The sequence below is a fragment of the Polypterus senegalus genome, chromosome 14 (assembly GCF_016835505.1).
Source record: "Polypterus senegalus isolate Bchr_013 chromosome 14, ASM1683550v1, whole genome shotgun sequence".
Taxonomy (NCBI): Eukaryota; Metazoa; Chordata; class Cladistia; order Polypteriformes; family Polypteridae; genus Polypterus; species Polypterus senegalus.
This window is the reverse complement of record NC_053167.1, coordinates 2,827,587-2,971,765: the sequence shown is the minus strand read 5'-3', so window position 1 is coordinate 2,971,765 and position 144,179 is coordinate 2,827,587. Positions and strand designations below refer to the sequence as shown.

The 144,179-nt window shown below is 39.7% G+C and overlaps 1 protein-coding gene across 2 annotated transcripts; it reads left to right on the top strand.

Annotated features, from left to right (window-relative positions):
• Positions 1–44,056: 44,056 nt before the first annotated feature.
• LOC120514437 (stathmin-3-like) lies at positions 44,057–128,315 on the top strand. Of its 2 annotated transcripts, none has more exons than XM_039734816.1 (6): positions 44,057–44,132; positions 44,288–44,432; positions 104,430–104,525; positions 109,126–109,304; positions 119,010–119,201; positions 124,206–128,315. In XM_039734816.1, exons 2-6 carry the CDS (start codon positions 44,414–44,416, stop codon positions 124,263–124,265), a joined length of 546 nt encoding a protein of 181 aa, XP_039590750.1. In that variant the 5' UTR covers positions 44,057–44,132; positions 44,288–44,413; the 3' UTR covers positions 124,266–128,315. The 2 variants fall into 2 exon arrangements, with proteins under 2 accessions (XP_039590750.1, XP_039590751.1); XM_039734817.1 differs by having other exon boundaries at positions 44,084–44,132; positions 44,292–44,432.
• The last annotated feature ends 15,864 nt before the right edge of the window (positions 128,316–144,179 follow it).

The window sequence follows — 144,179 nt, the reverse complement described above, 5'->3', positions numbered from 1 at the left end:
CCTGTCCTTTATAATATGGGATTATCCTGTAGTGGGACATAAATTCTGCATTCTGTATTGAATCAATAAGTGTATCGCTCCTGTATTTTCATACACATTGTTTTATGTATGTATATATATATATATATATATATATATATATATATATATATATATATATATATATATATATATATATATATTGCTCATTAAAGTGCAGGAAATAACACAAAAATAATTAAAGTCAAACCAGTTGCACAAGCGGGGTCATTTTCATGTTATGCTAACGTTGCAGACGGGCAAGCACTGCATGCTCAGTGAGATTGCACCTCAGCGTCATCCTTGCCAATATGCTGCATTCACACTTTAATGATAAAAAAGAAGAAAAAAAAAAACAAACAGTCATCTCAAGCAGTATAGTAGAACGTCCAGACCAATGCTAATTCAACTCTGCTGTCAAGGTTTAGGCCTGAGTGGGATACAGAATGTCAGTAGGTTGGCCTCTGTCCCTGGCAACTAATATGCTTGCCATCAAGCTTTTTCAGTAGCCCATGGAAGGATATCTGACCTGAAACAGCATAGTGCAGGTGCTATCCATGTCTGAGCAGATGGCACAGACTGGAATTGCTTAATTCTTTATACCTCACTTAGATTTCTCCCAAACCAGTTATGGTATGCTGTAGTTGTTTAATTAATTGTACGTTTCCTACTGTGGAATGTATTGGCCTATAATGTGTCACACTCATGTGCCTAAGGGACAACTGAAGGGCTCTAGTGAGTGTAATTCTATCACCTCACCAGGGGCTGGCACTGTGTCTTAATATCTTTCTTTCTTCCTCCCTCTGTAGACTGGAAAATTGGCAGCTATAACATCACACACATCATTTCCTGTGTCCGTCCACCTGTACCTGCCGAGAGTACTAAAAACAGGAAGCACTGCCATCTTTGCCAGTTCTGTCCTGAACTCAAGTCTGAAAAGACCTCTCTGCAGTCACTGTGTGTTTTTTTTTTCTTACTATTCAATTATACGCGTTACCAGGCTGTTACCCCAACTCTTTATCGTTGTCCTTTGATTTTCTAGGCAAAATATTTCAATGTATTTGGGATGAAGGTTAAGATAGTTATTTTATAATTCATAAATGATACCTGCTATGACATCTAAATAAATAACCTTATCAGATACATCATTAGAAGTTTTTTTACAGTCTATCCTTTGCAAATCTAAACACATTTTCAATCTAATTAATGACTCCTCCTCTCCAATAACAGCTGCAGAGTTGACTCGTGTGTATCACGCAGTGAAGCACAACCTGAGCAACGGTGCTGAATTGCACAAATGCTGAACCAGGATTTTATGTTTCTCTTTTTTAATATTTAATTGTTTGTGTATAGTTAGAGCTTTGGGTATTTTGTCTTGCAACGCAGCAGTTTAAACTGTACATATTGGTTTTCCCAAATATTATAGCAACCCCTGAGGGGTGGCAGGTTGGGGGTTTGGTGGTCATTGGGCATTAAAGTTAGTTTAATAAACTGAAAAAAATGACATGTATAGGCTAGAGATTTTTAAAATTTGTTTTGTATTAGATATTAACCAGTCATTTCTGCTTTATAGAAAAATATTAATATGCATGTAGGAAACATGGCAAATAATTAATAGGCAGTTAAGTGTGATTAAAAATATTAATTGCACGATCAGTTGTAATTAAATGTTTTAATTGAACAATAACATTAAATATTTCTTTTAATATGGTTCTGTTCATTTATCATTTAGTTGCTATATTTAATGTAGTGTTGTTTTTGTTAAGTTTTGAATCATTTATGTACTGTTTCTTTAAACATCATTGGTTCAGTTGCAGTGTGCTATGAGCTCAGGATGAACCCATGCTCATCTGGTATTGTGGAACGTGGCCCGGACACAGACAGACGGACAACGGTTTAGCACCCAACACACACATTTTATTTATAATATTTACAATTTTAAGTCTGTGCTCAACCCAGTGCCTCCAGCACTAATCCCCCAAAGTCCAGGCCTCTCTTTACAGTGCCTTCCTTCCGGCCGCCTCCACTCCTCTCTCTCTCTCGTCTCTCGTCCACTTCCACCCGACTCTTGACTCCGAATGAAGAGAGGCGGCCCCTTTTATAGCAGCCCGGGTGGGCTCCAGCTGCTCCCCGACACTCCTCCGCGGACACTTCCCTGTGTGGCGGAAGTGCCAGTCTTCTCTCCCCCAGCACTTCCTGGTGTGGCAGAAGTACTGAGGTCCAGGGCTATTCAGGCACCGGAGTGCAACCAGGGCGGTCGCCCCCTCATGGTCTGGAGGTGGCGCAAGCCCTCCTCCGGTCCTCCTGGCCGTCCCGGCTGGGTACCACCCCCAGCCGCGTGCCACAGTATGTATTTAAGGTAACAAGACTAACTTTCGGGTTTAGTGCTGTTGCTGTCTGCTCAGAGATGAACCAAGACAAAGACTCAGTGTAGTTGCAGTGTGTTTCTTGGAGTTGGAGAAGGGGAATAAAGTTGCATACTAATTTAGACCACCTCACAAGCGGTTTTAATGGACTTAGCACGGGGGTAACTTTACAAAATGAATTCTGCATGCATTAAATAGTTACAGACATGAAAAGGCACTGATATGCTATTAAAATTATATAAAAGCTATAATTTATATTTATAATTGGACTAAAGTATACTGTGATACAGAATCAAATAGACTTCACATAATGCCACAGAAAAAGACAAGCTATTGTCACGCATTTGAGTCAGAGGACCAACTTCCAGGTTTATTGGAGGTAAGCATTCACTAATATTCTTGTCTTTTCTGTCACCCCTAGCAGTGAGAATACGCTCACTGAGGACATTTGACTGAAATAACGGACACCTTGGAAAATGAAGTCTCTGATTGGACCCGAACCACGAACAGAATGGAGCTTCAGAAGATGACCTGATTTATTGCCATGACAGACAATGAAGACTTCTTTTACTTTATTTCAATTTGGCTCTATATGCACCATCAAGCATTCTTTTTGTTTATATTTATTTACGTGTGGATTAAAAGTGGTGACTCAGCTGGCACCCCAGCACTTCCTTGACATGACAAGTTCCCTTCCAAAAGTCCACACTATACATAATGTCACACACTCGTGAATAGGGGACAGCCAAAAGGCTCGATAGGGCTTGAAAGAATGGAAGATAGCGGGTTGAAACGGAGCACTAATGCCTTTTCTTTTGCTTCATCCACATTTAAACGAAAGATCAAAAAAACTCGGACCTGACTCAACCTTCACATCTCCACCTCCATGGCACTCACTTCCACAGACTTTTCTTCCCTCTCCATCGAATTAGCTCACTTCTGGTCTCACCATGATGACTTCAGTTCAGTCCCCTGATTCTGACTTCATCCGGCGTCTACAGTCAACATTACCTCCGTTTAGCTCATTTCCTCCCCGGCAATTGTACTTCCTGAAAACCCTCTATAAAAACTTCAAGAAATCATTCTGTAACTGTCAAATGGTTGTTTCAAATTACTTTGACTTTGTTCTGAAAGACTGAAACCTTTATCCAGTATATGGGGAGGCTCCCCAACCCTTGATCTGCTGTCTTTGTGCTCTTACTTTATTACAATTGAAATATTTTTATTGTGCAATATAAGAAATTGAAAATTATGGCTCAGCATACATTTAATCATTAATCTTCAGTAGAAAGATGTAGAGCCTGTAATCCTAGATAAGAAATTGCTCAGTGACCGGTTTGGAAAGTACACATTGAAAGATGCTGCCATTTTATTCCATAGTGTATTCCTTCTGAGTGTCGTGGAGGTATCTTTGCCAGTGTTCTTCAGCTCTGATATCAGATATCCCACATTATGCATTTATTGTCCCGCCTATGACTAGATATTTTATATGCTTTGGTAATGATTGCAATAATCATTTCATAGGTTTACTGAGAATGTATTTGTTTCCTGTGCTCTTTTCCTTTAAATTGAGAGGAATGTGTAATGACATGTTGTTAATTGAGAAAGGTCGAGACATAATTGTTGGAGTGCTGCCATCAGCTGGCAATTGGATGCCCAGTTGAACAAACTGAGGAGAAACATGAAGCCAAAAACAAGGCTTGCTGCAAATTAAGTTAACTTCGTATTGATCTTGTTCTGCTATTCTCTAAGTCAGTAGTTAGACCTGAGAATCGTCCCCTCTTCGTACCATCCTATGTTGTCTATTTATCTCAGCTACACTGCAACTGGCCCATTGTGCCCCTTGTGTTATGCGGGTGGAATCCCAAGAGGTGGGACCATCCCTTGCAATATTGCTATAGGACACAGCTTTTAAAAGCAGGCTGGAGAGCAAGTCCCTTGTAAGTTATTGAGGGATTTGTCTTGGAAGAGTGGATAATGCTGTGTTTCACTTAGGATTTTTCTATTCTTTTCTGCTCTCTTAAGCTTTTATTGAAATTTTCTATTTATTTATAATTAAATCTTCTTCTCCATAAAAATTTTCATTGCCTTCTATTAAAAACCATTGTTTTAAATGGTATTTCTCTCTTGTTTAGCATCACAGGCTTACCTTGAGAGTTTACTGAGACGTTTTCTGGACTTACTAAGCCAAAGCCTGGAAGTAATAGTATTAAGTGACTAGCTGGATTTGGAGTTAGCCTCTTCTGGGCTGGCCGGCAAAGTTTTCTGGTCTGCTTTCTGTGGCCATTTTTGACGCCTCTCACGCTTTTGTCTTGTTCAGACCTTCTGATTATAACACAACAGAGAAGTAACCTTTAGGTTCCTATACATACTTTTCCAAGCCTCAGCTGTACCCTGATATCCTTATCATTATATAAAAGTGCTGAATTGGTCACTGGTATTTAATAAAAGAATTAGCAAGACACCCAAACCATGTAAGCCAAATTAATGGAGGGCGACTGAGGGATGTCAGTTTCATTTTCCATCCAGGATGCCAGAAATATGAAAAGATTTGTGCCATTTATCAACAAAGTTCATAATTCAGGGAAAGTCTACATTAAACACTTTTACTTTCTCTGTTCTCTGATTTAGTGATAAACTATTTTCACCCAGACACGTTTCTTGCAATAACCAAAATGAAACAATTTATTTATGACAAAAGATTAATAAAAGATGGATATATGCAAGTATAGATATGTAGATAGGACAAAACAACATAAAACATAAAATTATGTGAGCTTAGTTGAACTTTTTCTCTCTCCTATAGAAAAAGGCACATAACTTATGAGTTCTGCTCTTTCAATTCATGCGGCCAAGATGAATGCGTTCTTTAGCTAGTTATTAACCTTCTATGGTCTGCACCATGGCATTCAATCGCTCACAGCTAGTCTATACTGGCTTACCTCCACTCACAAGCAATTTGTTTGTGCGTTGCTTGATGCTGCTTTGCCCTTACTTACTGTATTTAGGAAGACACTCAAAACAGCTAGAAATTATCCTTCACCAGGTTATTGCATTTAGTTACAGTGATACCAATACCATAATACATTAGCTGGCTTTATCCTAACTACTAAGTTACCATTAATAGTTCTTGAAATTAAAGCAGGCGTACTTATGGTTTGATGTAGGTGCTGCTTTGTTCCTTTCCTGGTCAGCTTTCTCCAGACACATAGAAGAATCTTTAGCTGTTTATTCTTTCTTTGTCTAAAGAACGTGTCTCTTTCTTTGCCTTGGTTACACCTTCTGGTTGTGGGTAGTACTGCAGTTTCTTTTTGAGGTTCAAATGCACTCTGCTGGCCCTCGTTTTCTTAGCAAAATCAAATCTGATGGACAACTGGCGATCAGTCAGCTACCATTTTCAACAATGGAAACATGAGGCTTTGTCCTGTTGTGCTTCGGCAGTTGCTATCTTAGCAAGGTTTGAACCAATGGCACCCCTCATCGAACTCTTTTACAGACAGTCTTCCATTTTTCCCACTGAGCACTAGTTACCCTTTAGAGTAGAAGGGATTGCTGTAGTCTTTTTCACAATCACACCCTTTAAGCACTGGAGTCTCTGCTATTGAACAGGCATTAAGACCAGGCTGAGAGCAGTGGGCTGATAAAAGTAGCCCAGATTTGGGTTGTGCAAAGAGTTTTGAAGAAAGGAACAGATGACTTCTTTGTGGTTTCTTGGTTTGCACTTAAACCCATCCTTTCGGGCTGATTATTGCAGCAAAGCTTTGTCCGTCAGAGTTGCCAATCATTGAGTTATAACTCATTGTTTGAGTGCTGGTACTTAGATGGTGCCTCGGAGAGCCATCTCTGGGATGCCACTTGGATTATGATTGGTCATTTTATCTGATAAGGCTCAGATTCTGCATTTTAAAGACAGGCCCTGTTAGAAAAAGCTGAAACGTTTGAGCTGCTATTAAGTCAAGTAATGATGTTCTAGTTAGAGCGATAATGTCACACTTCTGTGTTGTATTATTAATATATTTGTTTGTTGTTTGCCCTGTATCCTTTATGTGGAGCCACCTTATGCTACAGCTGGGGATCCACAGCCAGCAATATTTAAAAATAAGCTGTTAATATGACTGCTTTGACATTGAAATTGTTCCCCTGTCACTTTTATTGTGCCTTTTTTAACATTTAATTTTTTAAATTTTTCTGACATTATGCTGTAGAATTAAGGCACTGTTTCTAGTTTGGATTTGTTCACAAACCACTAATGTATTAGTTTTCTTTTCTATTTTTCTTTGTGCGTTCTCATATGTACTTTTGCTTTTAAAATTTTTTAAGTTCTTATTAAGTACTTTGTTTAGTTTTCTTGGCACAGAGATTTTCTTTTACAGATTTTTCCTCTCTCCCTTTCATATTTGTGACTTTAAAATTCTTCACCTCTCTTTGGGGCTGTATGGGCTGAAAGTCCAATTCCAGAATTAATTTATATGGTATTGTTCTACAGTGAGACTGCAATCAAATCCCCATAAACAAAACAACATTTAGATACTTATTTTTTTTTTTCTTAAATGTCCTGCAATACAAAATGTCCCATGTGAAAAGTAATTGTTCCCCAATTAAGCCTCCTTTGGCAGCACTAAGTGTAAAACAAATGTTTCCTGTAGTTACTGATCAGTCACTGGAGGAATTTAGGCTCATTTCTCCTTCCAGAATAGGTTCAACTCAGGCATATTTGTGAGTTTTCAAGCGTGAATGTCTCAGTTTTAGTTCTGTCACTACATCTCAATAGGTCTTGGGTCTGAACTTTGCCTAGGCCATTTCAATATTCTGAATTTTCAGTTTTTCATCCATTCTTCTTTCTTGTATGCTCGTAAACCTTGCTGTCTGACCCATGTATTTTAACTTCACCTCACTTCACCTAAGAAAAACTTCTGATGTTCTCCAGAAGACTTTCCTAATGTGGAGTGGACTTCATTGTCTTATCAGTGACTACAAGTAACCCAGGGTCTGGTACTGTGAAGCATCCTAAAACCATGACATTATCACCACCATATGCATGATCTTTAGTATGCAGTTTCTACTGTGAAATGCAGCTTTTGTTTTCCTCGAACATAACCAGACAAAGGCTGGAATTTCAAATTTTACTTAAGTGTCCATATAATATTGTTTTGGAATTCTTAAGAATCATTCAGGTAGTTTTTAATAAACTTTTGTCAGACACTCATACTTTCTATTTTCTTACTCTACTATATATTGTGACAGATAGGGGATATTGTGACAGATAGGGGGCGCTATCGCTCCCTTGAACACTTGTCCAATATGCCAGACACCCAGATAAAAGTCCAAAAGTAGACTATATTTATTCTGCACAGTGCACAAAGCACCCTCTCCTCCACAATACTCATTAAACAATACAATACACAATCAATAAACTCTCCACCACTCCCAGACGCGTTGCCACCCTTCCACCCAGCTCAGCTCGCCATCTGGGAGCTCCCACAGTCCTTTTATATTCCATGACCCGGAAGTGTTTCAATCCCCAGTCCATGTGACTCCTGTCATTTCCGGCTCAGATCAAAAGTCATTTTCTTCACCCCGGAAGCACGTCTTTACCCTTGTCCATGTGACTCAGACGTACTTCCGGGGCGTATGGCAAATAAACATCATTCCTCCCTGCAGCAACTTCTAGAGGCCCCCATGGTATCCAGCAGGGCTGTGCATAAAGACTCCAATGTCCATGATGCCCTGCTGGTCTTTGGAGCACCTCCATACTGCAGGGAGTGCTCCACCCGCGGCTTGGGGGTATTGGCTGGGATGTACGGCCGACCATACACCACAATATGCATAATATTTTTCTGATTTATCAGGACCCAATGGTATTCTTTATGTTCTTTGTGATTTATTGGAAAGATTTATTCTCAACAAACTAGACCACCCTGGCCCACTTGCAAAAGCTCAGCCTAAAAGCCGAATTGAGCCAAAAACAGACAGAAATTGTCTTGTGAAAATGTAGCTGTTAGTTTGGAGAAATTAAAAAAAATTAAGCAATACACTTAGGAGCTAGGAGCTAGGAGTTAGGAGCAGGCACTGATACAGTGCATTGCTGCACCCACCACAAGACAAACCAACTCAGGATCCAGATTAGGACCCGAGTGCAGCCATGCAACGGGTGACACCTCAGCACCACACTAGTTCAGATGGAGTGGAACAGTGGGAGGTTTTCTTATGGAGTGCCGAATCTGCCACCAACCCCCAGGTTTTTCCCTGTAGGTTGGAGGGCCTACATGCACGGCTGGATTCAGATTAACGTCATACCCAGGATGGAGAAATTGCAGGTTAAGGGCCTTAAAACAAGGATAAAAATCAAATCTTATCAAAGCTGGAAGATCTGAACTTTAAAACTAAAAGTGTTTTTTTTTCAGTTCTCCTGTCAAGATCTCTTGGTGTTATGGCCCCAAAGCATGCCATTATAATAAACAAACTTGGGAGACTCCAATCAATGTCGCTTTGGTGTTCTGGTGGATCCAGAAAATGCTTCTTTATATAGTGAAGACAAACTCCGCTTTGCTTACAGCAAGCATCTCCTCTGTGCCATGTCCACTCTGTTACCTGACTCTCCAACAACTCTTTGTGCTCCCAATCAGCTTTTCTAGGTTTTTAATAGCACACATTACAGATAAACAGTTCCAAAGAAACCAACTGCGAGATGGCTACTCCACACACGCTAAATCAGGCTCACTGCTCTCAACCTACCGTAATGTCTAAAGCACCTCATTGTCTATAGGGAATAAATGTAACAATGACTGGAGCAATTTATTTTACTCCAAAGAACAACCATCCTGGACTAGAAAGGTAGAAGACTTGCACTGATGTTAGACAAGGGTGCCATAAGTTCAAACTTTGCTAAGATAGCAAGTGTGTTAACAGAGTGATACCTTGTGTTTGTCTTGCTAAAAATGGGAGCAGACAAATAATCAGTCACCCAGAAGGTGTAATTTTGCTAGCAGCCAAAGACATTGTAAGTAAAAACCAAGGAAAAGAACTTCTGATCAAAGAAAGAAAAGAGCACTGAAAACCTTTCCATGACCAAGAAAGGAACAAACACCAAACCATAAGTTCACATGCTCTCATTTCCATAACTGTTAATTGTAACCTAACAGGATAAAGCCAGCTAATGTGTTACGATATTGGCATTACTGTAACTGATATATGATAACCTTTCTAAAGAATACATCATTATCTAACAGTTTCCTCCTAAATCTAATAGGAGGGTTCAGAGCAGCATCTGATACACATGCATACACATACTGAAACTGCAGAGGGAGTGTTAGCCAGCGCAGATTAGCTGTGAGTAAATAAACAGTGTAGGTCATAGGAGCTTTATATCTAGTGCCACACACGTGCATGGGAGGCAGCTAAAGGGCTCAAAAGAAGATAATTTCTCGCCAGGTCAGGGGGTGGCAGAGTGCAATAATCCTTTCGCTTTTATCCCTGCAGACCAAACATGGGAAATTCTGCCTGCATCCGATGACATCACTTCAGGCCCGATGACATCACTTCCCGTGACTGACCTTAAAACCTGCCATCTTCCTTCTGTAAATCAGTTCTGTTTTGGACTCAAATCTGTACACAACTTTGCATCCAATTTACTGTATTGCAGCCTTATTTCAAGTATATGGGTGGCTGCCCTAAACCTTTTTGTCTGCCAAGGTGTATCATTCCATGCCAGCTAAAGAACTTATTCATTTTGACCAAATGAACTCAAAGATTAGAATTCAAAAGTTATGTTTCTTTTTCTATAATTGAGAAAACGATTTAGCTAAGCTAAAAGAAAGAATTGCTATAAAAAAGAAAAAGTTCAACTAAGCTAATATAATTTTACTAGCCAACCCACGGCGTACCATACGCCACATAATCAGGCCGGTTTTTTAATGATTTATAAGCACAGGGAGAAAATTAACATTTGAAAAATCGGTAATGTAATAAATCAGCAAGAAAAGCAACATTGTAACAATGCACAGAACGAACCAACACACAATCGTCCGTGACTGAAAACTGACGGACCGTCATCGCTCATGTGCCCACCTCCAATTCGTCACTTGAGTCGCTGTCGTCTTTGCACAGTCCAGATGCACCTGTGACTCACATGGACTTTCCGTGTTCCTGCATGAACATCTAAGAAGACGCATGTTTGTCGCGGATGCGAATTGCTGTATGTAGCGTGTAAAACAGTTTGCTATGGTGCACACAGTCGTGCGTCGAAACTGAAAACTCAGTTTTTAAAGACTGCTTACTTCATTTTGTTTTAACCTCAGTTGTAAAAAATTGTTTTAAGGATCCCATGGGATACCACTCGCAAACCGTTTCACACGCTGTATATGGCAATTCACCACCGGCGTGGCTCCTTCCTGCGCGCGCCATAGGTGTCTTACTTGCCGGCAGCTTAGTAAATCCACGCCCCTTCCGGCGTGCTTTCCATGGGTGTCTTGCCTTAGTGAATTATATATATATATATATATAGATGTTTTGTGTTGTTTGTTGTTATCCTTTGTCTATTTATCTCTACACACACACACACAAATGCACTGTCTATATACAGTATATATATATATGCTCACTTACTTCTATCTTCTTATCCTTATGTTTTAAATTGTAATAGTTTGTTAATTGCAACAAACTTGGTTATTTGGGAAAATAGTCTACCGATATGCCTGAACCCCAACAGAGAAAATGAAAATATGTAGACTTTTGACGATTTTTGAACCTTGTTCATAAATTATATGGATCTTGTCATATTTCTAGCATCCCCGCTGGAAAATGAAGCAGAGATCCTTCACTCAACCTACAGTCTTTTGGCATCCCTTTGTGAACATCTTGTTAATTGTTTAAATTAATTACGGGCATTTCCAAAGGCAAAACTGCTAATTTATTAACAGAGTGAACAATCAATTTTCTCCTACTTTATCGCATTCACTTCGCAGTTAATAACTCATTTGTTACAATATACAGTATATATGTCCAAAGACTGTAGAAACATACGATTGTAGCTAAAATTTCTGGAAAAGATACATCCATCCATATGCTGTACATGTCTTCTTAATGTTATTCAGAGACATAGGAGTCCTGGGTTATCCTAGCAGCAGTGGGCACAAAGCAGGAAACAACAATGGATTCTGAAGAAGATGCCATAACTAGGTAATGACTCAAGAGGGACGTGATAGGTGCTTTTAGAATGAGTCATTTTGCTTTTTGTCAATAGTTTTGAGGAATTTCCAGAACATTGTTTCCAATATGACATTTTGGTATCACTGTATGATACAAGGCCACCTACTGTAGGTTCATCTACCATACTATGTAAGCACAGCCTTAATGCATGTTTTCTTTGGTTTTAAAAAGACTTACAAAACACCAGTGACAACACTATAGGGACTACCTTTAGCGAATATAACTAGCCAATTAATGCTGTGTAAGAAGACCTTAACAAATATGATAATTATATTTGAATACTAACCCTCACCTATTCTGTTTCTTTTCTCGGTACCCAAATGTGGCAATTGGTGCCACGGCCCACCTGCCAAGTTGTTTGCCTGCCTATGGTAAAGTCATCCCTGATGGAGGATCACAGGAATCATGGGAAAGAGGGGTCCTTTCATCGGAGCAACGTTTCAGCCGTGGCATGGCCAAATGGGGAGGCAGCTAGATGGATGAGGTCTCCAGGACTCTAAAAATATCCAAACCTAATTATGTCATATCATCTACTGTTAAACCGTACTTCTAAAATTTTTATTATTATGCTGTATTAAGGAATTGTTCTGTTCTGTGTATTGTATTGTATTGACCCCCTACTTTTGACACCCACTGCACGCCCAACCTACCTGGAAAGGGGTCTCTCTTTGAACTGCCTTTCCCGAGGTTTCTTCCATTTTTCCCTACAAGGTTTTTATTGGGAGTTTTTCCTTGTCTCCTCAGAGAGTCAAGGCTGGGGGGCTGTCAAAAGGCAGGGCCTGTTAAAGCCCATTGCGGCACTTCCTGTGTGATTTTGGGCTATACAAAAATAAACTGTATTGTATTGTATTGTAAAGGCTTTGTTAGTATTATATAGCAATACGAAACAAGCAGATATGCAATAGCTAACCTCTAAAGGCTTTGTAGTTGGATGAGGGTTAAAACAATCCCAACACAGCACCCATTCCATATTATATCATAATTAAGTGTGAGTGTGTCCTTAGATGAACTGGCGCCCTGTCTGGCGCTCCTTCATGCACTCCACTTGATGCTGCTGGGAGGGGCTTCAGTCCCATGTGACACCTGAACTGGAAAAAACAGGTTTAGGAAATGGATGAATGGATGAGTGAAAAATGTGGTTGGGCTGGGGGATGGAGGAACCTTCATATAGACAGTGACATAGCAGCTTTTTACTACTCAGGAAATCTGTTACTGTGGCTTGTGCCCCCCTTTATCCTAGCAGATTGACCAGCATCTTATTATTCCCTGGTGGCTCTTACAGTTCCTCCCTCTGTTATAACAAAAAAACAAGCCATTAGGCTGTAATTTGATCCTGCCACTTACAAATGATGCCAGCTGTATGCAAGTTGCTGACTCCTTCTGTTATTCTACCTAAATGAGAAGATGAATACATAACATAATGTAACATAACATAACTACATTTTCTGAAATCTGCTTAATCCATTTCAAGGACTGAAGTGAGTTCTTTGTTGAGCACATTCATATACAGTACACACACACACACTAGTGACCAGTTTAACAGAATTATCTCACCATTCATGTCTTTAAGGGCGTAAGAGGAAAATCAGAGTGCTGGAAGGACAATTCATGTACATAGGGAGAATGTTCATAGTCTACAAAGATGACAACAAACCTATGTGTGGGATCTATGAAGCTATAGCCCCATCCCCGATACATTAAAAGTGAACATTTAAAGAAACAATAGCTTAGCACCATCTACGAGAAAATGAAACAAGCAGGTGACTAGCTGGCCATTAATTTTGTCTGCATCAAGAAATCTATCTGGCAGCATCATGTGGAAGGCAGGGTCTAATCGCGAAAAAGACCCCAGTTCTTCACTCACACTTACATGCTTGACTAATTTACAATTACCAATCAACAAGTTTTTGTGGAAGGGAAATGGAGCCTTTGAGAAGAAACCTACAAGGAGAAGAGGAGATCATACAACTCTAAATACGTAGTGTAGACCAGGGGCCTCCAACTCCAGTCCTGAAGAGCTACTGTGGCTGCAGGTTTTCATTCTAACCCTTTTTTGAATTAGTGAGCAGATTTTGCTCCTAATTAACTCTTTGCCTTAATTTTAATTGATGCACATCTTAAGGCTCAGGCCCCTTAATTATTATTTTTTTCCTTAATTAGCAACCAAACAATATTAAGACACAAAATGAACTAACACATAGACAACAACCTGTGCCCATCACATAACAACTGAAAATAAAGAAAGGTGAAGGCCTCAGTAATATTGATTTTGACAACGCTCTTAAATAAGAAAATCAACAATTTTGGAAATGTCTGACATGGCAATAATAATTAAATAATGGGTTTAGTTAGCAATGAGAATTGGCCTTAAATTAAGAAACTGAATCAAGGTGAAGTTGGTTGGAGTTTTGAGGCCCCAACTTAGTTGGTCATCTGTTGGCTCACTTCACATCAACTTTATGTTTAGATGCCGTTTAAGGAAAAAAGAATAAATTCAGCAGTCAGAAAAGTCAATTAAAATAAAGTGAAATCGTTAATTACCAGCAAAAACTGGTCGCTAATTAAGAAAAGAGTTAGAATGAAAACTTGCAGCCACAGTAGCTCTCCAGGACTGGAGTTGGAGACCCCTGGTGTAGACCTTAAAAGATGCTCAGGCATTGACCTCAATTCCAAGTAATGACCAGAAGGACCAGAATACCAAAAGAAAAGGGGGTTTATTAACAAAAAACTGTATACACAATACAGGGGAACAACAAAGTACTACAGAATGACTGGGCCTAGCTAAGCATTTGTTATGAACTGGCTTTATTTTTCAATTCTCGGAGACATTTCCTGCACTTTTTACTGTTAGTTTGGGCTCTGCTTGTGGTTTTGTACATTGGTGAATACACAACTAGCATTTGTTTGTAGATTCAGAATGTTTTTCACAAAGTTACAATTATTGAAGTCTTTCCGCATTTCCATTATTGTTTATCAATGTACATGGCTATTTGGTGACTCCTTCTGTTTATGGTTGGCAGGGTGTTGCTATGCAAGGATAGTCAGAAGTGTGTGACACGTGACGTCAGGTGCGCAACGACATGAAGGTCATCTCATGTATTTTCTTGTTATCTTGTTGTTTTGCAGATACAAACAAACCTCTCACTCGTATGTGCTTTTGTACCTCACTTCCATCTCCCATCTTCATCTTTCATCTCACCACGAAAAAAAACTTTTGCTACAATTTGCTACATTCTGGTCTTTTCTATCTAACATTCTGCCTCTTTATAGAGAGGCATATTGGCAACAGTAACCCCTGCCTTTTCATTTACCTGTTTTCCCTGCTTACCATCCTATATTTGGGTCTTCTTTTTCCTCCCAACTCTAAGCTCACTGGATCAGGGGAGTCAAGACTGTGCCCCAGATTCCTTCAAGCTGCACCACCCGTCAACACTTCAGGGGTTTTGGCTGACATTAATCTCTGGTGTCATACCAGTAGAACTTCCCTAGTGGCACCAGGTATCCCTGAAAGTTAGACAAACTACAAAGGTGTACTGGAGAGAGCTAGATTAGTTTTCTTCTTCAAAGGCCTCAAGCTTGAGTATGAATAAGAGAGGCTCAAAATATGCATATGCACCCTCTCAGGGAAACATCAGGATCTATATTACTAAACAAAGGTTGTATATATGCACAGATGCCAGAGGCCAGAAGCACCGAAGTGCACGTGCACATCGCCTCAGCGCCCCAGAGTCAAACCCAACGGCTTCCCAGAGTCAGTAAGTGGCGCCCAAACAACACAACACAACCTGTAAACTAAACTTCAGGTCACAATACAACTGCCGCCCGAACGCAAACGCACACACCATTGCATATACAACCTTCGTTTAGTAATGTTTGTATATATGCACAGATGGCAGAGGCCAGAAGCAAGCCGTGCACAATACAACCGCCACGCGAACGCGCAAGACACCACCGCATATACAATCTATTGACGTTGACCAGATAAATAACCAAGTGATTGAAGTGCTTCCTGGAGAAAGCCACGTCTTTCTAAGTACTGACAGTGTTGATTCTGAACATGAAACTGAGCATCTTAATTTCCCATTAGAATATTTAAACACTATTAGCCCGGCCGGATTACCACAACACAATCTTAACCTTAAAGTAGGGACAATAGTCATGCTATTAGAAACCTTAATACTAAACAAGGTTTATGCAGCGGTACATGGTTGGTCGTGAACAGCATGAGAGAAAATGTTATTGAGGCACAAGTGCTTACGGGATCCCATACTGGCAATGCTGTTTTGATTCCCAGAGTTGACCTTACAAGTTCTGACCTGGAATTACCTTTCAAACTTAAACAACGCCAATTTCCCATTAAGGCTGCATTTGCCATGACGATCAACAAATCCCAAGGACAAACCATGGACAAAGCAGGGATTTACCTACCTGAGTCTGTATTTGAGACGGACGACTTTATGTTGCCTTTTCAAGAGTCCGGCGTTCGTGTGACGTTAAAGTGAAGGTTTTAACTACTCCATACCAGGGAGAGCTAATTCAAGGACAGGAAACCATCTTTACCAAAAATGTTGTTTATAAGGAAATTTTTGATTAACTATTTTGAATTTACCATTTTATGATTTTTTTTGTTTCCAATTAACTTCATTTAAACCTTTGCACTCCGATATTTGTTTTACTTATAAGTGCAGCAACTCAAAGATATTTTGGACTTAAATGATATAAAATGACATTTCAATTTTAGTTTTAATAAATTGGTTAATTTTGGGCGCACGGTGGCGCAGTGGTAGCGCTGCTGCCTCGCAGTTAGGAGACCCGGTTCGCTTCCGGGTCCTCCCTGCGTGGAGTTTGCATGTTCTCCCGTGTCTGCGTGGGTTTCCTCCGGCGCTCCGGTTTCCTCCCACAATCCAAAGACATGCAGGTTAGGTGGTTTGGCGTTTCTAAATTGTCCCTAGTGTGTGCTTGGTGTGTGGGTGTGTTTGTGTGTGTCCTGCGGTGGGTTGGCACCCTGCCCTGGATTGGTTCCTGCCTTGTGCCCTGTGTTGGCTGGGATTGGCTCCAGCAGACCCCCGTGACCCTGTATTCGGATTCAGCGGGTTAGAAACTGGATGGATGGATGGATGGATGGTTAATTTTAGTACAAATATATTTATTTAATTAAATGAAAACTTTCCCGGACGCTCCCACCCTCCCACCATCATTTTCATCCCTCCAAAGATCAGAGGAACAGAAAGTGACTGCCATTCTTGGATTTGCGATTCTTTAGAAAATCAGGGGTTTACTGGTTTATAAAAGAAAACTTGATGGGGAAACATGCATATTTTTTAGGGTTAACTCTTGCACATTCATATGCAACTTTTCGAGAGACTGGAATATGATGATACCCTTGATCAAAGTAGGAAATGTAGCCAAATCCGCTAAATGATGACTCACATGCACAATAATTCATATTACCAAGCCATTATTAGAATGTGTGTTCACGTGACAAACATATTACACCTTAAAAAAGATGAATATGATATGTAGGCTGTATTTTAAAGAGAGGGCCAATGCTGCGTATTTGCACTGAGGATATTTTTGTTTTGTCGTTAGTTTACATGATCTACGTGTTGTCACTTCTTAGAGAACTGGTGAACAGGTCAGGAACATCACAGCCCATCTTCAGCTCCATGATGCCCACTGTGCTGGAAGCCATTAATCTACCAACAAGGTGCTATATTCAGTTTTTGTATGGTGTGAGTACAAACACATAAAGCATAAAATGCTTTTGCCAACTAAAAGACCATTTGTAGCAGTGTTCAGTCCTACTAATGTAATCGGAGCATTTTAGTGCAATCATATTGCAATACAGGCATCTAGCGAGAATGACGCAGCTTTTGATGACCATGAGCAATGACATTCCATTAACGCACAAGTCATCTGTGATTCCAAGATGAGACTGACACGCGTCATGGCTGAGTGCCCTTGGTCAACTTGGGATTCATTTATTTTGAGCCAAAGTAGTTTTGACAGACAAAATAGTGGCTGGCTTGTTGGTAAGGTAACTGGCTGAATGCTCCGTTTTCATATGGCCTATGCTATTCATTGTAACAGTAATAATAGAGGACACCTGCTCAGACCCTGGTGCCTTATGCTTTTCCATGACCCCCAGAAGAGCTGGAGAGGTGCAATGATGACACACATGATCTTGCTCTCTCAGTTGCAGGGCACAGTGAGCAGGTGGTGGGGTCTCAGTGCATCAGGAGGGATGGTGCTCTACCAGCCAATGAAGTTCTGCAGCATCATGAATGTATATGTATGAAGCTGATAAGCATGCTCCATATATGGGTGTTTCATGGCAGCATTCGAGGCGTGCTCATACACATATTTATTAAATACATATATTTATAAGGTGATTGTGATTTGTAAAGGGTAAAATAAATCAAATTTTTTTCTGTCATCTTACATTTGCCTGATTTTTTTCTTTTCTTTTATGGTGTGGTGTGCTCTTTTCATGCTCAAATCCTTGCAAAGTTTTATAAACGAGGCCCCAGTACCCTTGTGAGGCTACAACACATTGACCCTTAGCAATTTGGGAAACCTCAAACTCAGCAATAGGTTAACTTAGTTGGTCATCTGTTGGCTCACTTCACATCAACTTTATGTTTAGATGCCGTTTAAGGAAAAAAGAATAAATTCAGCAGTCAGAAAAGTCAATTAAAATAAAGTGAAATCGTTAATTACCAGCAAAACTGGTGCTAACTAAGAAAAGAGTTAGAAATGAAAACTTGCAGCCACAGTAGCTCTCCAGGACTGGAGTTGGAGACCCCTGGTGTAGACCTTAAAAGATGCTCAGGCATTGACCTCAATTCCAAGTAATGACCAGAAGGACCAGAATACCAAAAGAAAAGGGGGTTTATTAACAAAAAACTGTATACACAATACAGGGGAACAACAAAGTACTACAGAATGACTGGGCCTAGCTAAGCATTTGTTATGAACTGGCTTTATTTTTCAATTCTCGGAGACATTTCCTGCACTTTTTACTGTTAGTTTGGGCTCTGCTTGTGGTTTTGTACATTGGTGAATACACAACTAGCATTTGTTTGTAGATTCAGAATGTTTTTCACAAAGTTACAATTATTGAAGTCTTTCCCGCATCTCCATTATTGTTTATCAATGTACATGGCTATTTGGTGACTCCTTCTGTTTATGGTTGGCAGGGTGTTGCTATGCAAGGATAGTCAGAAGTGTGTGACACGTGACGTCAGGTGCGCAACGACATGAAGGTCATCTCATGTATTTTCTTGTTATCTTGTTGTTTTGCAGATACAAACAAACCTCTCACTCGTATGTGCTTTTGTACCTCACTTCCATCTCCCATCTTCATCTTTCATCTCACCACGAAAAAAAACTTTTGCTACAATTTGCTACATTCTGGTCTTTTCTATCTAACATTCTGCCTCTTTATAGAGAGGCATATTGGCAACAGTAACCCCTGCCTTTTCATTTACCTGTTTTCCCTGCTTACCATCCTATATTTGGGTCTTCTTTTTCCTCCCAACTCTAAGCTCACTGGATCAGGGGAGTCAAGACTGTGCCCCAGATTCCTTCAAGCTGCACCACCCGTCAACACTTCAGGGGTTTTGGCTGACATTAATCTCTGGTGTCATACCAGTAGAACTTCCCTAGTGGCACCAGGTATCCCTGAAAGTTAGACAAACTACAAAGGTGTACTGGAGAGAGCTAGATTAGTTTTCTTCTTCAAAGGCCTCAAGCTTGAGTATGAATAAGAGAGGCTCAAAATATGCATATGCACCCTCTCAGGGAAACATCAGGATCTATATTACTAAACAAAGGTTGTATATATGCACAGATGCCAGAGGCCAGAAGCACCGAGTGCAGTGCACATCGCCTCAGCGCCCCAGAGTCAAACCCAACGGCTTCCCAGAGTCAGTAAGTGGCCCAAACAACACAACACAACCTGTAAACTAAACTTCAGGTCACAATACAACTGCCGCCCGAAGCATAGCGACACACCATTGCATATACAACCTTCGTTTAGTAATGTTTGTATATATGCACAGATGGCAGAGGCCAGAAGCAAGCCGTGCACAATACAACCGCCGCGCGAACGCGCACACCACCGCATATACAATCTATTGACGTTGACCAGATAAATAACCAAGTGATTGAAGTGCTTCCTGGAGAAAGCCCGTCTTTCTAAGTACTGACAGTGTTGATTCTGAACATGAAACTGAGCATCTTAATTTCCCATTAGAATATTTAAACACTATTAGCCCGGCGGATTACCACAACACAATCTTAACCTTAAAGTAGGGACAATAGTCATACTATTAGAAACCTTAATACTAAACAAGGTTTATGCAGCGTGTACATGGTTGGTCGTGAACAGCATGAGAGAAAAATGTTATTGAGGCACAAGTGCTTACGGGATCCCATACTGGCAATGCTGTTTTGATTCCCAGAGTTGACCTTACAAGTTCTGACCTGGAATTACCTTTCAAACTTAAACAACGCCAATTTCCCATTAAGGCTGCATTTGCCATGACGATCAACAAATCCCAAGGACAAACCATGGACAAAGCAGGGATTTACCTACCTGAGTCTGTATTTGAGACGGACGACTTTATGTTGCCTTTTCAAGAGTCCGCGTTAGGTGGACGTTAAAGTGAAGGTTTTAACTACTCCATACCAGGGAGAGCTAATTCAAGGACAGGAAACCATCTTTACCAAAAATGTTGTTTATAAGGAAATTTTTGATTAACTATTTTGAATTTACCATTTTATGATTTTTGTTTCCAATTAACTTCATTTAAACCTTTGCACTCCGATATTTGTTTTACTTATAAGTGCAGCAACTCAAAGATATTTTGGACTTAAATGATATAAAAATGACATTTCAATTTTAGTTTTAATAAATTGGTTAATTTTGGGCGACGGGTGGCGCAGTGGTAGCGCTGCTGCCTCAGCAGTTAGGAGACCGGGTTCGCTTCGGGTCCTCCCTGTGGAGTTTGCATGTTCTCCCGTGTCTGCGTGGGTTTCCTCCGGGCTCGGTTCCTCCCACAATCCAAAGACATGCAGGTTAGGTGGTTTGGCGTTTCTAAATTGTCCCTAGTGTGCTTGGTGTGGGTGTGTTTGTGTGTGTCTCGGTGGTTGGCACCCTGCCCTGGATTGTTCCTGCCTTGTGCCCTGTGTTGGCTGGGATTGGCTCCAACAGACCTCGTGACCCTGTATTAGGATTCAGCGGGTTAGAAACTGGATGGATGGATATAGTGGATGAATTGTGTTTATTTTAGTACAAATATATTTATTTAATTAAATGAAAACTTTCCGGGACGCTCCCACCCTCCCACCATCATTTTTCATCCCTCCAAAGATCAGAGGAACAGAAAGTGGTGACTGCCATTCTTGGATTTTATGCATTCTTTAGAAAATCAGGGTTTACTGGTTTATAAAAGAAAACTTGATGGGGAAACATGCATATTTTTAGGGTTAACTCTTGCACATTCATATGCAACTTTTCGAGAGACTGGAATATGGTGATACCCTTGATCAAAGTAGGGAAATGTAGCCAAATCGCTAAATGATGACTCACATGCACAATAATTCATATTACCAAGCCATTATTAGAATGTGTGTTCACGCGACAAACATATTACACCTTAAAAAAGATAAGATATGATATGTAGGCTGTATTTTTAAAGAGAGGGCCAATGCCTGCGATTTGCACTGAGGATCTTTTTGTTTTGTCGTTAGTTTACATGATCTACGTGTTGTCACTTCTTAGAGAACTGGTGAACAGGTCAGGAACATCACAGCCCATCTTCAGCTCCATGATGCCCACTGTGCTGGAAGCCATTAATCTACCAACAAGGTGCTATATTCAGTTTTTGTATGGTGTGAGTACCAAACACATAAAGCATAAAATGCTTTTTGCCAACTAAAAAGACCATTTGTGAGGAAGGTTCAGTCCTACTAATAATGGAATCGGAGCATTTTAGTGCAATCATATTGCAATACAGGCATCTAGCGAGAATGGCCGCAGCTTTTGATGACCATGAGCAATGACATTCCATTAACGCACAAGTCATCTGTGATTCCAAGATGAGACTGACACGCGCCATGGCTGAGTGCCCTTGGTCAACTTGGGATTCATTTATTTTGAGCCAAAGTAGTTTTGACAGACAAAATAGTGGCTGGCTTGTTGGTAAGGTAACTGGCTGAATGCTCCGTTTTCATATGGCCTATGCTATTCATTGTAACAGTAATAATAGAGGACACCTGCTCAGACCCTGGTGCCTTATGCTTTTCCATGACCCCCAGAAGAGCTGGAGAGGTGCAATGATGTACACACATGATCTTGCTCTCTCAGTTGCAGGGCACAGTGAGCAGGTGGTGGGGTCTCAGTGCATCAGGAGGGATGGTGCTCTACCAGCCAATGAAGTTCTGCAGCATCATGAATGTATATGTATGAAGCTGATAAGCATGCTCCATATATGGGTGTTTCATGGCAGCATTCGAGGCGTGCTCATACACATATTTATTAAATACATATATTTATAAGGTGATTGTGATTTGTAAAGGGTAAAATAAATCAAATTTTTTTTCTGTCATCTTACATTTGCCTGATTTTTTTTCTTTTCTTTTTATGGTGTGCTGCGTCTTTTCATGCTCAAATCCTTGCAAAGTTTTATAAACGAGGCCCCAGTACCCTTGTGAGGCTACAACACATTGACCCTTAGCAATTTGGGAAACCTCAAACTCAGCAATAGGTTACTATGCCTTGAATTACCCCCTGCTGTGATGGTAGCATCCTCTGGTGGTCAGGAAGGGTACTGCTACCAAGATTCGCTTCATAGTAGACAGTGAGCTGGCTGACGTCTGAACCTGGTTAGTGGCATAAAGGAGTACATCATCCTCAAATGCACGAATAACTTTAAAATTGCAATGAATATAATATAATAAGGTTCCATGAAAAACCCTGGACAAGTCACATATTTTGTTGACATTTAAAGTAAAAATGGCAAATGCAACTTTCACAGCAAACAAACTATAACGAGGGCATTTTTATTAAAATGTTAATGTACAGTTACTGTTTATTCGAGGAACTAAAAAATTGAACAAATTGAAAAGAGTAAATGTGGCATTTATTTGGGCTCTGTACTAAGTCAACATTTTGTACAAACACCTCTTTGGGTGTTTTGTGCCAGCTCTAAGTCTTTGATTTGTTGAAGATGGCTGTAAGTTAGTTTTAGGTTGTCTGTTGGTGCAGAGCATGTTTAAGATCAGCCCACAGATATGCAATGAAGCCTGTGGACTCACGAGGGCCATTCCAAAACCTTGTGTTTCTCGAATTACTTTATAGTAGATTCTAACCTATGTTTTGGGTCATTGTTAAAAAGCCAACCTTTTTCAGCTTCAAATTCCTGATTGTTCGACGTTTTCCTCAAAGATTTGTCTATATTTAGTGGAATCCATTCTGCCATTTGCTCACAATATTTTTGTCACTCAATCCAAAAGCATAATAGGATCACTCCTGCACTTCACAGTTGGCAAGGTGTTCTTTTTCTTCAAATACTGCTCCTTACTTTCTCCATACAAACCTGTTGTGGTTCACCTGTCCACAACACTTGGACCCAAAATGTTTCTGCCTTCTGCACATGAGATGAGATAAAGGGTAAGTTTTCCTTCCTATGGCTCCTTCATGAAGGTTATCTCCATGCAGGTAATGCTGTACAGTAGAGTAGTGCATCTCCACTCCTTTCACTGCTAAACCTACCTGCAGGTCCTATACATGGGGTTTTACTTTGATTTCCTACATGCAAATCTGGTCCTGACCTCAGTGGTTCCCCTTAACTGCCATTTCGTAATGATGTTGCAGATTGTGGAAATTGCTAGCTGTAAGTGCTTTGCTATATTTTTATAGTCTTCCCTGACTTATAGTCATTAATTAGTTTCATTTTTCAGAAGCTCGGTCAGTTGCTTACAAGCAGTGTTATTTTTGTAAACAAAAGGGTGGTGGTATGCGTACATTGTGTTTGGATCAAGCTTGAGGTACTGTGAAGGTATTTAGAGACAGAGAGTCCTAGCGTTACATGTTTTGCTTATTTGGTGAAACATAACATTTAAAGTTTTATAAGAGGCGGGTCCATGAGGGATGGGGCGGAAGTGAAGTCAGTAGGGAGGCGTGGTCAGGAAGGGAGTGCCGGAGCTGGAAGTGTTTTAGCTGGGCTTTCCTTCTGGTGATCTGTAGGAGAGGGAGAAGAGACATTAGTGCACTTTGTTAAAGTTCGCGTCTTATCCTTAGTTAAGCCCTTAGACTTCCTCCCAAGTGCATGTGTGTGACAGTGACAGTTGTCCCTCAGAGCAAGCAATGCTTAATTTGATTGAGTTTTAAAGAAAACGACTAACTTTTTGCATGCTTTTGTCAAATGCAGTCAAGGTGGAGCAGTGGTAGCACTGTTGCACCACAGTAAGGAGAACATGGATTCGAGCCCCGGGTCCTTTCTGAATAGAGTTTGCAAAGTGCTTTGAGTAATGAGAAAAGCACTATATAAATGTTAAGAATTATTATTAATTCTTTGCTTTGTGTGTCAATGGCTGATTGTCGTCCTTGTAACAGCCATGAATTAACACAGTGGTTCTCAAACTGTGGGGCGGGCCCCCCTAGGGAGGCAAATTAACAAAAAGGGGGTGCAAAGATGTGAAAAAAAGAAAACAAGAATTGAAAATATGAAAAATACATCTATTGAAACCACAACAAATTAACTTAAACTACATGCTGATACTAGAAAAATAAATGTCGATAAAAGTTAAGTAGGTATAATAAAATATGCAACTATGATATATCATTAATTAGAAAAGAACAAATTGGTATTAGTGGACTCCTTTCAAAAAAACGTTAGGAGGGCGCGATTAAAACTGTTATAAAAACTCGGGTCGCAAAGGTTGAGAAACACTGAATTAACATATCTCGCAGGATTGAAGTATGTGAGTGGAGGGACAACCAAGTGTATGAAAAGAAGTGTGGAGACAGTACTTGTCAGTAGCGAGGCTCTCATTGGAGTAACATTTAGATTCATTTGTGAAAACTCAGCCATGTCTGCACTTACTCGATGAAACTGGAATACAACTAAGAACAAGCAATCGAGGCTGCAGTTTTTCGATGAGGTACTGACTGAATCTGTGACTTGCATCTCTTTTGCATAACTGTAGACCAATTGTCGTGGACGAGGTATCGGTATGCTGTACCACCATGTACCACCCCAAAAACTCCCTGCTTAGAAGAGTCCATGGTTGTTGAGTGCTGCACAATGTTTGAAGAGTCAAAGAATACATTGTGCTCTGGAACTGTCATCATCAGATGGTTCCTTAGGACAATTCTTTGACCAGACCTGTGCTGACCAACTTTGAGGAATCCTCTATCACCTGTTCATACTTTTCCTGAGGCTCCAGTAAGTTCTGCTTCTATGGAAAACATTTGCATTATTCTTATTCCAATGAAGACCTTTGAGAGACTGGTGCTGGACTATATGAGCCCTCTTGTGTTAGACTATCTGGTCCCACTGCAGTTTGCCTATTGTACAAAGATTGGAATGGAGGATGCCTCTCACCGTTACAAAGCTGGCAGTAGTGTGAGGATTAAATTTTTTGATTTCTCCAGTGCCTTCAACACTGTCCAGCCATCACTGGTAAGGAGTAAATTCAGAGATATGCAGGTGGATGAGCCTGTGGTGTCCTGGATGATGGACTACCTATCTTGTGAGGCTCGAGGACTGTGTTTTGACAGAGATATGAGCAAAATATGGAGTACCACAAACAATAGTCCTGTCTCCTTTTCTCGTTACCCTACCCACCTCAGACTTTAAATATAACATCAGGTCATGTCACTTGCAGAAATTCTCAGATTATTCTGCACTCATGAGGTGTATTGATATGAAAGATGAGACAGAGTATAGGAGTCAGGTGGAGAATGTTGTGTCTTTGTACTGAAATAATTGTCTGCATCTTAATATCAGGAAAACCAAGGAACTGGTTATTAACTTTGACCACACCAAAGAGCCTCTGTGTTTGGTCACTTGTGAAGGAGTGGATGTAGAGGTGGTGCACTTCTACAAGTCTTTGGGGGTCCACATCAGTGATATGTTAGACTGGTCTCAGAACACAGTGGAGCTTTATGAATAAAGGGCAGAGCAGCTGCTTTTCCTTAGGAGACTAAGACCTTTAATGTGGGAAGTGACATCCTATACATCTTATATAACTGTGATGGCCAGTACAATTTTCAGAGCTGTGGTATGCTGGGCTGGTAACATAACTTCAAGAGAGGCCCACCAAATCAATAAGCTAATTAAAAGGACAGGCTCAGTTATATGATACACGCTGGACCCCCTGGAGGTAATAGCAAAGGAGAGAATTAAACCAAAACTGAGTGCCATTATGAACAATACTGTACATCCTGTCTCGGACACACCAACAATGAGCACTTTCAGCCAACAAAGAATTATTCATTAGGAAATACTACTGGGGCTCCTTTATACCAACAGTAGTATGCCTGCATAAAGCCTCATTGTGACTGTGACTGCCAAGTCAGAAGTTTTCTTCCTTTTTAAATTTTCATGCTCTTTAGTAATTCTGATGTTTGTTCAAACTGTATCATGTGTGTGTGTGTGTATGTGTGTTGTCACGAAAGCAGACCACAGACATATAAATGTTTGGCCCGTATATTGTGCCTTGCTGCAGATGGGTTTAAATTGATTGAGAGGATCACAGGTTCAAGTCCAAAACAGAGCTGAATATAATAGGAAAATATGGTGGCTTTAAAGATAGATAGATAGATAGATAGATAGATAGATAGATAGATAGATAGATAGATAGATAGATAGATAGATAGATAGATAGATAGATAGATAGATAGATAGATAGATAGATAGATAGATTACTTATACCAAGCAACAACAACCTGCCTAAAATGCACACAAGGTTTAGAAAAAATAAGAGAGCAGTGACAGAAATGCATTATAAATGCTTGTTGCTGTAAGTATGATGGATCCCCAGTTGCATTTCTTGTGTGACAGAGAGGATGTGCAGTATTGTTCTTTATGATCATCAGTTTTTTCTTCATTCTCTCCTCCCCCACACTTCCAGGGGTTCCAGAGTGCATCCCACAACTGACCTTCCCTTCCCTTCTTGATTAGCTGGTAGATTTGGTGGCATCTCTTGAAGTGATGCTACTGGCCCAGAAAAGCACATTGTAAAAAATTACACTGGCCATCACTGAGGTATGTAATATGTAAATAATGTCACATATCCTATTAAAGGAACAACGTCTCCTGAGGAAAAAAGACTGTTCTGCATCCACTCCCTGAGTGGAGACCATGTACAGAGGCTCTTTAGTGTGGTGAAAATCAGTAAGCAATTCCTTGGTTTTGCTGATGTTGAGTTGCAGACAATTTTTTTTGTGCCAGGAAACAAAGTCCTTCACTTGACTCCCCTATTACATCTCATCACAGCTAAAATCCTCAATACACACCATTAGTGCAGAATCATCAGAGAATTTCCATAAATGACATGATCTGGGCAGCACGGTGGTGCAGTGGTAGCGCTGCTGCCTCGCAGTAAGGAAACCTGGGTTCGCTTCCCAGGGTCTCCCTGCGTGGAGTTTGCATGTTCTCTCTGTGTCTGCATGGGTTTCCTCCCACAGTCCAAAGACATGCAGGTTAGGTGCGTTGGCGATCCTAAATTGTCCCTAGTGTGTACCCTGCCCTGGGTTTGTTTATGCCTTGCGCCCTGTGTTGGCTGGGATTTGCTCCAGCAGACCCCTGTGAGCCTGTGTTAGGATATAGCGGGTTGGACAATGACTGAATGACTGACATGATCTGGAATTATATTTACAGTCCGAGATGTACAGGGTAATGAGAAACAGGAGACAGGATTGTTCATTTAGGTGCTCCAGTGTTGCTCACTTCCATATTAGAGACACAGTGCCACAAACTGCAATCTGCCGACAAATAGTCCATCATCCAGGGCACAATAGGCTCATCCACATGCATATCCCTGAGCAACATGGATTGCTGGATGGTGATGGCACTGGAGAAGTTAAAAAACATCTTTCTCACAAGATTGCCATCTTTTTCCAGATAGATACAGTAATTGAATCTTCCACTGCCATCTTTGTCTGATAGGTAAACTGTAGTGGGTCCAGATGGTCTATCACAATAATGTCAATATATTTATAGAGCACATTTAAAACAACATCAGTAATACTGTAGCAAAAGTGCTTTACATTAAAACATACAATGAACATAAATAAAATAAACAGAAATAAAGTACAATAAGATGAAATACAGCCAGTAGTAAGTTAAAGAAAAGAAAGACGATGACTAAAAGTAGGGCAACCATCAGTATCATTGAAGGTCACTGAAAGCTAGAGAATAAAAACGCGTCTTCAGTCTCATTTTAAACAGTTCAATTGAAGGTGACTCTTTAATGTAATGAGGTAAAGAGGTCCACAGATGAGGTGCAGCAGCTGCCAAAGGCCTGTCCCCCTTAGTTTTACTCTTAGTGCGAGTCCATAAGAGACAACTGACCGGTAGATCTAAGTTCTCTGGAGGGCTGGTGTAGATCACACAATTCAGATAAATATGGAGCATACCCATGTAATGATTTAAAACTAGCAACACAATTTTAAAGTCAATTCTAAAACTAACAGGCAGCCAGTGCAATGAAGCTAATATTGGAGAGGCAGAATGAAACTTTCTTGCACCAACCACAAAATGGGCAGCAGCATTCTGAACCATCTGCAACCAAAGTATCAGGGATTTGCTGATCCCAGAATACAATGAGCTACAGTAATCAAGCCAAGAAAAAATGAAAAGCATGAGTAGATTTCTCAGGATCCCTAAGAGATAAAGAAAACAAGAATTGAAAATATGAAAAATACATCTATTGAAACCACAACAAATTAACTTAAACTACATGCTGATACTAGAAAAATAAATGTCGATAAAAGTTAAGTAGGTATAATAAAATATGCAACTATGATATATCATTAATTAGAAAAGAACAAATTGGTATTAGTGGACTCCTTTCAAAAAAACGTTAGGAGGGCGCGATTAAAACTGTTATAAAAACTCGGGTCGCAAAGGTTGAGAAACACTGAATTAACATATCTCGCAGGATTGAAGTATGTGAGTGGAGGGACAACCAAGTGTATGAAAAGAAGTGTGGAGACAGTACTTGTCAGTAGCGAGGCTCTCATTGGAGTAACATTTAGATTCATTTGTGAAAACTCAGCCATGTCTGCACTTACCGATGAAACTGGAATACAACTAAGAACAAGCAATCGAGGCTGCAGTTTTTCGATGAGGTACTGACTGAATCTGTGACTTGCATCTCTTTTGCATAACTGTAGACCAATTGTCGTGGACGAGGTATCGGTATGCTGTACCACCATGTACCACCCCAAAAACTCCCTGCTTAGAAGAGTCCATGGTTGTTGAGTGCTGCACAATGTTTGAAGAGTCAAAGAATACATTGTGCTCTGGAACTGTCATCATCAGATGGTTCCTTAGGACAATTCTTTGACCAGACCTGTGCTGACCAACTTTGAGGAATCCTCTATCACCTGTTCATACTTTTCCTGAGGCTCCAGTAAGTTCTGCTTCTATGGAAAACATTTGCATTATTCTTATTCCAATGAAGACCTTTGAGAGACTGGTGCTGGACTATATGAGCCCTCTTGTGTTAGACTATCTGGTCCCACTGCAGTTTGCCTATTGTACAAAGATTGGAATGGAGGATGCCTCTCACCGTTACAAAGCTGGCAGTAGTGTGAGGATTAAATTTTTTGATTTCTCCAGTGCCTTCAACACTGTCCAGCCATCACTGGTAAGGAGTAAATTCAGAGATATGCAGGTGGATGAGCCTGTGGTGTCCTGGATGATGGACTACCTATCTTGTGAGGCTCGAGGACTGTGTTTTGACAGAGATATGAGCAAAATATGGAGTACCACAAACAATAGTCCTGTCTCCTTTCTCGTTACCCTACCCACCTCAGACTTTAAATATAACATCAGGTCATGTCACTTGCAGAAATTCTCAGATTATTCTGCACTCATGAGGTGTATTGATATGAAAGATGAGACAGAGTATAGGAGTCAGGTGGAGAATGTTGTGTCTTTGTACTGAAATAATTGTCTGCATCTTAATATCAGGAAAACCAAGGAACTGGTTATTAACTTTGACCACACCAAAGAGCCTCTGTGTTTGGTCACTTGTGAAGGAGTGGATGTAGAGGTGGTGCACTTCTACAAGTCTTGGGGGTCCACATCAGTGATATGTTAGACTGGTCTCAGAACACAGTGGAGCTTTATGAATAAAGGGCAGAGCAGCTGCTTTTCCTTAGGAGACTAAGACCTTTAATGTGGGAAGTGACATCCTATACATCTTATATAACTGTGATGGCCAGTACAATTTTCAGAGCTGTGGTATGCTGGGCTGGTAACAAAACTTCAAGAGAGGCCCACCAAATCAGTAAGCTAATTAAAAGGACAGGCTCAGTTATATGATACACGCTGGACCCCCTGGAGGTAATAGCAAAGGAGAGAATTAAACCAAAACTGAGTGCCATTATGAACAATACTGTACATCCTGTCTCGGACACACCAACAATGAGCACTTTCAGCCAACAAAGAATTATTCATTAGGAAATACTACTGGGGCTCCTTTATACCAACAGTAGTATGCCTGCATAAAGCCTCATTGTGACTGTGACTGCCAAGTCAGAAGTTTTCTTCCTTTTTAAATTTTCATGCTCTTTAGTAATTCTGATGTTTGTTCAAACTGTATCATGTGTGTGTGTGTGTATGTGTGTTGTCACGAAAGCAGACCACAGACATATAAATGTTTGGCCCGTATATTGTGCCTTGCTGCAGATGGGTTTAAATTGATTGAGAGGATCACAGGTTCAAGTCCAAAACAGAGCTGAATATAATAGGAAAATATGGTGGCTTTAAAGATAGATAGATAGATAGATAGATAGATAGATAGATAGATAGATAGATAGATAGATAGATAGATAGATAGATAGATAGATAGATAGATAGATAGATAGATAGATAGATTACTTATACCAAGCAACAACAACCTGCCTAAAATGCACACAAGGTTTAGAAAAAATAAGAGAGCAGTGACAGAAATGCATTATAAATGCTTGTTGCTGTAAGTATGATGGATCCCCAGTTGCATTTCTTGTGTGACAGAGAGGATGTGCAGTATTGTTCTTTATGATCATCAGTTTTTTCTTCATTCTCTCCTCCCCACACTTCCAGGGGTTCCAGAGTGCATCCCACAACTGACCTTCCCTTCCCTTCTTGATTAGCTGGTAGATTTGGTGGCATCTCTTGAAGTGATGCTACTGGCCCAGAAAAGCACATTGTAAAAAATTACACTGGCCATCACTGAGGTATGTAATATGTAAATAATGTCACATATCCTATTAAAGGAACAACGTCTCCTGAGGAAAAAAGACTGTTCTGCATCCACTCCCTGAGTGGAGACCATGTACAGAGGCTCTTTAGTGTGGTGAAAATCAGTAAGCAATTCCTTGGTTTTGCTGATGTTGAGTTGCAGACAATTTTTTTTGTGCCAGGAAACAAAGTCCTTCACTTGACTCCCCTATTACATCTCATCACAGCTAAAATCCTCAATACACACCATTAGTGCAGAATCATCAGAGAATTTCCATAAATGACATGATCTGGGCAGCACGGTGGTGCAGTGGTAGCGCTGCTGCCTCGCAGTAAGGAAACCTGGGTTCGCTTCCCAGGGTCTCCCTGCGTGGAGTTTGCATGTTCTCTCTGTGTCTGCATGGGTTTCCTCCCACAGTCCAAAGACATGCAGGTTAGGTGCGTTGGCGATCCTAAATTGTCCCTAGTGTGTACCCTGCCCTGGGTTTGTTTATGCCTTGCGCCCTGTGTTGGCTGGGATTTGCTCCAGCAGACCCCTGTGAGCCTGTGTTAGGATATAGCGGGTTGGACAATGACTGAATGACTGACATGATCTGGAATTATATTTACAGTCCGAGATGTACAGGGTAATGAGAAACAGGAGACAGGATTGTTCATTTAGGTGCTCCAGTGTTGCTCACTTCCATATTAGAGACACAGTGCCACAAACTGCAATCTGCCGACAAATAGTCCATCATCCAGGGCACAATAGGCTCATCCACATGCATATCCCTGAGCAACATGGATTGCTGGATGGTGATGGCACTGGAGAAGTTAAAAAACATCTTTCTCACAAGATTGCCATCTTTTTCCAGATAGATACAGTAATTGAATCTTCCACTGCCATCTTTGTCTGATAGGTAAACTGTAGTGGGTCCAGATGGTCTATCACAATAATGTCAATATATTTATAGAGCACATTTAAAACAACATCAGTAATACTGTAGCAAAAGTGCTTTACATTAAAACATACAATGAACATAAATAAAATAAACAGAAATAAAGTACAATAAGATGAAATACAGCCAGTAGTAAGTTAAAGAAAAGAAAGACGATGACTAAAAGTAGGGCAACCATCAGTATCATTGAAGGTCACTGAAAGCTAGAGAATAAAAACGCGTCTTCAGTCTCATTTTAAACAGTTCAATTGAAGGTGACTCTTTAATGTAATGAGGTAAAGAGGTCCACAGATGAGGTGCAGCAGCTGCCAAAGGCCTGTCCCCCTTAGTTTTACTCTTAGTGCGAGAGTCCATAAGAGACAACTGACCGGTAGATCTAAGTTCTCTGGAGGGCTGGTGTAGATCACACAATTCAGATAAATATGGAGCATACCCATGTAATGATTTAAAAACTAGCAACACAATTTTAAAGTCAATTCTAAAACTAACAGGCAGCCAGTGCAATGAAGCTAATATTGGAGAGGCAGAATGAAACTTTCTTGCACCAACCACAAAATGGGCAGCAGCATTCTGAACCATCTGCAACCAAAGTATCAGGGATTTGCTGATCCCAGAATACAATGAGCTACAGTAATCAAGCCAAGAAAAAATGAAAAGCATGAGTAGATTTCTCAGGATCCCTAAGAGATAAAAAAAAAAGGTTTTAACTTAGTTAATAGACAAAACTGGAAAAAGCAACTCTTGATTATAGAGTTAATCTATTTCTTAATAAGACTGAAATAGTCCAAGACCAACCAGCCTCTCAAAGATCTTCATGATGTGAGATGCAAGTGCCACTGGGCCATAGTCATTTGGTGAAGAGACGCCTGCCTTCTTTGCGACTGAAGTAAATGATGATGTTTTCCACGGCAGCAACATATTCTGGAGCCTTTGGGACAGACTGTGCAGGTGGCAGAGGTGGTCATTTCAGGGCTTACGTATTTCTAATATTTGTATTTCCAACAGGGGGTACCACTAGAATGGAGTATAATATTTGGAGAGTGTACTGGAAGAACCCTTTGGGCAATAATAAAGAAAGCTAAGGATCCTGAGAACAATAGAACCAAGGGGATTATGGAAGTGAATTTGTGCCATCCTGACACCCAGGCCTGGAGACATCATATGCGTTATTTCCTCGTTTCTTCATTTCGCCTTTCTGTTTTTTTTTGTCCAGGAACACTTGGCACATACCCATGTGGGATCCACAGACAGACAGAGGCTAAGTGGCTGTATAATAGCTCTTGCCCTTTCCCTATAGATGTGCCTGAGTAATGTAAGCAAATTTTGATTATATCATACTTATGGCTGTCATTTTAATTCTGAATCCCTGCTGCTCTGAATTTCAGTTAGTAGGGTCAAAAAGTGAATGGATGGATTTATCTTTTTTCTAGGCCTGCACAGATTCTATTCAGTATGCTGGGGAAGCTGCATCCTGCTGTTTCCATGGCAGAGACGACTTCATCTATTGGCTGAAAGCTCTGGACACACTTGAACCCAATCTATTACAGTCTGCACCTTTATTTTCCGTTTTAGATTTACACAGCACAGAGTTGCTGAAAAACCTGCTGTGGAATGGACATTGATTTTAAACTAACAGAGGTAATCTTTAAAAATACTTCCTCCTAACGCTTCACATAAACCACACAGTATACGGCTCTGTGTGCACACTTCATATTAAAGCTTTTGTCTCTGAAAGCGGCCATTTTTTATAGCACATTGCTGACCTATGCAGCCTAAAGGGAGCGGCTTTCCGGTTGTCATTTAGTGTCACGGTGTAGAACGTAAATTATGTATTACATCCTTTCTAAATTAGAGCAAAAAATGTTGTTCCTGGTAAGGAGAAATAATTAGAAGACAATTGCATTGATTGAGGTCACTAATTATTTCTATTCAATGAGCCTAATGTTTCATGAATTCAGCACATTAATGAACCTTGATGTAATGAGAGAATCTGAGAATTATAGGTGCAGTGAAAGTTGGGAAAATCTCAAAGAAAATATAGAATGGAAAGTTAAAGTGGTGTGGGAATGTCACAAGAAGGGAGGTACATGCTTTAAAATAAAGGTTCTTCAGAGCAATGCCATAGAGGAGCCATTTTTGGTGCCCAAAAGACCCATCCACCAGAAGCTTCCAGAAAGAAGCTTAATTTATTTAGATCTGTAACAGGCTTCAGAAATAACCGTGAATAGATGATAACAAATTTGTGAAATTGGGAGTTGTGTTTTTAAAATGGCTCTTTCTGCATAGCTCCAGTAACACAGGCCAAGTCTGGGCAGCTTACAATACATTAAAGGTTTTGTGTTTTTCTTAATATTACAAAGTTTTTTAAAGCACAAAGAACCATCTTCCTAAGCAAAGAACCTTTCAAGAATGAAATGGTGCTTAGTCAAGCAATCGTTCTACGAAGAGCTACACAACCCATTGAAGAACCATCACGTGCTATTATTTGGACAGAGGAGAAGAGGATGATGACCAAGGAGAAAATGGATGAATGGTGTGAAGGCAAACCTAAGGGAGAAAGGAGTATCAGTTGAGAAAGTTTACAATAGACAAGAAAGGAAGAGGCTGGTCAAATATACCAACCTTACATGAAAGTGGGAAGAAGAACAAGAAGAGTGAAACTGGATGTAAAGAAATGAACCAAAAGCACAGGTATAGGACATGCTTCCAAATGGAATTCTGTCCAGTTACCTCCATCAATTCTGTAAACCTAAATTTTCATTTATAGTGTGGGAGGCAGCTGAAGTCCATTCTGACAGGAGGGATCAACCCTGGTTGAGGTGCCCATCCATCTCAGAACATACTTGGCTGCTTGTTATCAGGCCTATTTAACCTAGAACATTAACACATTAAAAACAAATTGTGACATGTACAGGCCATTCGACCCAACAAGCTCATCCACCCAACAAGTCAAGATTCAAAAGTCCTACTGTCCACCACTCTACTTTGTAATTTATTCCATTTGTCTTTGGTTCTTTGCATTTGTTCTAGCATTAGTGAGAAATCTGCCTTTACCAAGTTTCTAACCATGTCGACATGTTTTTGTTGCAGAATTTCATTTAAAGTAACAACTGGTATCCACTCTACTAATTGCTTTCATAATTTTAAACAGTTCAATCACACCGTACTGTACCGTACCTTACTCTAAGCCCATTGAGGAGGAGAGCTGAAGGCTATCCCAGCAAGCATATGGCATTAGACAGGAACAGTTTCCTGGACAGGGAGTGAGTCGTTGCTGGGTGAACACTCACATACACACACAAGCAAATTATGGTCAATTGAGTGAAGCCAATCCACCCAACCTGTGTGTCTTTGGACTGTGGTGGGAAACTGAAGTGTGTGATGCCCCAGAGTGCCCGCAAAACTTGGCATCTTCCTGTTCCTGGGACATTGATAGATGCATAGATAGATAGATACTTTATTAATCCCCAAGGGGAAATTCACATACTCCAGCAGCAGCATACTGATAAAAACAATATTAATTAAAGAGCAATAAAAGTGCAGTGCCAATTAAAAAATTCAGGTATAACAGACAATGCCATTGTATAATGTTAACATGGAATTGAAGAGTCGCATAGTGTGGGGAGGAACGATCTCCTCAGTCTGTCAGTGGAGCAGGACAGTGACAGCAGTCTGTCGCTGAAGTTGCTCCTCTGTCTGGTCTGGAGATGATCCTGTTCAGTGGGTGTAGTGGATTCTCCATGATTGACAGGAGCCTGCTCAGCACCCGTCGCTCTGCCACAGATGTCACACTGTCTAGTTCCGTGCCTACAATAGAGCCTGCCTTCCTCAACAGATTGTCCAAGCGTGAGGTGTCCCTTTTCTTTATGCTGCCTCCCAAGCACACCACCGCGTAGAAAAGGCGCTCACCACAACCGTCTGATAGAATATCTGCAGCATCTTATTGCAGATGTTGAAGGACGCCAGCCTTCTAAGGAAGTATAGTCGGCTCTGTCCTCTCTTGCACAAAGCATCAGTATTGGCAGTCCAGTCCAATTTATCATCCAGCTGTACTCCCAGGTGTTTATAGGTCTGTACCCTCTGCACACAGTCACCTTTGATGATCACTGGGTCCATGTGGCGCCTGGGCCTCCTAAAATCCACCACCAGCTCCTTGGTTTAGCTGGTGTTCAGTTGTAGGTGGTTTGACTCGCACCATTTAATAAGGTCCCTGATTAGGTTCCTATACTCCTTCTCCTGCCCATTTCTGATGCAGCCCTGCAGTTCATAAGACACACATACTGGGGTCTGTCTGTAAGATAGTCCACGATCCATGCCACCAGGTATGAATCTACTCACATTCTGTCAGCTTATCCCTAAGGAGCAGAGGCTGGATGGTGTTGAAGGCGCTAGAGAAGTCCAGGAACATAATTCTTACAGCACCACTGCCTCTGTCCAAGTGGGAGAGGGATCAGATGAACAGAGGATTAGTGCAATGAGTATTCTAACAAGTCAGATTGGTGTGCATGTGTGTAGTGCAGTTAATTCCAAAACAGGCAATGTGTAAACAGTGCAGTGCAACGTCTTTTTCAATAAATACAAGGGACATTCAAAACGTTTCTGTACTTTTTTAAACTCTATTTATTAAGAATTTCAAAAACAAATGACATCACTTTTCTACATAGTCACCTTCCTTTGTGATGCAATTTTTCCAGGGTCGTACCAATTTTGTTGGTTTTTGGTTGAGCGTGTAGCCAATGATGCATTGCCGCTTTCACATCATCATCACATGGCTGTAGCTGGACATCTGGAGCGCTCTGCATCTGTCACACTAGTATGGCCATTTTTGAACATTTCTATCCACTTATAGGCTCTGTGAGAGAGAACTTTATCCCCATATTGAACACACATGCAGAGATGAATTTGTGCTCCCGGCACACCTTCTGCCCATAAAAAGCGTATGACAGTACGCTGTTTCTTTTTGGTGCAATTTATAAGTTTCACAGCCATCTTCACCACAGAGTGACAACTCTTATACTAAACTGCAAGGGCAGCCGACTTGCCAGACAGAACTAGTCACATGACAGTCAGACACAACCAATTACTACACCTCCCGCATTCACCATTTTCAATGAAAATATGAAAGTGCTGAAACTTATTAAATGTCCCTCATACATAAATAATCTATGATAAAAACAGTGTCCACATGGAGGTTAAATCCATAAATAAGTAAAGCCAATAAATATGTTGAAATCAAGGATTAAAACACATTTAGGATCAACAAATTTCTTCCATCCTTCAGATCTCGAGCCCCTGTGCGCCACTCTCTCGAGTCGTCTCCTCTGCTCACCCATCCGGTCTTCTTGGAGACACTAGCGAGCACGGTTAACAACCTGCAGTTCTTTTTCTCACCACCATCCCACGGTGTACATGAAGACCTCAGATCCCTGCTTTTGGAATCATTTGGAACAATTCCCTGGAGTAATCAGCCTGCCCCTGTCCCACTCCAATGCTCAGCTGGACTGACCCTATCCCTGGAGTGATGTTCTCACTCTGCACAGGACTTCCTCTCCTGCCTCTTTTCCTCTGCACCCATCTCAGTCTTGATCCTGACATCTCATTTTTCCTGTATCATTTTCTTGGTTTACCTCCACTCTTTCAGTTTCCTTTTCCTCTCTTGCTCCCAGACTTCTTTTATTCCCAGTGAGTGCAGGTACACTAAATGACCCATGGAACAACTGCGCTAACCACCTTCATGTACATTATGTGCAATTAGCACATTCTTTCACCAAGATCTCAGCGGCCACACGGCTGTCCTTAAACATCTATAGGGTGGTCCAGATCTAATTATGCAATTTTCATTATGCTATAACTTATTAAGTTTATTACATAGAAAATCACCCAAAAAATCCCGGACCATTGAGAAGTGTGCGAGCTGACGACATGAAGAATCATCTTCGCGCTGAACTGGAATCGTCCCTGCATAAATCAAAGTCATCCAGATGATCTGGATCTGCATAATTAGATCTAGACCACCCTGTACACTCACTGGGTCTGTGCTGCCTCTATGTTATACACATGATATCCGATATGGTGTTCCACAAGGCTCAATCCTGGGTCCGCTGCTCTTCTCAATCTACATGCTTCCGTTAGGTCAGATTATCTCGAGGCACAACGTGAGCTACCACAGCTATGCTGATGACACACAGCTGTATTTATCAATAGCACCTGATGACCCCGATTCTCTTGATTTACTAACACAATGTCTGACTTGTTTCTCAGAATAAATGAACAGTAACTTTCTCAAGTTAAATAAAGAGAAAACTGAAATCTTAGTGATTGGCAATAATGGATACAGTGAGGCTATTAGAAATAAACTGGATACATTAGGATTAAAAGTCAAGACAGAGGTAAAAAGCTTAGGGGTGATTGTTGACTGTAATCTGAATTTTAAATCGCATATTAATCAGATCACTAGGACAACATTTTTTCACTTAAGAAACATAACAAAAGTTAGACCTCTTATATCACTGAAAGATGCTGAGAAATTAGTTCACGCTTTTGTTTTCAGTCGACTAGATTACTGTAACGCACTCCTCTCAGGACTACCCAAAAATGATATAAATCGGTTGCAACTAGTGCAGAATGAAGCTGCTAGAATCCTAACTAGAAAAAGAAAATCCGAGCACATCTCTCCAGTTTTGATGTCACTACACTGGTTACCTGTGTCATTTAGGATTGACTTTAAAATTCTGCTTATGGTTAATAAAGCCTTAAATAATCTCGCCCCATCTTATATATCGGAATGTCTGGCATCTTATATTCCAAATCGTAACCTCAGATCCTCAAATGAGTGTCTCCTTAGAATCCCAAGAATAAAACTTAAAAGAAGTGGTGAGGCGGCCTTCTGCTGTTATGCACCTAAAATCTGGACTAGCCTGCCAATAGAAATTCGCCAGACTAATACAGTGGAGCACTTTAAAACACTGCTGAAAACACATTACTTTAACATGGCCTTCTCATAACTTCACTCTAATTAAAATCCTGATACTCTGTATATCCAACTCATTATAATAACTATTCATGGTGGCTCTAAAATCTGTACTAACTCCTACTCTTCTGTTTCCTTTTCTGGTGTCCTTTTGATGGTGGCGCAAACCACCATCTACTCAAAGCATCGTGATGTTCCAACAATGGTGGATGGATTAAAAGCCAGAAGTCTGTATGACCATCAACATCAAGTGACTCCGTGAGAACCCTAACTGCAAAGAGGACTATTTCATTTATGTTAGGTAGAATGCCCAGAGGGGACTGGGCGGTCCCGTGGCCTGGAACCCCTGCAGATTTTATTTTTTTCTCCAGCCGTCTGGAGTTTGTTTTTTGTTTGTTTTTTCTGTCCACCCTGGCCATCGGACCTTACTTCTTTTCTATGTTAACTAATGTTGTCTTATTTTAATTTCTTATTTTGTCTTTTAATTTTCTTTTCTTCATTATATAAAGCACTTTGAGCTACTTTTTGTATGAAAATGTGCTATATAAATGTTGTTGTTGTTGATATTATTTTTTTTTCCTAAAAACCCTGCACTGCCACAGACCCCTAAAGCATTGCACCAGAGTGGACCTGGAGGAAATCCATACAGACATGGGGAGAACATACAAATTCCATGCAGGAAAGACCTGTGACATAAACCCTGGTCTTCTTCCTTCAATTATGTCACCTCTTAATATACAGTACATTTGCTTAATCTGAGAACAACAACATTTATTTCTATAGCATGTTTTCATACAAAAGATGGAGCTCAAAGTGCTTTACAAGATGAAGAAAGAAAAAATAATAGATACAAAAATAAAATTAGGCAACACTAATTAACAAAGTATAAAGTAAGGTCCGATGGCCAGGAGGACAGAAAAAACAAAACAAAAGCTCCACAGGGCTGGAGAAAAAAAAAAAAAAAAACAAAACCTGCAGGGGTACCGAGACCACGAGACCACCCAGACGCCACTGGGCATTCTACCTAACATCAGTGATATCAATCAGTCCTCACAGTCTTCAGGCTTCACATGGAAGAATTAGATGATAATGGTAATGTGGACCTCTGGCCTTCAATCGATCAATGTAGGGACAGCACAGTGCTTTGATCAGGTGGTGGTGGTTCAGATCGCCACCACAGAAAACTGGAAAAAGAAGAGCACAGAAGGTAGGGGTTGTGGAGCCATGATAAAAATGATAATTAAATGCATATTATATTAAAATGAAGCTATGAGAAAGCCATGTTAAAATAATGAGTTTTTAGCAGTTTGTTAAGGTGCTTCACCGTATCAGCCTGGTGAATTTCTATCGGTCAGCTATTCCAGGTTTTAGGGACATAACAGCAGAAGGCTGCCTCATCACTTCTTTTAAGTTTAGCTCTTAGAATTATAAGCAGACACTAATTTGAAGATCTAAGGATACAATTTGGAGTGTAAGGAGAGAGGCATTCTGAAATATAGGATGGAGCAGATTATTTAAGACTTTATAAACCATAAGCACTATTTTAAAGTCAGTTCTAAATGGCACAAGTAACCAGTGTAGTGACATCAAAACTGGAGAGATGTGCTCGGATTTTCTTTTCCTAGTTAAGATTATAGCAGCTGCATTCCACATGAGTAAGTTAAGGTTTGACTACTTCAACATCTTCTCATAGCTCATGCCTTCCATTCCTGGAATCAGCCTTGCTGCTCTTCTCTGGACTTTCTCTAGTGCTGCTATGTCTTTTTAGTAATATGGAGGCCAAAACTGCACACATAATCCAGGTGAGGCCTCACTAGTGCATCAGGTAGCTTAGGCATAATCTTCCTTGACTTGAACTCTACACAGTATATCATAAAAATATAACCTAACATCCTATTACCTTTCTTAATCACTTCTGTACACTCTCTTGATGTTGTTACTCGTGAGTCCACTATGACTCCTAGGTCCTTCTTATAAGGGGTATTTTCAAGTTTCAGTCCCTCCAAAAATGAACATTTTTACTTGCTATGTGCAATTTCAGGAAGTCAAGTTCATCAGGGATAGTAAAGGGGAATTAAAAGATACAGACAGTGAAATAGCAGGCACCTTTTTCTGAGGTGTTTACAAGTGAGCAAGTGGATAACCTCCCAGAGGTAAACGTGACTACTAAGGAGGTACTGAGGGATTTGGAAATTGTAGAGGGAGAAGTGCTGCTCAGATTAAATAAGATGAAATCAAACAAATCACCAGGACCAGATAATATTTATCCTCATGTTCTTAAGGAGGCTAGTGAGTACAGATATAAACCCTTGACACATATTTTTAGGAAGTCACTACGCACTGGAGAGATTCCGAAGGACTGAAAAATGGCAAATATCATCTCATTATATAAAAAGGGTGACAGGGCAGATCCAAGCAACTATAGGCCAGTAAGCTTAACAAGCATCACAGGAAAATTAATGGAAGGAATTATTAAGGATAAGATTGAGCAACACATGGCAAGGACAGGAGTTATTCTGAACAGTCAGCATGGGTTCAGAAGAGGGAGGTCGTGTTTTACTAACATGTTGGAATTCTATGAGGAGGCAACAAAAGGATACAATCAAAGTGGAGCAGATGATATTATTTATCTGGACTTTCAGAAAGCATTTGATAAGGTGCCACATGAGAGGTTGGGCATCAAATTAAAAGAAGTGGGAGTTCAGGGTGATGTTTTTAGATGGGTGCAGAATTGGCTCAGACACAGGAAGCAGAGGGTGATGGTGTGAGGAACCTCATCAGAACTGGCTGATGTTAAGAGTGGTGACCACAGGGGTCAGTGCTAGGGCCGCTGCTATTTTTAATATATATATAAATGATTTAGATAGGAATATAAGTAACAAGCTGGTTAAGTTTGCAGATGATACCAAGATAGGTGGATTAGCAGATAATTTGGAATCCGTTATATCATTACAGAAGGACTTGGATAGCATACAGGCTTGGGCAGATTTGTGGCAGATGAAATTTAATGTCAGTAAAAGCATTACACATAGGAAGTAAAAATGTTAGGTTTGAATACACAATGGGCGGTCAGAAAATTGAAAGTACACCTTATGAGAAGGATTTAGGAGTCATAGTCGACTCTAAGCTATGAACTTCCCGACAGTGTTCAGAAGCCATTAAGAAGGCTAACAGAATGTCAGGTTATATAGCACAATGTGTGGAGTACAAGTCACAGGAGGTTCTGCTCAACCTTTATAACACACTGGTGAGGCCTCATCTTGAGTACTGTGTGCAGTTTTGGTCTCCAGGCTACAAAAAGGACACAGCAGCACTAGAAAAGGTCCAGAGAAGAGCGACTAGGCTGATTCCAGGGCTACAGGGGTTGAGTTATGAGGAAAGATTAAAAGAGCTGAGCCTTTACAGTTTAAGCAAAAGAAGATTAAGAGGAGACATGATTGAAGCTGTTTAAAATTAAAAAGGGAATTAGTCCAGTGGATCGAGACTTGTATTTTAAAATGAGTTCATCAAGAACACGGGGACACAGTTGGACACTTGTGAAGGGTAAATTTTGCACAAACATTAGGAAGTTTTTCTTTGCACAAAGAACGATAGACACTTGGAATAAGCTACCAAGTAGTGTGGTAAACAGTAAGACGTTAGGGACTTTCAAAACTTGACTTGATGTTTTCTTAGAGGAAATAAGTGGATAGGACTGGCGAGCTTTGTTGGGCTGAATGGCCTGTTCTCGTCTAGAGTGTTCTAATGTTCTAATTATTCAAATTTGCTTATATTAAGTTTCAAATCTATCCAAGCCTATATATTGTCCAGGTCCCTCCTGCAACAATTTATCAATTTCTCCATTATCTGCTGTGGTCACCCCTTTTAATTGCAGTGGCAAACAGCAAACAAAATAAGTGCTCGATAGCGCCCCCTTTAACATAAACAGCCCCTTTGGCTCTTATCTAAAGTGGTTCTTATAAATGGGTCACTCAAAGCTCTGTCCCCAATGCAGTCTGCACCCAAATGAGATGCCGACCATTGGGTGCATCAGATTCTTATCGCTCTCGTATCAGAAGGGGTGGGGTTATTTGCCCTGAAGGGGCGTCTTCTCGCTGCTGTGGAGAAGAAAGAAGATGGCACTGTTAGCACATGCCTTAGATGTCCCTCTGATATGCTTGTGTGACACTGCCCTTCTTTCAAGTTTGGCATCATCTGCAAACTTAACCATCTTACTGATTATATTCCTGTCCAGATTATCTTTGTATATTAAAAAGAGAAGTGGTACCAACACCGATCCCCGAGGAAGACCATTCTTAACAATAACAACAACAACAACATTTATTTATATAGCACATTTTCATACACACAGTAGCTCAAAGTGCTTAACTTCACCCAATTTTATAATCTGTTAATGTCCAGCTAGGGAGACTACCATACAATAAAGATTTCAGTTTTTCTTTATATTACTAAGTTTCTCAAAGCAAAAAGAACCAAAATCATATGCAAAGAACTCTTCCAAGAATGAAATGGCAATTTGTCAAGCAAAGTTTCTATGAGGAACCACACAACCCAGTAAAGAACCATTCAAGAAAGCTTATTTTTAAGAATGCAGTTTCTTCCCAAATCCTTAAAAATAAACGGGGTGCGTTGATTGACTGCCCTTAACTGGGTCCATGCCAGTGAAAGTGGGCATGGGTGTGTCCCCGGGTTGGTTCCTACTGGGTCTAACCCAGTAAGTAAATTCTGAAAAATGGATGGATGGAAAGCACGCGCATGAACAGACAAAATCAACAGTGAGCAATGGCTGCAGTCGCGTTTCAGCATTCATTATTCCACATTCACACCTCGAAGTTGCGAGTCTTGCCGTTCTGCATTTTCTTTCCACCTGCAAATCAAAGATAAATATTGCCGAATGCGGCACTACGGGCGTAATTATACCGATCTGCGCACACTTGGCCACACGCGTGAAATAAGCAATTATAGATTTTCGCGTGTTAATTATGCCGTCTTCGAAATGTTCATGATGTTGTATACAGCATTATCATTATTATAACTGTCTCTTTCTTCTTTTTTTTTTTCTCACTACACGAAATGCTGGGCGCGGCTCCTCACTGAAGCTCTTTGAATATTTAATCAGGTCTGAAGCCGGACACAAGGATTGCGCCGTTAAACACGGAGCAGCGAGGTTCGTGATTTGTTGATTAATACCCCGAAAGGGCACGCGTCTCTGTGCCTGCGTGTCTCCTTTTTTTATGCCAGCCCACCTCCCCTTGTCTCTCCTCCCTCACCTCCCCACCCTGCTCGTCTTTGGCTGACTGTGTGCGCTTTATTGTTCCTAAGGCAGCTGGACCTCTCAGCATTGCAGCACTCGCAGCTAGACAGACAGACCCAGCCCCGCTCCGCCGGCTGCTTCGCATTCTCTTCTGCTCTTTCATCCGGCAGCATCTCGCCCCACCTCTAACTAACATGGCTAGCACCGTATCAGGTAGGTCAAAAGGGATTTTTATTTATTGAAAAAGAAAAGAAAAGCTTAAATCAATTTCAATCAATTAGAAATGATTGCACTGATTTTTCTTATTTCTTCTTTCTTTTTATAGTATGTATTTCTAAAATGAAACACGTCTGTATGTGTTTGATAGCACTGTAAAAGCTTGTCTTTCAAAATTAGATATTTAATACAAATATTTGATCTCATTTTGGTTCTAACATCTAAATCTAACTCTGTCTAAATATGTTTCTTTAAAATCATTGTACTTAGATCTTCCTTTATTATTCTGACTGAAAATCATATTACAGAAAAATATTTTATTTGTACATAAAATAAATATTAATTTCTTAAATCGAGCACTGTTTTAACTGTCTAGTTATGCTTCTATTAATACTAAAAAAAAGATTTTTTTTAAATATAAAATTGATCACTAATGCTGATCTGCAGTTTTTTTTAATTTTTTTATTCATTTATTTTTTGCTGCAGTTGCAGTGCACCCTAAAGCTTTTTGCCTTTTCATTTGCTTTGCTATCAATTGCCAGGGTTGGTCTCCCATTTTTTTTTTCTCCTATCTGATATTGCAGATAGAAAGACACCAGCATAACAGGTGGAGAAAAGACTAATTTGGGTCTGTTAATATTTCAGCTAAAGAATGCTTAAAATGCACTTTCTTTCACAGAAGGGAGTAATTCCTTTGATTTGTGTAAATGTATTTTTGGTGGTCCACAAGTGGATGCTAATAAAAGGCACTTCTCCTCTTTTGCTGCATGATGCGGTTGTTCGGCATGTGTGCAGATGAATTGCTGGGTGTGTTTGTCTGTATGCGCTTATGCGCTGCTCTGAGGTGTGCAAAGGCAGAGGGTCCCACCCAGCAGCCATGTTTTTTTTTTTTCTTCTTCTTTTTTTTTTTAATAGAGTGAGGATTAAAACGAGTTGTCTCAGGTGCAGCTTGCATCTTCTACCCCCTTCAAATGAGCTTTATCAGATCAATAGATGAGCCGAATGCAGCAAAGCACTAAGAGGTGTGGCCCGGCTCTTCTAATATCAAGCAATGGGCAGGATAGCCATTTGAAACAGCATATGGGGTCGTATAGGCAGAGTTCTTCTCCTAATATCCCATGCAGTGAACAGCAGCCATTTTTAATTCCATATATTCGGAAGAAGAAGCTCATTTAAGTTTGCAATCAACCAGCCTCTCTTTAATGAGCACCTTGTTCTGCTCTGGGACTGATCCCATGGTGTCGGCAATCTGGGCAGTGGCTGCAGTCATTTTCTGTAGTGCTGCATAGATGAGGCTGCAGATCCTTGTCTCTGTCTTGCACACACACTCACACACACACACAGCAGTCGCTTTGGAACATTCACCTGGATTGTGATAACATACTGTATTTCCTGGCAGATGATTGATAGACATCATTATATGATGACCCATAAAGGTTTTTGTTTCCTTTTAATGATGCCTATGTACCCCATATCTTTTACTAAGCATAAAACAACTGCGAGCAGTTTACAAATTTACAGATATTTTAGGGAAATGCATTTAATTTTTGCCAAACAGGCCTGATGGAAGGAGGGTGAGAAGGAAAACGAATGCAGATATGAGTGAAAAGAAGTGGATTCCGTCTTTTTATGAGGAAAGAATAATAGGAGCCCCGCCCGGTGAAGTACATGGCTGAATAAATGAGATTCACTCTATGTGGCTGTTGCTAGGCTAACAGAAAAAAAAAAAAAAATGTATGAACACATGAGGGGCACCCTTGATGCCCACATTTTAGGCTTAACTCATCCGTTTGTTTAATTCTTTTATTCTCCTTTTCTTAAAATCACGGTACAATCTGTGCTAAAGACTGTGTCTCTTCATGCATTTTAGAGAGAGGATTCTATCGTTTGCTAAAACCACGCAGGTATTAAGATGTCAATATTATCTCTAGTCTTATATGATGATTACTAGTTGATAGCCTAAATAAAATTACTGTACACAGTAATGGTTCTAATGATATATTTATATAACTACTATTAGAAAATGTACCATACTGTATGTTTTGCATATACATAATGATGTTTTATGTGTGTGTGTGTGTCTAAATGTATGTACGACACAATAGAAAATCCAACCCTCCATTTTCTTTGCTTTGGGTCATGACGGGCTGGAGTCAGCCCTAGACATGGTGTCCAGACAATGGGAAATGCACTGTATTGTGATGAACCAGCATAGCATTGCAGCAGAAAGATCTGCGTTCGATTCTTTGCCCACTTTCTTCCAATTTCTGCACGTGGGTTTTCTTCTCACAGTTCCTTCAATTTCCCACCTTCCAATATCTCCGAACGCTCGTACTTTCTGTCGATCAGTGACTGGGCCTTTATGTGAAAACAGGGACGTGTGCCAGAATGTGGCCTGGAATGAACCAAATGCTCTCCTATGCCCAGTCCTGCTTGGACAGGCGCCTCCCTTCTAACACTCCGTAATGGAGAATGAAAGGTTTCTTTTTCTTCCTATCAATTTGATTAGGGATGTCACCTTTTTTGTGTCCATGTCCTGTAAAATGGACTGGCAACCCAGAGAGAATTAATTCCTTCCCTGCCTGGACAGGTTGCAGCTCTTTAAAAAACATTCATTTGTAAAAGAGGGGAAAAACAAATGGTTGGATGTTCTGAATATGAAGCACTCAAGGGCATTTTGTTACCGTCTGGGCTCATTTTCAGACCCTCAACATTTGTCGAGGTTCCAAATTCTGTTAGTAAATGGTTAATTCAATATCCTAATGTGCATGTTATATTAATTGGCAGTTCCAAAATACTATATGTGCAATAGTGGGTGTTTGCTTGAGGGGACCCTAAGATGGACTGTTCTGGTTCTCTGCCATTTCTGGATAGACTCCACCCTTCTGTGATCATCCAATAGAGAAACTGGGCTTGGAAGACAATAATAATAACAATAATAATAATAAGATGAGACCGCCTATCATATTGTAAGTGCTTGTGAAACACTGGTCAACACTTCCAGTATATGGCATCACAATAACAAGAAAATTCATCCATTGGACCCTTAGTGTGAAGGAAATGGTGATGGTGGAGTTTAGAAGAGCATCAAATTCTGGAAAATTCTTCAACCAAGCTACTCTGGCAGGTTAATGCAAACCAACCAGACATCATCTATACAAACCTATCTATCAATAAAACATATCTACTAGATATCTAAATGCTGCTGAACTATAACATTGGCCCAAACAGAAGAACATGTTAGTGCATCACCTTCAGCACTGAAATGAGATTAAAAGAAATCCCTATCATCATAGGTGCTACCGAGGTTATTGCTAAATGTCAGCAGCCATATCACATGCACTTCACAACAGGTCATCCACCTGAAGCTAAGCACATTCGGGCCCAGCCAGTAGATGAATAAGAGACCATATAGGAAAAGCTTGGGATGCTGGTTAGGTTAACAGGGGGTGCTTACTCTCTGGTCTGAGTGTGGACCCAAATGCCCCTGTGTGACGCGGACATTGTTCTGCAAAAATGGCACCATCCATCGGATAAGACATAAATCTGAGGTCCTGACTCTTTGAGGTCATAAACGATCTCTGAGCATCTTTCGTAAGGATTAAGGTGTACCCCGATTTCCAGCATAAATTGCCCAACATGGCCTGGTCATTCTGGCCCCCCAATCCTCTTCCATCTTTAATTTGCTAACTATTTCCCTCACCTTCTCACCACCTATGAAATAATGTGTGCTGAGCATACTGGCGCAAAATGGCTGCCGTCACCTCATGCTTGGGGATGCTGCACATTGGTGGTGGTTGAAGTGGCTTATCCTCTCTTTATCTAAAGTGCTTTGAGCATCTTGAAAGCTTTAAATAAATGCCATTAAGTGATATGTTGAAAAGCTCTCACCCAATTTTAATATCTCTATTCTTCAAAAATATGCAATATGCAATTTGAACAGTATCCATTGTTAGGCCGAGTCTTTGGCAGGTTCAGCAATAATTAATTTCAGACATTTCTTTTTTAGCTGGCATTGGCCAGCTGCCCCTACCCGTCAACTGACCTAAATCCTGAAATGTATTCCTACCCAAGACCTTCCTTTCCCAAGAGATTTCTTAAGCGAGCATCATTTTAATAACAGCTGAGCAATTGTGAAATCCAAACAACTGGAAATGATAATAATAATAATAATAATAAAAATAATAACTATTTATATCATACCTTTCATACATAAAAATGCAGCTCAGATTGCCTTCCATAGGTTGTAAAATGAATAAAGATAGTGGTAAAGATCAGTCAGTCAGTGTCCAACCCGCTATATCCCAACACAGGGTCACGGGGGTCTGCTGGAGCCAATCCCCGCCAGCACAGGGCACAAGGTAGGAACAAACCCTGGGCAGGGTGCCAGCCCACCACAGGACACCCACACACACACACACACACACACCAAGCACACACTAGGGACAATTTAGGATCACCAATGCACCTAACCTGCATGTCTTTGGACTGTGGGAGGAAACCCATGAAGACACAGGGAGAACATGCAAACTCCACGCAGGGAGGACCCAGGAAGCGAACTCAGCTCTCCTTACTGCAAGGCAGCAGCGCTACCACTGCACCACTGTGCCACCCGTAAAGGTCAAAGTGTTATCTAAAAATGATAAAATCAAATATTGCATGTCTGTAAGCATTAGGTCTTAAAAATATGATGATAAAGATTAATTTTCTTGTAGTGAGGTCATACTCAAAACTGGCATCCGATACGGGGCTCACTCCTACATGGCAGCTCTTCATTGATCTGTAATGGAGAAATGGGTGAAACAAATGGTTGGGTGGACTGAACGCAGGGTAGCGTCAGTATGCTGAATTAAGTTCCAGGGTTTTTCTTTTGTTTTTGATGCCTGGCTTGGTCATATTGGTAAATAATTTAAACATTCTTTCCATGTCTATGTAGAATTTCCCAGGTTAAATTGGCTTCCTCACAACTCTCACAGACAAGTCATATGGGTTATTCGGTGTCCCTTAATAGTGTTGGTAATCGAGTGTGCCTTGTGATGAACAAACTGCCTGTTTGTGTCTCCTGCCTGACACTGTCAAGATTCACATAATCGAAAAGGAGGGATTGAGGAAATGGAAAGTTGGATGAATTCAAAAGTCCTACTTTGACCCATTGGGATCCATCCATTGGTATTTAGATTCCAACCAAGCAGCACAGGGTACAAATCTGAATAGGATGCTGATTCATCACAGGGCAGAACTCATACAAACCCACACACAAACAAGCATTAGGATAATTTATTGAAATTCAGGCTTTTGGACCATGGGGAGGCACACTGGAATCCATCCAACCCTTTTATTCCATTTCAGAAAGAGAAACCAAAGCCTGCCTCTGAATCCAAACCTTGATGGGACACCAGTCCATCACAGGGCACAATTACACCCCTCCACTCAAACACCCACTCACAGGAAAGCAAATCAGAGATGTCACTGAATCTAATTGAATGTCTTTAGGATGTGGGAGGAAGCACAATAGGATCCATTAATCTGATTCCTAAAACAATTTAATCCAACCCAAGGTCCCAAAGGGATTGAAGTGTCTCGAATCTGAGAAACAAGTCATTTTGATCACTGTAAATATTTGGGTTGAGTTATTTCTTTAATTCATGTGCAAATTCTATTCATAGGCCTGCTGGTGTCAAACTGGGCATGTGCTAACAGCTGCCAGCGTCTTATCTCATCACTTTATCCATGTCTAGTAATCCTGCAGACACAATTAAAATATTGTATCACAGAAAACAAAATGCAGCCATTACTTTCTTCCCTCTTTGTAACAGGGAAGGACGTGTCCCTTTTCTTTCTCTCCTAAATCCTGCTGCATTCAGATACCATTCAGCTGCATACAGATACGATCAGAAAACAGAATGGGGGAAATGTTTCAAATCTCTCATTTTGTTGCCCTCTAAATATTCTAACAGATTTTCTTCAAGTTATTTCATATACAATTATTTTAAATAAAACAGCACCACCTGTTTGACTTTTTTCAATAAAATATTATATAAATATGAACAAAAAAGAATTAATACATAATAAAGGTATAGTTGAACAACCTGAAAAACCTGGAAAGGGTGAACCAGCTTGCATTGGTTTATTAACAGGGCTGCCAGTTGCATACTCAACTAAGTAAATGTCTGAAATTAGAAAATAATACAATACAACTATGCAGCACATATTCTCTCTCTCTCTCCCTCTCTCTCTTCTCTTCTTATTTCTTTTTATTAAATACATCTTTGGTCATCAGGCTTTCGTTTCAGAACAGAAGGCCTTTATGGCTGGATATTTGGGTAGAACAATGGTGTGATCTAAAAATCCAGCCTTTTGAGATGTCATGTCACTTTCATCCCTAATGAGGAAAGGGAAAGACTTCTGGTGCAAGCGTCCTCCCCCCTTCTTGTATTCCCTCTGAAACGTTCTGCACAAAACAAGGTTGATAATAGGATTCATGATAGTGTAAAAAAATAGAATCGTATGAAAAAAAGAACAGTATTTTCTGTTATTTGGGTCTTCACACGTGGAATTGTAGCAGTTTTTAATTATCAAAAGAGAATAATAAACAATGCAAATCTTATCAAAAATTTACTAAGGTGCTACTGTTAGCACTGCTATAAAATTACAAGCCAGTTGCAATTAATAGGTAATAAAAGCCTAACAGCAATCAGTTAGATAAAACGTCACCAAATAAGAGAGTCTTCAAATGGTTCTTAAACACATTAAGGGAGTCAGATTTGCAAATAGAGATGGGCAGCTCATTCCACCAGCTAGGAGCTACACATGACAAGTGTCTGAACTGAGATTCGATACCATGCAGAGGAGCCATTCATTGGGTGAGAAGGAGCTTAGGACCTCATAAGTGTCTACATGTATTTAGGTGCAGACCCACTGACTACTCTGTAGGTAAGCATCAGGAATCTGAACTTCATATGTGCCATTACAGGGAGCCAATATAGTGATCTGAAGAGAGGAGTGACATGTGCCCGTCTCGGCTGGTTGAACACCAGAAATGCTGCTGCATTTTATATCATTTATATTATGGTGACACATGCCGGTACTCCTGTCAGCAGAGAGTTGCAACAGTTTAGATGTGACAGGACCGAAGTCTGGACCAGGAGTTGTGCTGCATACTCTGTCAGATATCATCCAATTTTGTGGATGGTTTCTAAAGTGAATGTGCAAAACTAAGAGCCTGTAGCAACATGGTCTTTGAAGGACAGCTGGTCAAAGTTCACTACCCCAAGGTTGTGTATGAATTTGACAGATGTTAGTGATAATGATGAAAACTGAATGGAGACGGTTGAATTTGCATCACAAGATGGTTAGATTTGCTAAGCTGAACTGGAGGTAGTGTTCTTTCATCCAGGTTTCAATATCAGTGAGCCAGGCAGAGACTTTAGTTGATACTGTATGGTCCTCAGGAGGGAATGACAAGTACAGCTGTGTACCATCAGCATACATTAAAGAAATCACAGGACTAGAAGATAGGGCCTAGTGAGAAGAGGAGTGGGCCAGGCACCAATCCTTGGGGTACCCCCATGTTTATTTTGTGCAACCTTGACATCTCTCTATGCCAAGATGTCTGCCCAAGAGCAGCAGGTCTCAGACCACCAGAGGGATGTCCCAGTGATGCCAAGGTCAGAGAGGGTGGCAAGAAAGATCTAGTGGTTGGCCGTGTCAAAGGTGAAGGACACATCAAACAGAATGAGGACAGATGACATGTTGGTAACTCTAGCCTTCTGTAATGAATGGATGGACATCAAATTCAAGTTTTATGGAGGGGTGCTGTGACAGCACTAACCACTGTGCCACAATGATCCAGTTTTTAGTATTTCATTCTACATTTTCACACAGAAACAGGACTAATGTACGTCTACTAGCCCCATGATTAAATACTGCAGTCTATGCCAACTACTTTAACTTTGGCCAAAATAAAGGAAATGGGCCGAACAATATTCCTAATAGCTTATAAAAAATCAATCATTGTCACCCACCCAATTTCAACCTTTTTCGGTTCCTTTTTTTTTCCTTTTAACCTTTTATTGAATTTATTAAAATCAAACAACATTCCATACAAGCAAGTCAAATGTTACAAAACTAGCTTCAAATCAAGTCAACCCCCATCCCCTTTTAATTCAAACCCATTGCCATTGGGTACCAGTAAGGTCAGGCAGTGAGCAGGTGGTGTGGCACAGTGGTTAAGGCTTTGGACATCAAACTCTGAGGTTGTAGGTTCAAATTCTGCTACTAACACTGTGTGACGATGAGCGAGTCACTTGACCTGCCTGAGATCCAATTGGAAAAGCAAAATAAATGTAATCGATTGTATCATAAATGTTGTAAGTCGCCTTGGATAAAGACATCCACAAAATAACTAAATGTAAATGGCATGAAGCAGTAGTCAATGTTATGCATTCACTCTCACACCCAAACGAAACTAGAGTTACCAATTACCGTACCCTAACACACACACCCTTGGGATGTGGTGGAAAACAAGAAAATGGAAAGGAACAGCACACAAATATGGGGAGAGCATCAGAACTCAAAACCATAATCAATAATATGTGCATTGACATTCATTTCCATATGGTTGCTGTTTTTGGCCTGATTACAGTTGACGTGAGCACCCATCATGTCCAGCGAAATGCATAATGGTAGTTACAGGGGGTCTTAAATGGGTATGTTAGAGCCATTTGAAATGCAGATTAGATTGCAAACAAATCTGAAGACAACAGAACAAAGACCCACAGGCTTCATTCTTGAATTATTGATTGGTTGGTTACATGTCAACTGAATGCTTATTGATTAGTGTAGGGGTGCATTTTAATGGGAAGAGTAAAGAGGATAATCTAAGGGTGGTGAGGCATGGGCACTTTAATCAAATATAATATAACATAATAATATTACTATTAATAATAATAATAATAATAATAATAATAATAATAATAATAATACATTTAATTTATATAGAGCCTTTCCCATGCTCAAGGCACTTTAACATAACATAACGTTCTCAGTCCAATTTAGAATCATGGAGGCTGGAGGTCATCCTGGCAGCATTAGATGCCATGCCATCAGCGTGAGTAATCCATCTGAAGCTAAGCATGTCTGGGCCTGGCCAATACCGGGATGGGAGATCATTTAGGAAATACTTGGGTTACTGCCAGGAGAGGTGTTGGTAAGGCCAACGGGGGGAGTTTACTCTGTGGTCTAAGTCTGGATCTCAGTGATGTGAAAAGGACATTGTTCTGCCAAAATGAGTGCTATCCTTCAGATGAGATGTAAAACAGAGGTAAAGCCTTTCTGTGGTTGTAAAAATCTTTCAGAATTTTTTGAAAAAGAGTAGAGTGTACCCCAATGTCCTGACCGAATTGCTCACCGGGGCCTCCTAATCACTCCCTGTCCCTAATTTGCTGGGTATCCTTCTCACACCTTTACTAGCGAATGTGTGTTAAATGTACTATAGCTGCCATCGCATCATCCAGATAGATGCTACACATTGATGGCGGTTAAAGCGGCTCCCTACTGATTGTGTCTAAAAGTGCTATATATAAATTCAAATTTGAAAAGGTGGGAAAAACTGTGGACCTGTCAGATATTGCCAGATATGCAGCATTTAAAATAAACAAGGTAAATGGCTTCATGAAGCTGTGATATTTCACAGGTACATTGCATGAAATTATTGAAAGAGGAGTAAAACTTCTCATTATCCCCTTAACATAATTCTCTCTAACACTGCATCTTTTATGAAAGATAATATTTTAATTCAGTGGAAATCACAGGTTGCGCTATTTCCCACCATTCCTTTTTGTTTTTGTCTACCCGGAATTCTCTATTTTCTGTGAAAACCTCAATTCAAGTTGATTAAAGAAATTAAAGTGTGAGTCACATATACAGCTGGCTCATAGTGTAGGTGTCTTAGGCAGTTGTCTGTGGTGGATCTCCTAGTGGGGGACATATAAATGGAGAACTAATCTTGACGCATAAGGCGATTTAATTGGCTATCCAAGCAAAGATAGATAGAAAGAAAACACCAGCTCATGCAAGAGGCTCCCTTTTTTAAAGAAGAAAAGTCGAGCCTCACTAAAGCATCTGGATGATATCTGGACTGATGCTGGTAGCAGTCATGTCACCAAGAAGGAAACAATCCCTAATAATTAGACACAATAAAAGAGGCCCAGTAATTAAGGAAATTGCCTATCATACCATGGTGCTATGGAGGCTAGAAGTGTTATTTTTATACCAGAACAAACTCTAAAGAAACAGTCGATAAGCAGTTTGCAGTATTACCAAGGATAAAATTACATGTAAAATTATATGTTTCGTTTTAGTTATAGGATGTTTCATTTGTCTTTAGAAGAATGTCTCCATTTCATATTTGATCGTTTCACCACTGCAGACATCCACCTTAATAAAAAGGACAAGTGTCTCTGTGTGTGTCTGCATATCTACTTGTCTTTCTGCTTACTACATCTCTGGCATGGGATTTGTTGTTGTGACCACAAGAGGATACCACGCCCCAAATCCCAGACACAATCGGGTCACACACAGTTCCAACTTAAAAGTTCTTTTATTCATTAGAATTATCTCCTTCTGATGTACAATTTCCAAACACCACAATCACAACGGTCCTTTCCCTTCTCCCTAAGTGTTGCCCTCTGTCACTTCTGGGTATGACGAGATCCAGGAATACTTCTGGTTCCAGGGCATAACCCATAGGATGCACTTCCAGGTCAGGCAGAAGCTCCCCAAAGTAGGAAGAACTTCTCTCTGCAGTGCCGCCAGGAACCCCAATAGGGCTGCCCTTCCAAACTATAGGTTCCCATGATACCATGTGGGGGTTCAAACTGGGACCAAACCAGATAGCCATTTCCTCTTCCCAATTTGGTAAATGGTAAATGGTAAATGGCCTGTATTTGATATAGCGCCTAACTAGAGTTCAAGAACCCCCCTAGGCGCTTTACAACACAACAGTCATTCACCCATTCACACACACATTCATACGCTGGTGATGATAAGCTACTATGTAGCCACAGCTGCCCTGGGGCAAACTGACAGAAGTGAGGCTGCCGAACACTGGCGCCACCAATCCTTCTGACCACCACCAGCAGGCAAGGTAGGTTAAGTGTCTTGCCCAAGGACACAACAGCTGCATTCTCTCAATTTGGGGGGGCTAAACTATCCCAGTCCCTCCAGTATAGTCCTAGTGTCCCAATTGGGATAGGAAGCAATAGACCATTCTGTCTGGGTTGCTTCTCCCATTTTGTTGCCCATCCCTTTTGGCCATGACACTGGGTACGTCATTACTCTCTATCCCAGTCGGGATGCCAGTCCATCCACATTTACACAGTGCTGATGTTTGTGATTTGCCATCTGTTGGAATGAAAAATGTTATGCATTTTATTACTATCGCCCTGCCCAGGGTTTGTTTCCTGCCTTGCGCACTGTGTTGGCTGGGATTGGCTCCAGCAGACCCCCATGACCCTGTAGTTAGGATATAGCGGGTTGGATAATGGATGGATGGATGGATTTTATTACTACATGCATTAAAAATATGCAAAATGTGTAGAAGAAGCAGTGCGGTAGCGTGATTTCTTGCGTCATCTTGGGCCATGTGGACGAGGAATATAGCTGTACTGCTAATAAGTAATAATTTTGCCGATGAATGAGTGAAAATAGTGATAAATCGATATGCACACTGGGAAACCAAATACTTGACATGACTAGACTAGAGTCGCTAAACCAGACCACCACAGTAACAACCATCACTGCATTTCACCAGCAAAACTCTTCAACTATAAGGGTGGTCAATTTGACGAGCGACGCAGAGAGGAAGTGATGATAATGAATGGTTTTATTTGAAGAAGAAAAGGCCGCCCTGAGGAAAAGGGATCAGGTTCTCATTATTATACCAAGCCAAGTGGACAACCCATGTATCAAATTAAAAAAAAAAAATCTACGTGGATTAGTTACATTTCATGGGTAGCACAGCTTGTTCACAGAGAATACGACACGTGGCTGCCAATGAGTGAGGAGATGGCAAATGATTGTTAAACAGAATAATCAACCTGTTTGAATTCAATTTAGATTTTAGCATTAATTAATATCCTAGAAATTATTTTTTAATAATAGTAACATTAGAAAGAGTTCCAGCATAGTGAGCCAACTGAAGAAGTGGCAACAAACCTGTCAGTTTTTCCTTTGCATTGTGTTCACTATTAAAAAGTGAAAATTAAATTCTTCACCTACAATTAAAACAGAATCCAAAGTTAGAGTGTGAATATGGACGCTATATTTATAGCCCATTTTTGCTAAAGGATAATATGGAGTAGGGCGGTGTGATGGTGCAGGGTCTGTAGGTTCAGCTCCGAATCCTGATCATTGTTTGTGTGAAGTTTGCATTTTCTTCCTGTGTCTGGGAAGATTTTCCTGTCAATGAAGATGTGCAGATTGTTATTTTGGCCCTTTGTGGGTGCAGACATGGGGGTCTAAATAGGTGGGTCCTGTAGTGAATTTGTGCCATGTCCAGGCCTGACACCTGCCTTATTTTCAGTGCTGCCAGGATAGATGCCGTGCTGTCAATGTAATGTTATGGTCATCTCAAGTAGTCTCTGGCGTCCTGCGGCCCTGTACCAGAGAAAGCGTATGGATGTATAACATCAAAAAATATTCTACTATACATAAGAAATGCTCAAACTTTGACATTGGGGTGACTACTCCAGCTAAACAAACTAAATTGAACACTTAGGCAATGAATATGCAATTAGCCTTTTTGTACACTTACTCAATTGGCCGATCAATCAGTCAATCATCTATTGATTCATTTCAGACAATTTAGATAGATAGATAGATAGATAGATAGATAGATAGATAGATAGATAGATAGATAGATAGATAGATAGATAGATAGATAGATAGATACTTTATTAATCCCAAGGGGAAACAATTTAGGGTTATCATAGGCAAGGGGCTATCCCAGCAGGCAATACTGGCCTGAATAGGAGAATTCTGTTCATTCAGTTCCTTGAGCTTTATTTTATATAGCAACATTTTCAGCCCCTACCATCACCAGTGGAGCAAATCCCATTACAATAAATACACAATCAAACAGAAAAACTCACGAGTGCAATAAAATCTCCTTGAAACGTCTGGCTATCTATAACCGATTTTGAGTTTGTGCATCAAATTGTGCCCACTGCCTTATTGTTGGCCTCTGTCTTATGCATGATGCTGGTAGTCTGATCTACATTACCCTATAATCAATGCAGTCTTACATATACTGTAACAATCTTGCATTCTTGTATGTATGTTATCATCCATGTGATGCTCGGAACGTTTACTGAAGTGCCATATGTCAGCTGATTAGGAATACATATAAAATCCAATGTCTGTCCGTATGTCACTCTGCTTTTTACTTAATGGATTCAGGTCGGGTTTTTTTGTAGAATTTGCTTGATCATTCCAGTTAAGTATCATAGTTCGCTTGAGGTTCTGATTTATTTACACAAATCTGAGAGAGACGCAGCGGGCCGAGGGGAGGGGGCGGGGCCCTCCTCACTCATACGCCAGCCTCGGTATCTTATTTCTGCTTAGCTAGCAAATGAGAGAACTACTTAACGGATTTAAATCAGTGTTTTTTTCTATAATTTGTTTGAACATGATTTTGCGACTTCTCTCATCGCACTAAGAATCATAGTTCGCTTGCAGGAGAGATATAATCGTGCTAGTCTGAGACAGAGGCTGCGGGCTGAGGGGAGTGGGAAGTGTGACATCAGGAGTGGGTAGCTAGGCAGGACCCTTCTCACTCACGTGCCAGCCTCCGTTTGAGTCGGTCTAACTGCTTAGCTAGCGATACCTGTTTGTTTATTGATTTTTAAAGTTTGTCCTGTTTCACTTCTATGTGGGATGGCTAATTAGAAATAAAAACAAGTAGATTTAGACTATAGAAGGGGCTTGTAAGGTCATAATGTCAAAAGCAAAGACCACAGTGCTGTAGAATGAGATGAGACGTAGCCCAGGAATGCAAAGCTGAGTGTGTGTTAGATGTCAAACAAACTGATTTAGAGAGAAAGAGCGAAGAGAAGGTCTTCCGAGTTGGTTTAGGTTATAAAGGGGGTGATTCAGGTGATATCCACACTACTACGTTTTCATTTAAAAACAGTATTTCTAAATCAAGACATTCTCCATCCAAACTACCATTTTCACATTGTCTACAAAAGTTTCTACATTCGGACGTTTGCCTACACCAGACATGTGTACAACGGCAGAAAAATTCTTGAAGGAATGATAAAGCGCTGACTGTGGGACTTAAGGGGAAACTGCAGCAAATGGTAAATTATGCAGAATTCAGACTGTACAAAACACGATTTAGTGGCACACAGGTAAGCACCACAGCAATTCTTCTGAGTCTGCTATATGGCATCCTGAAGGAGAAGTGTTTTACGTTAATGTAGACCCTTCATTTCTAAGGTCATACTCTGGAATTTAGCAAGATTAAGAGAATCATTTCCCCAGGACAGACTGATGGTGCCCTTAACTACGTTTTATACTGATTAACCCGAGTGCCATAGGATGTCCAAGAATTAATAATGGACTTGCTTTCAATAATGTTTCAGTTCAGCCTGAAACTTTCTTATGAAACTGTGCTAAGACCCCTTGATAGCTTGGTATAACTTAAGGAACCTTCAAATCATCCAGAGTCTGGCAATTCCAACATTGGGAATATGATTTTTTTTTCCAAAAAGGGTGACCAATCAAGCAATGAGATGTTGTAATAAGCAGAAAATGGATACATAATAAGCACAAGCAAATTGCAGCATGATTAGAGTCTGCATTTTTTAAGGTCTTAGTTTTCGCTGCTCCTCATTGCAATGCCAAGCTTTGTGTTTTCAGAAGTATGGATCTGCAGAGAGTTTTCTATGAACTCCATTTTTGATCAGGGTAGTGTGGATGAAAGGCAAAAATGGAGACTAACGTCTATGTTGTTAAATGAAAACTTGGCGGTGTGGATGTAGCCTCAGAAGTAGACCACAGTATAGGAGCCAGAGAAGTGAGAGGACATTCACCAAGAGCTTTGAACCTCTTTGACATCAAAAGATTGGTACACTCAGTGGGGTGTGTGTCCATAGTAATGTTACCGATGGTAAAGTAATGGACAAATGACAAACTAACACTCTTTAAGGCAAATCATTGTTTCAGTTCAATTCAGTTTAATCTTCTGTCGCAATCTTTATTGTAAGGAGGAAGTGAGCTTGTATTCACATATACATTCATAACATAGCAATAGGAAAGTAAATCAGTAGAATTTAATATTTCCGTATATAACCACACATGTACAGTTAAATGAAATGTATTGAAGGGACCCATAAAATCTGAGTCAACTAACAGAAAATTCACAGTGGTGTAAAGTTTTGAAATTTAGTACATCATTTTAAGTTAATCTCTATATAAAATATATCTTCAGGTTTAGGCTGTTTTCTGTTCATGTCTCAGCTATATACTCTCAAGGAAATTCCCATTCCTTCATGATTTCTTTGGAAGTTATACAATCATCCAAAGATAAACACTTCCATCAGACAGGGAATTATATAAATGCCTGGCTTTTCCATACATTGACCTTTTCCTCATGGGGTTTACTGCATTTATAAAAGTTTAATCAGAAAGGAAGCACAAAGACATCCTACCTTCCCCAGTCTCATTTCTCCATAGACTTCATGCAAATTACATGAGGCCTTTCATGATACTAAACATGTTTTTTTTTACTGAATCAAATCAGTTTTAAGACCTTTTCTGTACATTTGTAGGCCCGCTTCTACCCGAGCTACATTTTCATTATACAAAGTTAGACAAACCTATTTTTTTATTGCACACTGACTGTGATTCAAAATTTTACTCCGTATTTACTTCTTTATTATTCATTTAACAATTTGATTAATTTTACTTACTTAGAGCATCACCTACCAATCCATTCATCCATCCATCCTACAATTCATCAGTTTATCGAACCTGCTTAAACCACTGACAGGACCAATAAGTGCTGTGTATCGATCCATTCATCCATCCATTCGTTTTCAGATTCAGTCTATACAATTCAGTGTTGGGCAGACCACATGTATCACAGCAGCATCAGAAGCCAGCCTGGACACCGCATCACTCTATTACACAGACAAGCATGCACAGCTTCACAGACTCACTCAATGTGCCTGAAGGATTGTCAATAACTAACTTAATGCATATATTTTCTGACGTAGCAGTGTGACATTGTGGGTCGACTGCACACTTCCAGTTGCCTCCCTGGAGTCTCTTGAACCCGCTACCACTGGTAATGTACCCAAGGGATGAGCCAGTGGTGGAGGACACTCACACAAAACAAGTGGTTGGTGCATAAAGGTGTCTTTGTTAAAAAAAAGTCAAAAACATAGTGTCCAAAATAGTGCAGTACAAGAATTCAATAAATAAATAATTAATGGTGAAGATTAAAATAAAACAAAAAAGAATCCTTTTCAAAATCAAATTAGAAACATAGTGCAGGAAGCTGTTCATAAAAACATGAGCCCTGGTGCACTCCTTTAAAAGTGAACATCTCCTTAGCTTAACCCCATATGGACTCTTACAACCAAGGTGGCACCTAATTGGCAGTTCAGCCAACCTTCCACGTCTGCTCCTAGGCTCGGACCCCTGCAGCCTTCTGTGGCTCCAGCAGGGTACTACGCCGAGCCTCAGACTCCATCTGCCAGGCTTGCGCCCCTGTGGCCCATGGCTCCGCCCGCAAGATGCTTCACTGAGCCTTCCGATACCCCTGAAGCTTCCACTGCTCTTTTCCCAGTCTTACGCTGGGTTGCGCTGAACAGCTCCCTGTTCATTCGACTGAAGTGGCCGCCTTCAGCCCCTGATCCATCTGCCGCACGCTCCTTTGAGGTACTTCCACCCGGCTGCCTGCCTTCTCTCTCTGTATCATTTGCTTACTTGCACTGGATCTCTCTGCCTCCTGCCTTCTCTCCATTCTGTTCTTTAACTTTGTTCCTTTTCTCTTCATTCTTCTTTCATTTACCTTCCAATTCCCCCTGAATTGGTCTTACATTTCTCATGCTGACTCATAATTATTGGCCTCTAGCAATTGAGACAAACTGCACCCTCACGTGCACCCTCTCACCCCAATTACTCCACCAACTCCCTGCAGATGTGTGAGCATGCACACCCATGGAGATCGAGCCGGACAATTATTTATTTATTTATTAAAAATCAGCTATCTTTTTCTAAGCTGCAGACCCGCTATACCAAGGCAGGAAAATATGGATTGAATACTCACATTTCACATATGCTTTGACAGCACTGCGATTCAAATTTATGCAGTCTGTGTCGGAGTGGTGATACTACTCAGAGAAGTATCCGTCCTTCCATTATTAGACCTTCTTTGTCCAATTTTTGTTTGCAAACAAATTTTTATTAAAGAGACTAAGTGGCCACAACCCAGTCCAACCCTGTGATAGACATTAATAAACATTAACGAAGAAAGTGATTAAATGGAGCCTGCATGACTAATCATAAAGGGCAGTGGTCCACAGCCTGATGAACAATGAAAGGCAGCATGGAGGGAAAGTTTCCATCATCATTATCTACCAGATGACCAATCTCTTATGAGCCTGTTCACTGAAAGTCAATCCCTGATGTTGGAGCCACACCCTCCATTAATCCTCAATGATGAAAGTTCAAAAAGGATTAGGTTAAAGAAAGAAGATCTCTAAGAATCAACAGAGAGAGGGGTATATCCAACGAGAGGCCAGTGCCAGTTAGGTAGCGATGATACTTATAGAGAACAACCTCTGAGAGAGAGTGTGGAAAGGTCTAGAACAAGGGTTCTTAACCTGTGGTCCGTGGACCCCTAGAGGATCCATTGGTGGGTTTCAGGGGGTCCGTCAGGGTCAGATAAAAATTAACATTTATATTCACTATACAGCCCGGTACTGTTGATTTTTCTCACATGAACTTTCTTGCGTGATTTTTTTCGGGCGTTAAGTCTTTTGACATTATATTTCTCACATATTATTTTTCTCGTAAATATTTATCTCACCTAAGCCTAATGCGTGAGTTACATACTTGTGAGAAAAATAACACACAAGAAAAATAACGCTGAGAAAAAAAGTTGTGCAAGAAAAATCATGAGAGAAAAATAGCGGTCACCATACAGCCCTCCCCCTTGTCCCAATCAATGGGAGTTTGTGTATGTTATATATGTATGAGGCAATCAAACCTCGATAAATAAAGTACATTATATTCATTGCATGCAAAGTTGTGTTTATGTGAATATTTCTGGGGAAGGGGGTCCATAGCTTTTATCAGATTCTTAAAGGGGTCTGTGACTCAAAAAACGTTAAAAATCACTACTCTTGAAGAAGAAGACCTATGAGGCAAGAGAGAAATCTGGAGAGAGAGGACTGAAGAGAGGGAATTCAAAACGGCAAGCCAATACGGTGTGATAGTCGGACAGTTCCAAAACAAATGGACATATAAGGAGCAGAAGTGACAAAGAAGATCAGATAATAAACCCATAGCATTCATATATGGGGTTAAATATAAGTGATGGGCAAAATTAAACAGAGTATGCTGATGATTGGGGTTCTTAGAGGACAGAGTTATATTGTTAAAGGTGGTGCTCTATGTCAAGGTAGTGGAGGAATGGGGAGATCATGCTGCCATACAGAATACCCTTATAATCCAATTTAGTGTCACATAGTCAAGAGGCAACCCAGGTAATGCTGAGTACAAAGCAGGAACCATCTCTGGATGGGCAGAATATGAACACTCACACACAAGGGGACAATTTATTGTCACTTGCAGACACTTCTTTAGGATGCAAGAGGGCAAACAAATGCCTGGAGGAAACCTACAAAGGGAACATGCAGATTACATACAAATTGTGATCATGATGAATCACGATGAGCTAAAATAAAGTTCTAAATATCTATATATACTGTATATAAAAGTCAATGTGTGTATGTATGTTCCAGCATCACTTCTGAACAGCAGGAGCGATTTTCATGAAACTTGGTACACATGTTTCTCATTGGTTGACTAAAAATACTTTAGGGTGAAATCAACCCTAACCCACCCTAAACACAATTACACAGACATATATTTTTCAGTCTTCTTTATAAATTAGGGACTTCATGTTCTTAAAAGTGAAATAGAAGCAACTAGTAAGATATACATATATTAAGAAAACAGGAAGAGAGCAAAACTAAACTGTGGCCTCCACAAGATGACAAGAATGAAAATAAAACAAGTTAAAGGTAAAACTATGGCCTCTGTTCATTTGAAAAGCATTTAATGGCTTGCCTTCCCCTAGCTACAAAAAACAAGTCTAGTGGCCTGTTTCCTTTTTAATAGGTATTGACAATTCTCTGTGAGAAGTATCAAAGCGTTAGTGCAGGAGAAGCTATTCTGAGTCTGGGAACATGAAGCGGCTCCAGTTTTTATTGTAACATGTCCACTAATCAAAGACTAATTCATGAAGTTTCCGTTTTAGTTGAACTCCTCAATTAATGAGAGTTCCCAGCCAACAGGGCTCACTGATGTCTTGTTCTCATTCATTTACAACTGCTTGGATTGTTTAAAGTGTTTTTTGAGGCCTTGCTACTTCCTGTTAATCTGTTTCACACATTTTCAGAGGTGTAATGTGTGGTGAAGTGAGTTAGGGGCCTGTGAGATATATTATATTGAGATAGCTCAAGGCGGTGAGTTTAGATGTGCGGGAGGAAAGCCATGCAGCTGCACAGAACTCAATAAGGGAATTCGGTAACTACTTGTAATGCACATCCAGACAATTAGCGCATCTGTTCCACATCGAGGCTCGGTGTGTCATCTATGTGTTGTAAGTGCCATGGTGGATGGTTACCCTGCCGCGGTTCATGGGTTCTGCCAAGGGGAGCTGTTGCGAATAAACCACCCTGAAAGTGCCAAGGCTGTGGCTCTGGAACTACGTCTGGGTTTTTAATAAAAGGAAGCCATCTCGCTTCAAGTGTTGAGTCAGAGTCAGGAAGCAGAAGGCAAAGCTCAGCTGGAGGAGTGAAAGGAGGTATTGTGTTCATTGGAGATTGTGGTTTTGACCTTAAAAAGGAAAGGTATTATGATTAAAAAACATTTATTTGTACCCAGGATTGTCTTGGTGTAGTTGTATCAGGGGTTTGAGGACTCAGTTGTGCCCCTTGGTGGTCACAGTGTTAAAATGCTGCTGCAACCATATTCAGTTTTGATATATTTGGCATTCCTACGAGACATTAATGTTAACTTACTTTAATTATTCACTTAGATGTGCAGTGAGATGTTAGGTGCTGTGCAGCCTGCCCTGTGGTTCTGCTGGAGTCATGTCAGTGTAGTTAGGCACATTTCCTGTTTGGGGTGTACTGAAGACTGAAAATGACGTCTCCTGGGGCTCACTTAATGGCAGTTCCTTTCTCTTTCTTTTAACTGGGTGTGACAGCACTGTTTAGTCCACCCATCCATCAATCCATCAATACATCCATTATCTTCACTCATTTATCCAGGATATGGTTGCAAGGCAGCTGGTGCCTCTCTCAACAAGCATCGGGTGCAAGGCAAGAACAACACCTAGACAGGATGCCAGTCACACCCTTTGTTCAAATGCATCTTTTTGTGGGCGTAGCTTTCATTTTATTCAACCTCATATTGACTGCAGCAGTACCATTATAAGTGAGACCCCACATACAACTGGTAGCAGAACATCATTGATGTTTACCACTAACCCAAGAATAAACTGGTTTTACAAAATGTTTTTTCCTTTGAACCAGTTTGTTTATTTGTATGCACTTCTGTTTAACTGGGGTCTTTTCAGGCAAGTATTCACCCATAGAAGGTTTGTTTATGTGTTGTGACCACAGGCCTGCTGTCTGTCAGACCAGGTTAACAAGCACTACGTTACTCTTTGCTCTTTAAGTCCCCACCCTACTCTGAGCTCCGCCTTCACGAGGCATCGGATTGGTTTAGAAATGTGATAATCAGTGACCCATCTAATTGTTCCAGCCCACTTTTAAGCACAATTCACTCAATTCACATATTCCAGATGTATGCTTTATATGTCTGGCTCTGCAAGACTAGCAGGCAGTTGCCTCTGAGAAGTAAAAAAAAAAAGGGAATTTGATAAATATTCTACCCAAGTGTTTGTAAATAAATAAATATATAGTTAATGCCTTGGGCAAAAGTAGAAAACAAAATGGGATTTTAAAATGAAGTGTAGGGGGCACAGTAGCGCAGAGATAGCACTGCTGCCTTGCAGTAAGAAGGCCTGGGTTCATACCCTGGGTCCTCCCGGCGTGAAGTTTGCATGTTCACCCCGAGTGGGTTTTCTCCCAGTGTCCAAAGACCCTAGTATGTGCTTGGGTGTGTGTGTGTGCACCATGTCCATGGTTTGTTCCTGCCTTGTACCCTATGCTGGCTGAGTGAGGCTTCAGCCCCCCCACTAGCCTGGTCTGGATTAAGCAGGTTAGAAAATGACACGGCAAAATGAAGTGTGTTGGGTTTTTGGTATCTATTGTTATTTTTCTAATGTTTGTTTGAACCTTTACTGCACCTACTTATATTTTGTTCATGTTTACAGGTTGCATCATTTTTATGCTGTATTGATATTTTGCCATCAGTGTCTGACATCATTATTCCTGTCAAGTTATTTAAGATGGCTCACACATTATTTAGTGTCCACATTTCTTAAAAACAACAAATAATATCTCTCTTTATGTCTAAATTTAGTTAGGCTTTGGATTTATTTGGATTCGTTTTTGCCTCTTTACTGCGGTGATTATCGTTTTTTATTAATTTTTCTGGAACTTTTCCTTAAACTCAGAAAATGATCCCAAGTAGTTGCAAATTTAATCCTATTAATTCTGACACCATCTTGTTTCAGTAATAGGTGCCACCATTTTGAGAGCTGCCCTGGTAGTGCTCCCATGATCCACCAGGAATATGTGTCAATGAGTTCATTCAGAGTGATGATATTAAAGTCTCTCCTCATAAGCCCAAAAGTATCCAGGATTGGATAAACTTATTGACCATTACATGCGATTCTCTATTTGTTATTTTTGTAATTGATCCCCGATTGACATAACACCTTAAATTTTGATTTCACTTTAGGAGTTTTGATTATTAATTGTGGACTTCAGCTTTGTTTCTTGGTCGTACATCTATTCTCTTCTCTTTTTCTTTGCTTTTTGGTTTTGCCCTTAATGGCTCCTGCTCAGCTCTACTACAACTCTTCCATATGTGCTTGTAAAACCTCCTTCTCTTGATCCAAATATCGCTTGCCCTTTTTAATCAGTGTCAAACAATTCAAAGTTGTATAATAATAGAATGCAAAAACTTCCAAGGGGTGAAAGCATTTTATTGACATTGTACTAATAAAGGCCTGATGTGACATACCCAAGAATTTTGAGAGAAATGGAAAACAGATCAGGTTAGGTCAGGGAGCATGCACTGGTACAGCGTGTTGCCGCACCTCCCACACATGATGAAACACCTCTTGATCCCGGTTGACAACCCTCCAGGCAGTCACACAATTCAGTCCACTCTCCGGAAATTACCCTCTATCTGCCGCAGCCAGGTGTTACGTGGGCGTCCCCTTGGCCTGGTCCAGACACTTTGGTCCCCAACAATGAGGATCCTGTGAGCCTGATCACCCTTGGGGAATCATGCCACATGGCCATATTGCTGTAACTGATGCTCCCTCACAATGCAAATAGTGTGCCTCATTCGGAACTCCACAAGCAACCGTTCATTGGACATAAGGTCTAACCAACGGTACCCAAGGATTTTCCGAAGAGACACAGTACAGAAGGAGTTCAGTCTTCGTCTCAGGTCACTGGACAGCGTCCATGTCTCGCAACCATATAGCAAAACAGGAAGCACCAGGACTCTAAAGACTCGGACCTTCATCCTTTTGTATAGATATCAGGAGTGCCACACACCCCTTTCCAGCAACTTCATGAACCCCATGCTCTCCCAGTCTGTCTACTGACTTCATATAAAGAGTCACCAGAGACATGAATGTCACTGCCAAGGTAAACTTTACAAAGCTTATTCTGAGAATCACTTGAAATGGAAGCAGTAACATAAGACTGGAAAGTGTCAGATGTGACTTCAGTCCATTAATGTATAACCAGAAGGACTGTTTGCCAGAAAATAATATGCTAATAACAGCCATCATGGATTTATAATGAGACCATCCAGCAAAGATAATCAATTAGACTTTTTTGAGCAGGCAGCCTGGGTAAATTTAATAATAAAGGAATTCATGTTTTCTAGTATGAGAATGAATTTGTGAGATAATATCTTTTCAAGGTTTTGCTTTTGGCTTTTGTCTTCTGTTTCATCCTTGACCCTAAGTCAGTTGGGTCTTTTTTCTCAGCTGTTGTTATAAAAATGCTGCTTGTCCAGATAATCTCGGCTTCATTCACAGACCAAATATTCAGCCTTTTTGATCCTTTCTCTTTGAAAAGATGAAATTGATTATAACAAGTAAGGGAAAAGCAGACAAAGATAAGGATTAATTAAGATTTGATTGTAGACATTAACAGCTTATTCATGGATCACTGCAACTCATTTAATCAGTAATTACAAATGATTTATTTAACATTGACAAAAGAATTTTAGTAAAACTAAGTAACAGAAATACTCTCTAAAGGAATATAAATCAGCATATTTCAATCATATTTCAGTCATCTTAAGGCCTTGTCATGTTGCTCGATTTTTCCAGTAATTTTCAGTTGCAGAGTTCATTTGCATATCTCGGTGAGTTGGAGGAATTGCAATCCACTTCTGTGCTGTGACTGTCAGTCGTCTAGTGTAACATCCTTAGACAGTCTTCGATTCGCCCTGACAGAATCAAACTTAGTCTTAAGTCAAAGAAGCGAGCTTCTGTGTGTGTGAGAGTTGACAGCCAACGAGCGCTCATTTGGAAATACAATGCATATAATGCAGCTACAGAGAGGCTTGTCTGTCTGATGTCTCGTGTCTTACATACCACTACAGGTAAAAAAAAAAAAACAACTCACCCTACCTGGGAAGCATTCATAGAGCACTGAGCTCTGTCAGGGAGCATGTTATTGGCTCTCACAGTTCCAAATATACACAGAGTAAAAGTAAAGGTAAATATGTAACCATAAATAAATAAATAATAAATTATGTCACAGAGAGAATTACAGTCAATATAATGGTCATGAGTTCCACATGGGTCATGTATAAGTGTGTGACTATCTGTGGTTGAAGCAGAAGTTCAGCTCAATCAGTGGTGGCTTCTGTTATACGAAGGGGCAGTAATCTGTGCATTTAATAGGCTGATTGCTTTTGGTCAAAGCGGTTCTTCAGCCTGGTAGTGTGGGCTTTCAGGGCTGTGAAGTGTCTGACAGAAGGCAGAGGAGTGAAAATGCTATGGCCACAGTGAGCTGGAACTCTACAAATGTTCTTTCTTTTTCTGCTGCAGCGAGTAGTGAAGATATCTCCCAGTGGTGGTAGCTGAGTGCTAGTAATTCCCTGAGCCATTTTGATGATAGATTGGAGGGTCTTCCTGTTCTCAGAGGTGCAGCCAGAGTACCACGTGGTAATGCAGTACATGATGACAGACCCTGTGGTGCACCCGTAGAAGTTAACCAGCAGCTGTTGCGGGAGTTGTACTTTATTCAGACTCCTCAGAAAGTGAAGCCTCTTAAGACCTTTCGTGGCTATTGTTGTCGTGTTAGTTGCCCATGACAATACCAGCTTTAATCATCAATAACTTGGATAATAAATGTGTCTTAAATTAAAAATGGATTTCTTCACAAGTTGCAAATCGAAAATGAGTCTCCAACATTATTTTAGGTACTGGACACAAATGCCAGCTTGTAAACCAATGGATTTTTGAAACCTTCAGTTGCTTTCACTTGTATCCTTCATTGATTAAGTGATTAAAGCTATTGCCCCACAAATCTGTGGAGACCTAGATTCGATTTCCAAGTCAAAAAAATCGCAGTGCATGTTATTTCTCTCTTTAAGTCTGGACTTTCTACTCCAATTTACTTACACGTTTGATAGACAAACAGGTTAGGCTTAGGTGACACTAAATTGGATTCTTGTGGATATGCGCATAACGAAAGCTATCACGACAGACTGACATCTCAGACAGAGTTCCAGACGTGTTCCCTTCGCTGCTGGAGCTCTCCATAAAATATCACAAAATAAATTAATCTTATTTGGTGACCGGCTGACATGAACACCTCTGCATTGCATGTTTAAAGTAGATCTAGATGTTGTAGTTTTATTTTTTATGATCAATTTTTTATATTACATAAAGGAAAAAAATCATCAGCCATGAAAATCACAGGACCATAATCATGAAAATAGTAATAAAAAGCAACCTGCAGTTGACAGAGAGAGGGGCGTGGCAGAGACAGGAAGTTCCAGAGCTATAAAGTAGAGAAGACATCCAAAGTTCAAAACAGGAAAAGCAACACCAACCATGGACCAGCCAAGTCCTGACGAACACACAGTGGCCTGCCACCTCTCCATATTGGAGACAGATGAACCAGTGATCTGTGTTGTTGAAGGTTCAAGTAAGATTACAACAACAACATTTATTTCTACAGCACGTTTTCATATAAATTATGTAGCTCAAAGTAATTTACAAGATGAAGAAAGAATAAAAGTAAAATATAAAAATAAGAATAGGCAATGCTAAGTAACAAAGAATAAAGTAAGGTCCAATGGCTAGGAGGAGAGAAAAACAAAATCTGCAGGGGTTCCAAGGCGAAAAGACCACCCAGCCCCACAAGGTATTCCACCTATCAATGATTTAAATCAGTTCTCATGGTTTTCAGGCTTCATGTGGAAGAATTAGATGATGATGGTCATATGGACATCTGGCCTTCAATCCATTAATGTAGGGACTGTATGGTGTCCTGATCAGGTGGTGGTGGCACTGATCGCCACCACAGATAACAGGAAAAAGAACAGCAGATAAAGTAGGGGTTCGTACGGATTGTGAAGCCATGATAAAAATAACAAATAAATGCAGAAAACACAGAATATCATGGTTACACAAAAATTAAGTTATGAGAAAGCCCTGTTAAAATAACGAGTTTATAGCAGGATTTCCAGACAAGCAAGAGAAAGAGTTAAACGATTTCTGGTAAAAGACTGGGACTAATTTAGCAGCAATCACAGATTTTATTTTTATAATCTCTTAGGCTACTTAGAAAAATGAAAGCAAACAAGTTCACATTATGTCAGTACTCGCATCCTCACGTAACTGAGATACAAATAGCTTTTCTAACACACCTAGTGTGTGAAAATGCAGTCAGGGAGTTAAATTCAGAATGACACTTGACAATATTTTCTGTCAGCGTTACAGAGACACTTGTTCCATGTAGTCTAAGAGGCACGAAGAAAGAAAGAAAGAAAGAAAGAAAGAAAGAAAGAAAGAAAGAAAGAAAATGGACCATTGAGAAGGCCTTCTTGCTGGTAAAGCTGAAGAAGCTAACAAAAGTGTAGCATGGAGCTACAGTTTGTTTTTAATATTCTTCTGGCTTTATATTGTGTTTTTTTTTTTTTTGCCTCTTATGTTTTGAATTATACCGATTCTGATACTGCAATTTTAAAAAAATGATTTAAAACACATTAAATGATGTTCAGCAATTTTCACATCATTTTTCAGTGCCATCTTGTTCTTTATGGGTGCTGCCATTTGTGGTGTGGTTTTAGTGGCATCACTATAGTCATTGGGTTCGAGGTCACATCTTGAGACATTAGTGGCACAAAGGCATAAAATGTCACCATTTTATACTCCTGGGTCATCTGAGGCTTGAATGAAACCAGTTTTTGTGTTTTGTGCTTTACTTTTTGTTCTTTTGAAGTGGTTTACAGACATCTTGATTTACTTTCTCGACTATGCTTTTTTGGTTTCTCATTAAGGCTTTGCCAAAAGATAGGACTGACTTTTTGGCTACGAACTGTTTTCTGTTACAATTTCATTTTTTCCTTTTTTACACATAAAAATAGAAACCATTTTGTTTTGTCAGTTTCTCAACCCAACAAGTTCAATGTTACTATTTGGGTCTATGATTTAAAAGTATTAATTTTTTTACACCAACACTTTCAGTGCCATTTTATTTTGTAATTTGAAGTCGCCATTTTGAGAAGTTAGCATGCTCTTTCACTATGGTATTTCCCATTATCCATTGGGAATCAGTGGCATCATCATGTGCGATGGCATAAAGGGAACCACACGAGTTTCTTCTTTATCTGAGATTTGGATAAATACATAGCAATTATGTGTGATTCATATCTGAGTTTATTTTTGACCCTTGCTTGTACTTTTTCATGATTCCTTTGGTTAACATTGGCTTTTGTTGATAGGTTATCTTTGATCTTTCAGGATTGAGCTTGATTTGCTTTCCTGGCCATGACTTTCTCCTGGTCCTTTCATAAAAAAAAAAGAAACAATATACTGATTTATCCTCCAGTCAATAAAATTTCTGATTTATGTCTCATCTACTGATCATTATTTAAAAATATTCCTGCCTTTATCTTAATGCATAACAACATACCTGTAAAAAAGAATCACTGGCAATGAGAACTGTTTAGGTGAGTAGCAGAGAAAGACTTGAGGTTTGTAGTAAGAAAAAATGTAGTGAATTCGATTCAAATTTTTCTGCCCTTGTGGTAAATGAAACGATCAAACTTTAATGAAGTATAATGAGTGACTATTTATTGGGTACAACTCATTGGACATATTCAAAGTTTGATTGGGGCCTGGTGCTGGTTGAACCTTGTGAATTAAAATGAATTACTTGTTGTTGAAATCATTCTAGGGCTTTTTTAGATTTATGGCACTGAATATTACCCTGATGATAAAGAAATCTCTTCACAGATAGATAGATAGATAGATAGATAGATAGATAGATAGATAGATAGATAGATAGATAGATAGATAGATAGATATGAAAGACACTATATTACACATCTGCGGTGGGTTGGCGCCCTGTCCGGGATTGGTTCCTGCCTTGTGCCCTGTGTTGGCTGGGATTGGCTCCAGCAGACCCCCGTGACCCTGTGTTCGGATTCAGCGGGTTGGAAAATGGATGGCTGGATGGATGGATATTACAGATAGATAGATAGAACTGTATTTGTCCTAAGAGGGAAATTTGGGTTTTTACAGAAGCTCTTTAAATAAATAGATAAATATATTCAAACACTTTGGTCTGAACACACACCAGAATAATAATGATGATAATAATAATTCTTTACTTTTACATAGCCCTTTTCTCCTTACTGGGAGGCAACAACACTAGAATGACTAAAAAGCAAGAAAATTAAAAGAAACAAAAGTTCTTACTTGGCAGTCCCAATCCCAGGGAGGCATTATGCAGTCGTATTGCTGTTGATATAAAGGAACCAAAGCAGCAAGACCAAAGCAAACATTCATTACAAAGATTTGATTTGAATGAAAGAATGACTGACAGAAAAGGGCTTTGGAATCCACCATCTCAGAAGGAAAAGGTACGTTTCATTGGCCTTTTAAAGCCATCGCTCCATTGACAAAGGTTATGGCCTCAGAGGACACACCCTTAACAACTCAGGAAGCTTCCTAATGATGGGAGCATCAATGGTGATCATAAAACAACAAAAATGGTGAACACTGTCCAAATCAATTTATAGACATGAAAGCAAACAGCTAATCTGCTAATCCACAAACTAAAATTAAAATGGATTCTAGGCTAGAAAAAAAAAAAAGAAAATGAGTCCTCACAACCAAATTGAGAACTCTCAAAAAAAGTGGTGGATTTCACACAATAACGTTTCTGAGGTTCGATGCATATCAAGAAATCCAATGTGTGACAGAGTATGTACTTTACACCACCACATCTCCAGAATCAGCCTTCACTGTTGACTCCCCTTAGGATGCATTCATGGACTGACTGTGGCAGTTTCCTCTCATTATTTCATAGTCCTCTTATCAGTGTGAAACATCATGAAGTCATCAGTCTATTTCCATCTTTTCCTAAGATTAATGATATGCACTGTCTTGGCTTTTACGTACCAAACTCTGGTACCGCTGTTGTACTCCTCTTTTAGCTGATGTACCATAGCACATCAATTACTATGGCATGTTGCTTCATTCACAGTCTGTTTCTAACCACAAGACCACCGCTGGCAGGATATCTTTCAGGCGGTGGACCATTCCTGATACATTATTAACACTGCTTTGAAATAGCTTCAAGCTGTCTCTTTATGATACTCCCATGCCTTGTAGATGGATACCCACTATCATGATGTGTATAGACTAACACAGTTTTTACCAATTCATCTTTTGAATTACAAACATTTATGCACACAGTCACACACACACACGCGCATACACGCGCACACACACAAGTACCTGATTCATTTGGCACCTGCCTGTCTGCTTTAAATAGCATTGTCAATGTACGATGCTGTCAATCCTTAAATATTTTGGAGGTAAAGGCAGGTGGACCTAATAAAGTGGCCACTCAGTGTAGATGGGAACAGACATACTGACTTGTTTCAGTATCCTCCGAGAAATGCTAACAAAGCCTAACAATACAGCCAGTTACTTCAGCTGCAAAACATTCTCTGAATGGCACCTCTGGAGAAAACTGGGCTTATTGTGACCACTGGTTTGTTGCTCAACAAAGCTGCCCACTATTCACAACAAATATTCCAATGCAAGTACAGTCATGTTCTGTTCATATTCTAAATTCAATTTTATAGCTATTTTGTAAAGAAATAAGAGATCATTTGGTAATGATAAATTAAGCCATTCAGTCAAAATGGTTTATTTTTTTTTACATGAAACAGAAAACAGATTTGAAAACCTGCTCTTTAATACTTGATGTGTTGAAGCCTCTTGTCTAAATGCATTATACTCAGCAAAAAAAGAAACGTCCCTTTTTCAGGACTGTGTATTTCAATAATGTTTTAAAAATCCATATAACTTTACAGATCTTCATTGTAAAGGGTTTAAACAATGTTTTCCATGCATGTTCAATTAACCATAATCAATTAATTAACATGCACCTGTGGAATGGTCGTTAAGACCTTAACAGCTTACAGAAAGTAGGCATTTAAGGTCACAGTTCTAACAACGCAGGACACTAAAGAGACTTGTCTACCGACTGTGAAAAACACCCAAAGAAAGATGCCCAGGGTCCCTGCTCATCTGCGTGAACGTGCATTAGGCATGCTGCAGGGAGGCATGAGGACTGCTGATGTGGCTAGGGCAATAAATTGCCATGTCCGCACTGTGAGACGCCTAAGACAGCGCTACAGGGAGACAGGAAGGACAGCTGATCATCCTCGCAGTGGAAGACCACGTGTAACAACACCTGCACAGGATCGGTACATCCGAATATCACATCTGCGTGACAGGTACAGGATGGCCACAACAACTGCCTGAGTCACACCAGGAACACACAATCCCTCCATCAGTGCTCAGACTGTCCGCAATAGGCTGAGAGAGGCTGGACTGAGGGCTTGTAGGCCTGTTGTAAGGCAGGTCCTTACCAGACATCACCAGCAACAACGCCGCCTATGGGCACAAACCCACCTTCGCTGGACCAGACAGGAGTGGCAAAAAGTGCTCTTCACTGATGAGTCACGGTTTTGTCTCACCAGGGGTGATGAACGGATTTGTGTTTATCGTCGAAGGAATTGAGTACGTCTGGGACCTGTTGGATCGCAGGGTGAGGGCTAGGGCCATTCCCCCCAGAAATGTCCAGGAACTTGCAGGTGCCTTGGTGGAAGAGTGGGGTAACATCTCACAGCAAGAACTGACAAATCTGGTCCAGTCCATGAGGAGGAGATGCACTGCAGTACTTCAAGCAGCTGGTGGCCACACCAGATAGTGACTGGTACTTTTGATTTTGAGCCTCCCTTCATTCAGGGACACATTGTGAAACATTTTTAGTTTATGTCTTATGGTGTTGATTCTTTTAGTGTTCATACAAATATTTACACATTAAGTTTACTGAAAGTAAAAACAGTTGAAAGTCAGAGGACGTTTCTTTTTTTGCTGAGTATATATGCTGGTTGCACCAAAAGTAATGAGTATAATAATTTTATGGACAATATAAATAGTAAATTATCATGTCAATAAAATCTAAGCACCTTTCTTTCCTCGTCTTCAAAAACCTTATCTTGATAAATGCCGTCATTCTAGAAGTCTGAAGATCCTGTTGTGGCAAAACTCAATTCCAGATGTGCCTGGTGCACTGTTCAAATTTTTTCAGGCCTTCCTCAAATTGTTACATATCAATTCTCTGTATGGAGCTCATCCATTTATTTTTTTGTTATTCACAGTAGCAAAGTTGACCAGCGATATCTGAATTCTCATTTTTAAGGTGCTTTACCATTCGTCTGGCTCAAGCAGCAGGATCCAAGTGCACAGTAAAATCATTCATAAGGATTTCCTCTTCTACAAGAAATTCATTTGCATCATATTTACAAAATAACATGAACCTCTTTTGCACTAAATTGTGAACAAATCATATTTAATTTAGAATGACAGAATAGACTACACTATTAGATTCAATACCATACATTTCAATATTGTCAAAAGCGCTCCACGTATGTTTTGTCTTTGCTATCCCCTAAAATTTCATTAGCCCTCCCTGTTCCATAGAATTGGCTGTAGGTTCCCACTATTTTGAATTATGAGTGTCACATTGCAAGATTTTTCCCAGCGATTTTCAGTTGCTGACTTTGCGTACATAATCTTAATGAGCCAAGAGCCCTGCCAGTCTACTACTCACCCTGATAGAATGTGACTTAAGTCTGGGATATGAGAGTTAAGAACAAATGAACACTCACCCGGAAGTTTAATGTATATAATGCTGCTGCGCCGAATAAGGAATGCTGGTGTTTGGGACCTCACAAACAGAAGAGAAGCTCTTCTGTCTGATGTCTCATGTTTTAGAGCCCACAACACAATGATAAAGAAAGAAAAAAAAGGGAACTGAGATTGTAGCTGAACTCACTGTACATGCAAAGCATCCATGTAACACCGGCTCTGGCAGGAAGCACATCATTGGCTGTCAGAAAAAAGGGTGATTGCACAATATTTTGGAAAATCTGAAATTGTGTTGGAAAGTCATGAAGGAATAATTTAATTTGCCATCCCCTGCAGCTACTTGTCATGTGATCTGACATACTCAGGTGGTAATACAGAGCAATTACAGCTGTCAAGTTGGATGTTCCCTTCAACTAGATGTTCTGTAATGTGTCTTAAGGATCGCTTTAAGAACAATGTGGTAACACTTTTCTGAGTTGTGGATTGGTGCTTGAGTAGAAATACCAGGAACAAATTTTGAGTGTAATAGTCTATGTTTAAATTCATAGCTTGCACAGCTAACATTAGCTTATGAAATATCTGAAATAAGTGGAATGACTTCCAAGTTAAATTGGTAGATATGATTGGATAGTTGATCCAGTAGCATGTTCACTGAATGTGTTTTTAGGGAGTTAGTGGTTGTGCAATATTTCACTCGTCTGAAGAGGGTGTCACGTTTTCAAAAACATAATAACAGCTGCCTCATTTATTTAGTTATTAACCACCCCACTTGTAACTTGGGGGGTTAGAGTTCTGAAACCCCCTTTCACTGTTCAGGGAAGCAGTTCTGAGACTGGAGGGCAAAACCAAATCTAGTAACACATGGCTAGATGCATGAGACATGCACTTTACTGTGGATGGTGTGGACAAAATTGGACACAAAATGATGAAGAGTTGGGGTCTTCACCGAGTTTCCCATTTATTTTCAGCAATTCCAATAAGGTTAAGTGACAACCAAAAACAGGGAAAATAATGTTCAAAACTTAAACATCATTCCGAACTCAAAGGCTTCTGCAAGCTAGTGCTGGATCCTGCAGTTGTGGTTCCTACAATGAATGCTGACTTCTGGCCATTTGAGTGCTTATATAGGGATGGGACCAGAAGGGGATTCGCTGAAGTGAAATCGTTAAACCTTTGTGGGCTCCTCTTCCATTCTTGAGATGGAAGTGGATGAGAGGTTAGTGCATGTACTTCAGCATAAGCTGTCCCCAATGTGTTCTCATGATCAGAACCCATCGACAAACTCCTGAAGTGTGCATGCATGCATGACAACAACAACAACATTTATTTATATAGCATATTTTCATACAAACAGTAGCTCAAAGTGCTTTACATAATAAAGAATAGAAAAATAAAAGACACAACAAGAAAACAAAATAAGTCAACATTAATTAACATCGAATAAGAGTAAGGTCCGATGGCCAGGGGGGACAGAAAAAACAAAAAAACTCCAGACGGCCGGAGAAAAAATAAAATCTGTAGGGATTCCAGACCATGAGACCACCCAGTCTCCTCTGGGCATTCTACCTAACATAAATGAAACAGTCCTCTTTGGATTTCGGGTTATCATGGAAGGGCTTGATGAAGATGGTCACGTAGAGTTCTGCCTTTTAATCCATCCATCATTGTTGGAGCATCATGAAGCTTTGAGTAGGTGGTGGTGGCGCAGGCCACCACCACAAAGAAACTGGAAAAAGAAACAGAAAAGAGAGTAGGGGTCAGTACGGATTTTAGAGCCACCATGAATAGTTATTATGGTGAACTGAACATAATTGAAAGTAATCCACAAAATGAGAAAAGTTCAACAGCCAGAAAGACAGCAATGAACGTACTGCTATCATCATTTATTTTTAAACCTCTTGCTCTCAATTTTGAACTTTGCGCATTTTATTTTTGTATGACTTACACTCTTGTGTCATTATTTTCATGATGCAAATCTTGTGTTCTGTTTCTGAGATACTTGTTGCCATTTTGTATCTGTTTCTGCAAGCCTGCAGCCATATTGTTGATGATCATTATGCCTATCGCAACAATACATGGCGCTCATGTGGGGCCTGGTGTCTTCCTATTCCACCTATAAAAGACATCAGTGCTTTGGTGGTGTCTGTGTATTGGATCTCTCTGTGTACCTTAAAAACACTTTATTCATTCTTTGTAGTGTTAGTGGAAGTGGCACGTCCATGACTTCACTGTTAAGACTTCCTGCTTGGTTCTTTTAACTATAATTGTGGTTTCATCTCTGGTTTTGTCTGCTATGTTATTTTGTCTCTCCGTTATCACCCTAGACTGTTGCTTAACCCCAATATTGCCATTCTTTTTTCGTGTTTAATTCCAGCTGTTGATGTTTTTTCAGTCTTGCCTGGATTGTGACAAGTTATCAGTTAAAGAAAAATCATTGTCAGTGGTGATCACAATGGTGACAAAGCAGTCAGCAGCATGCATCCATCCATCCATTTTCCAACCTGCTGAATCCAAACACAGGGTCACGGGGGTCTGCTGGAGCCAATCCCAGCCAACACAGGGCACAAGGCAGGAACCAATCCTGGGCAGGGTGCCAACCCACCGCCGGACACACACAAACACACCCACACACCAAGCACACACCAGGGCCAATTTAGAATCGCCAATCCACCTAACCTGCATGTCTTTGGACTGTGGGAGGAAACCCACGCAGACACGGGGAGAACACGCAGACTCCACGCAGAGAGGACCCGGGAATGCGACCCCAGGTCTCCTAACTGCGAGGCAGCAGCGCTACCACCGCGCCACCGTGCCGCCCCAGCAGCATCCAGTAAGGCTAAAATAAGAAGATAAATCTAAAAACCCAACAAACATTTAAATTACAGAATTACATCAAAAATGTATTTAGAATATGCAATGTACAATAAATAAAGCTCAGTTTTGAAATGCACTATGAGTGGCAAGATCCCTGTTTATTTCTTCATTTCTTTCTTTGTGTCTTTGTAATTAATTTTGTCTAGCAGAACAAATATTTTTTTGAGCAGAGGCCCTGCTATAAAGCAGTAACTTAAAAGCTAACAAAATAAACTCACAGCAACTATATATTGCAGGCTGTAAATAAATTACGCCGATATTATATTGCAATACCTCTAATGCGATTTGTTAATTTGTTACAGAAGTAATCCATAAACCCATCCAACCGCTTTCCATAATTCATGGGGAACATGTGGGGGAGCCAAAGCATCGTTTATCTTTTTATAGGAAATAAATTGACTTAGAAATCGTCCCTTTCTAGGGGTTATCGAAGTCTGATTATATTCTGATCACTCTTCCTGGCAGCACTTGTGTGCTTCACGGTCCAAACGTATTAATAGCAAAATCAGCCCGTGCTTGCTTGTCAAAGGAGACACAGTATCACCATTTGACTGAGGGTTGATGGAGTATCACTAAATGGACATGTCAGGTCAGTTCACCACTGATGTGATGATTTCTTGGTTTGCTCTAGAACAGTAGATTTCAATTGACATTCAAATTCAGAATCGTTTTAAACTAATAAGACAGGTCTTTTTATTCCAAACCACTTTAGTGGAAATCAAAATCGCACTGTCACAGACTGTTAAACCTTTCTCAGTGCTGGAGGTAACATGACAGGAAACAATTTGTATGACTTTTTATTTGCTGACGCTCCTTTAGGTTAATTTCTCATATAAACAGCAATGCCACATTAAGAGTGTCACACTGGATTGGTTGATCTGTAGACAGGTTATGAATGCCACTGTCACACATTAGAACAGTCCACACCAGACAATCCTATTAGAGAACATTGACTATTGACTATCTGACCAATCAAGGTTGAGGCTAGCAATATACAACAGCCCTTTTAATTCAGCTTGGCTGACACCATGAAAAGGTTTCCGTTATCCAGAAATAGATTAACTCAAGAATAGCCAAATAGACAAATGATAGAGAAAGAGTAGTTGGTGAATCACTTATTAGACAGAAATGCCTCACTCTAGTTGGTCCTTGGCATATAATCAAAGTCTTTACTCTTCTTTAATTGTGTTGGCCCCCTTTAAACTCTCACTTATGTGTTTTGATCGAGTAGTCTTGTTTTAAGTTTTCTAGTTATGAGGGTACTAAAGAAGCCTCTAGTTTTACTCCTAGAGAGGTAGCGAGAGAGAGGGAGACATCGTGCTAGACGTATTTTAACCATTACACTGGCAACACATTTTTTCAAAAGTTTTGCTTCTGCTTTGATTGTTATGATAGACAGTTTTAAGCTAAATAAAAAAATCAATTTCTGATTGTATCAGATAGTCATTTGTAGAAACACGAAATTAATTTTATTGAAGTTGGTGTGTTTAATCACTTAATGATGCTGATGCATTGCATTAGTTCAGCTGAGCTAAAAATGTTGCTGCTTGATTTCTCATTTCAGTATCTAACAATAGTCAGCCAGGACTGATGAATCGATTCCATGCTATGATACTGCTTTGCTATCATTGCAATTTACTAATGAATCATTTCAGCACGTTTGTCACTCACTGCATTAAGACTAACAGGAAAGAAGTCCATATTGCACTTCGTGGTTTTATTTGCTTGATGTCAACCAGCTGGATCAAGTTTGGTCCTCTGTAGTTGTCAAGAAAATTCTCAACAACACTTCTGAATAAATTCCATGTGATTTGATGTGAACACTTCTCATTGATGATGGGTCGGATTTGTGAACCAACGAAGGTGCCTACCTTAGTATTGGCATCAGTTATTTATAGAAAGCTATGTCTCAAATATCAAAATCTTTTACCTTCGTTTTTTATTGCTTTCACAAAAAGCTTCATCATTTCAAGTTTTATATAAAGAGTAGACAAAAATATGTTTGCTGAGCTTTCAAGTGGTTTATGAACTATACTTCTCTGCCCGTATGGAGTGGATAGCTGTTGTAAATGTAATAAAACTCTTTAGTATGGTTGTCTCATTCATAGTCCTAATAACAGTGCAGCTACTTTTAGATCTTGATCTCCACAGATGTTCCAGTTGTAGTGGTTGTACTGCATATGTATATGCGAGAGAAAATCATGAAAATAGATGATTGCACTAAAACAGTACAGTATAGTGCAGTACATAAGTAAATTTAAAGGTAATATTTGAGCTCAGCAGTCCTAAATCCACAAGAAACACCCAGTTCTGGAAGCAAAATCTTCACCACAATGCAAAATGTGTAAATCTGTCAAAAACATAAAGTTGAAGTTCCAACCCCTTCACAATATGATATGTATCGAGAAATGAATGCTAATCGGTCGATTTGCAATAAATTTGATTTTCTGATACAGAAACCATTGCCTGCATGTTGGGTGCGGTTTTATTGATGCGGATGCAGGGTTGGTGCATTCTTTAAAATTTAGGTCCCTGCAGGTTGCCCCCCAAGGAATACTGTATAGTGTAGGGTGCAAAAGGGCCAAGTAGAGAGGTAATGATAGTCACAGTAATATTTTATTATTTATATTACTAGCTTGAGCCTGTTGAGTAAGACAATTGAATTCCAACGCTCATCTTGTGATAAGTTGTGTCCTGTTTCTGTTCGGGTGGAGTGGTGGCCCTACACTGTTCAACAAGCATTTTGCTTCTGGGATTCTTTCATCTGTACTTTAACAAATTTCACTTGCTGACTCCAAATCTGAAAACTGTTTTTGTCCAGCATGTCCCATTTTTTAGTTATGATGTTCCAGGTGTTGGACAGCTAGGGTGACTGGACAGTAAAGGCGATGCGTTTCAGCATTTAAGAAATAAGTTTGGTCTCGAGAAAAGCCAAAATTAAGAAAGGTGTTTTTGTTGGCCCTGAAATCTGTGAACTGATGCTTGACGATGAGTTCAAAGGGAAACTGAAGCCAACTGAATCTGCACCCTCATTCGTGCAGGTTGTCCAGAATTTTCTTGACAGTCACAGAGTAGAGAATTATACTGAACTTGTGGAGAATATGCTGAAAGTATATTAGCTTACGGGAGCCAGAATGTCACTGAAGATGCATTTTTTACATTCTCATCTCGACTTTTTTCCACCAAATCTAAGCGATGTCAAAGTTGAGCATGCGGAAAGATTTCATCAAGATATAAAGATGATGGAAAACTGATACTGGGAAAAATTCACTCCAAGCATGATGGTTGACTACTGTTGGTTCATACAAAGAGAGATGGATGTGCAGTACAAGCGCAAAAGCGAGTGCCTCCAACATTTTTGAGCACGCTGACCTCACTTTTAAATTGAGGTTAATTAACATAAATATGCTTTAATGTGTGTCTTCTGGTTTGTTTTTTCAGAATAAACAAATTAAAACAATTTTGGTGGGACAGAGTCCAAACTCCAGATATTGTGTTGATATATTATATTGATATTCAAAAGTTTCAAAATGTCAATGATGTGTATTTCAAAAACCTGATGTGCTAGCTTAGTTTCGATTTCATTTCATATATTAAATCAGTGTAAAAAACTTAATAAAGAGATGCTCTGAAGTTCCCAGAATCAAACAAAGAATATTTTTTGTAGACCAGTGAATCGGAAGATTGCTGGTTCAAATCCCATGAACACCAAAAGTCCTTGAGCAAGGCCCTTAACCTGCAGTTGCTCTGTCTTGGGTATGACATGCTCCTAACCTCTGTTTTTCCTTGTTAAGTCATCTTGACACAATATGGTGAACTTATGATAAAAAAAACAATTTAATAAAAATGGAATTAAACAAAACTTTAAGCATTTACATTTTTTAGTTGTTTGCTTTTATAGTCCATTCCATAGTTTGGTTCCTCAGTGTTTCTCCAGCATTACAGAAAGATGTCAGGGAGTCACATGCAGCATTTGCTTCAGACTTTGATATTTACTCAGCAGATTTTAGCAAAAAGACAAATGCAACTCACCTGGGTAACCTTTTTTGTCATTGATATAGCAGCTGACATTCCAGTGCATTTGTGCCATTCTAAGGGGTGAACATTTCACACACACCTTTGGCTCTTTAAACATTGATAAGTTTTTAAGCAGTTGTATTGGTTTTTTTATGCTGCAGTGCAGCAGTGGAGTCACCCACCCTAAGATGTTCCTAATGTCCATCATTGTACTTGGTGGTGCTGCTGCTGTCCATGAGCCCTGCTGTCATGTTGTCTTATGCTCTTGGATCACCAGATCTCATCTGGGTTTAGATCTTGTTTTTAAGCAGACACTTGGTAGTCTCAGTTATTTTGAATACATTGTGTATTCAGCCTGATTCACGCCTTATCTTTTTGCCTGGTTTTTTTTTTTTTTTGGTTATATTCTTGCCTGTTCCTTTTAGTCCATGTTTGTTCTCCCTTGGGTTCCTGACCTTAGTGTTCCCCTGAGACCTCAGTACTGCCCCATAGAATCCTATCATTCAAAGCATTTCATAAATGACTGACCAACAAACAAGGAGTTAACTTAGGATGGACAAGAAGAGATGAAGATCTGAAATGAAATAATGACATGAGAGTATAGTGTTCATATTGTACAATATCTGAGAAGAAGTAGGATTTCTGAGCTGGTTTTATTGTTTCAACACTAAACTCACAGTAATTAACTGCTGACACTTAATGTGGATTTTTATGTGGTGTCACAAAAATGATACCAGTATAGACTAGCAAGATGTTAGGAAGGGTAACTTATTTCACCAAATCAAGTACAGTACATATGTGAGGGAGAAATTAAAGAATTGAGCAGAAATAAATGAGGGGAACAAAGCAACAAAGGCCATGCCCCTCAATGTTATGATCAAGTGCAAAATAAACACCAAAAAAGGGTGTTGGCCTCTGAAAAGACCCACAAACCAGACCAGAATTTTCATGGGCCTGTCTAGAGATGGGCCTCACTTCAGACAAGCTGATATTTCACTCCACAGCCTGGCTTCGGCCTACACAGGCCCAAATATGGGGAAAATGCTTAATATGTTCAAAGTACTGTACTCTCTGCGGGACATCTGAGACCCCCAAACTCATGACACAACTACACAAGACAAAGCCTCAGGCTCAAATAATTATTTAATTCTTCTTTTTCTTTCTTTTCTACTACAATGTAATATGCTTAAATACAGTCATCTACCTTTTATTTTCTTTTTTCTTGCTTTCCTTCTTCCAGCTCCACTCCAGGTGAGCTTTGCCTCACTCCGCTCCTGACTCTGACTCACTAGTATGAGGTCAGACAGGCTTCTTTTAAAGTGGGATCCAGAAGTACTTGTGGGATGTCCAGTATACCTTGGAGGCACTTCCAAGTCAGAGAGATGAGTGCAGTGTAGTTGCCTCCCAAGAGCTCCCTCCAGCAGCTCCAGAAGTGTCCAAAAGGGCTTCCTACTGCAACTACAATTCCCATTTAGCCTTTGGGAATCCAGACTGGAGCATCACCAGAGGCATGCTGCCACCCAGCATGCTAAGGGAACATATTACCCAAATAGGAGGTCATCTACTTGCCTGTCCATTGTACCAGCATCCAATCTGGGAAAGGTACCACTAACGAACCTAGCCAGGCTGGTGATCCATCCATGAGTTCCATCACAGTACTTTAAAACACCCAAAAACACAAAAATGAACGTCAAGGTTAGGAAACCATCAGACCTTTGGCTTGAGAGAGAAATGCAGAAGTATATTTTTAATTAACCAAACAAGAACTAAAAATAGCAAAGACAAAAAGAATAAGGCAGAGGGACTGCCTAACAAGGCAACCCACAGCAGTAAATCCTAATTCATAATCCAAATATTTTATACCAAAGACAGAAACCAAACATCCAGAAAACAGCAAAAAAACATAATACATACAGAGACATTCACTCTTTTAAAGACAATCAATGAACTACTGAGGGACCCACTAATACCCTAAAATATAAAGGTGAAGTGTGTTCTCTCAGCAGTGATTTGATGGTAGCATTCACAGAAAACAAGGGACAGCATAATTACACAGTGCATAAATAATAAATTATTCAGAACAATATTTTGAAAAATGAAATAACAATAAATACATGAAAAACATTCTTTAGAATAAACTAAGATGAAAAACAAAAGGCAAAATAAATATAAGTCAGGCTGGTGCTAACATACCCCTCTGGGTCTTACTTCTGTAGAGCATAAGCAATCCTTCCCCTCTCACAGCCTTCCTCTTGCTCAATACAATTGCCTCGTCATCCTTCTCACCAGATGAGTTATTGCCTCTTCTCCTTTCCCATCCTCAAGCTCACCTGACAAAGGAGATGAAAGCCCTTGGAATTCTACATTGAGAAGTAATTTTGGTGCCATTTCTGCCTTCCAACAAACATCTCAGGTTTATCCGTCATCCCACAGAGGCTGTTGTAAACATTACACTTCACCGTGAGCAGTTGGGACTTAATACTGCTGCTGCCCACTAGTGGACTGAAGGATTTCTATGTTTGTATAGTATATTCTCAGGTGAAGGCCATTTAACTTGTCATCTTGGTCAGATGTCTCATCGGGAATCTGTCCTTTCCTGCCATTTACACCCACACCCTGTTCACCCTTACACCAGTTACCCTGGTTTTCTATTCACATTCCAAAAAATATGCATGGTAGTTTAGTTTGTTGTAAACTAGGGAGTTTCTTTAAATCATAACCCCAAAATTTGTTGCAAAAACCATGCACAATAGGAAGGACCCATCAACCTTAACCTTATATGACAAAGGCCAAACAATTAATCTACTGTATATAACTAAAAAGATTTATTTTGCAAAAATCCCCTGAATCAAAGGAAGCTCCGAGGAGCACAAAAGCCATAGAAGGAGTTGCCTGAAATATGCAATCTAGGTTTATTTGTCATATATAGGTTAACACAGGGTCAACATACAAAGAAATGTGTATGACGAGAAAAAGAAGTCACTCAGCCTAGATCCAAAAAAGCTAAAAAATAATTAAAAATAATTAAAAAAAAATTACAAGTTAAAAATAGACTAGCTATATAAAATAAAATGTGTACATTTTAAAAGAAGTTATAGAGCAATATGAGTTGAATGAGCAGCAAGTACAAATGACAGTTATGGCACAGATAATGTTTTATAAGTACAGATATATATTCCATAAAGTGCAGATGCATGTTCCAGTCAGTATTCAGAGTGTATGCAGGTACAGTTTGTGTGTGAGTAGTGCAATGTAGGTGTGATGTAAGTGTATGCAAGTGTTCAGGTGTTGCTGTTGAGGAGTTGAATGGCCTGGTGGTAAAAACTGTTCTTAAGTCTTGTACTCCGAGCAGCGAGACTCCTGTATCATCTGCCAGATGCTAACAAGGAGAACAGCTGGTAGCTGTGGTCCTTTATGATGCTGCTTGTCTTACGCAAGCACCGATGGAGGTAAATGTCTTCAATGGCAGGGAGACTCTTGCCCGTGATGTGCTCTGCTGCCTTCACTACTCTCTGTAGTGATTTTTTTGCTGCTGGCAGAGCAGCTCCCATACCAGACGGTAATACAGCCCATCAGCAGACTCTCGACCACACTCTTGTAAAAGTTTGAGGTGATGTTGGCATTCATGCCAAACTTCCTCAGCCTCCTCAGGAAGTAGAGCCGCCTACTATTGTCTATGTGAAGGGTCCACGAGAGGTCCTCGGTGATGTTTACTCCGAGGAAGTTGAAGCTGTTAACATTTCAACTTCTACGCTGCTGATGTAGATGGCCTGCTGTTCTCCGCTTTGCTGTTTCCGACAGTCCATGATCACCTCCTTGGTTTTGCTGATGTTAAGAGACAAGTTGTTATCCAGGCACCAATTACTCAGTGCTAGCACCTCCTCTCTGTAGGCCGTCTCATCATTGTCAGTGATAAGGCCTATGATGGTTGTGTCGTCTGCAAACTTGATGATGGTGTTTGTGCCGTGTTTTGCAACACAGTCGTGGGTGAACAAGGAATACAAGAGGGGGCTAAGCACACAGCTCTGCGGCACTCCTATGTTTAAAATGAGTGATGAGGATGTGTGTTTGCCAACTCCCTAATAAATCTCTTCATAAGCTTCAGTTAGACCAGAATTCTGCAGCACATATCATCACTGGAATCCCATCTTTTCACCATATTACTCCGGTCTTGCAGCAGCTTCATTGGCTCCCGATCAAGTTTCGTATTGATTTTAAGATTCTGCTACTAACATTTAAGGCCATCCATAACCTCGCACCTCCATATCTGTTTGACCTTCTACATGTTGCCATTCCCTCCTGTAACCTTAGATCCTCTTCCTCCACCCATCTGACCGTTCCTCTCGCCCGTCTAACCACCATGGGTAGCAGAGCTTTCAGCCGTTCTGCTCCCAAGCACTGGAACTCATTACCTGCGGATCTCCGAAATATCAAATCATAATCATCTTTCAAATGTAAACTTAAAACACATTTGTTTAAAATGGCTTTTTCTTCTTCCTCCTGATTATAGTGGTTTTGTTTGGTTTTAATTTTTAGATTTTCTGATGTTTTAAGTTGTTTATAATTGTGTCTTTTATTTATTGTTTGTTCGGTGTCCTTGAGTTCTCTGAAAGCCGCCTTGTATAAATAAAATGTATTATTATTATTATTAACTCTCACCACCTGGGGCCTGTTTGTGAGGAAAGAGAAAATACATCTGCAGATGGTCATCCCCAACCCAAAGTCATCAAGCTTCAAGACGAGTTTTGAGGGGATGATGGTGTTGAATGCCGAGCTGTAATCTATGAACATCATTCTTACATATGTATTTCTTCTTTCCAGGCGAATGAGGGCAGTGTTTATTGTTAGCACAATGGCATCCTCTGTAGATCTGTTTGCTCTGTAAGCAAATTGGAGAGGATCCAGCGTGTTGGGCAGGGAGGAGCAGATGTAACCTTTGACCAGTTGCTCGAAGCACTTCATAATAACAACAACAACAACAACATTTATTTATATAGCACATTTTCATACAAACAGTAGCTCAAAGTGCTTTACATATTAAAGAATAGAAAAATGAAAGACATAATTATAAAAAATAAATCAACATTAACATCGAATAAGAGTAAGGTTCAATGGCCAGGGGGGACAGAAAAAACAAAAAAAACTCCAGACGGCTGGAGAAAAATAAAATCTGTAGGGATTCCAGACCATGATACCGCCCAGTCCCCTCTGGGCATTCTACCTAACATAAATGAAACAGTCCTCTTTGGATTTAGGGTTCTCACGGAAGGGCTTGATGATGATGATGGTCACGTAGACTTCTTCCTTTTAATCCGTCCATCATTGTTGGAGCATCATGAAGCTTTGAGTAGGTGGAGGTGGCGCAGGCCACCACCACAAAGAAACCGGAAAAAGAAACAGAAAAGAGAGTAGGGGTCAGTACCGATGTCCGTTCAACCGGGCAATAGTCATTCAGACAGGAGACCACCGGTTTCTTTAGGACAGGAATCCAGTAGAAGACTAAATGACAAATCCGAAAGAATAGTCAAAAACAAACTAAAAGATCAAAAAATATCTACAAATGCAATAAATTCATACATCAACGTAGAACTCACCAACACCACCAAGCACATTCAATGAACTGCAAGGGACTGCTTATTTTGCCAGGATTTAAAGAGCTGGAGCAGACCCTATGCAATGATAGGCAGGTGGTCTCACCACAAAACACATGGCAAGACAAGCAGAGCCACATAGAAACTAAAAATTACACAAAACTGGTAAATACATACTGTAGTTACACAAAATAATACACATATGTAATAATATTGACATAAGAATCACAACTAAAGAAAAACAGCATTTAACATAACATAATTGAAGACTCAAAATTTGCCTGTTCATAGTTGTGTGTGAATTTGGCCTTATGATGGCCTAGTGCTTATTGTATTGTCACTTTCTGCCTTGAATCTGATGTTTCCTGAAATAGCTTTGTCTCGATGGAGCTCTGAAACTGTTAAGTTGATTCTTTAGCCAAATGGATCAGTGGGTTAGAAAACAGATAGCTGGATGGATAAGGTAACACTTCATAAAGTGTAGGATAGGAATCTATATACTTGTAATATATTTAACATTCAGCTTCTTAAACAGTAGGCCACTGTCCCTAAAATCCTTATACAGCCCTGTGAGTCATCATAAAGACACTATAATTAGTTATTTGTGGTTTGTTATTTTTCTGGGATTGCTGCCTACCACCTTTCAAGTCTGACATGTAAAAAACTAGCATAGAAGTGTACTCTCTCCCACACGGTATCACTGGAATCAAGAGAGTGGGATTCTGTTTGCAAGTAAAAAGCAGAAATGCAGGAGCAGAAATGTGGTGTTTCAGGAGAAGATGATTTCCTACCAACTTGAATCATCAGCACCTTTTGTTAATTTTGCATTGTCTGTAATGGAAAATGATCACGCGTTTCTGGTTTGGGAGAATTCCCACTGAAAGAAGACCATAGGGTTTTGAAAATGGAAATGAGGCATTGCATTGATTCTAGGAGTGCATATTGAAGTCAATAGCACCAGTACAGGTGTATCACTACTGATGAATGAAACAGGCAGGTTTCGATTCACCTAGACTTTCACAAAACTCACATAAAATTCTTTTTGCAAGTGATTTCTTAATTATGAAATTCATAACTCGGTAGTTTTAAAGTTTCTTTTGAGTGAAAACAAGGAATACTGCTCCTTAAAGCCTTGTTCACACTTTTGTGTTTAACTGTGGTCCTTTCTGCATCTGTGAAAAGCATGTATTCCATCTCAGACCATATAAATCAATTCAATTTATGCACATCACTATGGAAGAGTGTAGTATGTTTTTTAAAAATGTGACATGCTGCATAATTTCCACACAAAAACACACGGAAACTCACCATTGTGCACATTACAGTGTTTTCTCCACAGGAAAACCTGGTACTAGGAAAGTCACAACTGCCAAACTCCACCTTCTGCCGTTATCTGGAACTGCCTTATCCTAGCTGAGAATATGCACACTGTTGAAGTAATCCCTGAGGACGACAAGAATAGTTCAATCGATCAGTCTTTATTCAGTCACTGATGAGTACACAGGATTCATGCTTTACAAAGCAGAAGAGCACATTTCGCTTTTTGATTGTTTTTTTAATAGTTAATTCCTCCATTCCTACTTATTTACGAAGCAGCATCTAAGCATTTCATCTTATATTGTGCAAATCGGCCAGCTGTTTCTTTTTTGTGTACGCGTCAGAGGTGCCCCAAAGAAGGAAAGGTCATCTTCCCTGTGTCTAACAGACGCGTTCCTAAAGAAAGAAGTTGTCCGAAGTTAGCTTACTTCACCGTCTTATGACAGATGCCTGTATGAATAACGTGTCATTATAGCAAGCCAGCTTTTAACTCTTTGTAGCTTGCAAGTAGTTTTTTTTTTCTTTCACAACATTCACAGTGATTTATTTTTTTCATTAGAGATCTTTGTTTAAACACTAAAATAAGTCAGACACATGCAACTAATCCATGAAAATGCATTCATATAAGAACTAAAGGTTTTCTTCTTATGTGAATGACACAAATTACACTTGAAGCATAACACTTTTTTCTCACAAATCTTTTTGCAAAGTGAAACACCAAGTTTCGCTGAGAAATGAATTTTACATGAAACGTTTTGCTCATCGCTATCTATCATCTTAGGCAGGGGCTTCTTACAGGCAATCCTTTTTACTTCTTCTAATGAAAAATGCTAAGATGAAATCTTGGGGTTCTGTTAGTTTTGTATGGAGGACAGGAAGAACAGGATTAGTTTTGACTACCTGAACAATCGAAATTCAGGTCTAAGGATTCACATTGTTTTCAATTACCCATTGTAAGAAATGTTTTAAAGATGACATTATAAAAGGTTGCACCAAAGTCATACAGAGATTAATTTAAAAACATTCAAGAATAAAACAAACAGAGGAAGAAGCATAGCTGGTGTATCAGGTGGGTAAGCAAACGGCTTCTCGTTCATTATATGGTCACACCTCATTCTAGTTAGTCCTTGGCAAAGAAGCAATATCTTCAGTCATGTGTATTTGGGTTATATCTCTGTGAACCCAAACTTGTGTATTTTCAATTGAATACCCTTGTTTTATTTTTCTGAATTGTGGTGACACTAAAGGCACATCTAATTTTACCCTATACAAAGTTAAGGAAGGAACAGAAAATACAACCCAATGTTGCTCCTGTGCAGCCGACCAATAGCTTATTTAATGGTTTACCCATCTCTGAAAGCAAAGATGAATTTACTTGACATACATTATTTAAATGGAGGATGTCCATTTAGTTATGGACAAAGCCCCAGCACTCTCCCGTGGGATTTCCTGCTGCCCTCTACTAAATGATATCCAAGTGCTTCCATACCTGGTAAACTTTCATACCCCACAATCTGTCTACAGAGACTTCCTTGTTGGCAGGCTCTCTAACAGGATGTTCTTGGACCCCTTACCTATGCCCTGCTACCTTTATGTCCTAGTTGCTTTCAGCAAAATCTTACAATATACGTTTTTCTGTCCTTATTGCCGAAAAGAGTGAAATATTGGCATAGCATATCATACCATTGTCTCAAACTCCCAGGAATGTGTGTTTAAATCCTGGCATAGCCACTATCAATATTCTGTATACAGGATGTCTTTATGGCTTGTCTCTGGGTACTCCAGTTTCTTCCTCTGAAATGGTTCAATGGAGATGTTTGCGTGAGAGTCACCTCCTATATGTTGGACTGGCATCCCCAAATATTTGGATATTGGGTTTTGTTTTGCAATTGCGTCATCCTGGGTATGACGCTAATCTGCATCCAACCCTGCAAGTAGGTCCCCTAACTTGCAGGGAAAACTTTGGGATTGGTGGCAGGATTGGCACTCCAGCCACCATAAAAAAAAAAAAAACCTTACACGGTTCCAGTGTGGCACTGGAGTGTCACTCGTTGTACAGCTGTACTCTGGTCCCAATCCGGGTGCTTTGCCATGTGATGGGTGCAACAATGCTCTGTAATCAGCAAATGCCCCCAGCCTCTCTCTCTCTCACCCCTAATGCTTTCATTACAGGCTTCTTAGTCATGGACTAAGCAGGTTTAAACAATTTAGACAACATATGTAAGGCATAACATTCAGGTATGTTTGGAGACTAACTGATATGAACGCTGCAGAATTTCACAGTTTTTATTTACTTCATCCAAGAGTCAGTTATTACATTTTTGTTTATTAGTTTTGTATCTGTTAAAAAACTAATAGCGATAATAGAATGCAATACATGTTTTATTGGAGTAGATTAAATATGTGGTTGTAAATATGTAGTTATAAATGGAGCGCAAACAGGCTTATTGAGGCTCAATAGCTTTAATAGACTAAAGATTGCACGTGTTAGTGGTGAACTTACTCTTCTTCAATTTTATTAAACATGCCATTTTTGAAAGTATAATGAAAAAAGTAGAAGTGAATAATTGGCAGATGTAAAATCTCTATTAATATAAAATGACCAATGCTAGCTATGAAAAGACACCAGTGAGGCAGCCAACCCATAAATCAGCAATCAAAGGTCTTTACAGACTGAGTTTGAAACAGAATTGAATTAATGGTAGCAAAATGGCATTTATATAGATGGGTTGGAGGAAGTGATGTCATTAGAGCCAGACCTGGAAATGATGTCGTTAGGGTTGGACCCGGAAGTGATGTCGTTAGGTCCGGAACCAGAAGTGGTGTCAAGTGGTTCAAGCGGAATTTCCCTCGGGTGGTCTGCTCGGGAAAGAGAGAAAGGATTACTGATCACTGCCACGCCCTGATCCAACACTTAATTATCATGTTTTGAGTACGTTAGCTGCCTCCTTTTCGAACATGCGTGACATATCATAAAATCAGTAACAATATTACCCTATGAAAGGAGAAAAAATGGAGCTGATGTTCCCCATCTGGTGATTAATATTACTTAAAACACAGTAATTTATTATAAATATATTAGTAAGAACTTGGAAAGGAACTGATTTATTGTATAACAGGAATATGAATAATATAAAATAGGCAAATAGATCAGGATCTTGCTGTGACTGTTCTTACATGTCTGGAACTAAAAGAGCAACGGATTAAGCCACTGAAATGCACAGAACATTTCTCCAGTTTAAGATGGAGGAGTTTGTAACTTTGCCAATACTTTGCAAAGGGAATTTTAACATTTTAAAACTTTGTACAGCGTGATATGTCCAAAATATTACAAAAAATTGAACAGTCTCGCCTAATTTCTTTAAAAAAATAAGTATGCCACATCTCAACAAAATTGGTCCATGTTGGGGTCCAGCTTGTTTCACACAGATGGGCTGACAAACTGATATGGGCTTTCTGAACAGATGCTTCATGCATATGTGAACACCTCTGAAAATGAATTACACAGTAAAGAATTAAAAATAAGCACATTTGGACACTATCTTTGAAAGATTTTTGTCTATATTAATTGTGAAGTTCCAGGCTTTCTTAAAATTCAGCATGCAAATCTTGAAAATATGCAGTTCCTAATTTTATGTCTGGCACAGCATTGATAAACACACAAGACTTTCAATAAATCCTGCTGCAAATGAGGGGAATGTAATTAACAATCTGGATAGTGTATTACTGAGCTCTGCAATCTTTTACTTTTATTGGCAGGCTTAGCAGAAGAAGTTTCAATTTTGTGACATATGGCCTCATTATAATACTCACAAAGAGCCCATGTCGATATTCCAATTCGTTTTTATATCTATTGCTTATATAAAAATAAAAACTATAATAAACTTAAGCTACCTCCTCCCACACTTTGCTTCTTACATACTCTGTAAGCTCATCTTTTGCTTGCTGTAGTCCAGGTAAATAAATCATCGGCACAATATTTATCTCTAAAATACTTTCAGCCATTTGTAATTTAGATATTGTCTAGTGTTTATGTTTAGAAGGGATGGCAGTGAGTGTGCATGAAATGAATCTTTTTTTGCAGATCTGCTATTGACATTGGATACCCTGCTACGACTATAGATTTTTAATTCTTTTTAACTCACTTAAAAAAGCAGCACTTTGGAAGAAAATAATCCAAACAACAGCTGTAATGAATGGTTTGAATATCAACAATACAAACCCTGGGAAAGTGATTTATTATGACTTTAGGTTAAAAAGAGAGAACTTCAGTCCTATCTACTGTGACCACAAGGGGGCACCAAATGAGCTTCAAAACAAAGATGTAGCAATACACCACACATTTTAAAATTAAAATAAAAGAGATGTATTCTTACAAATCACCATTTCTGAAACAACTCTCCAGAAATCAACCACAATTCTTTAACAAGTCCAACAATTATTCCTTCTTACTACCTCCACTGAGTGTTGCCCACTGCCTTCCAACTCTGACTCAATCGAAGTGAGGCCTGGGAATGCTTCTGGTGTCACACTGCATCCTCATGGAAGCACTTCCAGGCCATAAAAAATTAGGGAGGTCCTCCAATCAAGAGTGTCTAACTGCGGACCTCTGCTGCACTGCTCCTTTGAGGAGGTTCTCGCCTTACATTAAACTTCAGTGATAACACCAGCTTAAACTATGGTTAAGGTTAGGGTTGGGGAAGGGGTATCTGACTCAAGTCAAGGACACCAGGTGACAAACACCTGCAATGCAATCGGCACTCCTGTGGAGCTTCTGAATCGCAGAGCTGTGGAGGTCTGTTGGAACAAGCCCTAATCCGAAACATTGAGTCAATTTAAAGTCATCAGTTTTACTAACACACTTGTCTGGAGAGAAAAACCCATGAAGACACAACGAGAGGACATGGAAAGCACACACAGATGGCAGGCATGCCAAGATTGAAATCACTAAAATGACATGCAGTTTGAAGGACTTTGTAAGCAAACATTAAGTAACATATAATAAATATCCTTTTTAGGTGGATTGTTTATGCCCCGCAGCCCTAGAAAATGCTTGATTTATGTTTATGTTCTCACCATCTACTAAAGCAGTATCACATTTGAAGATGAAGAAGTCAAATTTCTCATTTTTGAACCAGAAATTAAACCACACACAGTATTTCAGGTGAACAGTTTGAACTCAAATAAATTCAGAGGGGAGCGCAGTAGGCTTTGAACCCTAGGAACCAAGTTACCCAAACTATTCGATAACATCCATCCATCCATCCATTTTCTAACCCGCTGAATCCGAATAGGGTCACGGGGGTCTGCTGGAGCCAATCCCAGCCAACACAGGGCACAAGGCAGGAACCAATCCTGGGCAGGGTGCCAACCCACCGCAGGACACACACAAACACACCCACACACCAAGCACACACCAGGGCCAATTTAGAACCGCCAATCCACCTAACCTGCATGTCTTTGGATTGTGGGAGGAAACCGGAGTGCCCGGAGGAAACCCACGCAGACACGGGGAGAACATGCAAACTCCACGCAGGGAGGACCCGGGAAGCGAACTGATAATAATGCTGATCTTTCTTTCCATAAAATAGGTCATCATAATAGCAATTGACGATAAGAATTCATAATTAATTGCCGAATTATGGTATTTCAGGGTTCCTCTAGAGCAGGGGTACCCAATACATCGATCGCAATCGACCGGTAGATCGCAAAGGTAGTGCAGGTAGATCGCGTTGCAATCAAACATTTTTTTTTTAAATGTTAGTTTATCATATATCCTCCCTATGCCATTTGCCACTTGATTGACACACAGGCCAGTCTGAGATCTCTCTTCTTCTCACACACTGGTCATCCCGCATGCACGATCAAACACACGAGCTACTGCAAAACTCTGGATGTGATCTAGTTAGCCTTCCAATTTATATTGCCCAAAGAAGGGCTATAAAAAAAAAAATTGTTTAGGGAGGGTATGGGCTTGAGGTGGATTCGGAAGAGGATTTTTTTTCTCACAATGTCACAATCATTTGCGTTTGTCTGACATCCTCGGTTCAATCCCCGATGAGGGGTGCAGTGGAGTGTATACACCTGATGAGCCCAAAATAGGGCGAAACACGTGTCGCCTACTCTTTGCATTATTTGACAGTTAACTATGTAACATTCTATGATCTGCTTCTCGCAACTGAGAGGGCACCCGTGGCAGATGTCTGCCGATTTGCAGACCAACCACATGTGTTACCAGGTAGGTAACCACCCATACAATCAGACTGTGATTCAGACTTCGAATGATATGTGTATGTGTGTATATATATATATATATATATATATATATATATATATATATATATATATATATATATATATATAATTTTTAATGTAGGCAGATCATTTCGGCCTGGTCATTTTAAAAGTAGCTCACAAGCCGAAAAATTGTGGGCACCCCTGCTCTAGAGTGTCTCTTTCTCTTGCACGATTTGGGTCAAAAACAAAGCAGCACATCATAAACTCTTAACAGGTTTAAGTTTCGAGTTTGGTGTTTTGCCGTCTGGCCGTTTTAGCTTTAGACAGTCCTCAACAGACTGTGACACACAGACACACACCTGTCATCGAGATATCGATGTTTTCGGTATCAGGGGCCCCAAAAAGGTCGAGATCCATCAAAAACCAGAGATTGAAAGTTTTGACGAATCTAAAGCTTCATAGACGATAAGTTATGGTGATAGAGGGCACAAAGCAAAAATAAGCATTTACGTCAGTGCATGCAATTTAAAAATAAATTGAGCAATTTACCTTTATAAATCTTAATAATCTCAAAAACGTATCCCCAGTGAAACTTATACTCAATTGACAATCCGGGGGTCAGGGTATTCCGTAAAGCATTAAGCACCAAAAGGAAATGACACGCAATCAATGAACAAAGGGTTTGTGGAATTGGAGACCCCCTTGAAGCAATGGGTGCTAGCATTTAAGCAATTATTGCTAAGCAATAAAACAAAGGTCAACAAGTTTGGTCTACCAATAACACCTTCACTGCACTTCGATAACAGATGCGCCACACTGTTCAAATTGCTGTGCTACTGCCTGGACCACCAGCAGGTGAGATGGGCTCAGTGTAAGCAGCAGGACTTGCATCCAATTCAATCCCCCTTGTCTCCTTTTGGCAAAAATTGTTAATCAAACCTCAAAATCAATGACGTTTCATGATCAGGGCTGGCACAAAAATCAAAACTACACCTTGCCTATCCCTAAGGAACATTGCAAGGTTCAAATTCTGTTTCTCTTAAAAAAAAGTTATTCACCTTTACAAATGATCTGCTCGTAATAAGGAACCCACAAAAAACCACAGGTGACAATTACACACACAATGCTTGATTCATTTCTAACTAACCACTAACGAATAAATGACCTACAAATGACAGCACACTGCAAGACACCGATTGTACCACAATTAAGTCAGACAACACAACTCATTCAATTCTGGGAAATTGCGACGCAGCCTTCCTCTTTGTTGCACCCCCAGAAATGCAATCTCGCACACCCTGGGGGTGCGGGCACTCCAGTCTGGGAACTCCTGCTTTAACCATATAAACCCTTTGAGAGCCAAAGACAAGAATAAATGGCTTATAGTGGGCCTGAATTACTTTGAGCCACATGAAAGTGGCAACTTCATCAAGAGTACATTCAGTCACCAATATGGGCAATAAGGTTGTGTTAGTATGTTGATTTACATGCATAATTAGAGCCATTGGCTTTTCTTGAGGGCACTAAAATGATGGCCTACTCCTTAAAGTTAAAGAACTCAGCCTTTGTAGACTATAACAGAAAAAGTCAGGTTATAAATATGTAATGTAATGTAATCGGATTTGGGGTGCTTTGTAGGCTTGGGCCAGCCTTAGGCACAATAGCCATTGACAAAAATCATCGACAAAAATAAAAGACCACTTTAAATTGCTATTTAGTTCAGGTTAGACTTGAGAAGAAAGAAAAGAAGATGACTGGATATGCCAGGGAGGTGAGAGTTTTAGAAGGAGAGTCATTAAGTGAGTCCCGATTCTGTATAGAAGACCTGGACCAAAGGCTTCGGTGTTAGTTTGCGTGTCTCTGTCGTTACCCCTTACCATTTGTGTGTCTGCATGTTCGAAGTGCAAAAGTGTCACAGGTAGTGCAACGCTTTGCATCTGTGTTACACTTGAAAGACACTCTTGCAGTGCTCTGTTGTATAAGGGGATATCAAAGATTTTTTTTTACTGCTAAAATATCTGGAAGCTGACATTCTAGATGGACTACTCTAAGTTTAGAGCTTCCCACTTGAATTGGCTGAATTTCTATCAGCAAAGGAGGGCCATTTTATCACAATAGCTTTGTGCTGAACATTACTTAATTATCGGGTATGAAAGGTCAAATGAAGGTGAGGCAATTGAGTGAAATATATAAATGCTTTTAGTTTTGCTGATGTACAGTACATTTCGAAATGGATTTTTGCTTTCTCAAGGTGAAATTGTATGACCTTGCAGAAGAAGACTTCAAAGAAAGCACACAGTGTGAAGTGGGCGGCTGTGGAGGGCTGTCGTAGCTCTGCACCTGTGCCTGCAGAGTGCTGATCTGTTCATCACGAAACTCAATAAAAGCCCCTCTTATTTCTGTTTTTTTTGTTTATCCACATATATGCTTAAGCCACTGTCTCTGCCAGTTTGTGCTTTAACATGAACTTATTGTCTGTCATTACATTTCCTTGCAAGACCTTATTGAAAAGGCTTAATGTTAGGCTTAATTATTCGTAGTGGTGCCCAATCTTGAGGTGGTTCCTATTTTGTAGTCAGTGTCGCAACTATGGACTTTGGCTTTGACACTAAGTTTGGTTCGTTAACACATGTTAACCATGGAGCCAGTCATTATCATCACAAAGACTCGTAAATCAGGTTAACTAGTGAGACTACGCTGGGTTTGTGTGATGGCCGGAGTCCCGTGAAGGGCTGGTTCTTGTCATCTGTCTTATACTGCTGAGATGGGCCCAGCTCCTTGTCACCCAGCACTGGAATTGTGGGCTAAGAAAGTGTACTGCTGGATCATTAGTGGTTTATTACCAGAGGCGGCTTTAGGGGTGTGTGAGGCCTAGGGTTAAGTCAAACGCTGTTACTGGCATGTATGGACTGCATAAACTTGCATGTGAATATAATAAAAATAATGTTAACATGGCAACACGGTGGCGCAGTGGTAGTGCTGTTGCCTTGCAGTTAGAAGACCCGGGATCGCTTCCCGGATCCTCCCTGCGTGGAGTTTGCATGTTCTCCCCGTGTCTGCGTGGGTTTCCTCCCACAGTCCAAAGACCTGCAGGTTAGGTGCATTGGCGATTCTAAGTTGTCCCTAGTGTGTGTGGGTGTGTGTGTGTGCCCTACGGTGGGCTGGTTTCCTGCCTTGCACCCTGGGATTGGCTCCAGCAGACCCCCGTGGCCCTGTAGTTAGGATATAGCTGGGTGGATAATGTTAACATCCACTGGATTTTCTCATTGCAGTACTCAGCTAAATTTAATAACTCTCAGACTTTATCAAAATATCCTCTTTAATAAAACCCCTGTGTGCGTCCAGGTGTCCGTGTGTGTGTGTCTTCTGGTGAAGTGTGCATGCGCGGGGCCACATGGCACGTGTTTAGTCTCTTCCTGTGCATTCCCTGTGTGTGCAGAGAGAGAGAGAGAGAGACACACACAGGTGCGTGCGCGCGAGAGACAGACAGACACGCACGCACGAACACGGGCAGGCAGGCCCACCTGCCCGCGCGAGAGACAGACACGACCGCACGCACACACACCCACCCACCCACACGCAGGCCTGCCACAGAGACAGACACACACACACACACATGCGCACGTGTGCATTGTTGTAATGTTACTTTTCTTGGTTGTTTATTAAATTACGGATTTTTCAAATGTTCATTTTTTTCCCTGTCCTTAAAACTCATTAAAAAAGGTATTTTTAGCGAGCGGGTCATTAGGCTATAGCGCAAACTATTGCAATGTTAGTTTTCTCTGTTGTTCAAGGTTTTCTCAGTGTTATTCAATGTTTTTACATTTAGTTTACTATTCGGCAACTATATATTGTGCATTCAATGGTATAATTAACTATATTTGTGCTTAAAATCTTAAAATAATATATATTTACATACAGTTCATACGGTCTGGAATGGATTAATTATATTTACATACAATCCTATGGGGGAAATAACTTCGGTTCACAACCAAATCGGGTTACAACCAGAGTTTTGGAATGAATTTTGGTTGTGAACCGAGGTTCCACTGTATTACTGTCAGACAAAATTACTGGCATTTCACGGAAATACAAACCAGTATTACTGCGAGAAACAATTAAAGGCACACAATACAGTGACACATATTACAGCCACATAAAAGGTCCCTTGCCATTTAATATAGACTGTTCCTACTAATGTTTATGCACTACTGTTCTAGCGCCCGTTATTGTAACGGCTTAATGTCTAGTAATGATATAATCTATAAAAAAAATTCGCAGGGCCTCTTTTAGAAAAGTACCCAAATTTCAAGTATACTCTGAGTCTCGATATGCAGGATGTCATAGTCATAACTCACATTGGTGTCATGTCAGCCATTTATCATTAGCGGTATATGTTTTAGTGCATTGATATTTGGACTATGGAATGTTTTCAAAGATGTACATGTACGGAATTTGACCTTGAAGAGGGATTTTAAAAGAGTTCCTCTTTGAAGCATCTCAAATATATATATATATATATATATATATATATATATATATATATATATATATATATATATATATAGAATATAACTTCATATATATATATATCGAATATATATATACTGAAGATATAACACAAATCTGGCTCGAACAGGACACACAGACCTCAAAAGCGGGGCCCCCTTAGGTGGGCCCCCAGTTGCTTGCCCAAATGCTGCTCTTGTTTATTACAATAAAGCTAGCTCTTTAAAAGCATGTCTCAGTTATAGCAAAAGCAGTAGATGAGATTCCATAGTAACATCATGCGCCCACGTCCTTTCTCACCAGCTATGTCTCACTTTCCCCACTCTAGAAATTCTGAGATGTTTGGATTTAAACTCCAAAAATGTCTAACTTCAGGCATATCCATTTGTTAAATTTACCATATATACTGCATTTAATTGGAATTCAGTAGTTGTATTTATTTTTGTTGCATTCAGAAATGTAATTGTATTACATGGCATTAGTGGGCTCCTTTCAAAAAAACGTTAGGGGGGTGTGATTAAAACTGTTATGAAAACTCAGATCGCAAATACTTAAAGGTTGACAAACACTGCAGTATATTATAGAGATACTTCTTAAAGGTTGTCGAGTATTTTTTCTACATGGCCTCAGTAGTTCTAAATTCCCACAACTCTTAATTTCCACTAGTGTCCTTGAATACTTGATTTACGTTTCAGTCGATGCCTTTGAGAATTTGGAAATCCTGGTTTCGGTCCCCATGCAGTCTCCCTTCTTGGAGACTAAACAGGTATAATTCCCAGAGTCTGTCACAATTAGACATGTCCTTAATAGCGTTGATCCTCGAAATTCGCTACAGTGTTTTCTGCAACAGATACACTGTATTTGCCAGTGACCTTGTTCACTAAATATTTTCCTGTAAATTCACCTTGTGGCTGACTTTGATGAATATACAGTAATTTCCTTAGTCTTCCTTGATACATTGTGAGGTCAATGTGGTGTCACAGAACTTTAGCAGCCATGTGCAGAACTTTCATGCCTGCATACTGTAATGTCAGTGCCGAGTTGCTTCAGGCATGCATGATGTCACAATCCCATCAGTACTTCAGTCTACTTGCAGGATTTCATTTGAAGGGTACATTAGCTTACCATAATGAGAATATTATGAGTACTGCCATCAGATATATAATTGCATGCATAATTGTCTTTTACAAACTGCAGTAACTTGCTATTTTGTTCATGTTATATACTAATCAATAATCAATAATTACATTGTGAATATATCTTTTCTCAATTTTATTTTGTGTGAGCCACCCTAACCCAGACACAGACAGATAGGAGACAGGTTTTGCCACACTCCACACGTTTATTAACAGTTTTACCCGTCCACAATACCAGTAAACACGACACAACACACCAACACCATTCAGTCCCTTCTTACCGCCAGTCCACTCCTCTTCAGGCTTTGTCCTCTCCTCACGATTTTGGCCACTTATGGAGTGAGGCGGCTCCTTTTTATGGGGCACCTGGATGGACTAACAAGCTTCTATTGGCCACAATTCTGGATGTGGTGGAGGTGTGGCCAAATAAGGCCCTGGAAAGGTCCATGTGCCCTCTGGTGGTGGCCATGGGTTCCAACAGGGTTGAGCCCACATGCTCATAACCCGTGGCCCCACTGGAAACCAAGGAGGCTGCCCTCTATCGGCCTGGGGAAGAAACTGTCCTGACAATCCTCTTTCCCCTGGTCCTTCCAGACTTTGGGCATCCTGGCCTGGCAAGGGCTCCAGCCATCCGCCACACATGTTAAAATAGTTCATAATCCCCCCTGCCCCCCATATACATAGTATTTGAACTGTTAGCACCAAAGTGCTACTAAATGTGTTGGTACCTAGGGTTGACTTTTATCAGAGTCATCCCACAGTACAGTGCAGATATTTAGAAGCTTTTTATTAAAATTTTCCTTTGTTCTGCTCTCTGTTTTTATTCTTTGGATTTGTGGTTTAGGATACTTCAGGCAGCGGATGAACATTAGCATAATTTGATGGCTAACCCGACCACCCTGCCATTAAATTCTCTATCCTGACTTTGATCTCCCAAAGGCATGGGCTGCTCATTACATTTCTTCTCGTAGGATTGCGGTGGCAGCCTGTGGAACAGAAGATGTTTGCAGCTGCCTACATTGTGTCACCTTGATATTAAAGTTCACTGGTATATTGTGTCACTGTGGTATAATAATTTACTTGTATAATGGCCCAGATAGGTGAATTTTTAATGCAATACGTAGGTGACTAAAATATCACAGTACCCTCACTTAAGAGGATGGAGAAGTCAGTGGCAGGGTGTACCGAATCTATGAAACTGAAAAGTGAAGCCATAATGTCTCAGATAGTTTGGACCACCTACCATGATACCTTCAATATGCTGGCCTGCTACTTTTGCTAAACTTAAAGTTAAGTTTCCCCACATTTCTTCTTAAGTGATGGCAGAGCAGAACCAATCCTATCATTAGAAACTGTAACACACCCACACACGGACGTCATTAACAAGTATACTGCATTGATAACGTGCCAGATCTGCAAGCTGTGGAGGATGTCAGCACACCAGAAGGCACTAATTTGACCGGCATTTTTCAGTGTTTATTTACTGCCGTAATTCACTTGAAATGGCAAAAAAAAAACACAAGCAAAATAAACGACAGAGGGGAGACTCATTTTTGTAAGTTTAAAAACTGGAGGCTTATGGTATGGATATGGTGCAGGATTTGAGGAGTTATAAGGATCTGCTATTCGTATCACCAGCTGTAATGAGATCCAGGCGAAGCCGTAGCACTTTGTGATGCACATCCATCCATTTCTTAGCCTTTGTGTTTATTTATGATGTAATTAGATGAATTAGAAAATTAATATATACCAAAAGAGGAGAAATTTCCCTAAGGCAGGCATAAACAATAAGCTGTATAAAGTAGAGACTCAGATAAAGATTGTGGAGCAACAGCAATACCTGCTGAAACACAAATCACGGGAGAATAAAAATGGCAAGCAATCTATATTTGTATGCAATGTGAGTCTTCATGTAGGCATAACAGAACATCCAAGGTAGAATTGTAATGATGGTTGATGTATTCCAGGGCTAAAGGTTGTGAACCTCAAGAGAGAGTAAAGGAAATGAATATTGTGAGTTTAATTAAAGAAGAATATGAGAAGGACCTGACAATATTTCTCCATGTTAAAAGAATGATTTTACTTTCATTCATTCATTCATCTATCTATTTTAACGTCTCTGGCAAAAATAAAGAGTATCTTTAACACTATGAAAAAAATGAAAAATGTCATCTGTAATATTTTGGAAAGAATATTTCAAAAATTCAAATGAATTTTGGGAGGATGAGCTAAAACGAGAACATAGGCTTGAACAGAGTTTAATGAAATGCAAAGAACGAGCATAAGCCATGAAACGTTGCTTTTCCAGTCGATGCTTGCCTTGTTTTAGGATGACCAGACAGCAGGCTGTTTAGGCTTTCTGACAGTTGTAAATGAGTGGATTATAACAGCATAAGTAATAATGCCACTAGTAATACAAGTTTCCATTTCTTTTCAGCCTACAAGGAGAAAATGAAGGAGATGTCCATGTTGTCTCTTATTTGCTCCTGTTTCTACTCACAGCCACATCCCAACAGCATCTACCAGTATGGAGGTAAGAATAAGACATCGATTTATAATGGCTAATACTGTATTATTATTATTTGTTCACAGACGAGTGTTCCAGCGAAGCCATCTGCAAACACCAGCAGAAGTAGTAATATGTCACTTTTGGAGGAATTTATCTTATTAACTAGAGAAATGCACAACCCACAGTCCTCAGATTAAATGCAAATAAAAACCAAATTAAACATAAGGAACTGTTGATACTTCGTATGTTTCCTGAATACTTACTTCTTACTTATTCCATTCCTTTAAATGTCATAATGTATTTTGTTACTTTGTCTTGCATTCCTATGAGCCGTCAAATTCTGAACACGTATTTGACGATCTTCTCAGTTGTCAGCATGTATTTCTCTGTCTTTGCTATTCTTGCAGTCTTCATCTTGCACTTAATGGTCAGCAGATGTCGCTGCTCTTCTTCTTCTTCTCCTTCTTCTCCCTATTATGTTGTTTTTTGTCATGTCATTGGATTCTGCAATTCACTTGAAGCTCAGTAGATGTCGCTACTCCTCTTTTTCTTTCTACTATGCCACTTGGTTTTGCAACCACTTTGCTGTAACAAACGTGTGACCATGGATGGATCACTTTGCTGAGGTTACCACTACCTAAAATTTTTGGACTTACCAGAACATACATTAAGACCAAGATCCAGATTCTAGCCCCATTAGTCTGCTAGTAATTGCATGACAGACTGACATATTTTTCCATTCTGCGTACTGTATATAGTTAACAGCTGAGATCCCCGCTCTGATGCTTCCAGTGGACATCCTTTATTGATTCAGGTCTGAGGGAGCCCTGCCATATGACCTGCTTGGATTCATAATGGCAAACACTAAAGAATATGCGAATGCTTGGACTTAAGAAGAAGAAGAAGAAGAAATCATTTGAATCACATAGCTAAAAACACACACTTCATTACAAATCAAACTAAAGAGAATAGTTTAGTCCATTCTACACCTAATGTTTTATTTAGATAGAAGGACACCAAAATATCTGGAGAGATGAAAAGTCTTCGGCAAAACGTCTTATTGTTGAATCAGAGCTTCTCATATGTAAATTCTGTATGTCATTCATGGAAGATCAGCAGTCAATGCACTTATAATTATTATAACACAAATCTTTATTTTATATATCAAGATTGCAAAGTGAAATCCATCCCAAGACATTTAAAAAACACAAATCCATTGGGCAGTGTAGAATTTAAGCACAGACAGGGGTTGTGGGACACACAGTGAGTCATTGGTAACATGTCCAACACCTTAACCCTTAGGCCTTTGAAACCTTTAATTACCACTCTTTATTTTAATTCTCTTTTAGAACTTAAAGATGCCTTACAAACAAAGAAACATTTATTTTGAGGTATAAACTAATCATTGAGAGGACCATTGCAAGAAACCAATGTAACTGCTTATGCATTGAATGCAAGCAAACTTGAATAGTAATTTTAAAAAACTTTCATCATTTGAGGTATTTTTTGAAATCATGCTGTATACTGTCTGGATTTCGATATAATTAAACAATTTAATCGCATATTGATTATGTTTTTCTAGATATTTGAACTTTTCAAGCCTCTTTCCTTGCAGGTTTACCTTTCTATCTTGTTCTTGTCTCTTAAATCTTATAAATTCTGTCTTTTTCCTACTAGTGTTAAGGTCTCTTTATTTCATTGCTCTTTTCATCTGCTCCAGTTTCCTTTCCATAATCTTCTTTGAGGTGCCAAATTGCACAATGCCATCCACAAACAGCATGCACCATGGAGACTGGCCTATTATTCCCCTAGCAATGACATCCATAACTAGAGTGTAAAGATACAGGCGCAATGATCGTCCTCGATGTACCCCAACCTTAACTTCAGACCCCTCTGTTATTCCTGCACTACTTTTCACTTAACTCTCCTTACATACTCGCCTGGTACTCGTTTCTCTCTCATACGCCTCCACATTTCTTTCCAGGGAACTCTATCATACGCCCGCCGTAACCCTATAAATACCATGTTTGGTCATTTCTGCTTCTGTCTATATTTTCCATAACAAAATCACATCTGTTGTAACTTTTCCTGCTGCAAACTCCAGTGTAATAGCCCTCAAAAAAAGCCTCAAAATGGTGGTTTTATGATCTCTGAATGTTTATCAATTTTTGAATTCTTGCTGTTAATTGTTATTTCACATAATGGGTTTGTTTGAGTTGTGGAATTACAGTATATCCATCCATCCATTATCCAATCCGCTATATCCTAACACAGGGTCACGGGGGTTTGCTGGAGCTAATCCCAGGCAACACAGGGCACAAGGCGGGAAACAAACCATGCTCAGGGCGCCAGCCCACCACAGGGCACACACACACACACCAAGCACACACTAGGGACAATTTAGAATCACCAATGCACCTAACCTGCATGTCTGTGGACTGTGGGAGGAAACCCACGCAGACACAGGGAGAACATGCAAACTCCACCCGGGTCCGCTTACTGCGAGGCAGTAGCACTACCCACTGTGCCACCATGCCGCCCTACAGTATATCCATCCATCCATCCATCCATCCATCCCGCTATATCCTAATTACAGGGTCACGGGGGTATGCTGGAGCCAATCCCAGCCAACACAGGAAACAAACCCCGTCAATACACCTTATCTGCATGTCTTTGGACTGTGGGAGGAAACTCACGCAAACATGGGGAGAACATGGAAACTCCACGCAGGGAGGACCCAGGAAGCGAACCCAAGTCTTCTAACTGCAAGGCAGCAGCGCTACCCACTGCGCTACTGTGCCACCCGCATTTAATTATTATTTTTTAAAATGGTTTTCATTTATAAAAATGTATTTTGCATCGTTTCCGCTGCAGTTTTGAGTTGCCATCATCATGACACAACATTGGCTGCTACAGAACACGGTCTGGAAGTTTACAAGGTTGGCTTTATCAGCACAATGCTATGAAGTTTGCCACATCACATTTGTCATTTTTTAAGTCTGCAGATATTGTGAGAAGAAACTTTTGTGGGCATCTATGCTATTAGTTCTCTTTAGAATTCCATTTCCATGACTTTTCGCTTTGAAATTATACAATGATTTATTGGGTTATGATTTTATTTAGATGAAGGATAGGATAGACTTTGGGTTTTACTTTTTTGGCTTTCTACATTTTTTCTCTCCCATTAACTCTGGTTGCCTTTACCTGTGCAAGTCATAACAGGCTCTGCCCATAAACAATACAAGATGGCATTGTAGGAGAGAGCAAAAACTTGTTAACATAAGAAAAAATATATTGAAACAAAATAAAAATGTGAATATTTTTATTATAACAGTCCTGGGTAACAAAAAAAAAACTCCAAAAACGATATACAGATAATTTATAGATCCCCAGGACTCATGTAGAAAAATTACAAATGAGATTCATATCATGGAAATGGAAAGTGATAGACACCCTCTAGCATCCTGAAGGAATAGTAGACATTTTATTTCTGGATCACCACTCTATTCTTTCAATACTAGTGTCCCTGCTTGTTTTTTTTTTTCTGGACACCCTACAAATACTGCAGTGGGCTGGCGCCCTGCCCAGGGTTTGTTCCTGCCTTGCGCCCTGTGCTGGCTGGGATTGGCTCCAGCAGACCCCCGTGACCCTGTGTTAGGATATAGCGGGTTGGACACTGACTGACTGACTGACTGACTCTACAAATACAGATGGAATGCCACCTCCAAGACCACCCCGGTGTTCTGGAATATGCAGGACTTCTTGTGTCGCCAGTGTAGTTCTCTTGACCCTATTCTGTAGTGTTTGCCCCTACCTATGCCCTTGGCCTGGCCTACTTCTTGCCTTGAGAGAAGCACTTCATAACAACAAGAATCTCCTCTGTTGCATGAGGACATCACCGGCTATCCAACTGATCCACTTTCTCCACTGTAATATTGCAAATCATAGAACAGAAATCTGATATCAAAATAAATGGGTTCCATTGACCTTCATGTCATCATCTGTGCTACTTGAACTCAATGTCCCTCAGTGTTCTGTTTTCTATGTCCCTTCTCTTTGGTTAGCTGCTGATGTGACACAGCCATCTATTAATTTTCAATGCTTTTTAGTTGCATTGTTACACCCTCTACAGTTCTGTCCGTGACTATAACTGTTCTGAACTTTCCCTCTCTTTCTATCCACCTGGCCATTTTTCATTCTTCTCTCTCTGTCTAAGACTGGAAAGGATGGTGGCAACCACATTCCTATCCTCTGTATGCTTGGAATAATGACATCTTATTGATATATCTGTAATATTTTCCTACACAGGCCTCTGTTTAAAGTTTTTTTGGGGGGGCAAGGGCATTGCGAGGGAAGGCTGCCTAACTTTTTATTACTGATGACCTGCTGATTATTACTTTGTGTCATTTTCTTGCTCCGGATGAAAAATTGATTACATAAATAGTGTTGAGGTAATGGTGGGCGTAATTCAAGCAACTTACCTCCTCTGCATCAACGAAGGCTTGCAGACACAGTATAGTCTGTCAGCATCACTTCAACTCTTTCATCTTCTCTGTTTTCGAGGCTTGATCCCTGCTACAGTTGACTCTTCTTCAGCATACATGTCTTTTTTGTGTATCAACAGATATGGAAGTGAAACCAATTAACAAGCGGGCCTCTGGGCAGTCATTTGAGGTGATCCTAAAAGCCCCCAATGACCTGTCCCCTGACCGCCCCCATTCCCTCTGCTCTCCACCCAAAAAGAAGGACATGTCCTTGGATGAGGTCCAAAAGAGGCTGGAAGCCGCAGAGGAAAGGAGGAAGGTAAGGCGCTGCCATCATTCATGTCCATCCACCCATCTGCTTTGCCAATTTAAACAGAAGCCTTCAAGTCTTTAGTAATTGAATCCTATTTTCTGCAAGTTTTTGTTATTGCTTACCTCAGCAGTGACATTCATATCTCTGGTGATTCTTCCTATGAAGTCAACAGACAGATTAGGAGAGCATTTGGGTTACGAGGTCCCTGGAAAAGGGTGCGTGGCTCTATCTATGCAAAAGGACGAAGGTCCAAGTCTTTAGAGTCCTGGTGCTTCCTGTCTTGCTATTTGGTTGTGAGACATGGACGCTATCCAGTGACCTGAGATGAAGGCAGGAGCCCTTCAGTACTGTGTCTCTTCAGAGAATCCTTGGGTACCTCTGGTTTGACTTTATGTCGATTGAGCAGTTACTCATGGAGTCCCAAATGAGTCACATTACCGGCATTGTGAGGGAGTGTCAGTTATGGTGCTACAATCATGTGACGCAATTCCCCAATAGTGATCCAACTCTCAGGATCCTCATTGTTGAGGACTCAAGTGCCTGGACCAGGCCAAGGGGACACCCACATAACACCTGGCTGCGGCAGATAGAGGGTCATTGCTAAGGGGTGGGACTGGACCGCATGTCTGCCTGGGGTTGCCAACCAGGATCCCAAGCTGATTCGCTGTGTGGTGGGTGCAGCAACATGCTGTACCAGTGCATGCTCCCCAACCTGATCTGACCAGATGATTTAAAGTAGCTGTTTTAAATGGCAAGAATTTACTTAACACATTGACCTTCAAAAATCTTGATGAATATGTCTAAGTGCATTTGTTTTAAATTAGTTATTATGAGGCCATTGGAGAATCATTACTGTTGTCCTTATGTTTTGTGATTGTTTTAATTTCTTATTTGTATGAGCTTCACCAAATCAAATTGATGTTTTATGGCAATAAAGAATTTACTTAATGATAATACTTTTAATTTTTATTGTACCTTCCCCAAGCGCTTCCCACATATTCAAAATACAATAGGTGAAAAGCACAGACAAAGATCACACAAATAACACAATAGACAAATAAATGAAGGACAAAGCTGTGAATTAGAATAAGAAAAAAACAAACTGGAGAAAAGTAGAAGAAAACCAAGAGCAAACAATACAATTTGTTTAAGCTTACATGTCGGAATATAAAGGTAGATGCTGTAATCAACCACTGTAAGGAAGAAACATGAATAGGATAAAAGGGCTTTAGTCATCAGTTTCAGAGCCAAATACTCCAATGACAACAGCCATTCAGTGGCCATTTCTTTAATGTTTAGAACACAGATAATAATTCCAGACCACTGTAATGACATGAGCTGCACTCCGCTGCACAGCACACACACAGTCGCCTCAATAAGAGATGCAAACTTATTAAATGTTTTCTTTATTTCAGTTAAGCATAACAAATTGAGATTGCAGTCTGCAATGAATCAGACAGTTCTAGTAGGAGAGGATCCAAGTCCATAAGGCCCTCATATGGAAGAAGCAGGTTCAAAAAATGATTAACGAGTCCAGCTTATTTTCATAAGTAGTTGAATCAGATCTCTACTCAAGGAGTAATGCCATACAAAGGAGCCAAATGATAATAGGACAGAGGAACATTTAGAAAGAAAACCTTTTTGGGAGATGGGTGCAAGGCCTACTAGCCGAAAAACAATAGGAGCAAGAGAATTGTGTAACTGTTCATCACCATGTGTACATAGTACCATAAAATGCTTCCTTGCATATGTTCTCAAAATAATGAGAACACCAACAAAACACACTCACACAAAAAACAGCATATGCATTTCTATCTATCTATCTATCTATCTATCTATCTATCTATCTATCTATCTATCTATCTATCTATCTATCTATCTATCTATCTATCTATAATATAGTGCATTTCTATCTATTTATAATATTGTGCATTTCTATCTATCTATCTATCTATCTATCTATCTATCTATCTATCTATCTATCTATCTATCTATCTATCTATCTAAAAGTACACCTTATAAGTAACCTTATAATTGACACATAATTGAGTTACACTCCCTAAATCTACTGGTGTAAGTATGAATGGTCGCATATGGATGTTATTTACTTAGAGTCTGCTGAAGTCTTTCATGCTAACTCATAAAGGAAATGCAGACCAGATATCCCAAATTGTTATGCTGTATCAAGACTACAGGTAGCTACAAGGAACAATCAAATATGTAAAAATGGAAGTTTGTCCGGTTTTGGAGCCCGTCTGTTTCAGTGCTGTGACATTCAAACTTATGTGTGAGTTCATGCGATGTTACTTGGTAGAAAGATTGCCAGAAAGAGTCAACAGGTCAGCCACCAGGGGGTGCTCTTCCCTTTCACTATTTCAACCTGGCTTAGTAAACGATACCTTTATTTACTCTTTGCATGTTTTTCATACTAACAAATGTTGAATGAAACTCTGTCAGCACTACGGATTCGTATTTCTTCCATCTGTATATTAGTTCTCCATCTCCATATTATTAAGGTAGCACCAGGATGCAACTAATTTGAATGGAATGACCAGGAAAGGAGTAAGTAAAACAGGCAAGTGATCGAAACCATAATACAGAGAGAGAGAGAGAGAGACCATCAAAACCAAATGTCAGGAGCTGCTAAGTTAAAAAAGAAATAAAGAAATCTAGCATAAAAGGTTATTACTTAATGATTATGGTTCAATCACATCAATTTTTATAATACTGCATGAATGAGTTGGTATATGTAATATTCCATCCACTCCCCTCCCCATGACCTTGTTCTGGACAATGTGGTTTGTAAAATGATTGAATTGAATATCCAGGACCACTCTTTTCGGACACTACTGATGTGAAGTGGCTACTGTGAGAAAAATGGCAGTGACTGAAAGTAAGCAAAGCTAATGGTAAATTGAAAATAATTTATAAACCATCACAACGAATAAATACAAAGCAAAGACAAGAATCAAGACCCAGAATGCTCCTTCTTGTAAGACAATATTGGATTGAAAAGCTGCCTGAAAATGAACACTAAAGCCCACTTAATTTAGTGTTCACAGCCCCAATTCAGCGTTACTCTACTATATTTGTGCATTGTAACTGAGTAGCGTTAGGGACTAGCAGCAAATTAACTAAACACGTTTGCCAGTCAAGGAAAATCTGTGTTTGGTATTTGAACCTGATCAGTGAGATGGCGCTTGCGGCAATCACTACTTTCACTCCTTTCAGTCCAACTGGGGTTTTGCTAAAGAAAGAGCAACTTAAGTTCTATGATCAGAAGAAAGACAAAATGGACTGGTCTTGCATTTACAGGAGCAGAGGTGGCTTTTCTTTATAAGTACACTGGAGCAGGGGAATCTCTTATAGCCTTTTTGAAGGGAGTTCTAACTCATAACAGCCCCTTGATCTCTGTAGACTACACATAATAAGCTGATTATGCCTCCTGCCATTTTCCCATATAGAACACATTAAAGCAGTTCTGTAGCATGGCAGATGTTTTATTTCTGTACATATTTTAATTAAAAATACAAAGACAGTGAGCAGTTGCACTCCCTAAGTGTTAGCAGTTCGTTGTAACCTGTCTCCTGTGGCTTTATTTTAGTGGGGACATACTGAAATGTCAGTATTATGAATGAACATAATTATTGTGCAATTATATTTTTAAAATGTACTGGCAAAATGGAATTATGGTTAGGCCTGTTGCTTCACAGTTTTAAAATCGGTCCGCCTGGGCTCTGCATTCTTTTCTCTTATCTATGTGAGATTTCTCCCAGGGCTTTCTTTCTTTCTTTCTTTCTTTCTTTCTTTCTTATTTTTGTCCCGTATCCTGAACAGCCCAGTGTGAATGGGTATTAGAGTGGACTCTATGACCTCTTCTTTAACAAATGATTTGATCCTGAGATGAGATGATAAAGCAGCAGTGTTGGCATATATACAGCGCTTTTTATTTTAATATTTTATTGAATTTATTAAAATCAAACAATATTCCATACAAGAATGTCAAATTTTACAAGACTAGGTAGCGGGTCAAACCAATCCGCTTTTTCGTAATATTTTATTTTATTTTCTGGTTTGGATAAAAGTAGAATCTAATTCTGACAATGGAGTTTTTTTAAACTTTTATTTACAGACTAGTCACGTTGCCTGTCAAAAACAGGTAATCGAATAAATTTAAACTATTTGATATCTCTTGCCCATGTGTACCTTCAGGTTCTTTTGTCTCTTGACTGGTGCTTCCTCCTTCGAGTGCATTCCAGTAAAGCCTACTGCTAAGATGTTGTCCTTTTGAAGCACCTTGCTCACCTCCTGTCTGCTTTTATACCTCCCGTCTTTGAATGTGACTCTGAGCAAGCCTCCTACGCCTTTACACCTTCTTGTGAGTCACACACTTGGACTTCCTCTTTCCATCAAATTAAAAAATACTCTCCAATCACAAAAGAAGCAAAATTGACCAATCAGATTGCTCCGAGGGACTCGACACACAGACCTTAGCGTCTAATTTTATAGTAGATGTTAGAATATTGTAACATCTTACTGCAACACCATTTTCTTTAGTTATGGGCGCTGTCATTTTGTTTCTGAAACGATAATTGTGCTAGAAAAGAAGTAATAAGAAGTGATTAGCGCATGATAATAGAAGATATAACGGTCAGTGCAGGAGCTTCCTGTTTATCTGTATTTGTGGATGAATACCCTTAATAGTGGAATGAAAGCTTTGTTTATAAGCCTTTGTTTTATTTCGACTTTGATTTTGGTACGTGCTTGAATTTGACAAGAGATTGGTTTTAATTTTTCTGGTTAATGAACCCTGCTAGACTTTAAATTACATTTCATCTTCTAATCCATCTCATTAAAAAATCTGGCTCATCTGTGGCACAGAGTACAATGTAATTCTTACATTGATGCATTAATCAACATGCAACTATTCTTTCAGAAGAGAAAAGGCAGTCATTTTTTTTCTTAAAGTCTGGGATTTGTATCTCAACCGGGATTCCTCTCCTGTCTGAGATTCAGTTGTCGTTTTAATGGATCATTTTTGATCCCTTTGTTTATGAAAATATTGTTAGTCATTTAGTCCATATGTACTGTACCTATGTTTCTTCTTTAATGTGAAGTGTATTTTGTTGGTGGTCCTCAAGAGGTGGGACCACCTGTCCAACCCTGTAAAGGGGCTGCCCACAGCTTCATAAAGCCTGAGGAAAACCCAGTCCTTTTTGTGGTGAATTTTCTTCAGTTTATTCAGTTAATTTGAATTCTGGATATTTTGAGCCTTTGCTCTGTTTTTTGACTTCGCCTTCTGAATTGTGCATTTGGTTTGATTCTGTGCCATTATACACCTCAGAGCTTAAGCTTTTTAAAAGAGATTTTTGTTAAAAATGTATCTTCTTATTTAGAAAGATTCTACATAGTCCTCTTTTATAACCAGTTGGGGTTTGATGGTACTTCCACATTAGTGGGAATTTTTTTGGAGTTATGGGGACTTTTGTGCTTATAGCAAAAGGACCAGGAACAAAGACATTGTAATGAGTAAACAAAAGTAAACAGTCGCAGATGGTTTTGAATTAGAGCCCAGGAGGTGGAAGTCTGAAGAGAAAGCTAAGGTCGATGCCAGTGAGTAAGAAAATTAGTATTTAAGCAGATCCCAAACCATAAAACACAAATCTGGGTAAAACAAGATGTAGTGAGAGGGTCAGGAGTCAGGAAGATAATTAATATTTATTAGTCAGAACAGAAAAAGAGACAAGAATCAAAGGCATGTAAGCAAAAAAAAAAAAAAAAGTCAAAACCTAAACGTCTAATATAATAAACCGCATGTCAAATTCTTAGGGGATATCTAAATACTGAGATGATTCATAAATGTGATGCTGAACTTTATGCCACTAAGACAATGACGTCACGTGACACGCACTTCTTATCATTAAATGTAGCAACAACCTAATGCTTGCACAACAAAAATTCAAAGTGAAACTTTCATAAAAACATATCACAATAAAAAATTAGCATAATCACTCAATTCCTTGTCCTCACAAACCCCAAGAATGAGAGTGAAAAAATCGTTTGAGTCCAAGAAATGACTACAAAAAATTAAAATAGAGTCAAATTATGACATGAACCGGGATTTGGGTTAAAGTGATCCTTAGTTAAGCCAGTAATACAAATTTAAACAGAAGCAGAAAACCATTGATCTAAGTCAGGGGTCGCCAACTCTGGTCCTGGAGGACCACCGTGGCTGCAGGTTTTCATTCTAACCGTTTTCTTAATGAGTGACCTGTTTTTGCTGCTAATTCACTTCTTAATTGACTTTCTCTTGAAGACTCAGATCCCTTAATTGTTTCTTTTTTCCTTAATTAGCAGCCAAACAATAATGAGCCAAAACTACTGGTGCCCATCATACAATATCTGAAAATAAAGAAAGATGAAGGTCTCAGGAATTAACAATCTGCTCAGGTCATCAAAACATTTGAACAGTGGTCTTAGAAAAGAGGAAATCAACAACTTCAGAAATGTCTGCTATTGCACAATCAATCAACATTTATTTATATAGCACATATTCATTCAAAAAATGTAGCTCAAAGTGCTTTACAAAATGAATAGAAAAATAGAAGACACAATAAAAAATAAACATAAGTCAACATTAATTAACATAGAATAAGTAAGGTCCGATGGCCAGGGTGGACAGAAAAAAAAAAAAACTCCAAAAGCTGGAGAAAAAAAAATAAAATCTGTAGGGGTTCCAAAGACCAAGAGACCGCCCAGTCCCCTCTGGCCAATCTACCTAACATAAGTCAAACAGTCCTCTTTGTATTTAGGGTTTTAATGGAAGGACCTGATGATGATGGTCACGTAGACTTCTGGCTTTTAGTCCATCAATGTTGGAGCATCATGAAGCTTTGAGTAGGTGGTGATGGCGCAGGCCGCCACCACAAAGAAACCGGAAAAAGAAACAGAAGAGAGAGTTGGGGTCAGTACGGATTTTGGAGCCACTGTGAATAGTTATTATGAAGAATTGAGTATCAGGATTAAGTTAAAGTGAAGTTATGAGAAAGCCATGTTAAAGTAATGTGTTTTCAGCAGTGTTTTAAAGTGCTCCACTGTACTAGCCTGGCGAATTCCTATTGGCAGGCTATTCCAAATTTTAGGTGCATAACAGCAGAAGGCCGCCTCACCACTTCTTTTAAGTTTAGCTTTTGGAATTATAAGGAGACACTCATTTGAAGATCTAAGGTTACGATTTGGAATATAATGTGTCAGGCATTCCGATATATAAGATGGAGTGAGATTATTTAAGGTTTTATAAACCATAAGCAGTATTTTAAAGTCAATCCTGAATGACACAATGAGAGTAGCAACAAGCCATGGAGTTAAAGAACGGGTTTAATTAACAGCAAGACTCAGCTCCTAATTAAGCAGCTGGGTGGAGTGGAATTGGTTAGAGTTTGAGGTCCTGACTTAGTTGATCTTCTGTTGGCTCACTTGCCTCACATTTCATTTCTGTTTGGGTGTCTTTTAAGGAAAGAAATGAAGTCATTCAGAAAAACGATGAAAAGAAATTCGGGGAACAAATTTTAAAAAGCAAGTTGATTAAAATGAATTCACAAGAAGTTAATTTGCACAAACATGGCACTCATTAAAAAAGGGTTAGAATGAAAACAAGCAGCCATTGTGGTCCTCTGGGACCGAAGTTGGCGACCCCTGCTCTAAGTTCATTCAACAGGAAGTCACCATTCACAAAAATCTCAGTTTTCTTTGTAAACGTGGATAATCAGGAAGTACACAACACTAACCTTTACACTGTTATGATAGATAGATAGATAGATAGATAGATAGATAGATAGATAGATAGATATGAAAGGCACTATATGATAGATAGATAGATAGATAGATAGATAGATAGATAGATAGATAGATAGATAGATAGATAGATAGATAGATAGATAGATAGATAGATAGATAGATAGATAGATAGATATGAAAGGCACTATAGATAGATAGATAGATAGATAGATAGATATGAAAGGCACTATATGATAGATAGATAGATAGATAGATAGATAGATAGATAGATAGATAGATAGATAGATAGATAGATAGATAGATAGATACTTTATTAATCCCAAGGGGAAATTCACATATGGCAGTGATGTCACTGCGTAATTCCACTGATTTTCATTAGCAATGTGGTAGCAACGAGTCCACAAAAAATGGTGGAGCCCACAAAACAAAATGGTGTAAATCTTGTAAATTTATTGAATATAATTTTAATGCAACATTGTTACAAAAATTGAAATCTACTTATTCTGATATCTAGAATGGGAACAAAAAATTTCAGAAAACATAACACAAAAAAAGACAGAATTTTTTTTTTTTTTAAATGAAACTACTTTATAACAGCAACACATCACCAGACAATAGGAGATCATCCTTTTTGACTCTAATGATACAAAGGTTTGATGTTGTTATGTTTGCAAACAGACAAGGTTTGAGAGTAACCCAGGGGATAAATATAAGCCAGAAAAAATGGTCAAAACCGGAAAATGAATAATAACAAGGGTCTATGCTAAAATGTGAGACAAAATTCATGGGTAAGATAATGATGGAAAAGGTCAAAAAATATGTAAAAAATACCAGGGATCAAAGACAGAAAGGCTAGCAAAATGCAAATAGAGATTTGGGTTTTGTAGCTGCAGTTCAGATAAGGACGTGTTTTCACAGGTGACCCATTGAGGATACGTCTCTAACAACCAGTGCGTTACCCCTAAGATGGGAAATTACAAAATGGCAGATAAAAAAATTCATTTTCTTTTTAATTTGGGCACTAGAATTAGGTTGAGTGACTCAAAAAACCCTCAAAACCCCTCTACCATATAGTGGAACTAGGCAGTCGCCTGGGGGAGCAAAGGTTTTGGATAGCAACATTTTGTCAACCATCAAAGATGTAGCGCTAGTATACAAACAGTTCAGAAAACTGATTGTGGACCCCACCTCAGTCTAATATCTGCATTGCATCGTGATAAAAACTCAAAAGAGTGACCACCCCCTACCCACTATTCCATGCAATATTTCTATAGTATGGTGGCGCAGTGGTAGCGCTGCTGCCTTGCAGTTAGGAGACCCGGGTTCACTTCCCAGGTCCTCCCTGCGTGGAGTTTGCATGTTCTCCCCGTGTCTGTGTGGGTTTCTTCCCACAGTCCATAGACATGCAGGTTATGTGCATTGGTGATCCTAAATTGTCCCTAGTGGGTGTGTGTGCCCTGTGGTGGGTTGGCACCCTGCCCAGGGCTTCTTTCCTGCCTTGTGAACTGTGTTGGCTGGGATTGGCTCCATCAGACCCCTGTGACCCTGTAGTTAGGATATAGGTTAGGTTGGATAATGGATGGATGGATGGATATCTATAGAAGTTACATTCAGGTCTCCCAGGTTCGAGCACAACATTTTCAGTTTATGCCTAGGGTAGAAAAAGGGGCCGACACTGAAAATACACAAACTGATGTGGGAACTGTTAGAATAAAGGAAGAAATTCCTAATATATGTAGTGTATATTTTACTAACGTTCTTGTTTCCGATCAGACATTTAAAAGGATATGTGTAATGCTCATCCATACAGCACTCATTCTGCCCAGTATTCTCAAAGATCATCCATATTGTCTTGTCAACCAAGCATTGTGTCGAAGGTCTGCAAATGTTGATCTCTGCTTTGTGTTTCCACAGTCTCAGGAAGCTCAAGTGTTGAAGCAGTTGGCAGAGAAACGTGAACACGAAAGGGATGTTTTGCACAAAGCTTTGGAAGAAAACAACAATTTCAGCAGGATGGCTGAGGAGAAGCTCAACTTTAAGATGGAAATCAACAAGGAAAACCGAGAGGCCCACTTAAATGCTCTTAAGGAGCGACTCCGTGAAAAGGTAAAAATTAATGTTACAAAAAATGTGATTTTAAGGTGTTCACTTAAAATATATGTTGAAATTTCTGACCGCAAAATGATTTTACAGGATTTAGTGTGACAGGCTCAAAGAAAAAATAAAGGGATTACTTATTTGTTCTCAAATATACCAATGTAAGGCTATTGTGCAATTATGAATCCATTGTATAAAATATCTTAATGAGACGCTCATTTATAAGTGAGTCATAAGTGAGGTGAGCTCCTTTTATAAATGTATCTGCACACCGGTTTGTGTTGAATATGCCAAGCTTGCCATACCAAAACCTTTACAATGATTATTTAGGAAGTTTGTTGATATGTTTTTGGTGTTTTTGCATGTGTCAATCACTCATTTCTGAATTTAATATTTTTCTTATGGTTAGCCTCAGTGATGTCATCCCACCACTATTATTGTGTCACTGCCATTTTGATGCTCATTGCAGTAAACCATGGCTCTGTTCCATATACCCTGTGACACTAGGGGTCGCTGTCGCCCCATGTAACCCACAGACAACACGTCCTGACACCAGGTAAAAGTCCCAGAAATAATTTTAATTTCTTAAATAATGTGCACAAAGCACCTCCACCTCCACAATACACAATAATAATTCACAATCAACAATAATCAATAATAAATAAATCCTCCTCTCCACCCAGCAGCACTGTCACACTTCCTCCCAACTCCGGCTCAGTCGGCTGGGTTTCCCACAGTCCTTTAAATAGTCCTTGACCCAGAAGTGCTTCTGGCCATCAGTCCATGTGATTCCATAGCACTTCCGGGTCAAATGAAAACTCTTATTTTTCTTCAGCCCAGGAGTACGTCATGTCTTCCATTCCTGTGACTAGGGAGAACTTCCGGGCTATAATAGAAACAATCTTGTCTCCCTGTAGCGTCCCCTAGTGGCCCCCACGGTATCCAGCAGGACTGTCACGCAGAACTCCATTGTCCATGATGCCCAGCGGGAATTTGGGGCACCTCCATATTGCTGGGAGAACTCCACCTCTCACAACCCACAGCAGCTGGCATCATGACATGTACTGTATGTCATTGTATGACTGTTTTTTAAGACAGTGGTGCTATTTCATGAAAACAATTTATTCCTTAGTTTCTTTCCTACTAGATTTTCTGTAAGCTGAAAAGTGTTTTCCCAGAAGTTGCTTTCTTAATTTTTTAGATTCTAATTTTTGTTTTGCAATTTAGAGGTTTTGTCTTTTTTATAGTGTGTCTTTTACTGTTCAGACCTTTTTTCCTGTCCCTGCCTTATTCCTTCTGGTTAAATCATCTCCTGCTCTTTTATTTCTTCTCTGCCATCTGTTACACTGTGTTCATATTTAATCCAGAACAGATTTAAATCAGATTTAATGTTGTTGTGGACACAATAGTGCTCCTGAAAATTATTGCGAGCAAGGAGAGACCACTTGATAACAAAGAGGCTGGAAGATGTGGTCAGTGGTGCGCCAAGGTTAGAACTGAATGAACAAATCAAAGTGCAAAGACAAAATCAGAAGTTAGAAACAGAGCTGGAGTCAAAATCAAAATCCTAATGCTAGGGCCAACCTGGTAAAGAAACTAACTACCGCTAAAGTTTTCAGTTGTATAGAATATCCACCAGAATACCTGCCATTTTTATGGTGATGGTAACCATGATGTCACATATTCAGAGTCCTAGGACAATGCAAACAGGAATGTGATGATATACGGACAAAATGGCATCAAGTAATCATGAAAAAGGATGATAATGAAAGACTTATGGGATAGAAGATGTGAAGGATGTCACTTTCCACATTAAATGAACAGAGTCTCCTGAGAAAAAAGAGCCTGCTCTGGCCTTTCTTACACTATACAGTTCCTTTGTGTTCTGAGATTTTACTTCTGCACAATTTCATTGGGTTTTTAAAACGCTTACTTTACTCACTTTCACCCATAAGCTGTAAGGGATGTACACCTCAAAGCAGTGATGATAGAAGGTCTCAGTCTGCTCTATGTGCCTAAATGTGCCCTGTGAAGGACTGAAGTTGGAAGAAGAAGTAACCTTTGATAGCCACAGCAGCCTCCTGTTTTACTGGGCAGGTTAACCTATGGAGCCTTGTCTCACTTTTACTACTGTACTGATCTGATTATGGATTTCGTTGTGGGTTGAATTGTTATTTGGTAAAGCATCTTGTGATTGTTTGGTGTATAAAATAAACATAAATTGAACAATAGTTTACTTCTCAGATGCTTGTCTGCAGAAGTTCTTAAGTCTTTATTCAATAATACATATATTGTGACTAGTATGTCCAAAAATAAGTTCAATGACTTGCACTTGCCAATGCTGCAGCGCCACATTGTTATGATTTGGTTTCATTAAGAATTTTTGTTTATTTTCTTGTGGTACTTGGGTTGACATTTTCAGATTTATTTTAGGTTTTGGAACATATAGACTCCACTTCTGATAATGGCTTATCTAATTGGAATTTATTTCATTCAGTTGACTTATTTTTCCACCTGTTTGGAAGGCATTTTGTTTTTGTGAGTGCTGCCATTTTGTGGAGAAGTTGCTTCTGCATTGCTAAGTAAACCACCTGGAACTGAGTAGCTGTGACATCATAGGGTCTTGAATACAAAGTTCAATATGAACATTTTCTGGTTCGTCTGAGTTTCCAAAGTGAAAAGTATAGGTTTATTGTACTCATGATTGTGTTTTTGGCAAAGAAATTCTTTCATGTGAAATATTGAGGGTGGCACCGTGGTAGTGCTGTTGTCAGGCAGTAAGGAGAACAGGGGTTGCATTCTTTGTGAGGAGTTTGCATATGTCTTTGTGGCTTTTCTCTGGGTGCTTGGTTTCCTCTCACAGTCCAAAGATATGCAGGTTAGTTGAACTGGCCATCCTAAATTGGCCGTAGTGTGTGCTTGGTCGGGGTGTGTGCGCCCTGCAATGAACTGGCACCATATCCAGAGCTTGTTTCCTGCCTTTTCCTGCCCTATGCTATCTGGGATAGGTTCCACCAAACCCCTGCAATCCTGTTCAGGACAAAACGGGTAAGCAAATGACTGACTGAGATATTGAGTGCAATTTAGAATTTAGATTTTTGGAATAACAACTATTGTCTTGTCCACATCTTATCTTCTTATTATTCATATTTTTCATTGTAAACTATCTTCTGCCTCACTCTTTCTGGCATAGTATTGGATTTGGATAAATACAGTGGATTCAAAAACTATTTAGACCCCTTTTTTCACATTTTGCTATGTTGCAGTCTTGTACTAAAATTATTTAAATTCTTTTTTTTCTTCATCAAGCAAAACCTAAATACCCTGCAAAGACAAAGCAAAAACAGGATTTTAGGAGTTTTATTCAAAATAAAGTAAATGAAATATCACATTGACTCAGGTATTCAGACACTTTTTTTAAGACCCTTTTTATGATCTTCGTTCTGATGTTTCTACACCTTGTTTGCAGTCCACCAGCGGTTAATTCAATTGATTAGACTGATTAATAAAGGCACACGGCTCTCTATAGAAGGTTCCAAAGTTGACAATGTACATCAGACCAAAATGAGGTTGAAGCAACTGCCTGAAGAGCTATGACAAAGGATTTTATTGAGGCAGAGATCTGAGGAAGGCTACAGAAATATTGTGGCAGCTTTGAAGGCTCCCAATAGCCTTCATAATCCTTAAATCAAAGAAGTTTGGAACAACTACAACTCTTCCTAGAACTGAGTAATCGTAGGGGAAGGGCCATGGTAAGACAGGTGACCAAGAACTGGATGGTCACTCTGGTTGAGCCACAAAGAACTTGAGTGAAGATGGGAAAAACTTCCAGGAGGACAACCATCACTACAACACTACACTGATGTGGGCTTTGTGACAGAGTGGCCAGATGAAGGCCTCTTCTCAGTAAAAGACACATGAAAACCCTCAAGGAGTCTCAGACAGTGAGATACAAGATTCTCAGGTCTGATGAAACCGAGATTAGTGTGATGTCTGGAGGAAACCAGGCACTGCTCATCATCTGTGCAATACCACTCCAACGGCGAGACTTGGTGGTGGCAGCATTATGCTGTGAGGTTGTTCTTCAGCAGTAGGGACTGGGAGACTGGACAAGGTTGAGGGAAAGCTGAACAGAGCATAGTACAGAAATATCGTTAATAAAAACCTTCTACGGAGTGCTCTGGACCACAGGCTGGGTGGAAGGTTTACAATGACCCCAAGCACCAAGCAGAGACAACACAGGAGTAGTTTAGAGACAACTCTGGGAATTTCCTTGAGTTCTGGACTTTAACCCAACAGAACATCTCTGGAGGCACCTCAAAAAGTCCACTGACGGTCTCCATCCACCCTGACAGAGCCTGAGAGGATCTTCAGAGAAGAATGGCAGAAAATCCTCAAATCCAGGTATACAAAGCTTGCCACTTCAGTCCCAAGTAGACTCCCAGCTGGATTTGTGCCAAAGGGGCTTCAAATAATTACGGAGGAAAGGGTCTGAATACTTGTGTCAATGTGATATTTTCTTTTTTATGTTCAATACACTGCAGTGGGCTGGCGACCTGCCTGGGGTTTGTTTCCTGCCTTGCGCCCTGTGTTGGCTGGGATTGGCTCCAGCAGACCCCTGTGACCCTGTAGTTAGGATATAGTGGGCTGGATAATGGATGGATGTTTAATACATTTGCAAAAATGCCTAAAATCCTGTTTTCACTTTGTCATTCTGAGGTACTGAATGTTGTTTGATGTGGGAAAAAATTAATGTAAATGATTTTAGAACAAAGAAGCAACATAACAAAATGTGAAAAAAGTGAAGGGGTCTGAATACCTTCTGAATCCACTGTATGCCTTGAAATTAGATAGACAGATAACGTTAAAGAAGCTTTCAGGTAAACTGTAGAGCTCTTTAAGAAATTACTTTTCTGTATACTGCTGTGAATTAAAGAAAACAAACTTTGCATAAATCCAAATGCTACTGACGGTCGGTCCTTGTCACTGACATCTTGTCATTTGTCTCACCAGGAGAGGCATGCAATGGAGGTCCGCCGAAACAAGGAGATTCAAGCAGAACTCTCTGGTTGAAGACATTTTCTACAACTTTAACAAGAAATTCAACATCTGAAGAGTTTTGCCTAGAAAAATGCAACTTTTTTAAACCTTTCTGTATCAAAGCTCCTGCATTGTTCTGCATCTACAATATTATTCTTTGTGCAATAGGAAACAATTTATGATTAGAATATAACTCCTAGTCCATCCACGACTTACTACTCTGTCTTCTGCCTATTCTGCCTCTTAAACCATTATTAATTTATCAATTCAACCTTTATGATTGATAACAGGTAAGGTTGTTTAGACGTGCACCTCACTAACAGGAATTCTAATGTAAAGCTGGTAGCAGGAAGAGGCCACTTTCTAACAAAAAAATAATTATAAATTGATGAGTCAGGAATTTAAGATTTGCACTGGGATTTTGGGAAACGATGACGGATGATATTCCATAGATATACAGACAGCACACAAAATCACTGCATTTGTGCTGAATATATCCCAGAGCCTCCTCCCACAGGAAAGTAACTTGTGTTCTTATTTCTAACCACCAAATATGAACATTTAAATAATATAATACAAAACAACCCCTACAAAATTACTCCTTTAAGTAATATCAGTTCCGTTTTTTTTGACCAAAAACATTTCACGGCCCCTAACTGCACTTCACTGATGTTTTATTGTCTCTCCAGTAACCCTCTAAAATCTAAAGGTTGAATTTTCTGATTACTTGGCAAAAAAAAGAAAAGAAAAAAAATTTTCATTGTGCATTATATTTGTCTGTTACAAATATTTACTGATTGTATGTACGTGTGCAAGAATTGCTTGAGCCAAATTTTTTTTTTGTCTTATTACTGCAGTAGTGGTAGTATGACGTAGAAAACAAAATTTGCAAGATATTATGCTGTACAAGGGTGTTTGCTTGATGTGGAATTCTGACTTGAAGCTAATTTTCCTTTCTGTAAATATCTTTTATGAATATCAGGATTGCATTTCGCAAACAGTTACCATTCCTTTCATGATAATGTATCCTGCCTACGCCCCACCTTCATCTTTCAGTCCTGCAGTTTGGGATTGTCACTCGTCAGAAAATGTCACCACAAAGCTGCAGATTATGGTGCTTCAGTCGCTTCGTGAACCTCAAGGTATACTAATAGCTGAGGAAAATGTCTTAAAGCAGGAATGTATTCACTGTGTCAAAAAGATTTGTTTGGTGCCATATCTGCATCTATGTCCATCAGTCTAATAGAAATAATAGTATAATGTGAATACATAGCTGTCAGGATAGACTCTGGCTCCCTAGGACCCTGGGATAGAAAATGATATATATACAAATTTGTACGTATGTATGTTTGAAAAGTGAAAAAGACCATGCCATAATATGTATAACTACATACTATCATACTATGTAGACACTTATAATTCACATATTTCTGTGCACTGGAGGTTGTCTTACCTACAAACATAGTTCAATACTCCATTTAGCTAAACACTCAAAACCATTTTGCATATATTGGAAATATATATATATATATATATATATATATATAATGTCACACGTGTAAGCCGAGAGAGCAGCTTCCACAGTCTTCCTTGATTCTGTTTCAGTGAAGTTTGTCTGCTGTGTTGAGAAGTGGATTTGAAGCTGCATCAGCTGGTCTTCTCATTCTTGTATCAAAGTTGCCTCATCTGCTCAGTTTATCATGGCGGCCAAGGAATATCCTGCCGACTATGCCATTGTAAAGTAAAAGACAAGAGAGCATCAAGGCGCTGCACCAAAGAGGATGCCTTGTTCAGTTGAACCAAAGTTTTAAGAGAAATAAATGAAAAAAATAAAGCAGGGGACTGTAGCCCTCTAGCAATTTGTTCTAGCTGAAATAGACAGAAAGATTTTTAAAAAGAACAGGAAGAGGATACACATTCAGAGATGTGCAAATTTCATTAACCTGAAAGCAATCCCATCATTTGTCAAAACAAAAAAGGCCAAAACTAAAATCGTAGTCAAACATCAGAAAGTGGTCTTTTTAAGCCAGACAATTTAAAGAAATGATTGACAAGGAGGTCACAGGTTTTTATCCAATCTTGAAAAAATTAGAAGTAAGAAGAGCACTCTTTGAATAGCTCCGTCCATGATGTCATCGATATGCCATCCTCTTGAATTGTTGGAAACCTTGTCAAGGTAATGAATGACACAAAGTGCACAAATGGTGGCACTCGTTGCCCATACAAAACAGTGCTAGAAGATAATATAAAAAATAATGAACATTTTCATAGAGCCTTCGATAAAAAAAATAAAAACTTCAGAAATGAATTCCTTGCATCTGAAAAGCTCTTAAAAAACACCAAGAAAATCATCATCACTTTAGAGAAGTGCGCAAAAAAAAAAAAAATAATCCAATCACAATACAATTGGTGTCTTAGCCCAAATTAGACCCAGGGCTGGATCAGGGTCCAAAATGAACCCCAATTTTTGGTTAGACATTGGTTTATATAGGAGCTAGGGCAGAAGAATTAGAGCCACCAACTGTGAAGCACAAGTGATGTCACAGTTCACCTGTGAAATCTTCCTCTGTTCTTGGGGAAACAACAAGAGTTGTTAAAGATTCTGTCCTGCCGTTATCTTTCCTGTCTTAGTTACCTGCTCAAAGTCAGCAGCTGCCCCCTTGGCTTGCTTGTGTGACAATCTATCTATCTATCTATCCAAACACAGATATGCATACATAGACACTATATCAAATTCATCTCATAAAAGAGGTCATAATAAAGAAACATAAAACATGCATATGCAGTTATATATGTGTATGTATGTGGTTATATATATGTGTTTGTGTATAACATGTTAATGTGCATACACACATGCATGTTCACATGTATATATAATGTCTTATTAAAAGACTTTACTAAAGCAGATATAAAATGTACATAAATATGAAAAATGCTCCCACTCACACACATGCATATGATATGCTGTCTATGCATACATAAACATTACAGTAAATTAATCCCCTTAACTTTAATAAATGAAGTGTCATTTCCCCGCAGGCCTCGGACCCTTAAATAATTCCCCAGGTTTAATATAAACTCACTACTAAAATACAAATTAAGATGTGAAAAGCATCAGCCCAGCTATGGATTGCAGAACCTACCAATGCACCTTCTGTACAAATCAGCTTATAATTGTGTTGAGCGTTGTGAATAAAAAATAATTTTGAGTCTTCCCTACATGTGATCCATCCTGGATGGTCTTGTTCAAGTTTAAGCTCTTTGCTTTGACATTGGAAGGCTAATTAATGTCACTGATTGTATGACTCTATTAGCGTATTATCATACCCTTTCAAAGAACATCACACGCTGTAAAAAGAAAATAAGAGTGGATGAGACTTGCTGGCTGCTGGCTCATTCTTGATTTGAACCCTGTGACTATTTCCATCCCCTGCTTAATCCTCGTGAGAGCCAGAGTCGCACGTTAATTTCTAACATTATTTTCTTCTTTCAGGACCCATGCAGTTGCCCACCTTTATACTGAATATCCAATTTGCCCACTTTCTAAAACCACAAAGGTGTTATCTGTTAATTTGGAGATGGGCCAACAAACAGTATGAAGGTGACCTTTCAGAGATAGCATTATGTGATGGTCAGTTATGGCAGATCTTTCTATTGGAATGGACAATGAAGTACTGTAAATTATTATAAGGCAGGAAATGTGGCTGTGTTGTTATGTTTTTGTCTTTTACTTCATTATTGTTTGTTCAAACGTTTTCTTTGCTCATTTTACAGCACTTCTTTTGCTCCTCTATCTAGAATTGCCCAGGGCCTATTTGACAGATTCTGAATAAATGCTTGCTAATGTAACCTAAACTCCTGAAATTGCTGTTAAACACTTTTGCTACATTACATTTCACTGATGATAAAAAAATGTGCCATGATCCGTAATTTGAAATAGAGATACAGTCAGAAACTAGAACACCTTTACAGCTACTTGTATAATCATATCTTAGGATCTCTCACCTGCAGTTCAGTGTCAACTTGGGATTGTTATTGTGATCAGAAGTGATAACAAATAATAATAAAGTTGGTAATACACCATGTTTGTCTTGACCTTTCATTATTTAACATGGACAACTCCAAGACTGCTGGCACCCTGGTCAGTACCAGTACCTTTCTTGTGCTGATGTTTTTCGCATCACATCTCAAAGTCATACATGTTAAGTAAATGAGTCTGGATATGTGTGTGAATGTGACCTGCAATGGTCTGGCACCCCACCTTATTTTCGTGTCTACATTATGCAGAGTGCTGCTGGGATAAATTATAGCAATTGACAACCCTGAATTCAATTAAACAGATTCAGGAAATGGAGGGATATCTCTGACATTGTTACCTTCACTGTACATAATGGATGCCTTCATCTACAACACAATGGCACATCACATGACTTTTCCATCGATTATTAGTCCAGCCTTCATTTACATAATGTCAGGGAGTTGTGGACAGTCATGCTCGCTCGCCAATGAATGCCGCTTGTGTAGCGTGAATCCCCGTCAACTCAGTCTTAAAGATGTGTGACTAGTGCAGGTGTCCAATATAATCCACATTTGTGGTCTCCAGCTCTGGTCCTAGAGCACTACTGTGACTGCAGTTTTTCATTGTAACTCTTTTCTCAATTAGTGACATGTTTTTGTGCTAATTAACTTTGGGCTTCTCCTCCACTCTGACGAGGGGGAAAAGAAGAGAGGCAAGTGGCAATGTCTCGCACAAACAAGTCCCCATGTTACCTCTTCTGTAGAGCCTTCAGCACACTCCCATAAATAAACACGTGTGACACTAGTCAATACAAATTCAGCTAGGTTTGATTTTGTTTTAAGTTTTAGGGGTGAGCTCCTGTGTGTCAGAGAGTTGATAAGCAATTAGTGATCAGTTGGAAGTATAATGTGTTCAGTGTGGCCGCTGTACTGGCTGCACTGAATGGCGGCAGTCTGAATGAAGAATGGAATTATTAGAAAAGAAGGAAACATATAAACTAGACAAGTTCAAAACTGGAAGTTCAGGACTTAAGAAAAATTCTAATATACATTTTAGGATGCCTCGTCCTCAATCACACTTTCGAGTGACTGTAGCTTTTGCACAGGAGCCTGATGTTATCCGACAGTGCCAAACATTCCTCGGGTGTTTTGACACTTAACTCTAATGCCATCTTCTGGACAAGTCGACGATGGTGGCTAAATCACTGCCCATCAGCTCCTGGCTAACAGCTCAGCTCCTCATTTTTATAACATAACCAGCAAGAGGCTCGTTCTACTGCCTCTCCCAGCCTGTGACCTTATGTCCTCTTCTCCTTTCATGATAATGCCAAGGCTGGGAGCATATTCTGTGTCATTTGTACTGGGAATCTTCTACAGTATATCCCGTATTGTTTTTTGCGGGTTCCAATAACTCAGCGACACGTTGTTTGGAAAAGAGTAACTTTACTTGAATAGTCCTAAACATGTACAACAACTTCTGCAAAACACCACACCCTCTTACCACTTCCTGTATTTAAATTAAGACATTACTAATAGCTGTCGAGTTCACAGATCAACGTCAACTATCATTACATATCCAACCTCTACCTATTTGTGCTGGGATTCTTCTATATTCAACCTCTACTTGGAACTGCCAGGCTTGACAGCTTTTGTCCCTATATTCTTGGATCAGTTTCTAGTGTTGGTGGTTTCCTTTTCATGGGCTTCAATACACCCTTCCTCCCATGGATTAGTTAATGTGATCTTCTTCAATTGCTTTGACCAGTTGATCTGAGCTTAGGAATGTTTAGATGACTGGGGAAACAGGCCAGGTCCACCTTTATCTCTCACCCTTGTGCATTTTGAAGGATGTTGCCCTTAGTCTTTCTTGAGGCTGGTGGTATCTCCCCTTCTGTGATGAACTAGGTGGATGACACTACTGTCTCCTGGGTTTGCTGTTTTTTTTACTTAACTCTTGCATGAAGAACATTGTTAAAGCAAGAAACATTTTGTTGTGTCACGGCCTGTATTTCTCTTGGGTGAGTGTGGTGTTGCATCCTGTCAGGATGTGGGCCTCACCAACACTTGTTCCAGCAATGCAAGCTTTTCCTAGATGATCTCCCATCCAAGTACTGGCCCGCCTCAAACATGTTTAGATTCAGGTGGATTTCCTGTTCTGAAGAGCTGGTGGTATGGCTGCTGGCAGATGGAAATGAGTGTAGGACATTGAACTTCATTATAATTATGTCACATGTCACTTGTCCTGGACATCTTGCCTAGCAACAGCCCAGCAACCTTGTATTAGAAACAGCAAATGATAGAAGGGCTGATACTAACAACACAAGGTTACCTTGAAAGATTTATTTTAAAGATAGCGTCTTTAAAACAATCCTGAATCAAACAATTGATTAGACCAGTGCTTCCCAAACTTGGCTGCAGGTTTTTGTTCCAACCCTAATCAGTGACAACACCTGATAACGCTGATCTCATTTAATTAGTTGGTATTTTGTTTCTCTTATTCTACATTCAGAAAAGTATAGCAGCATGATTTTTTTACATTTATAAGACATTTAGAAATATTTCTGCTTTTGCTATTGATATAAATGCTTAACTCTCTTTTAATTGATTTCATTATTTTTGCCCTTTCTCTGTGCAGTTTTCCCCCTTCGTTGTATCTTATTAATGACAATTAAAAATGAGCAGAGCAGACACCCGGGCAATTAATTAATTAATTAGTAAATAATTGATTAATTAAACAATTAGAACACCTGGAAAATTAGAATGAAAATTAAGATAAATATATTGTTAAAAAGAAAAAAATACACACACATATATATATATATATATATATATATATATATATATATATATATACTGCTCACAAAAATTAAAGGAACACTTTAAAGAAACACATTAGATACATCAGATCTCAATATGAAGTTGGATATCTATACAAATAACGACAGGGCAATGTCTTAGGAACAAAAGGATGCCAAGTCTTTTAATGGAAATAAAAGTTTTCTGCCTACAGAGGGCTCAATTGTGTAGACACCCTAAAATCAGAGTGAAATGAAGATGTGGCAGGCTAGTCCATTTTTCAAAAACTTAATTTCTGCTACTCAAAATGCTTTTCAGTATCTTGTGTGGCCCCACGAGCTTGTATGCATGCTTGACAACGTCGGGCATGCTCCTAATGAGACGACGGATGGTGTCTTGTGGCATTTCCTCCCAGATCTGTATGAGGGCATCCCTGAGCTGTTGTACAGTCTGAGGAGCAACCTGGTGGCGCCTAATGGACCGAAACATAATGTCCCACAGATGTTCTATTGGGTTTAAGTCAGGGGATCGTGAAGGCCATTCAATTGTTTCAATTCCTTCATCCTCCAGGTACTGCCTGCATACTCTTGCCACATGAGGCCGGGCATTGTCGTGCATTAGGAGGAAACCAGGACCTACTGCACCAGCGTAGGGTCTGACAATGGGTTCAAGGATTTCATCTCGATACCTTATGGCAGTCAGAGCACCATTTCCTACGCAGTAGATGTCTGTGCGTCCCTCCATGGATATGCCTCCCAGACCATCACTGACCCACCACCAAACCTGTCATGTTGAACGACGTTGCAGGCAGCATATCGTTCTCCTTGTCTTCTCCAGACTCTTTCACGCCTATCACAGCTGCTCAGGGTGAACCTGCTTGTCTGTAAAAGTACAGGGCGCAGTGGCGGACTTGCCAATTCTGGTGTTCTTGAGCAAATGCCAGTCGAGCTCCACGGTGCTGGGCAGTGAGCACAGGGCCCACTACAGGATGTGGGCCCTCAGGCCATCTTCATGAAGTCTGTTCCTGATTGTTTGGGTAGAGACATTCACACCAGTGGCCCTCTGGAGGTCATTCTGTAGGGCACGAGCAGTGCTCAGCCTGTTCCGCCTTGCACAAAGGAGCAGGTATCGGTCCTGCTGATGGGTTGAGGACCTTCTACGCCCTGTCCAGCTCTCCGAGAATAACAGCCAGTCTCCTGAAATCTCCTCCATGTTCTGGAGATTGTGCTGGGAGACACATTAAACCTTCTTGCTGCAGCACGTGTGGATGTGCCATCCTGGAGAAGTTGGACAACCTGTGCAACTTCTGTAGGGTTAAGGAATCGCCTCATACTGCCAGTAGAGATAATTACTCAAGCCAAAACTAGCACGAGTGGAAAACCAGCCAAAAAGATCAAGAGGGAGAAACTTGAAATGACCTCCACATGTAAAACCAGTCCTGTTTTGAGGGTTTTCTAATTGTTGCCACTTTAGTGCACCTGTCGTTAAGTCCATGAACACCAATACAGCTGAAAGTGATTAACAATGACCTCAGCTGCTTAACCAACCAGAAAATTATCAGACAGGTTTAATTGATTTCATGCCAGGCCCAATAAAAAGTGTTCCTTTAATTTTGTGAGCAGTGTATATATATATATATATATATATATATATATATATATATATATATATATATATATATATATATATATATATATATATATATATATATATTTTTACCAAACTTAGTTTTCTAAGTTCTATTTTGTTCCCAAAATGCTGAACTTGTAATGTAACAGTTCACTTAATTAGCCCAGGAGTCCAATTAAAAACAGAAACTGGATGGAACAAAAACCTGCAGCCACAGGGGGTCCTCAGGACTGAATTTGGGAAGCACTAGACTAGACTATTAAATCCCTTTACCTCTAAAACCACCAAAATCCGACCTCCATTATCGTAAGAGGCTGAGGAAAAGACTAAAAAAAATAAATGGAAAAAAAAAAGATTAAAAAAGTCTAAATCATCATGGCCTTATCCAATAGTACCTGATGGAATGTTCCTTTAGCCCAGAGACTGAAATGGCGGTTTTGATTCAATTGATCCGTATTGACATCCCATCCCTGCCAGGGAGGTCGGCTAGAGAGTGAGTGGGAGCTATGCATAGAGAAAGTTCCTTGCTGGTAACACCCCCATTCTCATTGAGATATTCAGGTTTGACACTCACCCATGATCTCTTTGTAGTTTTCATGTAGTTTTATGAGGAATTTTTTCTTAGGTACCCAATATTCCTAAAGATAGCCTAGTGATAAGTTAAGCAGAATGACACCTTTTATTGGCTAACTAAAAAAGATTAGCTTTCGAGGCAACTCAGGCTCCTTCTTCAGGCAAGATGTAATCAATTACAGTACATCTTGCCTGAAGCAGGAGTCTGAGTTGCCATATTGTAATCTTTTTATTTAGCCAATAAAAGATGTCAACTTATCACTACATTCATAATGGCTAACATGGTACAATACCCATGTACTATAAAGATAACCTAAAAATCTAAAGGTTAAGTAGATTAGTGACTCTAAATTTGGCCATTATGATTGATTCAATATGGGTGTCAGCGCCCATGTGTTAGACTACATAGATTATAAAGGACGGATACACACCACTGGATTTCAATATACCGAGCAAACCAAAATAAGAATGACTGGAATAAAGTATGAAGAGGAGTCATGAGCTTAACAGAGTTTTTCAGCACTACTTACCCTGGACACCATGGATTTAAAACTTACCGGCAGAGAAAACCTGCAGCCATCAGAGAAGTCATTGAAATTGAGGTGAAAAGAATTTCAATTTCTTTCAGTTCAGTTATGTCATTTTTTAATTTATACTGGTAAACATTTCCATACAAACTGATTAGTTTGCCTAGGCATCACTGCTTAAGCCAGCCAAAAAATGGAGCTGGAACCTGGAGCTTGAAGGCAGTTACACACTTATCTACATAATTTCACTGTAAGAGGATGCCAGATGGTAGATGAGTGTACCGTTAAGGAGTCAAAAAGCAGAAGAAGTCTTTAAAAAGAGTAGCTGTGCACATTAGAAGTCACTAGAGGGCGACAAATCTTCATATTATGACTAGAACCCTGGTGCCAAAACCTCCATAGGTGCAAATGTTGAAATGAAGGTGTGAGTAACCTAGGAAAAAGCTGAAGAAAAATCCCCTGTGATGTTAGAAAACCTTTAATATAGTTATGAATAAAGTCACAATGCCCTCTTGTTAACTAAGAATGTGGCCATGGAGAGTTGAAAAAGGTTTCATATTTCTAATCTTCCAGAGAAGGTTACACAAAAAGATTGTGTTGCTCCTTTAAAGGCAAAAAGAAAAATAATTATCAAGAGGTACTATGTGGTTAAGCCATTAGGGGGCAGCAGATAGTCTCTGTTTATGATGGATTAGATTGTGTTGCCCTGTTAGGATGGAGACCTGGGCCTGTAAGGACTATTCGGGTCTGAAGGATGTAGAGACACTCTGGCTACAGACAGATCCAGATATCATGGGCCTACTCTGAAATAGAACAGGACTTCTGAGCTTTGCATTTAAATGTATATTAAAATGTGACTGTAGCCAAGAGATGTTTAAATCTGGAGTCACAAACAGAGCTGGAATAAAGAATGAATGTAGAAAGTAAGAGAATGTTTTTCAGAGTTGGATAGCAGACAGATTTTTTAAAAATGGTCCAGTTGGAGTGGCATGGCTTACTTTGAGCTCACTACTCTACTAATGCTTTGTTTTCTTTATTTGTTTGCTCCTTTCAAATGTACTTGCCTTCGGCATCCCAAAGATGTGCCCAAAACTCAAAATGAGGACTCAAATCTGTTAAGGACATGTCAAAGGGCCCAAGGATTATTGTAAGCACATAAAAACAAAGAGGTGATTAAAAAGACAAAAGACGTAATTAGGACAAACAAAGAGCAGGCCAAACCATAAAACCAGTAACTGAAAGGGCAAGATGACATTGAATGACAACGATGGAATGGGGTTGTAGTTAAAATACAGAATCCTACCAATAGGGCTTACTTGAAAATAAAAATATCGTTAAGACTTTTGAAGGTTGATAACAGACTAAATTATACATATACAACTGGCTACAAACTACAAAATCTAAAATATAAGGCCAGTATTCCCAGGCAGGCCTAATGAGAAGTCAAGCAAAATGACACCTTTTATTGGCTAACTAAAAGGATTCCAATATGCAAGCTTTCAAGTCAACTCAGGCCCCTTCTTCAGGCAAGATGGCCTAAGTAATACAAGTAGGCCTCACATTCTCTGTTATAATTCAAACACAAACAAGAAGGGCAAAAAGGTGTGAGGCCTTAAACAAAGCCAACCAAACTCTTTACTCTCTTATTAGCTTGCCAACATAAAGCTCACACCCAGGAAGCCTGACTATTTAATCTAACAACTGGCTTTGGCCTACACTGAGCCAAATGGGGATTTTGCTTCAAAAGTGCTAAAAACAACAACAAAGTCCAAAGAAAATGTTCAAAATGTCCCATTAGGGTGACTATCACAAGTGGCAACGCCATGAAAATATCAATGTCCACTTCGTTAAACCTATTCAAATTAACATTGAACAAATGTATTTTAATTCTACAGTATTTTGTTTTGATTTGTTATTTTTAATAGGTAATGCCCAGGCGCATACAGACTCCCCAACCCGACGCAGACAGGAAGGACACAGTCTCACCACACAACACACACATTTATTCTTCACTTGCTATTTCCGAGCAGTATACAGATAATATCCACAATGACAGCACAGTCCTTCCACCTTCAGCCCTCCACACAGGCTTTGTCCTTCTTCCTCCCAACTCTGGCCCTTGAAAACTGGTGACTTGCCCCCTTTTAAAGAACACCCAGGAGGACTCCAGGTGTCCAATGACCTTCTTCTGGCAGCACTTCCTGGTGTGGAGGAAGTGCTGCCAAACAGGGCTCAGTAAATGTCCAGACACTACCTGCCGGTGGCCACAGGCCCCAGCCGGGTTGAGGTCGTATGCTCCAAAACTCATCCCACTACAAGTCAACAGGATGGCTCTCTATCGAACTGGGGAAGAGAATGTCATGAAAAAGCTCTCTCCCCCAGTCCCTCCATTGTCATTGCGTCCTGGCCAGGTATAGGCCCTCAACCACACTGTCCCTCCCTTAGCTGAGCTTGATGGGTCAAAGTTCTGCCCTGAAATGACAAAACAGGAAAGTTATGGGGAGGCACTGCACCGCTGCCATCTCGCGGCCTCTATTGGGCCCTTAAATGGACAGCGCCTCCAGCTGTGGGCCAGGTTAAAACACTCATAGCAACGTCACTCCCATTGTCGCTCCTGTGCACTATGGACATGGAAGCAGGGCGGGAAGTTCCGCTGAAGATTCGGTTTTAATTGATTTAGATGCTGCTTGAGACGGCAGGCAACTGGGTGCCTTCTTCTTTCAGCCCTTGCCTGGGCTTCTTCTTCGCCATCAGGAGGAAGTGGTGCTTCCATGGGCCTTTCGTGGCCTCGTCACGAATGCTGTGCAGGGCATTTCTTGAGATGATAGCAATGGCTGGTATTTGAATGGAAAATTATTTTAGGCAAAATTAAATGCAATGCAATGTGTTAACTGCAAAGCAATGCAATTCATATGCATGTGATGAACTTAATTTTGGCACAGTTTTATCATATCATAATTAAAAACATAACAACTAATTAGTCAATTGCTTTTCACTATGGTACACAATTTTGTGTCAGTTTAAAAAGCAATACAAAAGTGTTTTGCATTTATATTCATGTTCATAGATCATGTGTCATAATTAAAAACAAAGCAAATGTATTGCATTTCATTTATCGGCTGCTCTGGGTGGATTGCATTTTGATTCACACGTTAATCATGATCTGATAAGTTTTCACCGGTATGTCAATAAATTTAGCAATAGTTGGTACAATCATCCTCTTCTACAAGTATTTAAAAACTATATTTAGGAGAATATTGGTATATGTAAGCCCCAGTTGATGTATGATGTATGTTGCAGCTCATCAGGACATTAGCTCATGAATTTGCTCCATGGATGTTACTTAAGCAGTCTGAAATCTTCTCCAAATGCTTCTTCGAATGCACCAGCCCCAGACAAAAGAGAATGAAGTCATCATTTACATCTCTAGCTTCCACCTGTTCAATGAGACAATGGATCCCCTGCCTCATCAATTCTCCATTCCCCATCTTTAGCACTGAGAGAAAACTCTCGTAAAGGAATGCCTCCTACCCCAACTGTTGAAGTCCCTTGCTCCACTTTTTGACGTTGACTGGTCATTTGATTACCTTCAGTTTTGGCGTGATTAACGTGTGATCTGGAATCAAAATGCATTACAGTCTAAGTGGCCTCTAAGCAAATTGCAAAATGCTTGCTTTTCTTTTGCAATATAATACAACTTGTTTTTTGTATAATGATGTTCACTGAGTGCAGGCACAGAGCGCTGTGAACAATTCTCAGTTTAAAAAGCAAGCACAGATTATTCTAATTACTAAATGCAAAACTAGTACACATATAAATGCAGATTTGTTAAAACACACAAAGAACAAGGTAGAAACAGTCATTCACTGTCCAACCCACTACATCCTAACACAGGCTCACGGGGGTCTGCGGGAGGCAGTCCCAGACAACACAGGGTGCAAGGCAGGAATAAACCCTGGCCAAGGTGCCAGCCCACCGTAGGGCACACACACACACACCCACACACTAAGCACACAGTAGGGACAATTTAGTATCACCAATGCACCTAACCTGCATGTCTTTGGACTATGGGAGGAAACCAGAGCACCTGGAGGAAACCGACGCAGACATGGGGTGAACATACAAACTCCACGCAGGGAGGACCCGGGAAGGGAACCCAGGTCACCTTACTGCAAGGCAGCAGTGCTACCACTGCACCACCGTGGAAACCAACAATACTGTATCTGTCAATTAGTTAATTGATGAACTATGGGCAGTTGACAGCGGCAGAGATTAAAATTGTAAAGAGAAAGTCAAAAATAAAGTGACAGCTCTGGAGACCCCGGGCAACTGGCTGCCTACCCCCTCCTGGGTTTTGTATAGTGGAGATGAATTTAAATGCAGTACATTTTTATATTACACTTTTAAACTGACATGGAAATTGTGTGCCATAGGATAAAGCATTCGATCATTTGATTGATATAATTTAAATTATGACATGGTAAAAGAGTATTAAAATTAAATGCAACACATGCATATGCATTGAATTGCAATTCAGTTAACATATTGGATTGCATCTATTTTTGGCATGCAAAATCGTCCATATATTTCATGGCGTACTGTAAGGAAGAAGAAGGCTTTGAAATACATTCAAAAATAACACCAAGACTGTAGACTTGAGGTTTGCAAAGGACAGAGAAAGAGCCGAGAAGTCCAAGACCAATTAATTCATGTCAGAGGTCTTTACCGTCATCAAGACAACAGCCTTGAAAGTGTTAAGTTAGAACTTGCAGTTAGTAACAAGAATTGTTGCTATGCATTTTTTTGGCAAATGTAATTTTACAGCATACTTGTACTATGAAGCACAGCTTTGCACAAGGAAAAAAACACTTTCATTTTTGAATAAAATGCCTGGACTTTCTCACAAACATTGCATTTTTTTGAAAAACTCATATTAACCAAAATAATAAATGACCAACTAATCGATCAGCAAAATAGCTGCAGCCCTAAAAGGAACATACTGTACTTCTCACTGCCAAACCACAAGCTTAAGTAAAGTAACACATTTCCTTGACAGCAAGAATTTGCCTCTAAATATTAAAATGTTTGTAGTGAGAACTTGAAGCCAGTGCAGACCTCCAAAAAATGTGTTTGAGACCCCTGCATTAGAGCTCGGCAGTGTACTCACTCTGACACATCTGACACTTCTGATATTGGTTATTGTGTTTCCTTCATCTGAGAGTATTCTCCAAATGCTTTCAGACCTGCAACAGCACAGTATTTATTGTAAGCTGGAACTGGTTAAGGAAAAAATAAGCAATTTAGATCAAATAAATCAATTTAGGTTCAAAATCTTAAAATGCAAGTCAGTTAATAGGTTTATTCCATTAGTGGTAGCAACTGGCTAATTAATGTCAATGTCAATTTATTTATATAGCACATTTAAAACAACATAGGAATGCTGTGGACAAAGTGCTTTGCAATAAAAGAAGAAAAAACATACAATTAACATAAATAACATAAGTAGAAATAAAATAAATGAACATAAATAAAATAAATAATAAATAGAATTCAGATTACATAATCACAATGAGGAAACCATCAGTATTACTAAAGGTCATGGAAAGCAAGAGAATAGAAATGAGTCTTTAATCTCATTTTGAACAGTTCAAATGTAGACGACTCCTTTATACGATGAGGTAAAGAGTTCCACAGGCGAGGAGCAGCAGCTGTAAATGCTCTGTCTGTCCCCCTTAGTTTTACACTTGGTACGAGGGACAACCAGAGACAACTGACCAGAAGATCTAAGCACTCTAAATGGCTGGTGTAAAGTGCACAATTCAGATAAATAGGAAGGAGCAAGCCCATGTAAAGATTTAAAAACTAGCAATAGGATTTTAAAATCAACTCGAAAACTGACAGGCAGCCAGATAAAGAAGCTACAGTAATATTGGAGAAACAGAATCAGACTTTCTTGCCCCAACCAGAAAGCAAGCGGCTGCATTCTGGACCAACTGTAACCTTTTTATTTGCTAATCCCAGAATACAGCGAGCTGCAGTAATCAAGGCGATAAAAGCATGAGTAGCTTTCTCAAGATCCCTAGAAGATAAAAAAGGCTTGATCTTACTCAAAAGACGAAGCTGGAAAAAGCAACTCTTGACTACAGAATTAACCTGTTTCTCAAAAGAGAGGTTACTGTCAAAAATAACACCATGATTGTGGACTTGAGGTTTTCAAAAGACAGAAAAAGAGCCGAGAAGTCCAAGACCAATTTAGGCTTTAGCTGATGGACCCACTATAAGCACCTCCATTTTATTTTGATTCAGATCAAGAAAATTATTAGCCATCCAGGATCTTAGTTCAAAAAGACAGTTGTGCAGTTGATTCATTGCAGGGTTGCAGACGGGAATATAAACCTGTGTATCATCAGCATAGTAGTGAAAAGAAATGTTACATTTTCTAAAAATAGCTCCAATAGGGTGAAGGTAGATAGAGCATAAAATAGGACCCAAAATGGATCCCTGAGGAACACCACATTTAAGAGGAGCATTAGATGAAAAAGTGGAATTTGAAGTCACTGAAAAGTGTCTACCAATTAGATAAGACCTGAAACAGTTAAGAGTGGCCCCTTTAAGCCCAACAAGATGTTCAAGCCGCAACAGCAATATCTCATGGTCAATAGTGTCAAAGGCAGCGGACAGATCAAGGAGGACAAGGACTGCAGCGCCAGAGTCAGTAATAATAGAGATGTCATTGAATACTTTCAGGAAGGCCGTCTCAACACCATGATAACACCTAAAGCCAGATTGGTACATATCAAATAAATTATTGGAGTTAAGGTAATCAACCAATGGATTATAAATAATTCTTTCTAATATTTAGCCAGAAATGGCAATTGGGAAATCAGATGAAAATTGGATTAAGAATTAAAATTGGATTACAATTAAGACACTAGGAACTGGAGATTGAGACCCCTGCTCTAGGCAGAGTTCAAGGCCTTGACCCTGAAAGCGATTCCAGGGCTTGGCTTGCAGAGGTCACGATCAGCTGGTGGTTTAAAATCGTGTTATGCCTTAAGGCACTTCGAATGTGCAGTTTGTGGTGAAGGCTTACCTGACAGGAATGTGTAAGAAGGCCGATTCAAGAGATGGGAATCATTATTTTTTTGGTACTTGAGCTAATCAAGAAAACAAAGATGAAAATCCAAGCCATACCACTCATAGTGCTGAGAGTAATGTTTTGCCTGTATATTTATCCTGTTCTTGCTTTATTTTCTGAAAAATATTATTCTTGTAATTTATGGCTTTATGTGTGTTTGTTTGGCACAGAAACCTGCTGCGAAGCCACTCTCTTATTGCTTTATGCATTGTAATATTTGGCAACAGTTTCCTACCAAAGGGAAAAAGAAACATCTTCAGGGAGTTGCATTCTCCCCATCCCACCACTGTGGCCAAGTTTCCCTTGGTGCCAGCATCTCTCACAAAACAGAGAAAAACAGGCGGCTTTGGCATTCATGGAAAATTGTTTAGTTGGGAAATTTTTAACAGACTTATCTTAATCTGCATTACTCAGCGATGAAATGACAAGTCATTGTAAGAGAAGAGCTAAAGTGGGCTGTAGTCACAATACTTTTATTGTTTTGGTGATGTCACTTGTGTACGTGCCAGCAGGAGCAGGAAGGAACAAAGCAGGAACAAAATAAAGGGTAACAAGGCCATTTAGTAATTTGCTGGTGTCTCTTCTGGCCCTGGTGACAGTAGAGGAGAAAAATAAGTGTCAAGAAGCATCACAAAGTACCTAAAGTCCTTTGTGTTGCCTCTGTCTTTCTGCTGCTCACTACAGTAGACTCTCATCTTACTAGAGGGTTACATTCCAAAGCCTCACATATAGTGGAAATTCACATATAATAAAATGTCTTTTGACAACACTTTACATTATCCCTAAAATAACAGTAAACATGGTTTATTGCAGTGTTTCCCAACCTCGGTCCTGGGGGCACATTGTGACTGCAGATTTTTGTTCCATCCAGATTCCTAATCAGTGGCAACACCTGATAGCACTAATCTCATTTAATTAGCTGGTATTTTTTTTCTTTTATTCTCCATTAAGAAATGCACAGCATCATGATTTTTACATTTAAAAGACATTTAGAAATATTTCTGCTTTTCCTCTAGATTTAAATGCTTAACTCTCTTTTGTTGATTTAATTATATTTTGCCTTTTATCTGTGGTTTTTCCCCTTCGTTGTATCTTATTAATGACAATTAAAAATGAGCAAAGCAGACATCCAGGCAAACAACACTAAATAATCAAAGGCTGAAACTGCTTTAGCATCAGACCCACTAATTAGTAAATAATGGATTAATTAAACAATTAGAACACCTAGTAAAGTAGAATGAAAATCAAGATGAAAATATTGTTGAAAAGAAAAAAAATACATTAGTCCCATATAACTGTTATGTACATTTTAATATATATATATATATATATATATATATATATATATATATATATATATATATATATATTGTGGACTATGGCCGGCCAGTCATCCCAGCCAATATCCCCAGGCCACAAGGTGGAGCCCTCCCTGCAGCATGGAGGTGCCCCGAATGCCAGCAGGGAATTATGGACAGTGGAGTTTTCATCCACAACTCTGCTGGATACCACAGGGGCCCCTAGAAGGCGGTGCAGGGAGGAGCAGCGAGTCTTTTGTGTACAACCCGGAAGTGCGTCCTAGTCACATGGACAAACGGAATGATGTGCTTCCGGGTTGAAAAAGAAGAGCTTTCATCTGACCTGGTAGTGCTAGGAAGTCACATGGACAGGGGTTCAGAAACACTTCCGGGTCACGGACTGTATAAAGGACTATGGGAGATCCCAGAGTTGAGCTGAGCTGGGTGGCAACACGTCTAGGGGTGGAGGATTATTGATTAGTGCATTGTGTATTATTGTTTGAGTATTGTGGAGAGGAGGGTGCTTTATGCACTGTTTATTAATAAGTAGAAAAATACCCGCATTACGCAGCGGCGAAGTACTGCCTTAAAATTTTTATTAAGAAGAAAATTAAACCTTTTTAAACTGAGGGAAAATATACCAATAATTATATCTAAAATACCTACACAATAACTATAATCGTAATAAACGAACAATAAAACAGCGGAGAAGCCATGGATTAAATAAAGATGCTGCAGTTATCAGTAGGGAGACGTGAATCCTGTGGCGAAGCAAGGAAGGGAATGTAGAGACCAGAGCGATGGATGGCCTTATATAGGCAGGCAGCCAACAACAACATGGGAGGAGTTGGGATGGGGGACCCAATGCTGCCTCACACGGTGACCGAGCTGCAGACTATGGACGTATATATGTACATAAGTAGGATTCATTTAGCGTTGGGAACCCGCGTACGAAAATTTCTTGAAGATGGGCCCATATGTAACAAAGACCATTAGAAAGTTCTATATGGCGGCCAACAGTGGTGTCATACCACCAAAATAAGTACGTACATTAGTTTCAGTTAGCGCCGGAAGCCGCCTACCAAATTTCGTGAAGATAGGGCCATAAATAAGAAAGTACAACATGGCGGATGTTGTCGACCGTTATGACCGTTACGTGTAGAATTTCGAAATGAAACCTGCTTACCTTTTAAGCAGGAATAAGCCTGCCAAATTTCAGCCTTCTACCTACACGGGAAGTTGGAGAATTAGTGATGAGTCAGTGAGTGAGTGAGTAAGTCAGTCAGTCAGTGAGGGCTTTGCCTTTTATTAGTATAGATAAAGTCAATATTTGGACTTTTACCTGGTGTCTGGCGTCTAGTCTGAGGGTTCAAGGGGACGACAGTGCCCCCTATCTGACACAATATACATATATTTTTTAACCAAGCTTAGTTTTCTAATTTCTATATTGTTCCCAGAACACAGAACTTGGGAAATAACACATCACTTGATTAGCCCAGGAATCCAATTAAAAACAGAAGCTGGTTGGAACAAAAACTTGTAGCCACAGTGTGCCCCCAGGACCGAGGCTGGGAAACACTGGTTTATTGTAGACTCTTTAAAATGCACATTGTTTATATATATTAGTCACCTCAGATATAAATGTGGGTTCAAACCTCCCCTGTACAGTAATGCTATTTTGCGGGTGACTTGGACCTTATGCAGGAAGTTAGACCTGAGGCAAACACAACACCTTGCTTCATTCCAGTACCGCCAGATTTAGAACAGAACCATGTTTTGCAAAAATGACAGCTAGTTGACATCTCGATATACAGTAGGAACAGACCTGCAGCAAGTAACATAAAGCAATTTTATGTGCCATGTTGGCTTAAACGGGCAAGAACATGAGAGGGCTGCTTCTTGTTATTTCCAACAACAACTTGCTCAGCTGTGTGAACGGTAGAAAGAGAAAAAGAGAGCGAGAGTACAA

Bases quoted from the DNA above. Each gene is read 5' to 3' on its own strand.
- LOC120514437 (XM_039734816.1), top strand. The intron at 104,526-109,125 runs GTAAGAATAAGA...GTGTATCAACAG, and splicing joins CAGCATCTACCAGTATGGAG to ATATGGAAGTGAAACCAATT. The intron at 119,202-124,205 runs GTAAAAATTAAT...TTGTCTCACCAG, and splicing joins AGGAGCGACTCCGTGAAAAG to GAGAGGCATGCAATGGAGGT.